The 114,782-nt window shown below is 38.9% G+C and overlaps 5 protein-coding genes and 1 long non-coding RNA gene across 13 annotated transcripts; 3 read left to right on the top strand and 3 right to left on the bottom strand.

Moving 5' to 3' along the window:
• Window positions 1–3,324: 3,324 nt before the first annotated feature.
• Window positions 3,325–25,621, bottom strand: lsr (lipolysis stimulated lipoprotein receptor). Of its 2 annotated transcripts, XM_034698223.1 has the most exons (11): window positions 25,386–25,620; window positions 22,802–23,131; window positions 15,481–15,600; window positions 15,140–15,196; window positions 13,088–13,234; window positions 10,220–10,423; window positions 10,047–10,100; window positions 8,021–8,137; window positions 6,402–6,684; window positions 5,381–5,849; window positions 3,325–4,069 (listed from the first exon to the last, which is right to left on the bottom strand). In XM_034698223.1, exons 1-11 carry the CDS (start codon window positions 25,423–25,425, stop codon window positions 4,034–4,036), a joined length of 1,857 nt encoding a protein of 618 aa, XP_034554114.1. In that variant the 5' UTR covers window positions 25,426–25,620; the 3' UTR covers window positions 3,325–4,033. The 2 variants fall into 2 exon arrangements, with proteins under 2 accessions (XP_034554114.1, XP_034554115.1); XM_034698224.1 differs by lacking the exon at window positions 15,140–15,196 and having other exon boundaries at window positions 25,386–25,621.
• On the top strand, window positions 25,512–47,709 carry zmp:0000000881 (mitogen-activated protein kinase kinase kinase 5). 3 transcript variants are annotated; one of them, XM_034698226.1, is made up of 7 exons: window positions 25,512–25,629; window positions 33,573–33,765; window positions 40,699–40,824; window positions 44,974–45,119; window positions 45,394–45,532; window positions 45,786–45,893; window positions 46,290–47,709. In XM_034698226.1, the coding sequence occupies exons 2-7, from the start codon at window positions 33,727–33,729 to the stop codon at window positions 47,301–47,303; spliced, it is 1,572 nt and encodes a 523-aa protein (XP_034554117.1). In that variant the 5' UTR covers window positions 25,512–25,629; window positions 33,573–33,726; the 3' UTR covers window positions 47,304–47,709. The 3 variants fall into 3 exon arrangements, with proteins under 3 accessions (XP_034554117.1, XP_034554118.1, XP_034554116.1); XM_034698225.1 differs by lacking the exon at window positions 25,512–25,629 and adding an exon at window positions 25,853–25,962; XM_034698227.1 differs by lacking the exon at window positions 33,573–33,765 and having other exon boundaries at window positions 25,573–25,629.
• A 1,934-nt stretch (window positions 47,710–49,643) lies between these two features.
• On the bottom strand, window positions 49,644–91,474 carry si:dkey-199f5.8 (beta-1,4-galactosyltransferase 3). 2 transcript variants are annotated; one of them, XM_034697742.1, is made up of 7 exons: window positions 91,178–91,474; window positions 69,229–70,605; window positions 59,295–59,530; window positions 56,471–56,658; window positions 54,693–54,815; window positions 54,135–54,239; window positions 49,644–52,828 (listed from the first exon to the last, which is right to left on the bottom strand). In XM_034697742.1, exons 2-7 carry the CDS (start codon window positions 69,500–69,502, stop codon window positions 52,555–52,557), a joined length of 1,200 nt encoding a protein of 399 aa, XP_034553633.1. In that variant the 5' UTR covers window positions 69,503–70,605; window positions 91,178–91,474; the 3' UTR covers window positions 49,644–52,554. The 2 variants fall into 2 exon arrangements, with proteins under 2 accessions (XP_034553633.1, XP_034553634.1); XM_034697743.1 differs by lacking the exon at window positions 91,178–91,474 and adding an exon at window positions 91,020–91,137.
• Window positions 91,475–93,632: 2,158 nt separating this feature from the next.
• On the top strand, window positions 93,633–94,998 carry LOC117822898. The gene is made up of 3 exons (XR_004633277.1): window positions 93,633–93,757; window positions 93,953–94,215; window positions 94,515–94,998. It is a non-coding gene; the product is annotated as an uncharacterized LOC117822898 (long non-coding RNA).
• Window positions 94,999–95,067: 69 nt separating this feature from the next.
• Window positions 95,068–106,613, bottom strand: psmc4 (proteasome 26S subunit, ATPase 4). 4 transcript variants are annotated; one of them, XM_034697840.1, is made up of 11 exons: window positions 106,524–106,613; window positions 105,784–105,882; window positions 103,597–103,783; window positions 100,556–100,702; window positions 99,918–100,027; window positions 99,257–99,350; window positions 97,710–97,877; window positions 97,401–97,477; window positions 96,389–96,557; window positions 95,646–95,701; window positions 95,068–95,525 (listed from the first exon to the last, which is right to left on the bottom strand). In XM_034697840.1, exons 1-11 carry the CDS (start codon window positions 106,554–106,556, stop codon window positions 95,412–95,414), a joined length of 1,254 nt encoding a protein of 417 aa, XP_034553731.1. In that variant the 5' UTR covers window positions 106,557–106,613; the 3' UTR covers window positions 95,068–95,411. The 4 variants fall into 4 exon arrangements, with proteins under 4 accessions (XP_034553731.1, XP_034553735.1, XP_034553733.1 ...); XM_034697844.1 differs by having other exon boundaries at window positions 106,573–106,596; XM_034697842.1 differs by having other exon boundaries at window positions 106,445–106,545.
• Window positions 106,614–106,653: 40 nt separating this feature from the next.
• LOC117823205 lies at window positions 106,654–114,490 on the top strand. The gene is made up of 5 exons (XM_034698305.1): window positions 106,654–106,687; window positions 112,531–112,881; window positions 113,176–113,445; window positions 113,947–114,009; window positions 114,187–114,490. Exons 2-5 carry the CDS (start codon window positions 112,704–112,706, stop codon window positions 114,294–114,296), a joined length of 621 nt encoding a protein of 206 aa, XP_034554196.1. The 5' UTR covers window positions 106,654–106,687; window positions 112,531–112,703; the 3' UTR covers window positions 114,297–114,490.
• Window positions 114,491–114,782: the final 292 nt, after the last annotated feature.

Here is a 114,782-nt window from a genome sequence, read left to right as displayed (position 1 = left end):
AGGTCTGCTCCAACTCTCACCTCTTTTAAATCAAAGATTAAGACTGCATGCCTTCCCATTTTAGCTTATCTTAACTCGTTTTAAATGCAATTTTTTATTTACTTTTTTAATATATTTCTAATTTTCCTTTTCTTTTCTATGTTTTATTATATTTGTAATTTTAATTGTGCTCTTTTATGCTTGTCTGAATGTTTCCAATGCTTTTAATGTTTTAATGTAAAGCACATCGAGTTGCCCTCTCGTATGAAATGCGCTATACAAATAAAGTTGACTTGCCTTGCCTTGCCTTATAATCCACAGAAGCAAAAGATCAGAAACATGACTGATCATTTCGATACGTACATTTTTTGTGGCTGAAACTGCTGGTGACAGGTAGGTGTCAAACGTAGCTGTTGCTTTGTTCTGAAACCTGCATTTTTCGAGGGAAAACAGAAAAAAGGAAGGGTTTTTCACCACACTGTCTGATGTGTTGATCACTGAGCATCATCACAGTAACAAGTGTACTAGTTTATGTAAGAGAATCTTCTCTGCAAGCAATTTTAAATCTCCAGTGAGGAGTTTTTAACTGTTTAGAAAACAGACTGGAATTAATACAGATTCTTCGACATGACCAGCAAATGTGATCAAGACCAAAAGGAATAAAACTTAATATTTCTATAGACTTAGTTTAAATGCCTGTGATGGCTGATACATTTTTCCCAGCATGTATTCCCAGTGAGTGATACGTTTCGCTGTTAAAAGCAGGCAGGATGAGATCTTTAATCAAAAGACTCTTCTTACTGTGACGACCCCTCCCACTTTGCCTGCATGTCTTGTGTGTCTCAGTCTCCATGTGTTTCCTCGGGCTTGCAGGTATCTGGAGATGGCATGTGTGTGGAGCCGGGAGGGGTAGTCTGAGTTACCTGCCCAGCTTGCCTCTCTGAGCTCTCACTCTCTCTCTCTCAGCTGGGCCTGCTACTCCTTCCTCATCCTGTCTTTCTTGGTTTTGAGCATGCATCCCCACCATCACACAACACCTTCATTCATCCACACATACCACACATGGCTGATTACTCACATACTGATATATCACATGATTGTTTGATTAGATTGGATCTTTAGGTTACATAAATATTACTTATGAAAGCTTTATCTGTGTGTGGTGTCCCTTCTTGTTACCAGCCTTGAGCCAGGTGGTAACAAATGGGGGCTCGTTCGGGATCAGAAAAGGTGAGATTAATACAACAAATATTAATGATATACAACAAAAAATAAGCAAAGCGATAAGATGAACAACTTGGTCCACGGGCAGCACCAAAGGAACACAAAAAGTTCTCACAGGAGCTTTAATCTAATGGATGCAATATGTAAGGGATAATGTAAGGTTAGCATGTAGTTATGGGAAATAGAATCCCAACAGGGTGAGACAAGACTCCAACACTGCTACTATCCTCACCAACGCTCATTGTTTAAGTTTCTTTGTAGTGATCTGTGAATTAAAGTTGCACTTATCTGCTCCGCTGTCGTTACTAAAATTGCTGGACAGGATCCAATATGAAAAGGTCCGTACAGGCAAATCATGCCAAAATCAGCGGATTGACATGATGTGTGATCAATTTGCCTCTGGTGTTGCTCATGTTAGTGAAAGTTAATCACCATCGTCAAGGGGTTTTGACAAATCAGAATCAAGCCGCTTACACAACCGGAAGATCGGTAAGAAAGCCGGGTAACAATACAGGCTTATGCAGATTCATAACTCTGAACAGTGTTCCAAATTAACATCTGTACCTTTTCCTGGGCTTCCCGCTGGACCCTGTGGAGGGGGTGGCTGACATGAGGATGATAGCAAAGATATCTTTTCTGATGGACAACACGTCACACCCCCTCCAGGAGACCATAACAACACGAAGTAGCTCGTTCAGTGACAGACTTCTTCACCCACGGTGTCTCAAGGAGATATGAGAGGTCTTTTTCCTCCTGCAGTGGTCAGACTCTATAACCAATAATATATATATGTTGGAAGATATGTTTATTTTTACCTCTTTAATTTTAATTGCTAATAACTTTTTAATAATTGATATTTTATAGGCTCTTGTTTTCCCCTTGCTTTATACTCTTTTGCTCTTTTGTCTACTTTGCTACTGTGACACTTAAATTTCCCCATTGTGGGACAAATAAAGGACTATCTTATCTTATCTTATCGGATTACATTTTAGATATATTTTATAGGTTTCCTCGATTTGAGGCTATTATTTGTTACTATTGAGTATAATTTCTAGTTGCTAATACCTCTTTACTTTAGTTAAAGCATTTATTTATAGTATGTTGAATTTCTGAATTCATCAAGTACATCTGTCTTTTTTATCTCTTAATCTTTGTTATACTTTTTGGAAGACAAGTACACTTTCATCTTTTGTCATTAGCATCAACAGTCATTCAGTTAACCATTAAACATATAAAGTATAACAAACATCAGATTCTATTTTTTCCAAAGTAGCTTTGGGGTTTTTTAACTTGAGTAAAATCAGGCATGATTTGAGCAGCAGGCCCTTGTTTGCATTCGTTTGGCTTGTGGAGTTACCTCATAAAGTCAGTCTTCATGCAATCACAGAAAGTTTGGTATTTCCAGAAAGCGTCTGTCTGAGTACAAAATGCAGAAATCAAACAGTAAAAAGCAGAAGTACTCTGCTCCTTCTTCTCTTGTGAGCGCCTTGATCATGTTCAAACACAAACTGTGAAACGCCTCCGTCACTGTGACAGACTCGTTTGCCTCAGGTTGAACACAACAGATTTCGAGGAAACTACCCTTGTCTTGAAACCACAACCACATACCCAGAGATTCTTCTCACACACTTTGGTCAGCTCAAACATCCTCTTTCCATTCACTGATGAGTGTTTAGTGTGAAACATGGGTGGCCTCTGGGGTGACATCTGGCTCAAGATCACGGTTTTATTTTACACGTAGTAAGCATTTTAAAATGACACCATTGTTCCTCTTTCTGTGATTCAAACCAAAGTCCCAAGCTGTCTGCAAACTTAATTGTAACTTTTTATGCAACTTTTAATCAAGTAGAAATCACACTTTTTTTATTGCCAGAAGTCTGGCTGCAGACAAATCAGAAAACAAAAACTAAACTCCTGTATATGAACAGAAATGTGGTGTCTCATTAATTGATAGTTGTTATCTCAAGCATTTTAGTTGTTCTTTTTATAATTAATACTTAAAAATGTTGGTAGATTTTGCCTCAAATCAACACTCCAGTCACAATGTTGTGTTCCTATGAATTACAAACATGATGGCCTCCTCTAGTGGTGAAACTCTGTATGTAAGTAAAACACATGGCCTGACAATAGACACCTTTATTGTAAAATTAGTTTTCATTACATCACAATAAACATTTGCATACTGAGGCTGGGGTACTGGTGTGCTGTACAATATAATGCTGCTTAAAACTGAAATTTTAAGTAAAAAACAAACAAACAATCATAAAATGCAAGTACACAAATTATTTAAAAAAAAGGCTGCTACATTGAGCACACTCTAACACATCTAAAAGCACACTTAAAATCAATTCATTTAAATGTACAAGGTTTTTCTTTAAAAAAAAATTCACAAATAAAAAGCCAGAAAAATCTAAAGACCCAGACTAATCTACAGTAGTGTATCCACTAACTAAAACTACAGAGAAGTTATTAAAATAGATGAAACTAACAGACATGCTTACTCATCAAGATTTAAATACCTTTACAAAGAATTATTTTTCATCTTGACTTTCACATCTAAAAGTAAAATTCTGTACAACTTTAAGGCACTTGTGGCAGCCACAATGTTTGTTTTTTTTACATGAAAAAGCACTCAACTTTCTATCAGTGCACCTCTCCCCTGTTACAAAACTTTTCAGACACATTCAGAATCAACTATCTACTGTAAATAATGCAATGTAGAAATCAGCTCAGGAATTAGCAGTTTTGTGTTTCTATTTACATTCCGGTCCTTGTTTGTGAATAATAAAAAGCTGCAGTGTAAGACGCATCGCTCACGTTGGGGTTAGTATCACACCACCAGGCTCTCCCGGCTCACAGCTCCATTCTGTAAAACAACAAACATGATGAAAAACAAATAAACATTCTAATTTCATTATATCATGCTCATCAGTACCAAATTTAAGTATTCCACTCAAATAAATAAAGACAGGGGCGCTGGGGGCCTAGCGGTCCCACTTACAGAGGCTACAGTCAGGTTGACCATTTCCTGCATGTCTCCCCCTGCTCTCTACTCCCCACATTTCCTGTCTCTCTTCAGCTGTCCTTTACAATAAAAGGCAAAAATGGCCAAAAATATAACTTAAGAAAAGAAATAAAGACAGTATTGTTTTACCTTACACACCTGGTCAACCACGAAAAATGATCTTGTCTCACACTGAACAAATACAACCATCTAATACTTTGTCTGGACATCAGTTTGGTGTTAAAAAAAATGTGGTTCAGAGTTACAAGTTCATTTGATCATTGGTAGTCGAGTAGCTTGCAAAGTAGAGAAGTTTTACCATATTTCAAGCATTTTCAAGCCTCATATGATTCTTTAGTGCTGCACAGCAATCAGCATTTTCATTATCTCTCTATTTATTCCATTCATCCGGGACAGGTCACAGCGGAAGCAGGCTAATAAGTAGACCCAGACATCCTCTTCCTGGGGGAGTCAGAGGCCAGGTGAGATAAATAATCTCGCAAGCAAGCTCTGGGTCTACATCGGGGTCTCCTCTCAGTAGGGTGTGCCAGAAACCTCCTGAGGGACGAGTTCAGGAGGCATCCAAATCAGACGCCAGATCCACCTCAGCTGGTTGAGTTTATTATTCAATAATAGAAATATTAACTGCTGATGGAAATGATGATATATATCATATTTTTTATCTGAAGCTTAATGAGGACTGAGCAGCACATCTCCTTTTTATTAGAATGAATCCACTTTTGGTTTTTGTGTTTTTCAAGAGATTTTTTTGACAATAAAAGAAAAGGACAGACTTTGAATATCAGTTATCTTAAATCTTACAGCTTAACATTTGAAGCAGCGTCCATGTGACCTGTCTGGACTTATAACTTTGACTATTTTACTTAATGATGTTCTTATCAGAAAGTAGAGACTCCTGTTTAAAGGAATCGTTCATAATATTTCAGGTCTGTGTTTAAACGGAAGTCAGGTCAAACACTGAAACAGGTTTTGCTCACTTTTATAATTCCTCCTGTTCAAACTGGCCATCAAGAGAATCCTTACCATAAGAAAAACCTGTTTCACTAGGGTCACATGGGAACCTGACTTCTTTATGACGAAGTATCCGATTATCAAACTCAATCTGAAATCGCCGCCTTTGCTTGTGAAAGTGTGAGTTTTGCTGCCGCTCACCTTCCGGAGATTGCTCTTCTTAGATGACGACAAACTTTCATCATCACTGTAAGGTGGAGGTGGAGGAGGTGGGTAGTCATCACGGCGCCCAGGATAACCAGCAGGGGGATTCTGTGGAAGCGGCGGAGGCCCACGTGGCGCCCGCCCCCGATCCGAGCGGTCGCTCTCGCTGTCCAGTCGATCCCGGCTGCGTGCCCTTTGCTGCTCGCCCAGCTTCTTCCTCTCCATGGCTTCCCTCAGGAAGCTGTCATCATAGTCGTCTCGCCTGGCACCACCTCCAGGTCGCCTTTCACGATCCCTCTCCAGGTCCATCAGATCGTCACGGCTGCGACTGCGTCTCCCTGGGAGGCCGCCGTAGCCCCCTTGGTCTCCTCTCCGACGATCATCAGGGGAGTAGTCGCGTCGCCTGGGGTCGTCAGATTCGCGGTCATACCCACTGCGAGCACTGCTGCTCCACCCATCGTCTGACCTGAAGAGACAGAATGCAGAGACAAGATCAGCAGAGTTTCAAATAAAGATGATTTACAACGTGCCATTAGTTCTCGCTCCAGCCACAGCTCAGGTTGTATATTTGTGCAAAACCCAGGAACCCTACAACACCACATCTTGTTTTATAATAGTAGGAAGAGGAAGAGGAAGAGGAAGAAGAAGAAGAAGAAGAAGAAGAAGAAGAAGAAGAAGAAGAAGAAGAAGAAGAAGAAGAAGAAGAAGAAGAAGAAGAAGAAGAAGAAGAAGAAGAAGAAGAAGAAGAAGAAGAAGAAGAAGAAGAAGAAGAAGAAGAAGAAGAAGAAGAAGAAGAAGAAGATTAAGAAGAAGAAGAAGAAGAAGAAGAAGAAGAAGAAGAGGAAGAAGAAGAAGAAGAAGAGGAAGAAGAAGAAGAAGAAGAAGAAGAAGAAGAAGAAGAGGAAGAAGAGGAAGAAGAAGAAGAAGAAGAGGGAGGAGGAGGAGGAGGAGGAGGAGGAGGAGGAGGAGGAGGAGGAGGAGAAGAAGAAGAAGAAGAAGAAATGGAAATAAGCCTCACCCTCTCCTGCCTCTTGGCTCATCTGGACGTCGGTGTGGTGGATAGTCATCTCTGCGCCGTCCGATGTCATCCAGGTTGTCCATAGAGCGAGCACGTACGCGATCCCCCATGTGCCCACGCCGTGGGTAGTCATCACGGCGTCCCTGCTGCGAAACACTGCTGATAGTGCTCATAGCTTCATCCCGGTCATAAACTGTAGCCAGAGGCGGTGGCTGGGAGCGGCCTCCACGACCACGAGGGTCCAAGACATCGTGCAGGGAACTGACTTCACTCATGTTATCCACTGAGGGATGAAAAAAGGTATGAAGAAGAGTTGGTTAGTTGTACAGAGGAAACTAGGTTTGGTCAAGATGAAAGAAAACCAGACATAAGGCGTTTGGTGAGCAAGGTGCTTTTTGACAGCAGGAACTTTCCCCTCATGATGAACTCATAAGGTGGCGTTCCCCTCCTACATTTTGATAGAAGTAATCAGGGTCTAAATACAGTTCCAGGGTAGTTGACGTTCACCTTGAAACACCCAAGGGTACTCATACGGGATTTCCACTTTAAAAAGAAATGTCATTATGCAAATGTACTGGATATTTCTGGCAGTCATTTGGTTCATCCTCTGCTGGTAAGGTTGCCCACATCAAAAACCAGAAATGAAACTAATACTCCTTTCAGAAAGCTTGAAGCAGATTTCTTTGCTTTCTGTAAACACTGAGGTACATGAGTCATTTCTGGTTTTTTAACAATAGTTCACTAAGTCTTCAGAGACATTCATCTTTTTAATATTAAGAAAACTATTTCAGCTGCTTTCACCCAACTCAGATTAACAAGAGTGGATTTTACAATAAATACAATCTAAATTAATATCTATATTACAAATGATGAAAGAGCTTTTTAAAATAATAGTAATAATAAACGTGAGAGCAGCTGGAAACATTTTGTTTTCCCACGTGCTCTATTTTTTCTGCTGTATGTCACTTTAAAATGTCAATTAGCCACACACTGAGTGTGTTTCATTAACAAATAACCCATCAGTGAATGCTGTACATAGTGTAAGTACTCCCTTTTATTCTTTAATTGTTTTTATTTGTATTATTTCTACCTTGTTATTATTCTATCAGCATCGGTCCATATCCTTTGTATTTTTTTTTTCCTTTACTTGACTACCCTTGTCTCTTACTGGAGCTGTTGTAACATGTGAATTTCTACCAATAGGGGATCAATAAAGTATATTCGATTTGTCTTACTTTATATTGATACTTTATTTAAAAGTAAACAAAAGACATCTCTATTCATTCTGGCTTTTAAGCGGTATTTTAAAATATCATGATTTAACTACGGTGAACAGTTTTTTTTCTCCTTATCTTTTACTATTTAACTAAACTTTATTTGTTTACCTTTTTAATATTTTAACAACATATATTTTATTTCCATTGGTGTGCATTAGTTTGTATTTTCATTTTCAATTTAGTTTCCAGTTTCAAAAGAAAACCGCACACAAGCGGTAGTTGGTAGTTGAAACTATACTTGACGCCTCCACCTTCAGAACTTGACCTAGTTTCTCCAACAAAAGTCTAAGGCATGTTACTAATGACCAAAATTAGAAAAACAGGAGGTGATCACACACTCACAGCGGTTGTAGTTAGCAGGTCTGGATGGGTCCAGCTTGGACAGCTCCTTCTCCATGTAGTAAATGGCACGTGTGGCGTTCCCGTCAGGGTCCACCTGGATACGATATCCACTGCGAGCTGGTGAGAAGAAGACAGACAGTCAGATTTCTGCAGCTTCATGCAAACACAGTAAATCAACGTGTTTTCAAACGTGACTTCATCACAAGTTAGAAGTATTTTATAATGATCCTGATCTGAGTACTTTAAGATGGAATATTTACAAATACTGATAGTCAGAGGTAATATTTACTGACATGCATTGAACAAATCAATGACTGGACAAGCCAGAATTTTCTTCAGTTAAACAAAGAAAAAACTGAAATGATTGTTTTTGGAGCCAAGGAAGAACGTTTAAAGGTTACTGCTCAGCTCTAATCTGCAATGATGAAATGTTCAAACCAAGCCAGAAACCTTGGTGTAATCTTAAGACCTTAATTCCAGCAGCAGCCACATTAAGACAATTACAAAGTCAGCCTACTATCACCTTAAGAATATATCAAGGGTTAAAGGACGTATGTCTCAGCAGAATGCAGAAAAACTGGTCCATGCATTTATCTTTAGCAGACTAGACTTCTGTAACGGTGTCTTTACAGGACTCCCTAAAAAGTCCATCAGACGGCTGCAGCTCATACAGAATGCTGCTGCTCGAGTCCTAACAAGGACCAAAAAAGTAGACCACATCACTCCAGTTCTTAGATCTCTACACTGGCTTCCTGTCTGTCAGAGAATAGACTTTAAAATCCTGCTGATGGTTTTAAAGCACTGAATGGTTTAGGCCCAAAATACATTGCTGATCTGCTGCTACTTTATGAACCACCTCGACCTCTGAGGTCATCAGGTACTGGTCTGCTTTCAGTATCGAGAGTCAGAACGAAACATGGTGAAGCTGCGTTTAGTCATTATGCACCACATTTCTGGAACAAACAACCTGAAAGCTGCAGGTCCGCTCCAACTCTCACCTCTTTTAAATCAAAGACTAAGATTTTTTTATTTGCCACGGCCTTCCTATCTTAGCTAATTTTAACTCACTTTAAATGCAAATTTTAATGTAATTTTTAATATATTTTAATTTTCCTTTTCTTTTCTTTTCAATTTTTTATTATATTTGTCATTTTAATTGTGTTCTTTTATGCTTGCCTGAATGTTTCCAATGCTTTTAATGTTTTAATGTAAAGCACATTGAGTTGCCCTTGTGTATGAAATGCACTATACAAATAAAGCTGCCTTGCCATACATTTTTCCTAATGTACGTGTTACACACTCAATTGTTGTTTCAACATCTGAGATAAAAGGGTCTGTCTCTTCCTGGCTCAAAGTTGCTCTGAGAAAGTTACTAAATATTTTTTAGAGTGAGACATCTCGCTAAAACTTTTTAAGCTCAGGTCAAAGCTCTCTCAGACGACTCTCTGGATATTAGTGAACACAGACACAGTACTACAAGCTGCATACAAATGTTAGTTCTAGTGTTCCTAAACTTGACTGTACTGTTGCCACACATTTTCCTTTCTTGACACTCAAGCTACTTTAGATAATGTACATTCATTACACTACTTTACATTCATCTAACAAATAATTATATTCAGTAAGTTTCTGTCCAGTAACTTAAGAGTCTGTTGACGTTGCTTCTATGACCTGCCAGAGTCAAAGGTACCAGTCTGATCAATCAAAAGACCATCTGCTGTGACGTTGGTCAGTGGCATCGGGAACGCTTGTGTGAGGTGGATACATGAAAAAGTGAAGAGTCTATACTCTGCCTCAAAGAGTACCTCTTGACCAATCCCATTACTTGGTACTAAATATCTGGAGTATATAATGGTGAATATTTGAACCATTATGAATATAAAGTGTCCAAGTATTGTAAATATTATTTTATAGAAATATGATTTATTTTATTCAGTGGAAAATGTAGACAGTTTGAGCTCTCACACTTAACGCTGCATAAGAAACTGCGTGGCTGAGTTATGTGATGCAGGTCTCTTCTACTTACTGTGGTCTCCACCATTATTGTCGTGCAGCAGAGGCACCTGGGAGCCTTGTCCAACTGCGCGCACACATGAAACAGATCAAAACAAGAATAATAAACACGAAACACTTTCTCTGTTAAGTTTCACAGAAGCTCTCTTAGACTGGAAACTGAAACTAAGTGTGATTTGAACTCACTTGAACTTGCACCGTCGTATTCACGCCCGTAACCGTTATGAGGTGGGGGCCCACCAGCTCCGTTGGGTAGAGGAAGAAGAGGCATTCCAGGCTGGTTCAATAGCTGACCACTGTATGGTGGCTGAGCATACATACTGGGAGCGTAAAGAGTGTGAGCATACTGACTGGGCAAACCTTTCTTCACTGCTTTTCCTGCCTCGTACACTGAAAGAGAATCCAAGAAAGTTGGTTTAAGTGGAGAGGATTTCAAAAATATGGTTAAGTGACACAGAAAGATCTACTCCTTTAGTTGGAAAGAAATACACTGAAGTTAGAGTTTATAGAGTTTAGGCAGGGCCAAGGACAGTTTGGATTCTGCTTCTCTTCGTATTTTGTACTGTTCACTTGTTCTTCCATATTTTAGTTATTGCTCGGAGGTATGGGGCAACACTTATATAACTAATATTAACCCTTTGTATGTGTTACAGAAAAAGCAATTAGACTTATAAATAAGTTGAATGTTAGAGAACAGTTTGTTTATCAGCTCATATTTGTTGAAATTTAAAGATCTAGTTAACTTTAAAACATTATTATGAATGTTTAAAGCCAGAAACAGATTATTACCTTAGTTTGTGTTTGAATCTCATGAGGAGGCTCATAGATGGAAATTTAATTTGAGTCTAGTCCATTTGCGTGCACTACATTAAAGCAAATGTGTGTTTCAGTTTGTGGAGTTAAACTTTGGAGTTCTCTTGATGATGATATAAAATGCTGCTCTAATATTTTACAGTTTAAAGGTGACATATCACACTTTTTTCATCAATATATATTGGTCTAAGAGGTCCCCAAAACATGTCTTTAAAGTTTATGCTCAAAAAAACACTTTGAAATCAGATTTTGGCATCCCTGAAAAGCCCTCTTCTTCATTCCTCATCAGAACACTCTGTATTCTCTCTGACCACGCCCCCTCCGGAAGTGGATGTGCCTCGGCTCTCCAGCACGTTGATCTAATGTTTACATGTTGGCTGAATATACACGGCTGCTCAGAGATCGCGTTACTTCAACCCTCTGAATCTGATCCAGAATCTGATCCTGACGGAGAGGCGCCTGTGGCAGGACCTTTCTGAACCATTGGTCATAGATTTAGTGTTTCTTGTCGTTTTATTTATCAGTATGTTGACGTGTGTCTTGGTACACAGCTACGAACATGTAGCTATGTGGCTATGCTAACTAGCACTAGCACTTATCCATGATAAATAAAAATCATCCACTAGAACTTCAAATCTGCAGATGTGGGGAGTAAAACCGACCTCTGCCAGAAAGGCAGGAGGACCTTTTATGAAGGATTGGTCACAGATTTAGTGTTTCTTGTTGTTTTATTTGTCAGTATGTCGACGTGTGTCTTGGTACACAGCTACAGCTACAGCTACAGCTACAGCTACAGCTACAGCTACAGCTACAGCTACAGCTACAGCTACAGCTACAGCTATGAACATATAGCTATGTGGCTATGCTAATTAGCGCTAGCACTTATCCATGACAAATAAAAATCATCCACTATATCTTCAAATCTGCAGATGTGGGGGGTAAAACCGACCTTTGTGTTTATTAAGACAGCCTACAACTAGCATGCCTCCCTCCTGAGCTCCTTGTTACCACACATTTGTGCAGGTAATGAAAAACGGGGGAGGGATTCAGTATTATTTTATACAGTCTATGGGCTGAACAAGCTCCGAGCTCTGACTCCGTGACAGACCGGATATTGTTGTTACGTAACAAAAACATGGAAGTCTGAAACGGCTCGTTTCACACACATTTACAGAAAGGTGTAGAAATCAAAACAGGGGCAGAATGGATTTTTTTCATTCTCGGGGGGTTTGTAGACATGCCAGGGACACATATTTCAGGTATAGAACCATTAAAAAGTAAATTTTGCATGATATGTCACCTTTAAAAGAATGTTAAAAGGTGAAGTAACGGGGAACTACAAACTCATCCAGTAAATCTGTATTTGATTGTTTCAGTGTTCATTGTTAAATTTGATGTTTGGTGAAAAGAGAGATGGTAGATTATGTTGTGACTAAGGGGAGGGGCAGGTATTATAAGTTTTTCTTCTTCCTGCTCCTGTTTGTTCATGGACAGCGTATACTCTATTTTGTGAAGATGTGTATCGAATATGTTGTGTTGTCAAACACTGAAGTGAGCAAATAAAATTCTTATGAATGAATGAATGAATGAATATCTTGGGAAGTTCAATAAAAGATCAACACCACTCTCCTTTCTGTCTATATGGAGTTACACGCAGCAGAAGGTTAGCTGAGCTTACTTTGTACCAAACTAGAAAAACAGTCTCTATACATGAAAATAAAACAGTTTATTTGTACTTAAGTGTTTTTGTAGGAATTGAAGCTGATAAATAAAAAAGTGTTGACAGTTTAGTTAATTTAAAGTGACATTTCAACCAAAAAGTGAGGTTTAAAAGTGCCACTGAGCATTTTTCCCCTTTTTTTTATAGAGCTAGCTGGCAGTTGTCCCTTGATTCCCTTATTTATACTAACCTAACCTAACCTAAGCTAATCTAAGCTTGTTAGTTAAAATGGGTCACTTCACTTTTATTGAACTGTTGGTATTGTCTAACTCTCTTTACAAGACAAACTCATGCCGATATCACATAAGAAATGCAAAACTATTTAAGCTGATAGAAAATATCGATCAACACAAGTATCATGATGTTCATTCTCAGTGCTCTATGATAAATACACATTTTAGTTCCAGTTTGGTTTCTTAAATAATCCATAATGGCTAATTGGCTCCAGGTTCTCACAGAAAAAGCAGTGAAAAACTAAGTACTGCAGGTGTGAGTGCATTAGTTTTCCATTCGGTACTTACGTGCTCGTGGGCAGCAGCAGCGGTCGGGGCAGCAGGGGCAGCTGATGTAGCAGCAGCAGGTGTGTGGACAGCACTGACACCAGCAGATCCCAATCAGGAGCAGCAGCAGCAGGAAGCCCAAAACCACCAGAAGGATCAGGAGCCAGTCTGTGTGGGAACAACATGAGATGCATTAAGTCTGTATTTATATCGTGGAATTGAATTATCAATAGACATGCCATTATTTCACTCCTAATGTTTCCACACAGCTAATAAGATTTAAACTTCCAATTTAGATCCCCCATCCCGTCCCAGGTATTTGGTGTCTCTTGAACACAGCTTCATATCTGTCTGCCCAATTTAAGCTTAGATATCTAACCCCTGCCTGTAAACTAGTCTACAAAAACATCCTATCATAGGCTAAATCTACACTCCGAAATGCATCAAAAAAATAAATAAATAACAGAAATAATAAGAGATAATAAAAACGAATAATAATAATAACGACAATGATAATGATAATGATAATAATAATAAAAATAATAATAGTAATAACAATATTAATAATACAAATAAATAAATAAATAAAAATAAGGATAATAATAATAACAACAACAACAATAACAATAATAATAATAATAATAATAATAATAACTATGGACAAAGGCCATTTTTTACAGTGTTTGGGTATACAGCTTGTATAAGTATAAAAAGCAGCAACCTTCAGTGTGGAAGAAGTGTAGCCAATTGCAAGCTGCATTTCCTCCAGTGTCCTTTAAAAAGCCATTTTTCTATGAATGTGAAAGGGTTTCCTTTAACATGACCTAAACACGTTTATAGCCTGGTACAAAACTTTACATACAAATCACCAATTTGAATGATTTAAGACTAAGAGATATGCATAGATTTGCGCATCTCTTTGTCTCTGTTTGAAGGTTGCCCGAGAGCTAGGTTGAGTCAGCATTTTCACAAAGGCACTGTCCATGTGTTTACATGACACTATAAGAAACACAAGTGGATATCCAGAAAGATACAGCAGAAGAAATGCAGAGGAGAGAAGAGTTGTCTGTGTCTGCTAGTTCACATTGCATGGTGCATGAAGACTCAGGAGTAGCTCAGCTTCTTCGTGAACAGGGCATGCATTGATAGTTCATTGATTTACATCCCTGATTAAACATCAAGACTGATTGGACTTCACTTTCATTACGGCTGAAAATCCTTTGGCTCAACTGCAGATACATTTGTCTACATAATATGTTGAAGAAACCAGTAGAGTAAAACTCTAGTCTGGATACATTTTCTTTTTGAACTAAGAGCCTCTCAACTGTGATGTGTACAAGGATCACTAAAAAACAAGCAATGAGAAGTAGCAGTTAATATGAGTGGACTTCTATCATATTGTATTGTTGTTATTTAGTGTTCAGATCATGAAAACATGCTGACTACAGTGGTGATTCCTAAGGTTTTGTCAAACTGGTAAAGCCGGTTTGTGCTTGTGCCCGGGGCTTTATTTCACTCAGGCAAGTCAGTTCAGGCAGCACATGCCACAGAGTGAAGAAACAACAACAGCTCAGAGAGAGCAGGAGACACTGCTCATCCAACAAAACGACTCAAATGGATTCTGGATTGGGGGAGCACAGAGGGAGAACTTTATCTGGCGTGTGTTCACTGGAGAGGAAATGTGTGCTCAGTGTTTTTTTGTTGCAGCTGCAGAAAATAAAATATTGTAAGCAGATTCACATTAAAGAAAGACAAACAGTGGTACTTAAAAGGAAGGAGACTAAAGGAGAGAGAGAGAGATCAAAGAGTGATAAGAGCGTGAGAGATGTTTTTGAGTGTTACATGTCTTTACCCAGAACAGGATGTTTGCAGGTGTAGTTCTTGGAAATGAGTAAATGCAGCTAAATGTTTTGCCTTATTTGTATGTCCAGTTTACTTTGGCATGTTGAAGGCTTGAAATATTCAGTTTTTTTAACAGAGAAAAATGCATTTCTGAATCTTTTAAAACCACAAGTACCACCTCTAATGTGACTCAAAAAACATAACTCAACTCTATGAAGTGGCTTGTACTACCTTCCATAACCAGTAAGTCAATCTCAGGCAGGAGGTCAGTAGTATCTGACATTCTCTCTGTGAAAGAAAGATAGAGCCACAATTACTTTATAGTGGAGTTGATCTAAATGTGCTGCTCAAAACTAGCTGAATGATATTGTTCACCAGGGCTGGTTGAAGGTGTCATAATCTGTCAGGAAAAGTTCATTTGGAGGATTACCCCATATATTTTTAAAACCTTTTGAGACTACAGAGAAGTGTGTGACAAGAAAGAATCAACTGCATAGACGGGAAGTTCAGAGAAACAGGAAGCAATCAGTCTCATGTCTCACCACATACATGTGCATAAGCAGACTACGTACCGAGAACAATTAGCTCCACGTAGTCTTCACCATTTCCTGACAGGTCCTGGGAAGAGATCACAGAGCAGACGTAGACACCGCTGTCGCCCCATGCTGTTTGTGCAATGTTCAGGTCGGCATCTGTGAGAAGACAGAAAAACAGCGTGTGAACTTTGGTTGATGAGAAGACATTTCAAACCTTTGTTTGCACGCAGATTACAACAGAAACTATTTCCTTGGTCAAACTTGGTTGTTTATAAATGCATGGTAGAATGGGTGATAATAAAAAAGAAACATGTATGGGGTGAATAAAGAATTGTGAAATATCCACCCTTTGAATTTATTAGAGTTAGTAGAGCCATTAGCCTAGTTCCTGAAAGCCGTTGATAGAGAATTCAAGACTGCATTGTATGTTGGAGACAACTTTTATTTTCAACAGCTGTCTGCTTTTGGTCTCAATCCACTATATTTATATAGCACATATAGCAACCAAGTTCCAAAGTACCGAAGTGCTGCACAGTGAATTATGAAAGAAATAATAAAAACAGTAACATCCATAAAGCATAAAAGAATGTCCTTTTAGGAAACTGTAAAATACACTTAACTAGGGGTGGGAATTGATAAGATTTTATCAATGTCAATGCCTTTGTCGATTCTGCTTTTCAATCCAATTCCTTATCAATTCTCCTAACGATTCCTGAGTATTTTTTTGAGGGGGAAAAAAGTAGTTCTACACAGTCTTCTGCACCGAAAGTAACCTTTTTTTTTTCAAAAATTATGGCTGCACAAGACTGAACATGAACATATTCAACTTGAACATACTGAACAATAAATTGATCTCATTCTCTGCCGCGTGAGTCCGGACGTGTGAGTCCAGATGTGGCCCCTCGAGCCTGGATGAAAAGACTTTGAATTTGGAGAGGGGTCATTGCAGAGGTGTTTTACCCGCTCTCGGTGCCTTAATTTCGGCCACGTGATTCCAGACGTGGCTCCTGGAGCCTGAGGGAAAGCGTCCTGACTCCGAAAGGGGGGAGGTAGGCGGGGGTTTGCCTCCCCAATGCAAACATGTTCACATGGAACCCTTCTCCACTTCGGCCCGACGCGAACCCCAAGCTTCGAGGCCGAGTCAACAAATGCTTCAGCATATTTGAGGTATTTGCACCTAGGAGTTCTGCGTTGCAGTGTTTGACGTCATGCTATGAAATGAGTCGTTAAGAAGAATCGATAACATTTGAGGTGGACAATCCGATGGAATTGATCAATTGGAACCGGTTCTAAGTCGGATCCGGTTTACGATTCCCACCCCTACACTTAACACATAAAAGCCCCCTAAAACACACAAGAATACATGAAATAAACACAGTAAGACAAAGACTACACAATAATCATGCCGAGTGATAACAATAACCTTTAAGAAGCAATTCAAAAGTAGGTAAGGTGGGGTCAGCTTAACACAGGGGGGTAGCATTGCTCGACAATTCGGGAACCATGACGCTGCCACCTCCAGTGTTTGGTTATTTGTTATAAAAAAACAAAGAATGCCAGATAAGTCTCTGTGAGGTTATAATGGAGCTGTGCAATATATATATTTTTAAAATTTGAGATAAGATCATGACTGTTGTTTCAGCGCTGTGCAAAATGTCAAGCATGTCACTCATTTTGCAAAAACAAATCAAAACACGCCTTCACACCTCCACATAAGGTGTTCACACATCACAGCTAAGCGAGTGTAGCTGTCTACATGGCTGAAGTTAAAAACGAGAACACAAGGAGACAAAACAGAAACTCCAGCAGCTTCAGAATCTATGTTGTTAGATTTAATTTCTAGATCATCCCCTATGTTGGAAACCGTTGCCAGTTAAAGACAACGCGACATCTAACATGTTTAACCATCTGTGAATTAACCATCTGTGAATTAACCACTGAGACTCAGCAGTCGACCACAAGCAAGAACCTGAAATGTTTTACTCATACTTGTATTATTTGATCTCGAAACTTGCTCTGATGTTTCCAGTGGGGTTTTTTTTGTGTGTTTACTTCAATCAGTTTTAAGTTGATGAATAAGACCTGCTCTTCTTAAACAAGTTTAGTTTTTCCATATCTTAATCAACATGTAATATACTGTTAACAATGAGCTAGTACAATACAAGACTTTTACAAACAAAATTTAGATTTGTTTTCTTTTACACATTTTTCAGGGAGGTAAAATATTGTCCATTATCATATCCGCAAAATCTCCAAGAATATCGACATCTTATTTTTGTGTCAATATTGCACACCAATATGTTATAATACCACAGAATCTGTGATTACTTGTAAGGCAGAGAATGATCAATGTGAAGCAATGCACACACAGAGCTGTATTTAGATTGTAAAGCTGTGTTATGAAATACACTTCCTGTCCCAAAAAGAAGTCGCCATCTGGAATGTAATGAAGCAAATAGTAAGGATTCCATTGGATAATTACTGCAGTGATGAATGGGTTTCAGCTGGCAACAACTTATTCAACCCTAGCTGATGCGGTGAGTAGCTTCCTAAACAACCATGTTGGAAGACATATCCTGTGATCGTGGAAAGGAAGTCAAACTGTTTCAGAAGGATTCAATTATTGGCCTGCAACAAGCAAAGTAAACAACCAAGGAGATTTGCTCTGGAGTAGTGGAAGAAGGTGATGTGGTCTGACGAGACCCATCATACAAGAACTTGGCGGAAAATGAATGCAACTCTGGAGGGAACTAAAACTTTTGTGACATTGCAGAAGCTTATCAAAACGATGCCACGGCGAAAACGTGCAGTACTCAAAACTAAAGGTGGTCCAACAAAATATTAGTGTGCAACTTCTTTTGGGGACGTGCAGGGTATAATTGAATTATGCCATACAACTATAGCAAAACTCTGCACACTTAAAGCAGTGTCTGTAATATCCTCCACCACGTGATGAACTGATAGTGATATCCATATGAAGGGTAATAAGTAAAAAATGATAAAGGCTGCATGTTAGCATTTACTCAGTCTATGAAGCCCTTTATATGTTGCAGTTCTGTGACTGCACAAAAAAAAAGCTCATTCCTTACACATTTGTGCTTTTGTAATGAATCTGCAGTGGGGTAATATTGGTGCGCAAGTGTGATTTAACATTGCATTAAAGCTTGCATAAGTACATGGGGCCCAACATGACGTATGGAGGAACAAAAGAAGTAAATGCACTACACCAGACCAGTAGAGGGCAGTAAAACAAAGACGAATGCCATTCATCACAGATGACACCATAGAAGCAGACGGATAGGCAGGTATCATTATGAGCAACACAACAGTTAGCCTGTTAGCATGTTTTAGATGGTTCTATATTTCATCACAGATGGATTCACTGAATCAACACGTGAGAGGAGATAAGCGCGAGTAGCAAAGCTGTTTCAACGCGGCTTTAAAATCCTTTCTAACTCAAAAAGCCGTGGCAGAGATCGGCCGGTGTTTTGGTTTAAACCACGACCCTATTAACTGCCGACTTTCAGCCGGATTCATCCCTCTTAAACGTCTTTAGACGATCATGAAATATCTGATGAGGATATTTTGAAATCTTAATGAAAAACTTAACTAGTTTGCATTCCCAGGAACTCCCTCTGTGTTTCAACAGCTGTGTTAACTCCACAAACACTGTTACGTTCAGCTGAAGGTTTCCAGTTTACAGGGTCACTTTTAAAACCGTAACACCGGGAGAGACGCATTTGCGGTGGGTTTAGAGAAGACTACTGTTACAAAGTTCGAAATCAAGTGAATCACAGATGTGTGTGATGTTATTGTGGACGGCAGGTGAATTAAAAACACTGCGGTTATTCTATCAATCAGACACGTTCAGCAGTGCAGCCCCTGCCCCCTGGAAGTCCCAGGACCTTTGAAAGGTACTACCCCCCAAGCAGGGGCTTTTCAGTGGGGAGATTAACTACCCCTGAACTAAATTTAGACCCGCACCCGGTCGAAAAACTTCTCAACAGCAGGAGCCTCACACTGTAACTTCCTCCAATGCTGGTACAGCATTGGAATGACTTTAACCCACCATGACAGCTCTGTGACACTCATGTTTGAAGGTGAGACGTTACAGGGGCGTTAATATCCTGCCTTGATCTGGCACAATAAAAAAGGGAATATCTCTTTTTGCTTTTCCATGAGTTTCCTGTTTGCAACATGTCACTCCTGAATCCAAAACAAATCTGAGAAGCTGTCTTCTCAGAGGCTGTCTTCTCAGATTTAATTAGATTATCACCAATTAATCCAAAAGGACGCTCACAGGTAGCCTGAGCTTCAGTTGACTGCATTAAAATGAATCCATAAGGGAAAATGTACACATGTTGAAAGAAAAGTATTGCTTGTCTGGTTGAAAATAACTTTTCTGATTCATTGTGATACATTCAGACTTTTGCAATATGTTTATTGCGGTGCTCATGTTGTGACACCTATAAAACGTATTGTGCAGCCCTATGTTTCAACAATGCTTTCAGAGGAGTTAAGGAAAGCATCATTAATACCTGTTTAATCTCAGGTAATTCACTTACTGAACACTCATCCCTGGATAACTGTGTTGAAAGCATAGACTGTATAAAATATGGACGTAGGATCTATGACGTCACCCATCTGTTTCTGAAGCGCTGTTTTGAGGCCAATTGTCGGCGGCAGCCATATTGCTGCTGTGAGCGATTGTGACGTAAAGAGGCGGGCTTTGAGCCTCCTAGCCAACAGCTACAGTGTTCCCGCCTGTCAATCAAGTCAGCTGTGCCTCTCATTGAAAGACTTGTAATCTCAATATCTTTGAAATTGCCACGTTTGAAAAAAATTCACCCCCCGTACAGTGTGTGCTGATCAAGAAATGAGCTATCCAGACTACACTCGTCTTTTGTATCAGGCTGTAAACATGTTTATTTCTGCTGTAAAGATAATCTTTTTTTAATTGTTGTGTATGTGGTTTCCGGTACTTCAGGAGCCAGCCTCAAGTGGATCCTCGATGAACTGCAGTTTTTAACACTTCTACATTGGACTCATATTTTTAGACCGGAGGTTGCCGCTTGGTTGAAAGCCTTAGTGAAATTTACAGTTTAGAAGTATTTTTTCTCTCACCTTTGATTTGCTGTTCGCAGTTTTCCCTTACTTATTTTCATACTCCAGTTATGAATCATAGCAGGGTACTTTTCGTTCATTACTCACACACCAGATTAAGAGGTTGCTAAAGTGTATTTCTGCTTTCAAATGTAAGAATAGGGAGGGTGGATATGTCTTTGATTTAATTCAGCTGGTTCCATTTGCAGTAAGTCAGCACATAACAATAAGGACAAAAGAAGATGTTGGTATTGTTTGATCTTTATTTAGTTCGATCCTCAGTCCTTTGCTCTTGAATGCTGCCTCTGCTAACTCCTCACCTGTTTTTACTTTGTATCAGTGAATGCTAATACTCTTTATTGTTCTTCACGTAGCAAGCTTAAAAATAAAAGGTAGTGCTAGCCTAAATACTATGCTTATGCGTGTCCCTTTACTAGGTTGACTGTATCTAATCCTTGATCTTACCCCTTATACATCAGACAGATCTTTAAAAAGTGCTTAAATCCTGACAGCTATTTCTCAGTAGTATCAAACACTGACAGTTCTGTGAACTGAGCAGATGGCTCGTCTGTGGTTGCCCTCAAGTGTTTGTTTCACCTCATGCAACAGATCATTCCTGCACCCAAAGGTAATTCTTTCAGTTATCAGTTTTAAAAGATCTGTGGCAAAGTTTTAACCCAGCAACAAGGTGCAGCTTACAGGAAATCAAGCAGGGTTGACATTTCTCATGAAAGCCTCTTTATTAAACCACTGGTTTTAGGAAGCTTCCATTTGTGTTCCTCATCTTCATGCCACTCTTGCATTTTTAACCGCAAGTACTGTAAAGGTCAGAAGTTAACACTTACTTTCCTTCACAGTCTGATTTATGTGTTGCTCATGACTCATGTTTCCACACTAAAATTAAATCTTCTTCTGCACTGTAGACTCCATCATCTTCTTGAAACAGTTTGTTCCATCTCCTTGGTGTGGTTTATGAAGTCCCACATTTACAGTCAAAAATAACACACTCAAACTCCTGTATGTAATAGTTGGGAACATTCGCCACGGGACAGCAATGGCAGGTGGATGATGTTGTCTACATTGAGCACAGTTTTGCAGCTCTGTAATTTTTGACGGTCCCTTAGATTGTCAGATTGTGTTTTTTTATGTTTGCCTTAGATTGGAAGAAACAACTTTTTAGATGTTAATCCTAAAAAAAATACATCATCATAGAAAATTCCTTCCAATCCTAATCCACCTCTTGCACACTCTACCCAGGTGTCTTCCTTACCTATTTCAAACGGAGAATTTGGAATTGTTAAAGTGCGTCAGACACTGAGAATCTCCCCCTGTGAGGTGCATGTTTAAAAAGCAAGAAAAGCAAGAAAAATTCAGGAGTTGAATGTCCTGACTTTGTCTTGAAAATGTCAAGCCTTCATGTGTGAAATGGGCATTAAGCCTGGTTTATACTTCTATAATAATAAGAATAATCATTTTATTTTTAGAGCACTTTTGCTCTAAAAACTGAGTAACAAAGTGCTTCACATGGGCAGCAAAATAAAACAGGCAGTTGATAAAAACACACAAGTCAAGATAAAGAAATAAAACATATTTTAAGACATAAAATTCCCCTAAAAGAGCTCTAAAGGAATACAATTATTTTAAAATATATTTCTTGAGACAGTTAAAACAAAATAAAATAAAATAAAATTCAAATAAAATCCGGAAAGGCTCTGCCATAAAAGTATGTTGTAAGAAGGAATTTAAAAGAGCTCACTGACTTCTGCGTTGAATCAATGGCGTAGCCCCTCAAGTAGCCGACGCTCACCGCCTCCAAAATCTAACTTTGCATCGAATCGACGTGGACTGCAAGCCCTGTGATTGGTCCCCTTGGCGGCATTATATTTCCTGCATTTACAACACTCACAGAATTGATGTCCATCGGCCGTGCATTTTATCTCCTCTGTCGTCTCCTCTCTATTCCTCACTATAATCATTGCTTTATGATAAACAGTGACATGTATCAGCTCTAAATTAACATAATATGTTCGGATTGGCTGTGAAAAAGTAAACAGAAAACGTAGCGGGGCCGAAAACTGGCGACCCGACTACCAGAGAGATCACAATGCCCTCAAGTGTTTCGGCGGAGTATTGCACAATGTAGTTCTCATGTCTGCGTCTGCCACTGCTGCGAAGGGGCAACGCAGAAGTATAAACCAGCCTTTAGAATACTGAAATGCTGTTCAATAAGAAGTCGAAGCTTTGATAAACTTACTGTTAAGGACGGTGATCTTGCGGCCCTGGTAATACGATCCGAGGGTGACTGTGTCGCCTTGCTTCGAGGCCACTATACGCACCGTCCTCTGGCTGTCGGCACACTCGATGTTGGGGTCGTAGTTTGGGTTGTTCTGGGATAGGATGTTCTCCGCACTGCTGGGATTCAGTGCTGCTTGGATGGGGTCCCGGCAATGTGATTTGTACTTCCATGTGACAACAGGAGGCTGGCTGGCTGTTGTCTGGAATTTACAGATAAGGGTGACGGGCTGGAAGAGGATGACAATGTGCCTCTTTGTGGGGGTCTGGACCGAGATGGCCAGAGTGGACTCTAGAGAACAAGTAAAAAAAAAAAAAAGAGAGATTAAAAGGCTGAGATTGAACATTAAGTAACAGTTGTGTTTAAAGGGAGATGAAAATGACTCACATTGTGTGACACTAGGCAATGGTTTCTAATGAGTCTGAATTACCTCTAAGGACTTGGGTTATGATAAACAGTGTCCTATTTCCCCACTGTCAGTATCACTGAGTGGGTGTATGTGTTGACTCACCTCACCTCAGACAGGCTAAACACTTCTGACCTGATCATTACAGATGAGGTTAATATGACAGGTATGCATACTTTACATGCTCTGAGAACAGACAAATTATCTGTTCCAGGCTTTGTAAACACAATTAAGGCTTGTAGTTTTGGTCTTTTGTTTCACAGGGAGTACATTGTCAGACAGTCAGATCACAGGAGATGGGTGCATGTTATCAGCACAGACACTGTATCCTATTTCCCACCCAGCACGCTTTCCAACCGAGCTCATCTAAAGTTTACAGGCGGAAATATCTAAACAGCTGTAGGTTCCAGTATTGTCTGCCTCAAAACTATAACATTAGCAAAGAAGATCCTACAATTACAGTCAGCAGGGATAAAATAAGTTCCAAACCAGTATTGAATAGTCTTCTGATCTCTTTTTTTTCACAACAGGTAGATAATTGTCTGAGTTGCTTAGTGCATATATGTTTGTTGCAGGGTTTGCTGTTGATCACCCCATGCCTTTTTAGTCATATTTAGTGGTGCTGTTTAACTGAAGAAGGTTTCACTTGATGGTGGTTATGAAATACCCCCCACACCTAAGAGTGTGTGCCTGCTACGAGTAAACTTCCTGCCATCCAACTCCTGTTCCCCCTGCAGTATCGATCACAACAATAAACTCATAAAAATGTATGTGACTCCTAAGTAGAAAAGTTAGAATTAACTTATTTTCTATTAATGTTTTATTAATCTAACTAAAAAATGTGTTTGCCAGAATAAATAACCAAGAAATTCAATATATTCCATAAATGTGTATTTTTGGTGACACTTCTTTTACCTTGATTATTTTGAGCTATAAAGTACATTTCATAAAAAAAGAATAAAGTTTTCCAATGACAAAACAAAACGTTTCAACAGGCTGATATATGCACTACAAAAAGTCAAAATGTCTTATCCCACTTGATGTAAGATATATTTACTTAACAAGTAACATTTGAGCAAGATAGAGGGACTTGTTTTAAGACAATGCTTCTTAAATATCATGTTAAGTCAAACAATCTTGAAATGATCTTGTTTTGAGTTGTAATTTAGAAGATACAAGTTTTTTTTTACATTTCATACATTTTTCATGCTGAGATATTATTTGTAGAAGACAGATAATCTTGATTTAAGACAAACCCTTTACATGATTTAAGTAAGTACATTTACAAAGAAAGAAAGAAAGAAAGAAAGAAAGAAAGAAAGAAAGAAAGAAAGAAAGAAAGAAAAGTGGGTTTTTTTAAGGGTGGGTTAGTTTTCAGGCTGTTTCCTCTAAATCAGATAAAAATATACATCCTCAAAATACATGCACACAATGAAACACCTACTTTAGAGCATAGCTTGCTTATCCTAAAAAACATCATGACTGAATATTAGTATGTCCAGCTCACTATGAGAAGACATTATATCTCAAGATGCTCAAATTAAACGTTGTAATCTTATTCCAAGTACAAGATGGTCTTAAACCTAGAGAAGTGCTGCTATAATACAACTCAAATTAAGGTGAATATATCTCAGATTAAGAACTTGACATGAAATGTATTAATGCAAAAATCTTTTTTGAGCGAAAAAATATTAATTGTTAGCATTCCTGGTTTATTCTGAGACACTAAGCTATAAAATACTGGTAAAATACTGTTTAAAATAAGTTTTCCCTGCTAATTTTAAGATCACAGTTTTCACATGTTCTATTGGCAGATTGTTTTGCTTATTCCAAGGTAAAAGTACCTTGAAATAAGTTTATTTTTCTTGTTTTTGGAGGGGCATTTTTCCAGTGTGGTTCAGTAATGTAGTTAGGTAAAGTGCATTTTGATTGAACAATACAAAACTAACACTTGATAATATCTTAAATTCATAAACCAACATTTTTAAGTAAAACATTTTTTAAAAAGCAGGCCAACGAAAACAACTCCCCGAGATGTTGTCAAATAGAGAAGGTGTCGAGATGTTGGAGAGGTAGTATCTACCAAGGGACTTTTCACGGAAGAGGGCCCACCCTGTTTGAGAAAAAAACAGCCCTTACCTGTCGCCATTAAAGCGGCGATGATAAACGTCCACAACATGTTTCCTCCTCTTTCTTCTGAGTCTCAGTCGACCACGTTGTAATATTTTACCAAAAATAAAAACAAAACAACAAGTTATTCATAATAGTGGGCTCGAGCGTACTTTTTTCCTCAGCCAGGTAGTTCCTGCTCCATTTTGTGTCTTTCTAAAAGGCGAGGGGAGTACCTGTCCTGAACGCCCCACGTCAGCCGCGCAGCAAACAGGTGAGCGTACAACACAGGTAGGGAAACAGAGGGGTGTCGATTCATGTTGGGTCCATGTAATTGTTTCTCGACTGCGAATATGATCACTTAAGCCGGGTAATGAAAACATGATAACGTAGAAAATACGAATCCACAACTTTGTCAACATACTTTAGTTGGTGATGCGTAAAAATAAGCCAAGACCTGTTGTTTGGCACACCCGCTCTATGGTACGGTCCAAGCACTGATACCGCTATCACAGCAGTGTTGGTTAATGTGTAACCACTTTGTGGGAGATAAAGTGCTTTTGAGTCATAGTGCCCATGGGTGAATGACAAATGCGCGCCGAAGTGTGTAAGTAACACAGTTAACATTTAGTAGGCCTACCCATAGACAGTGGCGGAGCCACACAGTTTTGACCTGGGTGGCCAAACTGGGGCACTGACTGTTGAAGGGGTGGCCATGCGTGGAAAACATTAGGGGCTTACCCCAAACCTAGTAGGGTTACCTCCAATAATCACATCTACGTTAACTTCTTTTCATAGAATAATTTAACAAATGTTACAAATTTGTAGATTTCTAATGTTAAGATTAAAAATGTAACTCGACAGAGTGTCAACATTTAAATATGCTGAACTGAACTCTTTAAGGACTCAAAATGAAGATGATTGTCCAAAATCAAAGCATCAAGAAAAATAATATCCAAATGCACAGAAACTACTGTCTCTGCAGATTGTTGAAACACCACAACACAATAACTGATTTCAATATAAGTTATGCCTCTGAAATGGCAAATGGCCAATCATATTTAAGAATTTCAGGATGGCCACTGGGGTGTCCAATCAGTTTTCAGAGGTGTCCATGGCCACCCCTGGTCACCCCCTGGCTCCGCCACTGCACATAGACTGTATAATACCACAGTTTCTGCACAGATGAGATGTTGCATGGGTTTTTACCTCTGGTGAGGTTGTTCATAGTGGTGAAAGGAGTAACCTACTACGGTGGCCCTGAAGGACAAAACAAATTTTAAAAAAGATTAAACACTTTTACAAAGTTGGGGACAAATTTACATTTTAGAATTTTTTTTTACATTTTATAAAAAAAATTACATGAGCAAAACACTTTTACCAAGGCAAAAACTAATTTTCATTTAAGAAAAAACTAAATGTAAATTCGTTTCAGAAATGGTAAAAGTGTTCCGCCTTTTGTAAAATTGTCTCACTGCTTGTAAAGTGTTTTTTGATTTTGGAAATTTGTTAGATAAGATAGGATAGTCCATTACTCGTCCCACAACAGGGAAATTCAAGTGCCAAAGTAACAAAGTAGACAGTGCAAATATATATATATATATATATATATATATATATATATATATATATATATATATATATATACAGCAAACAAGAGCATAAAGTATCAATTATTAAAAAGTTATTAGCAATTAGAATTTAAATTTAAATTAAATGTAAATTTGTTTTGGTCTTGGTAAAAATGTTGATTTTATTTTATTTTTCTCTTAAATGTAAATTTGTTTTCCAAAATGTAAATTTTTCTCCTAATTTGTAAAAGTGTTTCATCTTTTGTAAATTTGTTTTGTCCTTCAGGGCCACTGTAAGCCTACCTTGGGTAGCTGTACAACACAGTAAAAACAGTGCATTTAAAATCTTCCTTGAATATAAGTTTGTAGGTATTAAAAGTAAAAATGTATTTTTAAGCTATCCATCTATTCAAAACATCATTATAAGATATGTCCCTTGAGATGTTTTAGAGTAGAGGCGGTGTTGCATAAAAGGGAAAAACTGTCAGTACAAGTGCATAAAACTTAGATGTATTTAACAATCACAAAAGTTGAATATAACAAAGTTCACCCTCTGAAGTTGAATGTTCAGGTATAATTATACTTATGCATCCAATTTATGCTTCTTTTTCCTGCACTGTATTTTGCTCACATCTGGAAAACTAGTTGGGCTACTTATTTGGATCGTCAATTAAAATATGATCAATAACTTTTATAGATGAAACTTAACTCAGTGGTGAAACTTTTTCAGACATTAACAGAAAATAATCTTATACATGAGATAGCACTTGCCCTACCAGTATTGTAGTCAGGCTGACCTTTGTAAATGAACTAATGTTATATTTAAATGCTATTCTTAATCCTTCTGAAGTACCCTTTACAGAATGTTTCTATGGTGCTTCATTTTTACTTAAAGTTTTTTCAGTTTTTGTTTTACCACGACTTAATCAATAAAAAGACAAGTGTGGATTTTGGTGTATGTGATAAATAACGGCAGAATCATGTTGTTTTAGGAAGCCGATAACCAATTTTATTCCAGACAGCAGCAGCTCATTACAGTCAAATTGCATTTTTGCAGAAAGCTTACAAAAGCTCCTCATTGCTCCAACAGCATCATCCAAATTTAAATTAATGAGGAGTTTTTGTAAGCAATAAGTATTTGAGTTTCTCATCTTGAGAATTGAAAAGATATTTTCAGAAAATACTTTGATATTCATATTTTAATACCAAACCAGAGATTGATTAATCATGACTGCTGTTATTCGTACATAATAATAATAATAAAGTTTATTTATAAAGCACTTATCAAAACAGACGTTACAAAGTGCTTAACATCATAAAAACCCACAATAAAGAGAACAAAGCAAAGGGGGGGGTATATGGGCTGGCAAGACAATTTAAGCAGAAAAACCAAAAGAGAAACTACTAAAAGCAGTTAAAACAATAAAACAATTAAAATCAGTAAAACAAATAAAATCAGTAAAACAATAAAACGATGAGTGAATAAAAAATAGATTAAAAATAAATGTAGCATCTTGGATAAAACAATATTACAGGAAGGCCTTTCGATAAAAATGTGTTTTCAGCTGTGATTTAAAAGAAGATACTGATGCAGCTTGCCTGAGATCCTCAGGCAGGTCGTTCCACAGTCGAGGAGCCTGCACAGTAAACGCTCGCTCACCCTTAGACTTCAGCTTTGTCGTGGGAACTTTAAGGAGGTTCCTGCCTGAGGATCTGAGGCTGCGCCCGGGCTGGTAGGGTGACAGCAGATCACATATATATTCGGGGGCCAAGCCGTGAAGTGCTTTAAAAGTGATAAGTAAAACCTTAAAATCTATTCTAAAAGCAATGGGCAGCCAGTGTAGGGTCATTAAAACAGGAGTAATGTGCTCTCTCTTCTTGGTTCTAGTTAAAAGTCTTGCTGCTGAATTTTGTACCAGTTGTAATCTATTGAGAGATTTTTGTGTTAAACCTGTTAAAAGCCCATTACAATAATCTAGTCTAGAAGAAATAAAAGCATGAATAATGGTCTGGGTGTCATTAAAAGAGACATGACTTTCTAATCAAACTAATGTCATTTTAGGTGTGTCAGCATGATGTTACAGATTAAAAAATATATAAAAAGGCTAAAACCACCAACAGGGAATACAATGATGTCAGAAAAATTAAAACAACAAAAGCCAAAAGGATAAAGCTCTGACAGAAAAGGCCCGGTCACATTTGGTCCAGTGCCTTAATTATGTGATGGCAAGCTGAGCCTTTGCTGACGACCTCAGGTTATGAACAGGCACGTGAGGAGTGAGGAGATCAGAAACGTGAGTGATATGTGTTATAATACAGTAATTTAAGCAATGGGTGGCACTGTTTCCCTTTATCCTTTTGTGACGTTGTTGTTCCCTGTACACGCTGAATAAAGCTCACATTAAACTTGCAACAATATGTCGCTCTTTTTAGTTTTGGTGAGAAGTCGGGCTGCTGCATTTAGGATGAGCTGTGACTTGTGCCTACTCTGTTGGTTTAAACTTGTACAAAGAGTACAATGGGGGACAAAACCGAAACAACTATTTTCTGCATGCATTTATATAGCAGCCAAGAATGTAGATAATTAGATGGAAAAAAGATGCCCCCCACATGCTGTTGTCCTCAAGATCATGCAATCCCCCTGCTGCTGATCCTCAGACCTATTTTATAAAAAGAAAAACATGAATTGATTTTTTTTTTATGATGAGGTAGAGTTAAAAATATCCACAGTTCACTTTTGGGCTCCCTGTATTTGTGGAAACAATACTTGAAAGAAATATACTGCTACATCTTAGAGTGAGACTTAATGTTAATCTGGTTGAGAGAGAATGGATGAGATATTGTATCAGGATTGTTAGAGATAGATAATGGTAACTGAAAAATGCAATACATCAAAACAGACTGCACCTACCTCTTTTTTTTCCAGCAACACTAAAATAAAGATTTAAACAACATTATTATTAAAATGCAGCATACTTTATCCAGAACTTATAATGATTGAGGACAACATAAACTCAAACCAGGTTTCTGCATGAGTCACTGACGTAGCATAGCTTTTGTTTTATGTTATGTTCGTAATTAGTGTGGTTGGTAACAAGAGTAAGTAACACTTACATAGATCAGCAGCCCCACTGCCAAAATAAGGAGGGGGAGACCTGAAAATTGCAAACACTTAATCGTCATACTGGGACAAGACAAAAATAAATCAAATTTAAAAATGTACTTCTGACAAGGTTTTCAGTAGTAAATTGACATTCAGTGCTTGTGTGAAATACATACCAATGACTAGAATCAATCCAAGATGTTGGCTAGAGGTCTGTGAGGGGACACCTAAACATAATGTAATTGAGAGACAATAAGTTGCAGTTATATGTATTATTTTAATAGTGAAATATTGTAATCAGTAAGTTATTCACGTGTAGACTACAGTTAATATGGAAAAACTTACCCTCTGTTTTTGTTATGGTATAATATTTTAAACACTGAATACACAGTATTGATATATGGTTTTAGTATGTGGTTTAGCACTTGTTGAACTATATACTAACCCCAATTCAGATCAGTTTTTTGCCTATAACTCCTCAACGGAGGGTCCTAGAGACTCTAAACCAAGATCCGTCAGACATAATATGACCACGGGCTTTCCAACGGTACCATCCACGACTCTCTGCGACCCACCGTTCCGGAGATACGGCCATTTTAAAACAAATACATGACGTATCTCTGGAACCGGATGTCGCACAGACTGGGTTCTAGACTCTACCCCACATTATTGACCACGGCCTTTCCAACGATACCACCCACGACTCTCTACGACCTTCCTATCAGGAGTTATTCAAAAAAGACTGATCGTGAAAAGACTAATGTGGCCATTACCCCTATCCCTAACCCCGTTTACAAAGTAAACTTATCCATTACAGCACCACCTACCAATTTGCAAACTGCTGTCTTAGAGTTAGAGTTCAAATCTGTGGGTGTTGACATATTTTTTTGAATATGAATATATGAATATGACTGATTCAAAACCGGTCCTCACCAAAACATTATCATAGTGAAAGTTAAAAACACAAATGAATATGGCTATTGTTAGTACTTACAACTGTCATTCTAGCATTATCCAGTTGTACTGGTGACACGATATCAGGAGAAAAGTTATAACGCATGTAATACTGTAACAACTCTACTGTTTGTTAAACGTGTTCAGTGTAGATGCTCTTAATTCCTACAGTGTGGACGGTTAGTGAAGGCATCAGAGGTGTAGCGTGTGTGAGCGGGAGAGATGAGAGACAAGAGGAGTAGTTCTTCATTCATTCAAACATTGATTGTTGTTTTGTTGGTTGCCGTGATCACGGCCGACAGTGACCGGTTATTAAAACTCAACGTGTTCACGAATCGGCTCGTCATCCCTACAGCGTCCGGACGGACGCTACAATACATGTACATTTCTATAGGACTTAGTAAATGTCATTCATTCTTCTGCTTGTCAGAGCCCCGTGGTGAGAGCTTTTTAGACTCTGATCCGGACTACAGTCCTGAGCAAAGCACCTCATCGGGTCAGAGGGGACAGGCTCGAGGTCGAGCGAGAGGGGCAGTCAATAGAGTCAGGGGAAGCAGAGGCAGGAGACGGGGACTCAGAGTGCACGCCGGGGAAATGTACGTGCAGGAGGCGGGCAGAACAGCAGGACGGGATTTGAATGGATTTGAAACGGTGATTGGTTGGTGTTTTCCCAGGTTTACTCTGGCTGTAGATAGCAGCTTTTCTTCGCTCTTTTTAAAGAACACATTATGTATTGATTGCCATCAGGATATAAAGATAATTTTAACCAGTATAACAAAAAGTGTATCTAAATCTGATTACCAACCCCAGTTTTAATATGGAAAAAACCCACCCTCTGTTTTTGTTATGGTATAATAATTTAAACACGTAATACACAGTATTGATATATGGTTTTAGTATGCGGTTTAGCGCTTGTTAAACTATTTGGGGAAGAGGGTGGACCTTGGTTTGGGGATTGAAGGGTTGGCAAACGGCAAGTTATCTAGGCTATACAGTCTATCCATATCCATATCTTGATTTGTCTGCTGGTAAATGAGCGAGCGTGATGGACCTGGATTGTTGATTAATCTAACTAAAGCTAAAAGAGCTTGAGGAATTTATGACTTATCGCTTGATCAAGTAACTGCATTGATAAAGCAATGTTTGGCTGAGAAACACATGCCTGGTCACTTAAATAGCAATTTTCATATATGAGTTTTAATTTGTATCATATTTGATACATCAGGCATTTTGATGTTCATTTTTTGGCCAAAGTTTCTTATTTTTTAAACAAACTAAAACATATAAAAAAACATGTTTTAGCCTATCAAACTTTGAGTTTCCTTCAAGTTTTCCCTAAAATATTTTCAAACCTAGAAATTATTTTTCCAATATTGCATGACAACATCATACATATTTTGTATCTACTATACACAAAAAAAAACCTAATTTATTGTGTATTTCTTCAATTTTAGTGGAAATCAATAAGCCCTTACTAGGGAGCCATGGCAACATTAAACTAGTCATCAATCATCATGATACAGCAGGTTGTATATATAAAAATACAATATATGTTATATAATTATCCCAATTTCTACTCTAAATGTATCTAATTATGTCATGTAAACATGTTCTTAAATAATAAATAGACTGTATGTTGCTGTATGGAATGCATAATGTATGAAATTTAATAAAATGATGATTGACAGGTCTGCAAATAAATACCTGCAGTATCAATATTGATACACACATTTTCAACAGGACTTGGCTATAAATTAAGTTATGAAAAATTAATTAGTTTTGCATTGCATCAATCCAGTAACCACTCCTCTTGATGTTTCAGTAACAATTTGAAAGTTTTTTTCATCTAAACTTTTTCAAAATTGGCAAAAATATCCCTGAAAAACCTTGAGTGGGTCACTGATCGACAGCTGCCATTTTGGATGTCTCAAGTGACGGCCTTCTGGTGCATGAATTATTCACACCTGGTGGGTTATCCGTGCACTGCATGTAGCTGATTGTATACATCAGGTTTTTTCAGAAAAAATGTGCCACACTGATGATGTGGAGGTCTCAAAAAATTATGTATCAAATATGATATAGGGTTATAGGGTGGGCAAAGCGACTCAAAATCAACACAAATTACATTTTTTTAAATATTTAACACCTTGAAGGTATGGCTTACTCTGGGACTGTTGTTTTAGACAGTTCTACTTTGGTGTAGTTAATAAACTTGCAAGAGAGTTAAGATGAGGCGATAGGGTAGCCATCTTGGGGGGAAAACAACCGTTTTAACCGTAAATGTGGAAAACCCTCAAAGCTGTTGTTTAGAAGTTATTCCAATGACTATGGTTCAGTGTGCAGGAGCTGTAGTGAAATTAAATATAGACATAATGACACTGTTGTTTAGCCAACATTTATATTTAGCCCTTCTGTTTGGAAGTTATTCTCTATTCAGCTAAATTTATTCCAGTTTTAACTCCGGTTTTTAGACATCTTTTGATCAGGTTATGTTCAACAACAGCAGGAAATCTTTTTGAAATCATTAATGTAATACGTACAGACAGAGGAGATGTTCCCAATGAATCCTTCATGATCTTCCACCTCCAGGTGTTCTATCTTCTCTGGGCAGTAGATGAAGATTTGGGATGTGTCCCTGCACACAGAGCAAATATTTTTGCCAGTAGGTGCAGCGTGATCGAAGCATGGTTTGAGCGGCTCCTTGAGACCCCTGCTGTACAGAAGGTCAACTCCTGAGTTGTATATGGTGATCAAGTTTGGGCATCTCTCCGGGTCCATGCAGGTAAAACACTTCATTTTGTTTTGAACTGAAAAAAATAAATTAAAAAAAAGATCATTTCAGTCATACAGTGTTATAAGTACAGTTTTTCTGCAGTTTTAAGCTCATTTTCAAGACAGTTGAAACAAATATGGACATAAATACAGGAAAACATTGTACATTGATTTATGCTTTAATACCACATACCAGAGGACGCCTCAGCGACAGAAACAAAAATCAGCATCCAAAAAATCAGGTTCCCTGGAAATGCAGACAAAACAAAGTAAATGTATTCTCCATTTTGAAATTCATAGCACCATATCCTAAACTTACACACTCATCTGACACTTTGTGAGGCACACATGTTCAATTTAATGTATTCAAATTCACCTGTTCCTGTCATACCTGTCATAGAGGTCTTATGACCTCTATGACCTAGCACTGAGGCTACTGTGGTGTTATTTGTCTGCACCATTGGCTGTGTAAAGAATCAACCATGCCCCATTGTTTGCTTCTTTTGTGAGATGTGAAGCCAAATACTGCCATGGTTGCTAACATATTAGACTACTAGAGCCAAGATGCATGCATATGCAAATTGGTCGTAGGAAGGGTAGGAGTGATGTCACATCTTGTCTGCTAACCAAACCACCATGAGAAAAGATTCTTGTTCTGATTTGAAGCACACGCTCTAGGTTATGGAAAGTTCAGAGTCTCTTAGTGTTTGTTACGCTTCCTCTTTCCATCTCTTCTCTGTTCTACTAATCCAGTACTGAACACTGTAGGAGTAGGAGAGCCCAGATCTCTCAACCATACTGTCAATGAATCATCTTTTAACATCTGATAACTAATCAACCACTCTGATAAAACAGACCCTTGGAAGTAAATTAGCATGATAATAACTAACTGCTATAACAGAAAGTATTTTTGAGAAAACCTGGCAGAATATCAGAAACACATACACTGCATGCACAATTATTAGGGAACGTGAGTATTTTTGTGAATATGTTAAAAACTATGTTAACAGTCATTTTCAAATTTGTCAAGAAGTCAGATAGTGTGGTTAAAATGATGCTTTTCAAATTACGTTGGCTGCATTTTTAAATAAATGCAGAATCTGCAGAAATGAGCGTGCCAAATTATTATGCAAGTTGGTGATAAGAGCATATAACTTGTGAAAATAAAAAATTAGGCACCATTTTAAACATTCTATTGATTGAAAATAATAATATTTACTACAACTGTATTCAAACTTCAACAAAAACAACAGTTTTCTTTACATTTGTATACAAAATAAAAATGTTAATGTCTTTAAAACATTTCAAATCTAAAGTGTTTCTCAAATGTCCAAAATAACCTCCTTTTCTTTCAGTGAGGGTCAGAGGTCACTGGCAAACTGATTTAGTGAGGTTTCTGATGACTTCTCTGCTGACTCTACCTTGTACGGCTTTCCAAAGATGCTCTTTTGAGCTGTATTTCTTGCCATTACTGTAAATTATCTTCTTCAGTATTGACCAAAAGTTCTCAGTCGGGTTGAAATCAAGTGAGCAGGCAGGCCAGTTCATGAGGCGATCTTCTTTAAAGCCCTGAGATGCCATCCTGTCCTGGGAATAACGTGAGGCATGTGACCGTGCATTGTGCTCATGCATGAACACTAGCATTTTTTTCACTTTAGCTGAATGTCTTTTCCTCCATGCAGGAAAATACAAAAGAGGATCGCCTCATGAACCTGCCCGCCTGCTCACCCGATCTCAACCCGACTGAGAACTTGTGGTCAATAATAAAGGCAAATTTGAAAACGACTGTTAACATAGTTTTTAACATATTCACAAAAATACTCACGTGCCTAATAATTGTGCACGCAGTGTAGTACTTCATTATTAATACACAGATGATACCTGGTAAATGCCATGAATACTAATAATTTATAAGATATGATTTAATACATACATTTGATCTTCACAGCAGTTGCAGCAGTTCCTTTTCTGGGTTGGTTGCTGTATTTTCTCTTTAGATATCGAAGTGGGGAAATCTTTATTTTTATCAAGCCTCTCATTTTGTCTTCCACGAGGTTCATACCGACAACACGTGCTGGCACCAAAATGGCTGTTCCGGTTGAAACCTTGACCGTTTCCTCATCCGGGTTGTGTCTTAGAGCTGCTGATGTTTTTGCTTGCCCTTTGGTGGTGGTGGCGGCTGTGGTTATTATTTGAGATTGAGTGGACAGTTTAGAGGAACTCTCCACCTCCTTCTTAGTACACTCAACGACTTCTGGGTCCTCTTTAGGAATCACTTCAACACTGCTGACTTTTTTTACTGCAGGCAGAGCACTTTCACTGTGATCTTCAATGACTTTATGCTCCATTGTAGAGGAGAGGCCAGCCTCACTGTAAAAAAATAAAATACAAAGTTTCCCTATTTTTTCTTTAGGAGTAGTGGTGGAGCTTGCAGAAGAATAACCTAGGAATAAATCACTAAACACTGAATTCTTTAAAATAGCATATAAATACACCAACATGTTAAATTAAAGTTAAACCACTCCAGCCACTATACGGTAATACATCACATGACTTTAAGGTATATCTCATCAAAAAGCTGTATAGATATCAAAGACAAAAAAAACCATACCCGCTCTCCTGGCTGTGTTGACTACCTTGAAGAGAAAAACAGAAAAAGTAAAACTACTAATACTCTCAAGCTCTGACATGATGTGGTTATATGGGATGCTTTCTGCTGTCTATTTAGTATTTAAAGCCGCACCCTTCACCCTGCCCCTCTACCCATGCCCTTCGAAGAGAACAGTTAAACCAGTCGGCTTGAAAGTAGTGAATGAATGACTCGTGGAGACCGCCCTTATCTCTCCTGCTACTCTTCTATTGCAGTAGATTTATGAAATATAAATAAAGAAACTTACTCTCGGGCTGCATGTTTGAAAAAAGATCAGTCGGCAGGGTCATTTTTGTCCAAATGACTCACAGAGGAAAAGTTGATGTGAGCTTCAAATCGTCAGTGTAATCACTGAAACTGGAAAATGAAGATGGACCCTGTATGACTTGCTGTATTTCTGGGTAATGTAGTCTGATATACAAAGAGACTGAGCAGGAAGTCACGATTGACAAGAAGATTCCTTTATAATGAATTGAAACGTCTGATTCATGTAAAATGAATACCAGAACATAAATAAAGGATGCAAAATGTTGTTTTCAAAGTAAGAATGCTAACTACCTAAATATATGCAAGTGTTGTGTGTGTTATAAACCGAAAGTAAAAGAGAAAAAGAGATAATGTGTACGTGCATAATCAACCACAGAGCCGGGGTTTTTTGGGTGTATTAGCTTCATCAGTGAACGTGTCTCACCAAAGAAAGAAATGACAAACATTTCTCCTCTCTAGACATGTTGTGGTTGCTGCAAGACTATTTTCAAACAGTTCAAACAGTGTGTTTTTTTTCTTCCAAGGAAGTGTCTGCTGTTTAGCTCAGTGAAATAATCGGTAACACTTATCATTTATGCCTTATGAATGCATTTATAATAATTTATGACAATCCTTATAAGAGATTATAAGCATTCATAACAACTTATATTTATGTTTATGAAGTGTTATAAGCAGTGAACATAATGCCTTATGAAGGTTCAGTTTATAATGCATTATTATACCATAAAGCAAAACTAACAACATCTTTTCAATTCTGGGTTTCATAACACATCAGTCCGCTCAGCCATCAAAACAAGGAACTAAAGGAAACTACAATTTACTTCAGGCAGTCTATCGGACACCTTTTAATCTCAATTTCCATCCATCCATTATCTTGACCGCTTATCCCGTTAGGGGTCACGGGGGGCTGGAGCCTATCCCAGCTGTCTTCGGGCGGAAGGCAGGGTACACCCTGGACAGGTCGCCAACCTATCACAGGGCTAACACAGAGAGACAGACAACCATTCATGCACACACTCACACCTACGGGCAATTTAGAGTGATCAGTGAGCATGTTTTTGGACTGTGGGAGGAAGCCGGAGTACCCGGAGAGAACCCACGCATGCACGGGGAGAACATGCAAACTCCACACAGAAAGGCACCCGCCCGGCCGGGGATTTGAACCAGGAACCTTCTAGCTGTGAGGCAACAGCGCTACCCACTGCACCACCGTGCAGCCATTAATCTCAATTTGATTTCCGTTATTCTACCCTTAAGAATAAAAGTTTTTAAAAAATTACGCAACCTCAGCTTAGAGCATTTTTTTTTAAACCAAATTTGATTCATTTTAACATTAAATAATTGCAGTAAAACAAACAGAGACAAGCAAAATAATACATGTATGCAAAGTGTATAACAGAGAGTGCACCTAACAAAAAATAAAATAAAATACAATACAATAAAAATAATAATAATGATGATAATAATAATAATAATAATAATAATAATAATAATAATAATAATAATAATAATACAGAAACAAACAATATCAAAAGTAAAAACAAAGAAGGACTTTGTGTTATAAATCATCAACAGGTTCACCAGAACAACCAGAACCAAACTCAAGCAGACATTGTTAATGTCCTCAGCATTGAGAAAAATCCGATGCCTCAGCTTGGATGGGCTGATCCAATTTCTCCTCTCAGTGAGAATTTGCCCTGTCTTTCAGAAGAACCCTAACCCGAACCCTCTCAGAAGGAACAGATGTAGCCACGATACACAGCCTCCCCTCCATCACCTGTATCCTATATCCTCACATGTGATTGGCTGCATGGACGCCATGCTGACCAATCAAAACAAAGTTCTGTTGTGAGCAGAGCTGGGGCTGAACACTGTGAGAGCTAAGCAGCGAAAGGAAAAAACTGGGAGCCGGCTCTCTCTCGATGCGAGCCGGCTCTTCTGATTCACTTTAAAGCATCGGCTCTCAGAGCCAAAGCTTTTGATCATGACACATCACTAATGTGCTTAATCTGTGTTACAATTATGAGGGGGTCCTTGGACAATTTTCTCACCTGTAAGGGGTCCCTGGCTCCAAAAAGTTTGAGAACCCCTGATGTAACAAACTAAATGTTAACAAATCAGCATTGTAAAAAGTTGACCCAATGTCTGCACTGAAAAGAAGTGGAAATTGTATTTAAGAAATTTCACTTAAAGCAACAAATTATTGATTCTTGGTAACACCAAGGACATACTTGGTGGCCACTAACTTCAGTAGGATCCACCCTTTGATGAAGCAGTTAAAATTTCATACTTCAACATGCCAAATTCATTAAGCAACAAGTTATCCAAAATATGCTTCATGCTGTTTATTGAGAAGCCCAGTGGCAGGAAGTCTGTCAGTTTGGCATTTCTGTGAGGATAGTTGTGACTGTCAGTGTTCAAGTCCACTCTCCAGCTCATCCTGCGTCCTTCTGTCACCACCAACATCAGCGTCCAGACTTCATGTGGGGGATCCTATCCCGCTCTCAGCCTCGCAACCACATTTGAGTTGTACATGAAGACAACAGGATAGACTCACTGGAAAAAATGCCCCTCCAAAAACAAGAAAAAAAAAATCGTATTTCAAGGTACTTTTACCTTGAAATAAACAAAAAAATCTGCCAACAGAAAAAGTTAAAATTTGCTTGGTAAGATTTCTTAAAATAAGAGGTCATATTTAGAAAACTGTGATCTTAAAATTAGCAGGGAAAACTTATTTTAAGCAATATTTTATGAGTATTTTAAAGCTTAGTGTCTCAGAATAAACCAGGAATGATAACAATTAGTATTTTTTCACTCAAAAAAAGATTTCTGGACTAATACATTTCATGTCAACTTCTTCATTCGAGATATATTCACCTTCATTTGAGTTGTATTATAGCGGCACTTCTCTAGGTTTAAGACCATCTTGTACTTGAAATAAGATTACAAAGTTTAATTTGAGCATTTTGAGATATAATGTCTTCACATAGTGAGCTGGATATACTAATATTCAGTCATGTTGTTTTTTAGGATAAGCCAGCTATGCTTAAAAGTAGGTGTTTCATTGTGTGCATGTAGTTTGAGGATGTATATTTTTATATGATTTAGAAGAAACAGCCTGAAAACTGTAACCCACCCTTAAAAAAAAACAACTTTTCTTTCTTTCTTTTGTTATCAATGGCGCTGTTTTCTGATAGATTCTCCAATAAAATGCATTTACTTAAATCAAGTAAAGTGTTTGTCTTAAATCAAGATTATCCGTCTTCTACAAATAAGATCTCAGCTTGAAAAATGTATGAAATGTAAAATAAACCTTGTTTCTTCTAAATTACAACTCAAAACAAGATCATTTCAAGATTGTTTGACTTAACAATATATTCAAGATGCATTGTCTTAAAACAAGTCCCTCTATCTTGCTCAAATGTTACTTGTTAAGTACATTTATCTTAAATCAAGTGGGATAAGACATTTTGACTTAAAATGAGACATTTTCACTTGGTAAGATTTTGAGTTTTTGCAGTGCTCTATCGCCATAAACATTTCTCGTATTTTCTATCTTATTTCTTTTTTTTTACTTCTAACGGAGTCACTCCTGATTTAAATATATATAGATCAAGTTGAAAAAGGGGTTTAAGCATTGGAAGAAACAGGAGCAATTTAGAAACACAACTGAAAATGTTAGCAATTTGTGAGTAACTCATGTTTGCCTTGGTTTAATGAAGGATTTCTAGGATTTCTTTTTTCCCTCATTAAAAAACAAAAATAAGAAACCTGATCTTTCTGCTTGGAAATGACTTCGCCTGTATATACAGTCGAATGAACAGGTGTTGTTCAGATTATATGATAGTTGTCGCTCCAGTATTTTCCACACAGTCATCAGTTTGGGAATATCCCTTTTGCATCTCGGCTGAGTCAGTGCGTCCTCATCTACACACTCTCAGTTTAGACCTGCGTTTTCTGTTGTCATTGGTTCTTAATTCTTAGTATTGGTTCACAGTGTGTTACTCACTCCTAATTTCCTCTCAGGTGCGCCTGTTTTCCTCAGGGCTACGGATCAGATACGAGAAAAAGGCGTGGAGCAGGTATAAGAGGGACAACTATGGCAACTCGTGTTCAGACCTGACACAGCTTCTTCCTCTCTACAGCACAAAGGTAGGCACCTTGAATTATTCTGTTGAACAACATTGATCCCTCCACTTTTCATAAAGTTTTCAGAGAAGTGACATTTTGAAACACTCTGTAACATTTCCATACATTATTCTACACTTTCTCTATCCTTTCTAAAAGCTTGTCTTACATAGTTTTAACTCTGGATTAGCTTTGGGAATGTGTCTTCACAGTAAAAATGCCCTTGAGTAACAAACAATGCACTGATGAGTGTGTGTTCCTTTGTTTTAAGCTTTTCCTCAGCCTAAGTCTGTCCTTTGTGAATATTAAAGGCTGTGAAGTGAATGGTTGCTTGCTGTTAAGTCTTAGTAGTTTAAACACAGGGCTGAGTTTTCTTTATTTACTCGCAATAGGAGCAGCAAATTTTGCGCTTCAGCCAAAGCAAAGAAAACTATTTCCACTTGTGGACCTACCAGTTAGTCAGCTTTTCTATCCCTGTGTTACACAACACATAGTTGCACTAAGTGTGTAAAACAGGCTGCAGAACGCTGACAGGAGGATATCTTCTGACAAATATCTTAACACAAAAACAAGTCAGTTTAGATCAGCACATGGGAGCTTTTATTTACACAACAGGCTCGGTTACGGTACATTTACCCGGTCAATGAGGTGAGCAGCGTTTAATTTATTCATCAAAGTGTTTTCGAGGTGACTTCAGGATTCAGGATATCCTGGTTCCAGACTTTCCGCCCACGCAGTATCTCTGTTATGTTCAGTGTGTTTAAAAAAATGATTCTAATAACTGAAACTAAATGACAGCTCAATGATATGATTGTGCTGTCATTTTCTGTTTTACACTGAATCATGAGTCTTACTCAGCAGAGGTGACACTCCCTTCATGAGAATGCTGGGTTCATTTGAATCTATTTGCTCCTTGTGACAGGCTGCTAACATGCTATTCATGCTCAGAAGTATCTGGATGAAAGATGTGCATACAAACAATCCAGCACAGTGGCTCTGCGGTTTCATCGCAGTGTGGTGAATTTCAAAAACGTTGTGGAGGACTTCATGTTTTAGTGAGACAGAGAAAAAGTGTAACATTAGATTCAATAAACTCTGGATCAGCCAATTTAGAATGATCAGAGATAAGAAATATTACCAGTTGATTCTCTTAAACGTTTTATTAACAAAGATACATTATAATAGTATTCTTTTTATGGAAAACTTAAGGTTTTCGGTTATACTCAATTTTTCTGCCTTATGATAACGTTGAATAAAACGCCTGACCAAATGGATTCTAGTAAAGGTTTAAATAGTATTTGTTTACAGTTTTATATTTCTTGTCTGTTTTTTTTTTAACCTAGTGTACAAATTGTGATAAAGTGTGTAACAAGGTCAGGTCAGTGCAGGAGCGTAGCCATCATTTCAGAGGTGAGGGGGACAAATTGTTAAGGTTGTTGATCTTTTTGTTTAGATATTTTTTTAAGTTATGTTTTGGGGCATTTTTTGCCTTTATTGATTGGACAATTTAAGAGATACAGGAAACATGGGGAGTAGAGAGCGATGAAAGACATGCAGCAAAGCGTGGCCAGAATCAAAACAGTGGCCTCTGCATTGAGGATTGTAGCCTCTGTACATGGGGCGCACTTAACCCTCTAATCAACTTATCAAATAGTTAAATGGTCAAGCAAGTTGATTGGTGAGCCACAGGCATCCACAGTTTCCCTGTACACTAACCAGTTACAGCGGATAGCCACCTCTATTTTAAATAATGCCTCACACCCTCTGCACAGTGATTTCCAGCTTCTTCACTCTGGACGACGTTTTTTAGTCCCAAGGTGCAGGACACAGCGTCACAAGAAAAGCTTTGTTCCTGCTGCTGTTACTGAGCTGAACAAGCAATAGCTTTTATTTTCCCACACAGTCAGCCTCCAATCTTATGACTTGAGCCCAGATTGTCTTATTTATTCATGTGATTCCATTGTTTTTATTGGTTGACTGTTTTCTGATATGCTTTTTAAAATGGAACCTTTAGCACTTTTATCATTTTATCATTTTATCATGTCTATTCATTTTACCATTTTTAGTGTTGGATTAGTTTTTAGGATATTTTTTGTATGTTTTGCACATTAAGTAGATTGTTCTGTCTGAAGTCTATCTTGTAATTTTGTATCGACCTAACATCTCACTGGCTGCAAAACAAGTTTACCTACGGGTACAAATAAAGTAACCTGAACCTGAACCTGAACCTGAAAAGCCCAAACCACATAACCCAAATTACATTGTTTGATTTAAAAAATGAGTGCAGTCCTCTGCTTCTTGCTGGCTTCACTGCAGTACATTTTAGTGTGAACTTAAACCACATCCTTGCTGCTAGGTGCCTATAGAAGATAACTCAGCAAGTATGCACATTTCAACCATGGTGCGTTCAAGTCAACTTGGAAATCAGGTTCAGAGGTACAGGGGACATGGGGGACATGAAAGCAGCTGCAGGGGTACATGTACCCTTATACCATGCGTCTGCTATGCCCCTGTGTCAGTGTGCTCCATCTACTACAAATGTCTTGTTCAAATACATAGTTTAAGTCTGATCACTGCTGCCAACCATAACCATAACACATTTCTCAGCTACTGGAGTGAGGAAAACACAATTAAAGGACAGTTTAGTTTTTCTCTTTTTCAGTTAAGAAAGAAAGAAAGAAAGAAAGAAAGAAAGAAAGTTAGATACATTTCATTTTGTAGTTGTTGAGGATTTAGATAATAAATACAAAAATACAGCAAAATTGAAATGATAAGAAAAGAACAATGCAATTTATCATGAAATGTATTTTTGTTCATTCATTTAATTAATCTTTATTTTATCAGGAATATTCTCAGTGAGATACAAAATCTCCTTTCTTGACCGAGACAGCAGCATAAAATGTTTCACACAAAAAACAAGACAAACAACAAACAATAACAAGTAACCAGTTACATCAAATTTACACTCTTTGTAAGATTAGAGAGAAAGGAGGCTGGAGCTGCAGGAGCAGGCCGCCTCTCACTAAGCGCCAGGATTAAAGCACTTTTTTGTCATCAAACAAATCAGTTTTATTTATTTACACAAATATATTAACCTGTAAGAAGTTTTTCATGTTGGGCCAGGTCAATGTTAAACCAACAGCTGTTGCGCAGTTCGATCTGGAAATATGAGATGACATAAAAAGAAGGAAAAAGAAGAAGAAGAAGATAATTTTAGTGAATCCCTGAGGGAAATGCAACTTTTACACTCTGTTATTGAACATGCTACACACAAATAGCCTAGAATCACACAAACATGCACTAATAGGGTCCTATAGACATGTACAAATTGAGGGATATCAGAGTGAGGGCGCTGCACACGGCCCAAGAGGTTGTTATTTGATGACTTGGAGGAGCACCTCGGCAGGGATGTTGGTGGTTTGGTGTCTTGCTCACTCAAGCAGTGCCCAGGATATGAACTGGAACCTTTAGCTCTGCCGAGATGCCCTTGAGCAAGGCACCAAACTTCAAACTGTGTGTGTACACTATGTACTTTATTAGCTGCACATGTATTTTATATGTAAACCATTATCTCCAAAGAAAATAGCTTTGACTGAACTGTTGTAATGTAAGAACTACAGTACTGACCTCAGAAATGTGGTGGAATTGAAGAAGTGAAAGTGAAGTACTTAAGTGCTTCTATGAATCTTTGTCAGAAGTTTTTATGGACTTGTGTTCTAACCTCAAGCTGCAAATTAAATCATGATTGACACTGCAACAGGATTTCACACGAATATGAGTCACCTCTCTTTTAATACCATGAATGTAGTTAATGAGCCAGTTCAAAATCACTCTTGCACAATGGTCACAAATACTTTCATGCAAGATGGCAAACAGGGAAATTTCCACTATAAAGAAAAGGCCTTCTGTAAGGTCAAACAGGAAACAAATGAAAGGTAAAAAAAAAAAAAGATTCAAAGAGCCAGGTATCTACTTGACAGGACCTTAAATCACAGCATCATGTATGTGGAATAAACATCTTATATCATAAGCAAACATTCAGGTCATTACCTAATGGATATGTGATTTCTGCTGTTAACTTCACCTCTATGGTGACATTGCTTGGTTAGAGCCTTTGCATGATTACTAAATGATGACTAGATGATGACCCCCTCCCCTTCTTTTGTCCACTAGATGGCGTATTCAACCAGCACTCTGGCACAGGGCTGCTTTGGGAAGGTGTACAAACAGAAGTACAATGACACCTGGGCTGCTATAAAGAAGGTTCCCCAGCAGCTCATCAGCAGGAGGGACCTGGAAAGAGAGTGTGAAGTGTACAAGTAAGTTTGAGTAAAAATATTAAAAAGAAGCTACTTTTCTTTTTCCCTCGATGGTAAAACAACTACATTTACAAAAAGTAAGAAACAGCTTGGTAAATCACCTTTTTCTCTAATGTTGTGTTTTTTTTGTTTTTTTTGGCACAACATTAGTTAACAACGTTTCTCTGAGGCCAATTTTCCAAAGAGATATTTTTCAGCCAAAGACTATATTTTTGTTGTATTTAACTTTGACATACTCTTTTTCCTTCTCTCTCTGACTTTTTATCACCTGCAGCAAAGCAAATCATCCCAATATAGTGAAACTTCTGGGCAACATAACCCTCAAAGACGGAAAATGGGTAATTCCTCTTGAGTTCATCTTCGGAGAGGACTTAGAGACCACCATCTTTAAAGCATCAAAGTCTAAAATACAGGTACAGCTACCATGTCAACAGACAGGCACATGATTAAAGGTGAAATAAAGGATAGATGCACATACAATACAATACAAAATATATCACACTACATTTCTTTTTTGAAGCTGTGCAAAACACTGAAATGATAAAACTGAACAAGCAAAGTCATTAAAGAAATTGCAACTTGATATTAGAAAATTATTTGAAATAATATGAGAGTAATATTTTATCCAGTCAAGCAAACTTGATCTCAATTTTTTTGTCTCTACAGTTGACTCCATCAATTAAAGGCACGATCATAATCGGCATGTGTGAAGGTCTGCTTCACCTCCACTCAAAAGACATCGTCCATCAAGACCTGAAGCCTGAAAACATCATGGTGAGTGCAGCTCTGCTCATAATGTCAGCCTCATTTCATGATATGAAATTATAGAAGATTTAGCTAGGAGTAAGATCTTAATTATATTTACTATTTAAGTATATTTTTCATTTTATCAAAGTTGGCAAGATCTTTTCCTTATTCCTCAAGATTAAAAAACAACAAAAACTTGCAAAGGAACACAATAAAATTAGCAAAGAGTTACTGTTTTGGCCATTGGGGGGCGCCACAGTCCACACAAACCACAAGTTCCATACAGGAGCTTTATTTATCACTTCACAATCACCTGCTAAAGCCTAATCTACCTGACCACTTTGTCTTGACTTGTCCTACTCTGTAAAAGTTGTGAATTGTTTTGTAGAAGTATTTAGAGCTAAACAACATATTGTCCATCAGGTGGAGCATGACACAAACAGAGCTGTCATCATCGACCTGGGTCTGGCCAAGTTCTTCCGTCGTGGTCTTAGCTCTGCTGCTGACATGGGGAACGAAGCGTACTCGGCGCCTGAGGTGCTGCAGAAAGGGAGCCAGCGGGACCAGCGATCAGACGTGTGGGCCATGGGGAAGATCATCACAGAGCTCTGTGCCAGGATCCGCCTCTACACGCCCAGCGTCTGCCCTGATAAGATCAAGGAGACTCTTCATGATCAGCCGTACTGCCACGCTGTGTGTAGGATGGTAGAAACTGACCCTTCACTGAGGGCCTCCATGGGTGGGGTCCTGAGTGAGATAAGAAGGGCTGGGGGTGCCGGGATTGTGATAAATACTCCAATTCAAAAGAATCACCTCAAGCCAGCTTCACCCAACATTAATGCCAGGAATCAATCACCGTCACCATTAAACAGAGCTCAGTCACCAATGAACAGAGGTCTATCGCCTCCAAACAGGGATCAATCCCCAAGACCCAATAACAGGGATCAATCACCATTTAGGAGGGATCAATCCCCCAATCACAGAGCTCCATCACCATTTAGGAGGGATCAATCCCCCAATCACAGAGCTCAATCCCCATTTATCAGAGACCAATCACCAATGAACAGAGCTCCATCACCGCTCAACAAGTCTCCATCGCCGCTGAAATGGGAGCGCACACCCAAACCAGACTTAAAGATTCTGCGCCCTCAAGCCTCACCGCACCTTTCTCCTTCCCCTCAGAGGAAAGAGGACAAGAACAGACACCAGGCTCTGGTCCCGTCAGGCAGCGCCGACTTAGTCAAGGACTTTATGAAAATGCAGCTGTACCAAGAAGCTGCAAAGGATTTGCCCTGCAACCTGCCCACGACAGGCAGGGTGGTGGTGCGGCGCTTTGAGGAGAAAGACGGAGAGGTGGGAACGTGGGAGCAGAAGGAGGTGGTGACTCGTGATGGGAAGATAATTAAATTCAATGATGTCAAGTACAATAGCAATTAGAGATACAATGATTTGTTGATTTGGCAGAGACTTTACCTCCTCAAACATGGATGACAAGTGTCTGTTGAATGTTAAGCTCAGAGTCATCAAACTTTTGGTTTCTTTGCAGGAATAACATAAAAAAATACATTTAAGCTTAGCTGAGGAGGGAAGTGGTATGAAGCTACTGTAGGAAACTGTTTTCAGACAAATTTTGGAATACAGCCTCTCAGTTTGACGCTGTAATAAGGAAACATCTAGTCATGGTTTCAGTTGTGTTAGAGATTTCATGGAGCATCTTATTTAGATAAAGACAGAGATTTTTGAAGGCATGAAAAACCGTCTGTGAATATTTTTCAACACCCAAGTTTATAATACTGTGAAAATGATGTGTATATTTATGTAAATAAATACATTCCTAAATCTGTGTTTCAGTTGCAGAGCTGGATTTATGTTTATGATAGATAGATAGATAGATAGACAGATAGATAGATAGATAGATAGATAGATAGATAGATAGATAGATAGATAGATAGATAGATAGATAGATAGATAGATAGATAGATAGATAGATAGATAGATAGATAGACAGGTGTTTTAAGGGGTTTGAATGGAAATAGTTAATACTGATCAATCAATCTTTATTTGTATAGTGCATAATCAAAACAAACGTTATCTCAATATCTCTATGTTTTACAAACATAGGAGGTCTAGACCACTCTATTTCAAATTATGAGACCCAACACCAAGGCCCACCTCAATCCACCATGATCATTGCACCTCGCAATTCCTTTTAAACTTCATTTTAACAGCCAGAAACCTCAAGCAGAACCAGACTCATGTTAGACAGCCATCTACCTCGACCGAGTTGGGTCTGGAAAGAGGGAGCAGTGAGAGTGATGAGACGAGTAGTAGAAGCTGTTGCTGCTGGAGTCCAGCACGTCCATAGCAGGAGGACATCTACGGCAGCTCAGAGGGACCCACGAGACAATGGAGCTCAGGTACTCAAGAAAGGTCTATGGTTAGTAACTTTAATGGGACAGGCAGAGTTAAAGTAAGTGGTGAGGGGGTTGGGGGGAAGGGGGCGAGATAGGATCCCAGTGTGTCAGTGCGCCAGTTCCCCCAGCAGTCTAGGCCTATAGCAGGATAACTAAGAGCTGGTCAAAGCCTGAGCCAGCTCTAACTATAAGCTTTATCACAGTATTTTTATTTAGAATTTTTAGATTAGATTCTAGGTCTCTATATTTATTGTCCTTACGGTCTTGTTGTGTCCTTACTGTCTTGTTGTGTCCTTACTGTCTTGTTGTGTCTTTACCGTCTTGTTGTGTCCTTTATCTTGTGTCCTTACTGTCTTGTCATGTCCTTACTGTCTTGTGTCCTTTATCTTGTTGTGTCCTTAATCTTGTGTCCTTACTGTCTTGTTGTGTCCTTACCGTCTTGTTGTGTCCTTACCGTCTTGTTGTGTCCTTACTGTCTTGTTGTGTCCTTTATCTTGTTGTGTCCTTACTGTCTTGTTGTGTCCTTTATCTTGTTGTGTCCTTACTGCCTTGTTGTGTCCTTTATCTTGTTGTGTCCTTACCGTCTTGTTGTGTCCTTTATCTTGTTTTGTCCTTACTGTCTTGTCGTGTCCTTACGGTCTTGTTGTGTCCTTACTGTCTTGTTGTGTCCTTACCGTCTTGTTGTGTCCTTACCCTCTTTTGTCCTTACTGTCTTGTCGTATCCTTACGGCCTTGTTGTGTCCTTACTGTCTTGTCGTGTCCTTACGGTCTCGTTGTGTCCTTACTGTCTTGTTGTCCTTTATCTCGTTGTGTCCTTACTGTCTTGTTGTGTCCTTACTGTCTTGTCGTGTCCTTACTGTCTTGTCGTGTCCTTACTTTATTGTGTCCTTACTGTCTTGTTGTGTCCTTTATCTTGTTGTGTCCTTACTGTCTTGTTGTGTCCCTACCGTCTTGTTGTGTCCTTACCGTCTTGTTGTGTCCTTACTGTCTTGTTGTGTCCTTACTGTCTTGTGTCCTTTATCTTGTTGTGTCCTTACTGTCTCGTTGTGTCCTTACTGTCTTGTTGTGTCCTTACTGTCTTGTCGTGTCCTTACTTTCTTATTGTGTTCTTACTGTCTTGTCGTGTCCTTACTGTCTTGTTGTCAAGTACGAGTGTTCAAATCACCACGTTAAATTCCCTGTGTGTGTGAGCTCACTTGGCAATAAAGCTTTCTTGATTCTTGATTCTTGCTGATTCTGATTATTTTCTGTGTTGGTGTCTTAAAGAGTTGAAGTGTTACTGAATGGGCCTGCAGAACTGACATTGCATGTCACTGAATCTTGAATCAATGATATAAAAAGACAATAAAAGGAGAAGAGAACGCTTGTTTCAGATAATCAGTTTATTAATAATGAATTTAAGGCCACTCTGGACTGTGCAGAATTCATAAAGAGAGCAGACATTACTCACTAAGTCACATCGCCCCCTGGTTGCTTCAGTTCTACCCTGTGGGGGCTGCTTCCTATTGCTGCGGAGCTTTTCAACATCAGAATGGAGTCAAAGTGAACATAAAATAGTGAGTGACACTGTAAATGACGGAGACTGGACATTGTGACGTTGGCATATAAGCTTCCTTCGTACATTTTGATTAAAAAAATGCAACTCTTCTGCTTCAACTCCACACAGCAGAATGAAACTACGATGACAAGTCACAACAACAGTTTCCAGTTCACAACGCAAACACTGCAGCATGCTTCATGTTTCCTGGGCGAGCTTTGATATGTATAATCTCCAGGTTGTGCTCATTACATTCCCTTACTAATAGGTTCTTTGCCATGCATACTAAGTCTGATATGAAGGTTTTATCAGGTAAATACTAGTATTGTGTGTCTCTAAGGCCATAGGATTTGAATATGGATTTACATCAAAATGATGATACAGTATATATAAGTCATTTAAAAAAAATAAAAATCACAGGCAGTCGCTCTCTGAGCTCCACTCGTCCTTTTCAGGAGAAAATGAGACACTGAAATAAAAATAAGTGGTAGTAGACTTTAAAAAAAAAAAAACATTCTTGTCCCTTTACTAAAAACTGTGCTGTGAATACACGATGGTTTCAGAGAAGCTACAGATTCTGATAGAGGGAACAAACACCAGGACCATGAAGATACAGAAATATAATGACAATGGGGCACACAGTTCACACACACTCGCATACATTACTTATCCATCATCATCATCATCATCATCATCATCACAGCTGTCTGTGCAGTCGTCTTTGGTTTCAGTCTGTTCACCTGTCGGTACACTCACAGGGTAAAGGGACTAGTTTTTCTCTTCCTGCGTAAACAATCAAATCTGTCAGCGAGCAGAGACGCTAAGAGCAAGGGAGGAGGGCTGACATGCAGTATGCGGGCAGTAGTGGAGAAAGAACACAGCAGAACCGGATTGTTCACAGAAACACCACGGAGAAACTGGGTCGAAGGGGATTACTCTGAATGATGATATGTTTCTATGAAGGATGAAAACAGACTGAGCTGACTTAATGTTTGCTAAATTATCTGAAACACTCCTCCTGATCATGGAAGAATATCCCACAACATCTGTCATCAGTTTTGAGTGTTTTCAATAAGCACTAAAGTGGCGACTTTGTCAGACGTATTGATGAATCAAGAATTTGGGAATAAACTATCCTTAGTGATTTCCAAGAGTGCAAAGTAACATCTTTAAGGAACCCAAAGAATCCTTATTTACTTCAATAACTGACTCAAAAAAAAGCAGAAAAACCTTGATTGTTAAGAAGCTGGAACCAGGAATTATTGAAAATGATTTAAACAGTTGAAGCTCTATCAGAGAGATCTCAAAACGTTCTTAAAAGGAGGGAAAATGTTGTCTTTTACTGCGCTGAAGTTAAGGATGTAAAGTCCCCTCGTGATGACAACCAGCAAATAACCCCCCCAATTTGTCCTGTTGTGCTTTTGACCCAAGCTTCCGACCAAACCGGTTTGTCAACATGGATACATTTAGCTACGTGAAGCAGCTGTTTTTAAACTGCTCCTGGTCCTGGACTGACCTGATGTAGAAGTTACTCCTCTTTTGTGCAGAACAAAATGCTTCGTCATGTTCTCTCCCCTGGTTGAGGAAAAGAGATGTGAAAAATACAACAGAAAGGCTGTTATGAGGATTAACTGCATATATGATGTTGAGGGAGCAAGCCAGCACTCTTGATGGACAGATTTACATAGGAAATATATATATATATATATAGCACGTTGCACTCAATATATTCTATTAAAAAAATAGTTAGCAAGACAAGACTCCATTTTGATGTGAATCCTAAGCTCATGTGAAGGCAGAGGGCTGACCAGTGTCACCAAGACCTGCTCTGTTTGATAAAGGCAAAAGCACTCAAAGAAGAAATTCAAATCAAACGTTGGAGACATGTGATACGCTGAGAGCTGAATGCTACACACAGGAGCTGTACCTCGGCCTCAGGACTGAAATGTTTCACCCTGTCCTCATTCATACTCGACAGGACAAGAGGCCAACGTATGTTTAGCTTCATAAACAGGAAGTTTAGTCTATCTTTTTTTTTACACTAAACAGATATATATATATATCAGCATCTCTGTGTCGGAAGCCTTTTAAAACAGGACCCCAGGTTTTTTCAGACAGATAGGATATGTGCTCTATTATTAGAAGCAGTGATAATATCAACAGTTATACACAAATCTGTCAAATTCCTTCACTCTTTGTAGCAGCTTCACACACTCCGGAAACAAAAAAAATCCTCCTTCACTCGTGGATTCATTGGCGCTCAGAAAAAGAAAAAAAGAACTACATTGTGGCACAGTGTGACCGCTGGAAACTGCAGATACCACCCCATCAAAATCAACGACGTAAAGTACGAGTGAAGAGACAAACAAACAAAAAAGACAAGATTCTAAGGCATCACAAGGTTTAAGCAGCGACCACGGCGCTGTAGATATATAAACTCATAGAGTCCAACTTTTACCCTTCACTCTTCACTGTGGCTCCCCGGAAGAAAAAGAAGTGATGTAACAGGAACTGAGGTGGAGAGCCGTCACCTAAGGGTCAAAGGATTCAAGTCTTTTGTTTTTATTCCTTTTTTTTGATTTAATCAATCGAATGAGTGCACAAACGTCTGCACTCAGCACAATGTCGATTCCCCCAGAAAAACTGTCAGAAAAGCCGAAAACGAACCAAAAGAAGAAAGAAAGAAAACGACAGGCCACTGAGAAATACCATCCACCCACAAAAACTGGAGCGTGATTCACTCAGGGCGGGTTATTTCTTTAAGGGGGCCCTCTTTGAGTTTGGTTGGGTTTTTCGTCTTGACTTCAGCAGGTACTTTGACCTCAGGTTTGCCTTCAGCCTTGGCAGGTGGAGGATGCGTCGGGGGAGGGCGGTGCAGGCCGGCCTCCGTGCCGATGTTGACAGTGATGTTGGTGTAGAGAGGCAGGTATTGCCGTGAGATTGTCTCGTATTCAGCTGTGTTCATCCCGTCCATCTTCCAGGTGGTGCGAGTCTTTGCCAGCATGTTGAACCTTTACACAAAACACAGAGACAGAGCGGCGAATATCAAAGGCTGCGTTCATTTCACCAAGTGAGCATGATGTGAGAAAATATGCAATGTGTGATCACATCCATCAAGATTGCATATCTTCCAGGATGAGGACTGCATTTCCCATGAGCACCATCACCCACTGCCGTAAATGTGACCCTTGCCTAGCGAGTATTGTGGAAGCAAATTAATGAATCCAGATCTTCTTTTAAACACTACTTTTCTCCCAGACAATTCAAATTTTCAATCTATTCTATTTTATTGCTGCCATTATTATCTTTATGTACAGCACTTTGTGTTACAATATTGTTTATGAATGTGTTATTTTTGTTCTTTACAGAACCACGCGTATGTGAGTCCCATGTTCGCACTGTTGCAATACAGAATAAATCTTTGAAAGAGAGACGTTTCTGCATCAGTGTTCTAATACAGGGGTTCCAAAACTTTTCAGCCCGGGACCCCGACAATATAGGTGCCAAAGACTTGTGACCCCCACTGTCCCTCAAAGTGGTTAAATGTTGCTTCATACTACTTCAAAATAAGTTTACCTACATGCACATGTGGCTGTGTTTCCTGTGATGCTGTCAATTAACCTGCTGATACTAATCCTTTTGTTAATTCACTGTTAACTAACCCTAACTCTAACTTCAGTCATCTGGCAACAAAGAAAGGCAGAAAACTAATGAAATTTACTGTTTTGCAGGGTTTTATTTAAAATGTAACCACTATTTGTGTCGATATTTTACAATAATGGGGAAAATAAGCTAATTTAGATCACTTAAAAAAAAAAAAATCTGGAAGACATCTTGCGACCCCCCATTGGTGTCTCGCGACCCCCAAAGGGGTCCCAACCCACACTTTGGGAACCCCTGTTCTAATAGACAACCCTGCAGCGAAGTGTAATAAAGAAATCCGGAACCCTATACAGTCCTACAAACCTCCATAACAATATGCGTGTGTATGTATATGTCGATATATATTTTCTTGGTTGATGAATCCCTCAGTGATTGTTTTGTTTTGTTTTGATTTGTGATTTTTCCATGGCTCCTATGTTGTGACGGGAACAAAATAATAGAGACCAAAATAAACCTAACCTAATAACAATGACATCATCATTTGTTGTGCAGCCAAACATTTTACTTCTATTGAAAAATAAAAACTTCAGGAACAGTTTCATTTCAGCACTGCAGACTTTTATCAATCTCAACACATTTTTGAGTCTGCCCTGAAGCTACGTTCAGATCTGCCACAAGCCTCCAGAATGAAACCAAACACATCAGCTGGTTTACCTCTTTGGGTTCACATCGTTGCCTTTGTCCAGCTTGTGTTTAATCATCTTGTAACGGCCGACCTTCAGCGACGGGCGAGTGATGTACATCCCCGCAAGAGACACTCTGAGAGGAGGGGAAAAAGTCAATGAGCCTTCAAGTACTGGAGGATCACAAACAACAAAACATCAGATCTTGAATCGGTAAAAGATTTCTCATATGGTGAATTTGTTTTTTTAAATACATCTTAATCAGACCCACAGAAGTCAACATACTTATTTTCATTATTTCCTGTATTCAGACCGTCTATCATGTGGACTCTAACACTACTTTGTTCAAGTCATTGGCCATTATGTCTAAAATATGTCCTCTTTCAGTCGTTCTGTATGAAGTGAATGCAGCTGCAGGTTGCACTGATGCCCAGGGGAGATTTCCCCGCAGGACAAAGAGGACATTTTCGTCTGAATGGATCTGTTTAGTCATTGATCAGTACCAATCATCCCCCAGGCTGAGCTTCTGTGTGACTGGCTGCAGATTTCCAGAGTCAAACCTCTCATCCTATGGCTCAGCTTTTCTTACCTGACTCCGATGTCGTCGTCTTCTCCGCCCCAGCCCCAGTAGTTGTTGGGAAAACCGTTCATTTTGAGGTAGTGCAGTGGCGTCAGAGCTGACACTCCTCCAAAATACATTTTGTATGGAAGCCTGGAAGGGGTTAAAGATCACAGACACACTGATGTCAGTATTTCAAATAAGTGACACAAAAAGAGTCCAAGAGTCCACAGAAGTTTCAACAGGCTCAAATTATGTCCAGGTGTACTTAATACTCAGATGTATTATATCGTTAACTCTTATTTAATTTAGTATTTATTTAACTTATGCATACAGGAATTGTATTCTTGTTTCTTTCTCAATGCTACTCCATAAACTTCTCTGGGGATTTTTTGTGACTGTCTGATTTGATTTGAATCTACTCTATTGCTGCCTCGTTGTAAGTGAGGGCTTTCCCTCATTGTGTCTTCAGATGATTAAAACCTCTTATGACCATAATTATATTCAGGCTGCCTGGATTTATTTTGATTTTATGGCTGTAGAGTTGTCAAAAAACGTGCAATGAGTGAGTGATTCTGCCCCTTTTTCCAAGATAACCTCAACTTTCAGTATCTGGCAGTTATTCAAAATTATTGAAGTTAAGGTGTTAACTTAAATTCGGGAGCAGGATCACGCCTAAACCACAACCTCAATCACCTGACAAGCCTACTTGAACGTAGCCAGCCTACTCAAACTGCTTGTCCGTGATTCTTCAACCCACCCTCCCTCACCTTACTCTACTGCACTTAACCTTATTCCTTATCCTCTCCTACTCAACTTGTACTCGCTTCTTCTGTGCCCTTGTCCACTTCCAGGTACAACCTGGGTCAAGATCAGCTCCGGCAGGATAATGCTGAGACGGAAACCCCATCTTGAGTCTCCTTCCGCTGGGCACACCACGCACAACTAATTCATTAAATGTTCAAACTTATATCCTTGTGTGGCGTGGTCCTTGCTAGTGATTGTGTGTTTATGACACTATAATAACAGTTAATAACAGTCGTACTTCGGAAGTCCTAGAGGCTACAGTAATGACAACTATATGGGCGCAAAGGTCTATTTCTCCGCTTTCTGGTGTTTCTTTGAATTTTCTAGATATCTTAAATGGTTCAGGAGTTACGGTTTTGAGAAGTACGCATGTCAAATAATCCTGTCCACTGCGACGGTTTGGGAACAAGAGGGTTAAATATAAGAAATGCTGATGTGTCAGAGGTCAGTTTATTACCATTTACTGGGTAGTTATTGAGCGTCTTAGCAGCTATAAATTCAGTTCACACGGCCAAAGCCAGTGAGTGAGATCATGCAAACTTGAAAAAAATCGCCTTTGACTGGTTCAGAGTCAGCATTGTGCTAAAGCAGCTCATTTTGTGTGAAGTGTAAAATGTAAAGTCTAACATGAGTCTGGTTCTGCCTGAGGTTTCTGCCTGTTAAAAGGAAGTTTTTCCTCACCACTGTAACTAGCTAAATACTGCGATGTGCAATGCTCATGATGGATTAAGGTGGGGTCAGACTGAGTCTTACCCTGTCTTGAAGTTGTGTCTCTGTTCATAATTTAACATAGAGTGGTCTAGACCTCCTATGTTTGTAAAAGCGTCTTGAGATAACGTTTGTTGTGATTTGGCGCTATACAAATAAAGATTGATTGATTGATTGATAAAGGCTTGTTATTACGATCTTTTGTTTTTTCAGATTTGTGTTAAGAATGTCACTTTAAACATATCTTTCAGCTCTTATAATCAATCAGTCTTTGCAGACAAGAAGCGACATACTTGTAACCAAACTTGTCCATGGCGATGGCTGCATGCTTGGGGTTCGAGTCACAGACGTAGGTGTTGCGATCGTCCTCAGGAATGAGGTCCACGTCGTGGAAGAAGAGACAGTCCCAGTCTTCCTCCTTCATGGCTTCTCGAAAACCAACATTCATCAGCTTGGCTCTGTTAAAAGTGTAGTTTCCAGCCTGTGGAGTAAACGCAGACACTTAGTATCAAAATATCCTGTGGGCTACAATGAGCTCAGCTTACACTCAACTTTAAGTATTCAACCAGCCATCAGCCTGTGATCAAGAGAGTTGTAAATGTTGTTATGCTGCTCCACATTGCTGTTAAACAAAAAGAGAAACACTCTGCTAATTAAAGCTAACCACACTGGACAGAAGGTCACCACCTCTCCTCACATTTTCTTTGTTTACCATGAGACTATTATTGTCCTCTTCACACTTTAATGTGCGTCTACACTTGATAGTGTAATTGTCCCCAAGCACTGTTTGTTGTTGTTGAAATGTATTTCTCCTTGAGATGAACCATCTCTCTCTCTTGAGTCCGAGCAAAGTTTCGAGAAAAAACAATCGCAGCTCTGCTCTGATGTGAAACCAAACGTAACTCAAAATTTCAGGAACATTTTTAGCCAAAAGTGGACGAGGTAGTTTGTGACATTGGTGCCAGAAGATCCCTGCAAGATGAGGGAAATTACTAAAATCGAATGCATCTAATCAGAGATGTAAGGATATATCAAAAAATAGATGTAAATAAGGGTGGATTAAAATCGATTCAAGGAAATTTGTATTGCGATTTTATTTTTAAACAGTAGAAGGCGCTATCTGCATTTCACTCTGCTTGTTCAACATCATTAAGTCTCTTATGCTGCTCTCTCGTCACTCGCTGAGTTGATGTTTCAAGTCTGAGGTATGGCAGCATTTTATCTTTCCCTGATATTCCTGAAGAAAAACATGTCAATTCCAAGCCAGGAGCATAAGCTGCACTTTTGTTTATTTAAAGAGATTGACCTTATTTGTTTTAATATTTAATACTTTCATTTGGGAATCGTTCACTTTACATTTCTTTATAATCGTTCTGAAATTTTCCAACAAGGTATTTTTGTGCGGCCGTTTTTAGTTTTTTTTGCAAGTTGCTGAAAAAGTGTGCAGTAGTTTTATTTGAGTTACAACACACCTTAAAAATGAAAAAGGAATACTTTGTTTACAAAGAAATATAAGAGAAAAAATAGATATTGCAACTGTCCATATCTGAGAATTGAAATAAAATAATAGTTATTTTAATTTTGAGTTCAATTCAGTTTTCTTGAAATATGTTAGAGAATCGTGAGTGAATCATATCGTGAACCAAAAATCGGGATTCAAATCCAATCTTGGGTTGAGTTTATCCTTACACCCCTACATCTAATCAATCAACCCATCATCACCAGGGACGCTGAATATCAACGTGAGGGGCAGGCTCATAATCTCAGTGGACGCATGGTCATAGAGTGAAGACTCAGACTACGACATGTGGATTTACTGCAACAGGACAACTGAACAGAATCATGTTTTGGACTCAGTGTCCAGTTTCCTTGTTCTTCTATTGAGTAAAATAAGCATTTAGACGCGGTCAGGTGTCAGCCGGGAGCGCAACTGGGTCAGAATCAGTCCGGCGGCGGAGGACAAAAGCGCTCGTGGAGACCTGTCACTCGGCTGCAGCCCCCAGCTGAGCGTCTCCCCACTGTGACACCTTTAGTCAGCTGATTCTGAAACATGCTTTAAACTTAAAAACACCTCCACTCAGCGAGTGACGAGAGAGCAGCGTAAGAGACTTAATGATGTTGAACAAGGGGAGTATAATGCAGATATTGCCTTCTACTATTTAAAAATAACATCCCAATACAACTTTTGTTGAATCGTTTTTAATCCACCCTTATTTGTATCTATTTTTTACCGTCTTGCAATATATCCTTACATCCCTAATCATCACACTTTAGAAGCATGACTTCACCTCCAAGCACTTTTTAGAGCTGTCTTTAATGAAGAGGCGAGAGAAATTGGCATGACTTAAAACTCTGTCGTACGTCATCTGCTTGACAAGATGGTTCTATTCATCTCATTCATACAGTAATAAATCAGGATTAATGGTTTGATTTGCAAAAAGGTAAAATTAAAATGCGTGGATATTCTGCTGTGGTTCTTTTCTATCACTGCAGGGGAAATTACGTCTGAGACAAGGCGCTGTAAACACGTTGTTTTTTAGCTGAAGGAAATTAATTTTTATATCTTTTATACAAAAAAAAAAACCCACAGCATCCTGATTTATAGTATAGAAAAACCTCCAGTTATGACTCACCACTAAATGATATATATAGACTTATTGCTCATCTCTACCACAATGTTGCATCACATTTTCCAGCTTTAATTCTCAGATGTTAATTCCCTGATCCATCCTAAAAAAAGTAACACACTGCCGCATTCATAGCATCCTCGATGAAGCTACAGCGCTGATTATTAGGTGTTCTCCAAGCAGACACAGAAAGTAAGATTTGACATAAACCAAAAACAAGAGGTGTAAGAGATAAAGAGTGAATGAATGAATCCTTACAGCTGCAGCTAAGCAGATTAAACCCTCTAAGCCACCTGAGCATTTTATTCTATCACTTGGACATGAAGAGTTAGTACACTAGAGGGCACTCTTCATCTAGCCTGCAGCATTAGGGACAGTTACACCCTGCATACAGACCAAATTATTTACATCTGAGCTTTAAATATCCAACAGATACATCCCCCCAAAATCTCCCTTTAATCTTCCTCTTTTGTGGCTGTGTGTGTTTCACCTGGTGAATGACGTAAATCCCATACTGCAGCTGCTGTCGCTGCAGAAAAGGATGTAGGTAGTAGAGGAGGAACTTGAGGTGGTGTTCTCTGCTTCTGTGGGGGATGATGATGGCTGTTCGGTGTTTGGCCTCGCAGTTGGGCGGCCTGTAGCGACCTCCGCGCACCACCAGGGGATTTTTCCTCTGAATCTCTCCCAGAGTGAGTCCTGACGGGAAGCTGACGTGGATCGGCCCACCTACAAGCAGAGATTAGTCTGCTGTCATTATCAGTCGAAAACATGGTGTGTTTAATGGAGCACAGGCAAATAATGTGGTGAGTGTATGAGTGCCCCTGATTTGAATGTAAAATCAAGGTGGAGGACATTTTCTGTCAACATGGATTCTTATAGAAAGGTGGATGTTTCATTCATGGAAATGGAACCTGATAGATTACTGCTGTATGTACATCCTGTTCTTCTCACTGGAAATGCAACAGATAAAAAAAAAAGCTTTGTCTGGAACCGCAAAAGTGATGATACACCTGTCAGAATCCCTCTTTACTGTTTCCCCACTGTCACCAATAGAAAGCAGAGAGATTCTAACAAAATTTTAAAAAAAGCAGAACATGTGGTCGACAGAATCGCACCTTCTCCTTCAGAGTTAAACACCATGATGTCAAACTGTAGTGAGACAGGTTGCTTCCACTGTGTGCCGGTGGAGAATAGAAAGTGTTCTTTGTATGATCTGGAGGAGGAGGTGGAAAACGAAGTGCGCTTTTTGTTCTACTGTCCATCTTATCATAACCTTAGATGTCATCTTATCAACACCAAGTGATGAAACACAAAGGTTTCAGTTTGCTCAGTTTGTGTTTGCTCAACACTGAGGACGATGCTTTATGTTTTATTTAGTTTTGGCTCATAACTGACTGCTGATGTTGGCCAGAATCCGCTGCTCTGATAAAACCAGTCCTTTAATTCTACGCACGCAAGTCAGAAGTTATAGCTTAACTAGAAATTAATGTTTTAATTATTTGTGAATCTTTTACTTGATTCCTTTTTCACAATGATGTTCATTAATTTGTTGAGTGTGCTTATACAAGTTGTATAAACCATTCAATTCATAAAAGCAATCCCTTGATTTGTCTTTCACATTCAAAGGATGTTTGAGTGAAGGCCAGATGATTCTAACCTTTAGTGCACACACACCGAGAGCTAACAGTGTAATAAAGGTCAGACTCCATAAATGCTGTAGTGGCAATGTCTGAAGTGTAACAGTGACTTTTACTTACTTTTGGTAATTGCTGGACATGTGCAGTAATTAGGGATGTTCACAATTAATCGAGTATTGATTAATTGATTGTTAAGAACGTACTCGAACACATTTTTTTGTTTCAATTTTATATCACGTGGAACAAACATCATGTGGTCTCATATTCCGTTCAGCTATCAGGGAGGTGTTTTAAGTTTAAAGCATGTTTCGATGTGAATCAGCTGACTAAAGGTGTTGCGCACAGCGGAGTCACTCAGCTGGGGGCTGCGGCTAAAGTCTGAGCTTTCATTTTTATGACTGTTTGTCCGCAGAGATTATGAGCCTTCTCCACACGTTGATATTCAGCGTGTTTAAAGTTTTGAACACCTCAATACGATCCGTAGCTATTCAATACTGTCAGTTATATACATTGTGTCGTCAAGGAAAATTTGATTCAGGGGAAGAAACGCATTTGGAATTGTTTTTTACATGGAAAACGTCAATAATCTATTGTTAACATTTCCAAAGATCAATCATGGAAAATACTTGAAATGTACGTCCCTAGCAGTAATGTAATTGTTCTTTCCTTTTTTCTTTTTCTACTTATGTTGTTGCTCCTATCTTGTTTTGTCTTTGTAGTGTGTTGTAGGTCCATACGGGGTAGGCACCTTTCTGGTGCATGACACAATGAATACACTACCTGCCTAATTAACTCCGGTTTCAGAGTTCAATGACCTCAGTTTTCATGCTGGGGTATTTCTATTTAATATGATTAAATTTAAATAAATGAATATAGAGTGCAAATATTTGATCATTTTACAGTTGTTGTTATTTTTACTCATTTTGAACATCCTAAAAAAAAGAAAACATAAAAGACCTGCCAACACTCCCGATTTAGGAGGGAGTCTACCGCTTTTTAACTTATTCTCCTGAATCCTTACTTCTCTCGACAATCTCCCTATTTCATGTTGATGTCAATCAAATGAGTGTCCCTCAACTTCTTTTCCGAGAAGTCCTCTACTTGAGCCTTATATTCAAACCCCAAAAAATATCCACCCCTCCTCTCCCTGTAGATGGTTTGATCTAAAAGACGCTGCATGAGATCGTTTCTGACAGCAGTTAAACACAGACACACAGGTACTAAAGACAGGTAGATCTGTGACACCGGTAGCTGAAGTGTTCATTAGATGAATTGTTATGAGTTCAAAAAACTTCTGCACTATTTAAAGATTTGATCCATCCCACATTAAAGTGGGTTAGCCCTGTTCTTGCTAGCTAACTTAAGTTGTGACGTGCAGTAACACAACATCCTCTTTAAAGTTCATAAGGAGAGTTTAGAGCTGTGTGAATCTGATGACAGAGTGCTGACAGAGTCACTATCACAATATCACAGGTGAAGTTATGTAATCACTAAACTCTACCTGATAACCTCAGGTGGAGATGCAGAGGAAATCTCTTCCTTCTTTAAACAAAGAGCAGAAAGCAGCAGAGGCTGAGGATGCAGAGGTTACTGTAGGTCAGATAACATTTAGCCGTAGGTAATAAATATGATTTAAAGGACCCAGATAAATGACTTTAAAAAGTACATAGAGATGTAGATTCATGTTACAGACTCCTGCTTTAAAAACTGTAAAGAAATAATACTATAATGGTATCAAGTTGGCAGGTATGATGCAGGCAGGCAAAGCGAACTCCTTAAACACCATGCTATATTTAGAGACTCCATACACGCAGGGTGTAGACATGAAGACCTTTTCTAGTCTGATCCCTTTCTCATTTTAAATGAAGACAATTAAATCCATCACATCCAGGCAGAGGCATTCAAAATATCCCCAAAGACTACAGATGGCCACAAACGCAACAAAATAATAGAAACAATACACGGTGCACATAATGTTACAGTTTAAATCTTTGTGCTTCTTCTGTGTGTCTGTGAACATGTCATCTTTGATTTGTTGAAGCTTCTGTAATGATTTGCACGTTTCCATTTCTCTGTTGCTGTTCAATCTGTGTACCTCCTTAGTGGAGACACAGTGTAGTTTAACATCGGTCCCCTCTGCTGTTTTTTTTTTAAACGTTTATATTCCTCTCAAGTTGTGTTTAAATTCCTTCAGTTGGAAAAACCTTTGGATACTGTTTGGTAGATGTTACATTTTTAACTCTGTGCATAACTTGAGTCGTTTAAAGTCAACCACTTCAACTCCTTAATGTTCAGTGACTGCAGTTTGACGAGGAGAGGGTTTGTTGGTTCTCTGTTGGCGGTTTTCCTTTGGATTCTTGTGGCTCTTTCCTGGAGGATGAAGATTGGGTCCATACTTGTTTTGCATTTTTAGGCTTCAGGATTGTTGTTTTGAAAACTCTTGTGCCATTAAAGCATCTGAACTGATTTACACTTCTTCTATGAACTCCTCATTTTTTTAATGTATGATGCGTCACATTTTAGGTCCCAGTCTGTGAAACTTTGAAGCAAAAAAAATCTGTTTATATCTAATAATACATACTGATCAAAGTACACGCCTGTTGTTGTGAAGAGGTACACTACCAGTCAAAAGTTCTGACATACCTTCTCATTCAATGTTTTTTATTTATTTTAATTATTTTCAAAATTGTAGATTAATACTGAAGACATCAAAACTATGAAATAAAATGGTTTTGCCATAATCTGGATTACAACAGTAGTCAGATAGGGCTATCCATTGTGTACTAACCCTACCTCTGAACAACACAACTGATGGTCTCAAACACATTAAGAAGGCAAGTCATTCTACAAATGAACTCTTGACAAGGCTCATGTTCATTAGAAACCATTCCAGGAGACCACTTCATGAAGCAGACTGAGAGAATACCAAGAGTATGCAAAGCTGTCATGAAGGAAAAGGGGGGCTACTTTACAGAATCTAAAATATAAAACATATTCTGGTTTGTTTAACACTTTTTTGTTAATTAAATAATTCCATATATGTTCTTTCATAGTTTTGATGCCGTCAGCGTTAATCTACATTGTTTCAATTAATTTAAATAAATACAAATCCTCGAATGAGAAGGTGTTTCCAAACGTTTGACTGTTTTTTATCAAACTAGCTCTCACATGGATGTTGTTGTGAGTACATTGCTGATACTTCTAAAATGAATGAGGTAGTTGTTTGTTGAGCTGCAATAGTTAATCCGATTAGTCGCTAGCTCTTATTGGTTAAATCATTTAGCACTGGGCTTCTTCCATGGGGATATTTTCAGCTTGTTTCCTACTTTATGAGAGGGACAAGGACGTTTTTGGTCTTTGATAAAAACAAATGAAGAAGTCCTCTTCGTCTTGAGGACACACCAATCAGCCAAACAATCAAGTTTGAAATGACCTTTAGAGTAGGACAAAGAGGCCAATTATTGACTGTTTAAACATCCAGACTCCACAAGGATTAAACAGCCTACTGCAGCACAACCCTTTTTGCCAATAATCCCACTTTTAGTACATCCAACATATCCCAAAATACCAAAATGAGACACAAAACATGTAATAAGTTACATTTGTGCCAGAAGAATATAAAATAAACTGTCAATGTCCTTTATAAAGACAGTTTCATATCTTCTTTTTTCCCTTTCCAGTTTACTCGTGTGTGAATACTGAACGTCTGAGATTTGGACAGTTGGTTGTACAAGCAATATGAGGATGTCATTGTGGCCTTTTCATTGCAATCCAATCCAATTTCAGAGTTTAAATTATTAATCCAAACATACATCAGAGGGTCAAATAGTTGAATAAATAATGCATAGCTGCATCTCAATGGGAAGTTTTTATACACAGGCCAAGCATCCTGTTACAGGATTTGGTTATCATTTCAAAATGTCCTCAGTCGGTCCGTCCCTTCTCCTTAAACTCGTCTGAATGAACCTTCAGGTGGTTTCTGTTCACTTCCCATCACCAAATCAAATATTCACCACCACTTTAGTTACCTTTACCCATTCTGTCTTTCCAGGAAAGTAGTCAATGCCTTGTGGCTTAGTTATCAGCATGCAGTGTGAAATAACTGTCAGTGATTTGGGAACAAAGAAGCAGAGGGCAGAGCCTGGAAAGCAGAAAACTAATCCTGCTTACACAGTCCATCCCACGTAAACTCTACAAACATCCAGCAGGATACGAATGTCTGGGTAATGTGTAACGAGTGTGTGGTAGGGACAGGACAAACGGAGGGGGGATGTGTTAAGCTATTCACTTACAACCTTCTATTAACTTTAAGCTTCTAACATCTCACTTTCTTCATAAGCAGAGTTAGCTCAGTTGTCATTGAGCATGGTGGACACAAGGTGCGGTTGAAAGAGGTGTGGGGGAAGGCAGAAGGACGATGTCAGTGTAGTTTGTTTTGTTAAAACACAAAGAGACACACGGTGTAAGACAACATCAGAAGTTTCATTCAGTCTGAACGGAAGGGACAAAAATAATTAAAATCCTGATATGAATGACACAAAGAACTCTCAGGTTTGTCTTTGAGTGATCACATAACCATAAATCAAAGTCATGATCAGATATGATGATGAATCAGGATGTAGATTTTTAACAATGACTTTTTTTGCTTAAAGCTCCAGAACACAATCCATTAGCCTCACTCTAATGAGTCGGTGGCATTAAGCAGCTATTTTTAAAGCTCCTGCAGTATGCGGAATATTATTTAATACCCCAGTGGGCCGATTCAAGCTGAAGTTAACTCTGTGCACCTCACAACACAAGGACTTCTACAAGGCCTTTGATGTGTGTTTTGAAGCTAAAATGTTAAAAAAAAGGGCCTTCCTGCATAAGTCATGTATAAGCTCACACTGAGGATCTGCTTCAATGCAGTAATATTACTTTAAAAACAGCTTCATTGAAGATGACAGAGGTTTCAGAGAGCTTTCACACTGATATCAAGGAGAACGTCAATGACCTTTTCAAGTTATTTTTTGATAGTAGGCAATACAAAGAAACGCTTTTCACTCAGCTGCCAGCGCTCACTCTGACACGGCTGCCAAAGGCTGGCTGGATACAAAGCTGAGGGGGTGAGAGCTGAAATATTTAGCACTTCAGTGCAATATTCATGCTTGATTCAGCAAATTGTTAAGACTTGTTTTCACTTCTGCATTTAAGAATATTTTTAGGGGATGAGTGAGGAAGAGCAAACCTTCTACAGTCATCTATCCAGCTAGGCTAAAGCAAGTTTCCCAACTTGCATGACAAACCATTTATCTGAGCTGAATAACTTCTGGCTGATGTTAGCCGTTACGCTTACGGTGGTTTATCAACGAGCAGCAACCTCCAGTCTTAAAATATGAAGCCAATGTGGAAGTCTTCAAAACTGCAGTTCATCAAGAGTCCACTTGAGGCTGACTGCAGAATCACAGGAAACCACCCATTCAAAAAAGGTGACCTTTACAGCAGAAATAAACATGTTTACAGCCTGGTTCAAAACACTGTTTTAGTCTGATTATCTCGTTTCTCTATCAGAACAAACCGTACGGGGTGAATTTCTTTATAACTCGTTATTTATTCATTCCTTTATTATTTTTTAAGTGAAATTTTCGGGGCTTTACACCCCAAGGATAAAGGACAGTGTAAATCCAGAACCCCCTCCTGCCCCATTTTTTAGTAACGCTGACTGTGAGAAGTTTTTATCTTATTTTACTGAGAAAGTGGATTTTATCAGAGCCTCCATTACTCCTGACGACCCTACAAAACACAACGTTTTTAATCCCTTTTATCAGTTTTATCCAGTTACTTTAGTTGAACTTTTGTTGAAATAGTATCACATATGAGTGTCCTCGAGCCCTCTTGATGTGATACCTACAAAGTTTTTACTTAAAGTAATGGATTCTGTGGCTGCTTTCCATTTTTAATAGTTCCCTGTCCAATGGTTGTGTCCCTGAAAAGTGCTCTACAAATAAAATTACTATTATTATCATCTATTACCCTGCTTTCTTATCACCTGGCTGTGTTAAATGCTTGATTCTGATTGGTCAGAAGCCTTTGAAATCACATTTTAAAATGTTTTTATTTCACCTGTCAAAAACAGTTTCCAATTGTGTTGGTGAACAACATGGAGGATATTTTTGATATTATTCTTTATTAATTTGGAGAGCACATGGTTCACTGTTAATGGCTGACCAGTCACCAGCAGAGAAAGGGGACAGGGGGGGGACCGTGTAGAAACTAGTGAGGAATGTTGAAACACACAAGGAGCTGAGTGAAAGAGACGTCAACCAAACTGAAGGAAACAAACAGAAATGGCCACTAAAGGTACGGGCTTTGTTGCTTGAGGAAAAGGACTGGTTGAGCAAGAAGAGAATGTCAAAAAACAAGTTACAGGGGGAGGACTCAGAACAGGAGCTGCTGCTATTTACTACATGTGTTGAGAACGCTTATGGAAAAACGCTCAAGTTTGTACTCTACTGTGAAGGAAAATATTGAGTGTAATGTGATCACAACAACAGCATAGCCGGCTAATGTGAAGACTTTAACATCAATTTAAATGTTTAATGTTACAGTTGATAGCACTTCTGCTCCAGTGGAAGCAAAACCAACTGTTGGATCTGAAGGATTATCATGTAAGTTGCATCAATAAACATAGTTCAATCAATACTTGGTGTCGAGTTCTTATCTTAAATTGGTAGACAGGTAATAAGCAGGATCTGCTTAGTGTCGGGGTCTTTCTCATCCTGTTGGGATACTATTTCGTATTATACTCCGCTCACCTCACATTATCCCTCACACGTGTATCAACACACGTTTTTAAATACGTACCTTAATGATTACTTCAATCATTTAAAGGCTGCTTGCAGAAGAAATGAGAGCCAAAATAGAAAAGCTTCAGGATACACTTTTCTTTTCAAGAGAAAGGGAAGCGATCAGTTATCATATTGATATCAGGCATGACAAACCGGTATTTTAACCAGTTACTTATATATATATTTTTTAATTAGTACTTGATTTTTAGTGTCTGTCTATTTATGTTTGTACAGAGAGTACACAAAAAATACCGGAGTCAAATTCTTTGTATTCTTGAGATACATTGTGATTAAAGTTCTTTCTGATTCTGATTCTGAATATCACTTAAGGCAGGGGCGTCAAACTCAGTTCAGTTCAGGGGCCACACACAGCCCAAGTTGATCTGAAGTGGGCCTGACCAGTAAAATCATAACATAATAACCTATAAATAACGACAACTCTAATGTTTCCCTTTGTTTTAGCACAAAAAAGTACATGTTCATTCTGAAAGTGTTCATATATGAACTATCTTTCTACAAAAACAGCTGTTGTATTTTTCTCCATGATGAGTCTCATAGTAGAGCCAAATATGATATTCATTAAGCACTGAAACCTGCTGCGAACACACCAAACACACAGGTTTCCTAATCACCTGGCACAGAGTGTAATGTTTACTGCAAAAGAACAGATAGATTATAATGATGAAGAAGGTAAAGTTGATTATTATTGACCCCTCAGCTCCAGCAGGAACAGTGTTGTATGCAGGGGCGTAGTGCTAGTGTTAGTAGTTAGTGGATCATCTTATAGTGCTCTAAAAAGTCTTTATGAATCTCAACCGGATTATGCAAACAGCAAGTAATCTATTTTCTCACTTTGAGAGAAACTTTGAGTGCGCTCCGTCAGCACTGACTTTATGCAACCACCAGAGGACAAATTTGAAACAGTAGTTACTTTTATTGAAAAATTGCTGTTAATGTATTCACTGTAATTTTTTCTCTCTACAAAATCGTTCCGCGGGCCGGTTTGGAACCTCTGGCAGGCCAATGTTGGCCCAAGGGCCGCATGTTTGACACCCCTGACTTAAGGGATCAATATCGTATATATTAGGGCTGGGCGATATGGCCTTAGAATAAAATCCCCAATCTTTTTACCAAAAACTTAATTTACGATTTTAATCGTTTTTGTGTTTTTATCCTGAAAATAGTAATAAAAGCAATATAACTTTCAGCTAAATGTCTAGCTTGAAACAAAGCAGTACAACTTAAAATAGACTGAATTATCCATCTCATGAAAATAATCATTTCTTTGACTGTGACATTAAGCACCATGAGCCAAAACTACTTCAAAAAAAGTCAAAATAAAAGTACCTCCTCTGGAAAAAAATGTGTCTTTTCTAGAATTAACCTCCTTGAAAAATAAATTCTTTACACTATTGCTGAAAAAAAGATCAATTTTCCCATTCGGATAGATGTAGTGCAAATATATCTTTCATCAAACTTCACATTTTTGCAGATAAATAAAGAGTGTCTCCTTTATCCCTGATGATATATACAAATCAAGTAAACTGCATCACATGTAAGCAGAGGTACAGGACATAAGGTGTGTGGTTTTTATCTTCAGTTTCAACATTCTTTTTTCCTGAAATACATATTTATGTATATATACAGCGGAGTAGGTTACAGAGAAAATCAAACCAAAAAATGAATCAATTAAATCGATTTATCGTACAGCCCTAATGGATATCCAGCATCACTTACAGATTATTAAAACAGTCACATATTGTTGGCTGATAGATATTGCTTTCTCCTTTCAGTCAGTAACAACAAAGCTGAAGGGACAAACTTGATGACTGTCCTGCAAGTTTGTTCACACTTTGTCAACATGAACAGAGATTACCACAAGTGAAGGAGAGAGTGATTATTGTTGAGTGATTATAATAAGGTACAACAGAATGACACTGATGTAGTTAAGTCTACTCACCTATGAGAGGGGATGTCTTCGGGCAGTAGGGCATGTCATTTCCATGGCTATGAGCTTTGGACAGGTGGGAGAGGTTGGCATAAACATCGCTTCCAGGGATGCCAGCTGTGGTGTGGTTGCGGCCTGACAGACCGGTAGCGTCTGGTTTGCGGAAGATTCGGATGAAGTAGCTGACTCTCTTCTGGTATCCCTCTCGGGACAGCAGTGCCATGACCACCAGCTGGATGCCCAGGAACATGAAAAAGTAGCGCCATTTGGAGTGGATACCGACCATGGCGATGGCTCTGGGTCGTCAAAGCAAAAGGAGGAGGCAGTGCAGACAGTCTGGCTGGTGTGGAGAAATCTGACTCTGTGTTTCTAATGCCGGGTTTAGTAAGGAGGCTTTCCCCAAAGATAGAGAGAAATCTGGAAGGTGATGATTGTCAACTCTGTATTCAAACGAGGCTGCAGTAGTGGCTGTTAACTCCCAGTGTCGAATGTTCTTTGTAACTTGTCAAAAATATGGCAACAAACGCTGAATGTGATGCTATTACGTGTGGTTACATCTGATAATCTGTGGCAATATGAAGTATACGAAGCAAGATGTGTATCAAAAATGGCAAAAGTAACACAAAAAGGCACTTTTGGTAGGCTGATATTGAAAACAAAACACCAAGGAGAGGAAGAAAAAAGTCTCATCCAAAAAAAAAACAACAAAAAAATCAAAGTCTGTTTGCTTTCCTCTATATTACTTCATTACTTGTTGCAGATCACCATGTGGCAAATATCTCCAAAGTTGATGGCGGATCCAATATAAGGTTAAACAGGGGTGGCAATGCCAGTCCCACATCATGTGGTCTCACCCCCAACTGAATTCCATGTGCTGCCCTGTGAAGCTCATTCTCCTCCGGTCAAATAAATGGCAGCGTCAGGGTCTCTCGCTCTCCCTTCCTCCCTTTGTGACTTCTATGCTGCCTTCTGTTCTCCCTCATGGTCTCTCCTGAGAGAGGCCTCCGCAACAACAACAGCCGCCATGACAAAAGGGAGCATATGCAGCCGTATAGGGCCTATACTTTACACAGGATTATACACAGAGAACCCACCGTCTGACACACTGGAGGGACAGGGGGAGTGGACCATGACCAGCGTGGGAGGAGTGGTCAGAGGTCTGCATGTGTCTGTGGGTGACCGTGTGTTTGCTAGGGGGAGGGTCAGGCTGAGAGGAAAAAGAAAGGGGGGAGGAGATGGAGGAAGAGGAGGAGGAGGAGGGAGAGTTTTGATCCTCGCTTCTATTGTTCCATAATGATGCAATCCTCAGCTATGAGACAGCTCAAACAGCTCACTGGGCTGACAGCCACTGGACTCACTGGATGGACAGGAACTGGACCAGTCGCAGCTCTGAAAGACACAGAGGAGGGGGAGGGACGTTACATGGACTGACAACCGTTGGTTCAAAGTGTTTACATCAGCGATTTTGTACTTACAGCAGAATGACTTTCCCATGCTAACAATGACTAATTGTGCGCTGTGCAGGCTCAACAAATGGATAGTGTTTGTTTACATGGAGACCCAACAGCACAGTTGGAAAGCCTCGACTAATCAGGCCCAGCGTGGGCTCAAGTGCAGAAGCTTCCCCAAAGAGAGGCCTGCTGCCCACAGCGGATGGCAGACAGAGAGCCATGCAGCACACTGTGGATGCAAACTTCTTTGTTCTGGAGCAAAAACACACAGCCTGTTGATGCAGGATGCTGTAATGTCTGAAGACTGAGCTGAACCCTGAACCAAAACTCTAGAGCTGTCTGCTGCAGTATCCAACACATCCTTAGTCACAAATCAATTAGTGCTTGTTAAAGTAGCCAGCCTCAGACCACTAATCCTAATCCTGCTGCATGCTAGGAGACTGGTGAAGAGATTGAGAGAGACGGATAGGAAGAAGGAAACAGTTAAAAACAACATCAGCTGCCAGCCTCTAACCTACACATCGTACCAGAACTCATTTTTCAGATTTCAATACTGAAAGTCTGCAGCAGAGGAAACACCTTGCTCTAAGGTTGCAAAGGGGGGGAAAGTTTCTGGTAAATTCCATGGGAAGTTAAGCTGGGGAATTTTGGAAATATTCAAAATTGGAAACTTTCCATGTGAATGAAGGTAATTTATGGGGATTAACTGGGAATTGAGGGTAATTTAATGGAAAGATTTAGTTGAAGGTAGAACTTTATCAAACAAAAACATAAATGTTGAGTTAAATATTACTCATCCCCCCGACCCAACCCTTTCAAAAATGAACAAAAATGCAATCCCAACAAAGTCCCATTCAAAATGTTAAATGAAAAGAGCCACCCCTCTCCCTCAAAAAAAGTCTCATTCAACATGCAAATAAAAAAGCATCTTCCCTCAAGCTTCTCAAGCCTAGCCTCTGCATTTTAGCTAAACCCCTTTCAGGCAATGGGCTCTTCCTGGGTCTCATCAACATCCTCCATGTCCACTTCCTCAACATCCAACTCTGACTCTTCCTCTTCAGTGTCACTGTCCAGGCTTGTTGATGATGGCTCTGTGTCAGACTCAAAGAGCTTCAGGTTAGTCCGAATACCAACCAATGTTTCCACTCTCACATTTGTGAGCCTGTTCAACACAGAATCCATTTCAAAATCCTATTATTAGTCCATAGAGCACTCAATGGTTCAGCTCCACAGTATATCTCTGACTTGCTCACAGTGTATAACCCAACCAGGATCCTTAGATTAGCAGGTGGAAGTAGTAGTTAGTATTTTTTAATTCATTTTGATATTAGAACACTATTTGGGTGGAGGCTTCAAATAAGCTCTCTGAGTTTTCTGCCTCTTCCTGCACAGTATATTATTTATCTTTGCTATTTTTTTTGTATGTATTTTCTTTTAATTGTGCAAATAAAAAATAAACAATAAGCCTTTTAAATGAGTCAGAGTCAGAGTCAAATCAAAGTCCAGTGAGGGGCCTTTAGTTACTGTGGTCCATCTTTTTGGAACAAACTGCCAGCTGATCTCAGGTCCATCACAACCATCTCCACTTTAAAAAAAAGACTGAAAACATATTTATTTTCTCAAGTGTATGAATGATATAATGACTGTTGTGACTGGATGCATGTGCAGCAACAATTGCTGTGTCTGATGTATGTTGGGTGTATCTATTGTTTTTCTGTTTTTATTTATTCTATTTGGAAACATGTTTCTGTGTTATTAATTCTCCATCTAAAGCACATTGAACCTACGTGTAATGAAATGTGCTTTATAAATAATTGTTGTGCACCTTTGTGTGCGTGTTACCGAACAAGGACCAGTTTTGCTCCAAGGCGGCTGATGATGGTGGGATCTGGAACTGTACTTCCATGAAATCTGGTTGTTTTAGTCAGGATTATGCTAAAATATATTTTCCCCAACTATATTTAAGTTCCCTATTAAGAGCCAACCTTCAATTTAGTAAATTCCTGGTTTATTCCCATAAATTCTCATTAATTCCCATGGAAAGTTTCCAACTTTGAAAATTCCCAGAATTCTGCAACCCTACCTTGCACACATTTCAACACATTTCCTGCACATCTTGCTTAGTTTGACGTTAAAGAAATGACTTCGAGAAGACAAAGGATTTGATGACTGCCTAATTAAAGCCGTTTCACTGCCTGCTTATTAAAATAGGCAAAAAAAAATGAGCACCTGGGAAAAATGTGCAATTTGCTGGTAGATTCAAACCACACGCCAGCCGAATGAGACAAGCCAACAATGATAAGCTGTTGAGCGGCTCACAAACTGTGCTGTTTGGTTCATTTCTACTGAATGATCAGACTTGTGTAGACATATTCAGCCCTTACGCTAATTACACTGGGGAAACATTACGAGCACTCAAATGAGGGCAGAGTACATTAGATCTCAGAGGCAGTGCTCTTGTGCTTGCCTTTTCCTCGTGTCAAGTCTGTCAGTCAAACCTCGCTCTACACTAAAAAAAAAAAAACAGTATGTTACCCTCAGCTTGTTAAGAGAGAAAGACAGGGAGGAAGCAAAAGGAGACAGCAAAAAATGAAGCAAAGAACAAAAGAAGTGCTTTGAAGAGAGATGGCAGGAAAATGAATAACTGCCTGCTCCTGGTTATGTTGCGATCATTAGTACAAGTATTAGTCTTGAAAGCTTGAAACCTAATTTTTACTACCATTTCATTTCCAGTTTACGTCTCATATTTTAAGGAGTTAGCGCTGCATAGTATTCAGATTTATAAATAATACTTAAGAAAGGATGATTAGTCCAAGGAAGGAAACTGACTTCAGCTACTGAATTAATCCTTGAAGTCATTTTTCAAACAAAAATATATCACATTTGCTGTCTCCGGTTTCTTTCATAAAAATAATTTGTTGCTTTTCTTTGTTTTTCTCCGACGAAAATGAAGCGTCGTCTTGTTTTGGATTATTGGTTAGACAACAGAAGCATTACGAGACATTATTTTAGATTCTTTTTTTTAGAAATTGTGGTGAGTGTTTTTCACAATATTTATAAATCATGAAAGTAGTCAAGATTAATCCTAATGACAGTAATCCATCGAGGCAGCCATAGAAAAAATAGGGACAGTCTAACATCTCCATCATCAAGCTTTGAATGTTGAGCTCTTAACAACATGTGTTTTAGTATTCCATAACTGTGCACCACGGTATCTCAGAGAAAACTGAACATGTTTGGTTTCAAAATAAGGAAGATGAAGATGATCAACCTGTCTGGTAGAAATATGAATGAATCAGGGAATTCAATTTTTTTAAAGTTTCTAAACAATGAAGGCAAACTAAAAGATAAAACATATATTTGAGTATAAACCATAGACTGTAAATAATGGATGTAGTATCTGTGACGTCACCTATATGTTCCTGAGCGATGTTTTGAAGCCAATCATCAGCGTGAGCCATATTGGAAATGCTGAACTCAACCTAACTTCTGTCGAGCTATTGTGAGGTAACAAGGCGGGGTTTGAGCCTCCTAGCCAACAGCTACAGTGTTCCAACCTGTCAGTCCAGTCAGTCATGTCCTTAAATTGGCAAAACTCATAATCTTCTCAACTGTCGCGTTATAAAAAAAATTCACACCCGGTACAGTGTGTGTCCATAAAAGAAATGAGCTCATCAGACTGAAGCTGTTTTTTGAACCAGGCTGTAAACATGTTTATTAATGCTGCAAAGATCATCTTCTTTGAATGGGTGTGTATGTGGTTTCCTGTGTTTCTGCAGCCAGCCTCAAGCAGATACTCGATGAACCGCAGTTTATAACACTTCCGCATGGGCTTCATATTTTGAGACCGGAGGTTGCCGCTTGACATAAACACTTATCTGATTAATATTTATGTTGTATACTGAAATAATGTTCAGTCAGAGAAAGTTTCCAATCTCTGCTTATGCAACAAATAAAGCTGATTCCACTGGACGGACTCACGCCTGCATATTTCTGTATTTTGCTTTGAAGGCTGACTGAGGATTTTCAGTTCAAGTACAAGAAAGGTTTTTCTCTGAGGGGATGAAGAGGGAGAGGAAAGCTGCTGCTTCCCGCTGCAGATGATTTTTCATCATGCATGTGGAACTGGGAACAGATGGGAGTATGACCCCTCTCACTTTGCCGGGCCCCTGTAATAACCCCATAGATTATGGATATGGTTTGTAAAGATCATGCTATAAGGACCAGGGGCTAATCCCACAACGCGGAAATCCAACTCCATCCAGGACACGATAACAAGCGACCTGGAAAACAGTAATCTGTATTCAAAGTAATGATGGGTTGGTTCATGCTCTTGTAGCCTGACTTGATTGATACAAATGATAAAAACCTCTCAGATTGCAAGGACAAAACACGTCAGATTAGATTAAAGCGGTGTTCAAATTTGAGCAGTTACATGTGTAAATGTCATGCATTAGGGAACCCCTCAGGGACTGAATCCAAAACTTTCTGAGCCATCCTTTCTATCCCCTCATATATCAGCATCACATTCCCGTAAGGAGATCCAAAAAAAGTCTTCACAAAAGGAGAGAACTGATAGGTCTAGTTCGGTTTAGTGCTCCAGGGCCATATTGTGCTTGAGCTGGCTAATACGGTGACAGAACTTGGCAGCAAGCATCTCCTTCAACAAAGCTCGGGCACTGACTTAACACGAATGTAAAAGAGACCCAGTGACTAGATTTAGACGAATCTTTCTGCGTTAGCTAAAAGGTTGAGGATGAGGAGGAGTGAACCAAAGAGGGGGAAGGACAAAGCAAACTAAGAGGAGCTGCAGGGGGAATGAGAAAAGCAGCCAACAGTCTGGTTACACCGTGTTCTTTTGACTTCATTGTCTCTCCTGCACGGATATCCTTCCTGTCTACATGTAGAATTTTAAAAAGAGCCATGTATGGCATTGCAAATTGAACCATCAGCACACAAAGCAAGTCTCCCCTGCTCTCTCCTTTTATTGTTTGTCTCACCTCATGGTGCAAAGCGTGCTTTAAACAATTATGGCACATAACAGCTGACAAATGGGACATTTTCTTCTCCAGCCCCCGGGGCCTTTAATATTACATATATATGGTGTGTCCAACTCCACAGGCATGCTCGAACACACATGAATGAATGCAAGAGAGGGCTGGCATGGAGTTAGAATGAAGAGAACATAAAAGGAGATGTGGGGGGGGGTATGGGAGGTATATATTTAGCTCATCATCTGGGGACTACAGCTTATGGTCAGCACTGCTGTTCAAATCCTTAAGGGACAGCAGAAAGCTCATGCACAGTCCGCTGACAGCCACAGCAGCTCCAGAGGGAGATTAACATGCAGCCAGACTAAGTCACAGAGCAGTGAGGGTGACAGCAGAAGCGGTTTGCCCAATCTCATATTTCTACTCAGTCTCTATTGGCCCATACACCTGGGTCATTTCCTTCTTACTTCCTGTACCTCCTGTTTGTACCTCAAGACCTAATCAGCTGCACAAAACATTACATACTGTCTGTGATAAAAGCAGATGGATTTTCAGTCCATTTCTGAGACTGCTGGGATAATAATATGCTGCTTATATTTGGATTGTGCAAAAATTATTTGCAAAGCTACTCCTTTTAAAAACAGAATCATTTCACTAAGGTATCAAACATGATTCTGCATAATAAACTAATATTAGTGCAGCCAAACGTCTGCTGAGTTTCATAAGCCATGCAGTCAGAGCACATCCTGCTGCACAGACTATATGCTGATTCATTTTTAGATCTCCCTCAGCATTGTTATTCTGCATTGAATACTGCGTTTAAAAAGGTTAAACACGGGCATGTAATATCATCAGCCGACCAAAGCAGCAGCAGACTGGCTTGTTTTGTCTAGAACAACAGACTTTTAATATTTGTTGTGTGTGATTCTGCAGTCAGCTGTTATCTGAGCCAGACATTTCAGGCCCAGCTGGTTCACATCAAATGAGCAGAGCACAGACAGGAGAGGTGTCCCATTCCTGCTCGGGTACAATGCTGCTTTACTGGGGAAACAGTTGAACTGCAAACAAAGCACGGGGTCCACTATAGGGATGGGCAATGATTTCTGAATATTCGTTCACTTATTAAAAATCGAAGAGTTACTTCGAATATTTTCTCATTTTTAAAGTACAAATTTTTCTGGTGTCTGATTGTAATCAAGCGGCAATATGAGTCTAATGAGGAAGTGCTAAAAACTGCAGTTAATCTAGGATCCGCTTGAGGCTGGCTCCGGAAGTACCACAAACCACATACACACCAATTCAAAAAAGCTGATCTTTACAGCAGAAATAAACATGTTTACAGCCTGGTACAAAAAATGAGTGTAGTCTGGATAGCTCATTTCTCGATCAGCACACACTGTAGGGGGGGTGAAATTTTTTCTAACACGGTAATTTTGAAGTTATTGAGATTACGAGTCTTCCAATGAGAGGAACAGCTGACTTGATTGACAGGCGGGAATACTGTAGCTGTTGGCTAGGAGGCTCAAAGCCCGCCTCTTTACATGACAATCACTCGTCAGCATTTCCAATATGGCTGCCGCTGACGATTGGCCTCAAAACAGCGCTTCAGAAACAGATGGATGATGTCATGGATACTGCATTCATATTTTATACAGTCTATGGTTGTAATATGGTATTCCCGCCAGACGGTGGCTATAGAGCGTATTAAAGCTGTTTGCTAACCGCATTAAGTAACAGAAGAAGAACGCCAACTGCATTAAATAGCAAAAGAAGAAGAAAACATTAGTGATAGTCGCTGCAATTTTCTCCGTTTCTGAATCTCGCACTACTATACACAAAATTTCAGAGACTGGCTGTAACATGTAAACATACATGCCATGTCACAGAAACACCAACATGGAGATAGAGACAGACGCTGACAGTTCATGCTACTAGCAGCACCTCACCCTGCTGCTGGTTAAAGCGACTGCCACACAAATCGGAATGGGACAGATGAGTTTCCGTGTCTGTGTGAGTGTGTATGTGTGTGTGTGTGTGTGGGGGTGATTATTCGAAATAATCGTCGAATAGATGCCAATGATTATCAATCAGTATTTTGGCTTTAAATGCCCATCCCTTTTCTACTAGGTGTTTTTTTTATATATTTTTGTAAAGGGACCATGTACAATATTTGACATAAATGTCACCATTTGATTCATTGTACCAGAGTTAGCTTAAAGCTATTTACATCTGCAGTCCCTTGGCAAGTCAACAGAGGAAAACAAAAGCTAGTAAGGATACGGTTTTAAGTCCTAATTAAATAAAGAGTTACACTTTGGATGAATCTCTGGATTATTTTCTTAGACAAACAGTTCATTGTCTGTTTCATAAAATGTCCCCAAATGATATAAAGACGTGGAACAGGGTCCCTATTCTTACAAATAATACTTCATGTTAAAACTGCTGCAATATGCATCAATCGGCGCACATATCCAGTAGCGATGCGTATAACAGATTTTTTTCCAATATTCAATATGCTGATAATTTCAAACTTATTTTGGCCGGTACCCGAATCCCTCTTGTACTAGAATCCACCTGTATCCAAATGTGGGGAGCAGATAGCGGGGGAAGACATGAAGCAAATGGCTGAGCCCAGGAGTCGAACCCACAACCGCTATAACCTCCATACATGAGGCGCATCTCTAATATCTAGCAAATATTGGCCAGTCCCTGTGAAAACAAGAGGGCCACAGTGAACTCAGTGAGTATATGCAACAAATATAGACACTCATGGTTATGCTGTGTGTATGTTCACCATGAAATTAGCAGAAGTAGAGAGTGAAAAGCTTGCCAGACAACCTCAGACTAGACAGTGTGTTCTGTCAAAGACCTTAATCTTGTCACATCTGCCACAGTGTGTCATCAGATCTATATGTGTTGGTCCAGTGAGGATGAGTGAGTGCTCTCTGGTCTTAAATGATTGACCTTCCTGTTAAGTCTGCTAAACCCCTTCTACCGTTAGAGGGGAAGGGGGGGCAAGTCCATCAAGTCCCACTCACTTCTACACAAAGGTTAACTCCCCGCTTTGAAAGCATAAAACTGCAGCAAAGACGTATAATCCATCTCTCTTTATATCATGTTTCTAGCTATTAAAAAGAAAAAGTTCAAGGTGGAATCACACAGACACACCTCATGGAAAAATATCAGGAGAGCTGACATTAACAATGACAGTGAAGAGGTTCTAGTCTGAAGGGTTTCTTCCTACAGGACTAATGTTGGGTCTACACTGTACGATTTTGGCCGTCTCAGATGAAAGGTTTGCGATCGTGGAAAAAACCTTTCGTCGTAGCTGAAAATCGGTGGTCGTACATCTCCCAGTGTGACAAGGGAAAAGACGAAAGATAGAACCATCTGCAACCAAAGATGAGCTACGATAAATACCAAGCAGTGTCAGAAAATCTGAGAAATCATTGCATAGTGTGTCTGTCGCTCTCTGCCTCTACAACGCCTGTCAGCGAACAAACCAATAGGAACACACCAGGAAATGATGTGAATATCACTGCGTCCACTCAGACAGACCCCATCATCCATCCATCCATCCATTATCTTGACTGCTTATCCCGTCAGGGGTCCCAGGGGGCTGGAGCCTATCCCAGCTGGCTTCAGGCGGAAGGCAGGGTACAACCTGAACAGGTCGCCAACCCATCACAGGGCAAGACCCCATCATTGGCGCCAATTCAAAAATGGAGAAGAAACGAAGACGTAAAAGTTATACGTGGGACTCCATCAGAGAGGAACTTTTGTTTGAATTATGGCAACAAAGGCCTTGTTTATTTGACATTTCTTCATTTCTTTTGAGGAACATAAATGACACAATCGCAAATGCAGTGTGTCAGCTCATGGGGCGCCATGACAACGACCTGAGGGGGACGCACACTAATGATGTAATGTATCAATCAATCAATCAATCAATCAATCAATCAATCAATCTTTATTTGTATAGCGCCAAATCACAACAAACGTTATCTCAAGACGCTTTTACAAACATAGGAGGTCTAGACCACTTTATGTCAAATTATGAACAGAGACCCAACTTCAAGACAGGGTAAGACTCAGTCTGACCCCACCTTAATCCACCATGAGCATTTCACATCGCAGTATTTAGCTAGTTACAGTGGCGAGGAAAAACTTCCTAAAGTAAGAGTCATTTGGAGCCTGAAATACGCTGCGTCCTAGTCAAGATTCAATGATAGCTCCATCGCACAGTGTGGACACGAAGTCTAGGAATTTCACGTCGTGCAATGTGACTTGCGTTAATCTTGATGGTAAAAATCGTACAGTGTAGAACAGCCATAAGAGGCAAGGCAGAAACAATCTCAATAAAATGGTCTTAATACAGATTATTTCTGACACTGCATGGGGAATTCAGTAGTTACACTGGCCTTATAAATAGTTGAGTAACAACAGCCAATAAAACTTAACATTTCTGTAACAAACATGTAAGCTGTGCCTCTGACTCACACAGCTAACATGATTTCATTAGTGTGCATCTGCTACCAGGGAAAAATCAGTCAAATTAGATTAAAGAGTTAAAAAGACATCAGTGTAATAACCTAAAGGTCAACACTGATTGCTCAAAGGAAGCAGAAGAAACTTAAGGTAGACAACAGCAACCTGATCTCTGTTACTTTCTTTATTTCCAAAGTCTACTTTTGAGACGCTTGTGTCTTTAACAGATAGAGCAGCTGAAGAGAGGTTTACATGCAGCACAGGGTCAAAGCAGGTGAGTTGAACCAGCAATGAGGACTGCACCTGTCACAGCACCTGTACATGGGGTGCACCCTTTCAGCCAAGTCAAACTGACACCCCTCAGTTACTGTTTACTTATTTGTTGTTTACTTTAGTTTGTTATTGACTTCATGGTATGTGCAAACTCTACGCTGAGTGGCTGCTACAATACTGAAAGTCCACTCTAATCAATAAAACTGGCTACACCAGGGCGCAACAGAGACCGCTCTGGAAACGTAGAGTCTACAGAGTCGATGACACGGTTTGAGTTTCACATTGCTGTGCCAGGTTCAAAAAGTGAAGGCATGATACCAAAGAGAAAAATCACTATCTTGTTTTGCCTGTGATGCTAAATCCTACACTGTACTCAACTCAACTTTATCTATACAGCACCTTTCAGGCAGAAAAACATGCAGCCCAAAGTGCTTCACAAAATAACAGACAGAAAATAACAGCAGTGATTAAAATTATAAAAGGCATGATTATAAATAAAATACTTAAAAATCAAATCAATACAGTACAAATAAAATGAGTAATAATGGAAAGAAAAGTTAAAAATAAGGTAGCGTTAACAAAATAAGATTAATACTAGAAATAAATAGATAAATACATAATTAAATAAAATAAATAAATGTTAAAGCAATGATTAAAACAATAATGATTAAAATAATAATTAAAATAATAATGCAGTCCAGGGCTAAAATAAATTACTCCAAATTAAAAGCTAGATTAAAAAGGTAAGTCTTAAGTTTACTGTATGTGCACTGCAGGCATGGCCAGGAAAAGACACATTCCATGGCACATCTACTGTGCAGAAAATAGCATATTGTGTGTGTTTAATGAAGCCTCATAAAACCAGCTTTACAAAATATCACTCTTGGCAGGGCAGAGATGCAAGGGGAGTAACTGATTGTTCTTCAATGAGAAGCTTTGAAGCTTACAGGTTAGCACCATCATCATGACCCTCCGTCCAACGTGGTCTGCAGAGCTGCAATGTGTCCGGTTGGATAAGTGTTGGTTTGCCGTCTTATAAGCTCTAGCTTCTTTAGATCTCAATGAAACATCAACGGTCCTATTCATTCACAGACAAAGCTAAACTTTAAACTTGTTCTAAGTAAACAGTGTCAGCATGCAAACACTGGAAACAAACTACTGACAAGTGCCACGAGCTTAACAAGCCAGGTAACATGACTTGACAGTCCAGTTGAGCCACAGCTAAGACTGTGTTAGTTTATGGTTTATGTTAATAGGGTGATTATAGAGCACATACAACATGTAAATGTGAGGACAAAAGGAGAGGGGAGAAGGTAAGGTGTTATTTAAAAATGTGACACAGTTGTCTTAGTGGTTAAAACACAAGCTCCATATACAGAGGTCATTGTCCTCGCCGCAGCAGACGTTGGTTTCACTCCCAGACTTGCTGCATGTCTCCCCCACTATCTACTCCCCACATTGTCCTCTTATTAGGGATGAAAGGAAACACTCAACCCACGATTCGATTCGAATCCTGATTTTTGGTTCACAATACGATTCACTCACAATTCTCTAAAGATTTTCAAGAAAACTGGATTGAACTCAAAAATTAAAAAACTATTATTTTATTTCAATTCATTTTTAAGGTGTATTGTAACTCAAATAAAACTACTGCACACTTTTTTCAGCAACTTGCAAAAAACCAAAATGACCGCACAAAAATATCTTTAAGAACAATTACAGAGAAATGGAAAGTGAACAATTCCCAAACGAAAGTATTTAAAAATAAAACAAATAAGGTAAATCTCTTTAACTTAGGGATTTAAATTTCAAGTATTTTCCGTGATCGATCTTTGGAAATATTAACGTCAATTATAGTTTAATCATTTAAAAAAAGCAAGCGTTTTCATGTCAAAAAGAATGCCAAATGCATTTCTACCCCTAAATCAAATTTTCCTTGACGACACAATGTATATACCTGACGGTATTAAACAGCTACGGATCATATTGAGGTGTTCAAAATGTTAAACGCTGAATATCAATGTGAGGAGCAGGCTTATGAATAATCTCCGTGGACGCATGGTGATAGAGTGAAGACTCAGACTACAACATGTGGATTTACTGCAACAGGACAACTGAACAGAATCATGTTTTGGACTCGCAGTGTCCACTTTCCTTGTTCTTATTGAGTAAAATAAGCATTTAAACGCAGTCAGGTATCAGCTGGGAGTGCAACCGGGTCAGAATCAGTCCGGCGGCAGGGAAAAAAAGCGCTCGTGGAGACCCGTCACTCAGCTGCAGCCCCCAGCTGAGTGCAACACCTTTAGTCAGCTGATTCTGAAACATGCTTTAAACTTAAAGCTCCTCCACTCAGAGTGACGAGAGAGCAGCGGAAGAGACTTAATGATGTTAAACAAGCGGAGTATAATGCAGATATTGCCTTCTACTGTTTAAAAATAATATCCCCATACAAATTTTGTTGAATCGATTGTAATCCACCCTTATTTGTATCGATTTTTTACCGTCTTGCGATATATCCTTACATCTTATTTTGGTGTAAAAATGCACCAGAGCACCATATCGTGTGTGTGAAGCAAGATTGCATAACACATCACCAGATCAAGATCCCCTGCGGTAACTTGTGACTATTTCCAGCTATGATAAAAATCTGTGCCAGCCAGGAGGCATCAATGTGCTGTTTTGATCATGGAGACCATACATGAATTGATCATAACAGTGCTGTCAGAAGCATGCTTGGCATCCCATCAGCCTCAGAGCAGATCATGAATACAAAGTGTGGAATCAAAGTGTTTATATACTTTCCCTGGAGATCAACCTGATGCTGAGTGTGTGGATTTTCTGGCAGCTGTTCAATGCTGCGTACAGTTTGGAATTATTTCTGGTGTTGAAATAATACCTCCATTACAAATGTGTCCATCATAAATAAATCACCTTTCTTTTTGTCAGTTTGTGTATGTGTTCACACTGTGTAAAATATGCCTTGATGGGCTCCAGATAAAAAAATGTCCTTCCACGGTGAGCTCTCTTCACTAAGCTGTGCAGTCTTACCATGAGTAATTGTGCATTATGTGATCAGTTATACATCTTAATAAACGGATGCAAGTTTTAGCAATCCGGACCTTGTCTCTTTCACCACAGGGTTAAAGTCTTAAAGTGGATTTCAACACTTCACGCATGACATCAACTACATTTGGAAGCTTTGAACCGATTGAACTGAACAAGACAGCACAACCGTAGAGAGAAGTCTAAAATGCCCCTTGATTATCTTTGCATCTCTTTGCTGTTTCTGGGAAATGACATCCTTTATCTAAAATGGCAGCAGGAAAGAGAGATGAACCAATTACATCAAGAATAACAGAGAAGATCTTAGAGAGAAATAGGAAAGACGACGTGTTATTTATTTCCTTTACTGTATATTTTGTACAATGGACGGGTTGACGGTAGAACTGAATTGCCCTTCTGTGACCAATAGAGTAATCTGAAAGTATTCAACATTATAAACATGTAAGAAATCCTTTTACTAAGTTTGAATCATTTTTCACGTGTATTTGTTTCATGGAGGGAAATTATGTTTCTATTTCAGCAGATGTTTGTTGCCAGAGGAAGGTATATTCTGCCTCTATAAGATCCTGCTTTACTTTGTGTTTTTTTAATAATATTTTTACACCCTAATAATTTGAATAAAGAGCAAAATCAAACGGTCTGCTGCTTTCATAATTTATCTACATTTGTTATATTATCCAAATAGACTATATATAAAAAGGACGTCATCTCGCTTGGCTGGAAGTGAGGCTGCCACAAAAACTGCTCCCCCTAGTGGCTGGCTCCAGTATAGGTCAAAACCTCCATCTTCCCTATTCATTTGAATGGGGATGCAGTCAAACTATAAAAAATAAATACATGTCGTACGAACGTTTCTCACATCCGTATGCTGTGGTGATATGTAGTTATTATTTGACTGTTTTGTGTTCAAGGCCTCTTTTTCCTGAAAAGTTTCTTTCTCGTTAGTTATCAGAGGTCAAAAAACGTGGTTTTACATCTGGATTTGCTTTGATTGACAGCTGCTGTAGAGAGAAACTCCGTAGGACCTCGGGAGGGTACGCTGTAGGGCGGAGCTTGTTACGGAAGAAACACAAATTCCCTAGTGTGCAGACTCTGGCTGCAGAAAATTTAAAAGATGTCTGTGTTCTGGAATGGGATAATTTGGCTTCAAAACTGTACAATGGAAAATTTTATATACAGTCTATGATTATCCATTTTGTACATGCACACTGTCCACTTCATTGGTCAGATATAAAACTCCTTCAAACGTCAAAGTATTTTATAAGTATTTAAAACGATTCTCTTGATTTCAATTGTAAAGAAAAAAACATGAACATGTATGATATAATCATTCATGAGTGAAAGAGTTAAAGGGCCGCTGCTTTCGCCTCTTGTTTATTTGTATGAATTTGGATGAATTGCTTTGCAATGCAAAGGGCTGCATTTTCAATTACCGGATCATTTGTATCATTCATTTAAACTCTTAAAGTGAGGACCTTAGAGTGCAGGCTAACTTACAGGAGAATCAAACATTCTTTAGATACTGGTGATTAAAACTGCACATTGGAGTGAAACTGAACTGGGCAGATGTGCCCAGCAGACCGTAAAACAGCTCTTACACAACCGCATCATTTTCTTCACTAGACGACAGAGACATTAAGAAAATATTCCTCTTACAAATCTACACCACTCCAAGAAAATACAGCAAGCTTGAGGAAAGGCATTATTCGGATTCCGTATACAAAAGCGGACCTTTTTCTCTCAAGCACCAACCAAGCAAGACCGGGCAATGAAATAATGTGCAAACATGCCCTGAGAAAAGAGGTGTCTGCATAACAACGCGTGCCAGCGTCCCTGTCATGGCAACACATCCACAGCCCTTGCCATTCATCGTGGATGCAGCTGGTACACGTCTCTGTGGCTGTTCCCTGGAGTACGACTCTGCTGAGACAGACTGCTTAGAAGGGGTGAAGGGGAGGGAGGGGAGGGAGGGAGGGAGGGGGCATCCCTGCTCTTTCCTCATCTTTCTGCCTCTGGTTGCTCCTGCTGTTTCCATAGAGTTCTCTTTACCTCCAGTTACAACCAACCCACCAGAGACAGACACAGAAACTTGAAGTGCAAACTAAGCAATGACAACCATGGAGACAAAGTAACACCCATGAGACCAGATACCCACAACAGAACTGGAGCAACAAGTCAGACAGGATAGGAGACTCTCAACACCACATGCCGTGTAACATACAAAGTATTAAAAACAAAGTGAAACTGCAAAGTAACACAGAGCATGCCTGAAGCTGATTCCAGCTGGTGTTACACGGGAGTATCCAGGATGGAGAGATAACACAGAACAAAAGCTCCATCTTCAACTATTTTAGAAACTGAAGCTGATACCAACAACTGAAACTGATTGTCACTTTAAAGGCTCAGATATGAAGCTAAGGGGAGAGGGGAGCTGCTTTTTAAGCTTGAGGTTATACAGGTTAGGTAGCAGGTTGAATGCATGATCAGATCTCATCTGTTGCATCATGGCAACAGATGAGATCTGTTAAAACTTCATCGGGAAAAAAAAGAGATTTTCTGGATTATTTTACACCCCAAAGATTAATGTTGCAATAACCCGCAAAGAATAATCCACATAATTGTGTCCTTACTGTAACTAAAGATGAAATTTATACTTTATAATTGCAGATCGTACATAGTTAGAAGTTAGATGTTACGGTTTTATATTAAAATGGGGGAATAGATCTATTTTTTATGTTAACATTTAAGCTCAGAATCATTTTGCTCACTTTCTAAGGCTAGCTATATTTTAATTCATGACAAACTTTAAATGTTTTATTAAGGGCGACAAGAATAAGAGAACATTATTGTCTCTTGACTATTTTTGTAACATTTTTTTCTGGTTCTCTATTTTCGTTATTTTGGAACTACCTACTGTCTGTACTTATTCTATAATATTAACTTCTCTCATACAGTAGGCTTCCTTCTCTCCTTTTCTGTCCTTTATCTATATATATATATATATATATATATTCTGTTTGTGTTTAAATCTGAAAAGCAAAATAAAATATTGAAAAAAAAGAATAAGAGAAAATGAACTTCTTGCCATTATTTGGTTTATTTTGCGGTTAAGAGGTACTATGCAGGAGCCTAGCGGTCTAAGCGCCCCACATACAGAGGCTATAGTCCTCGTCGCAGAGGTCGCCGGCTTGACTCCCAACTGCAACCATTTCCTGTATGTCATCCCTCTATCTCTACTCCCCATGTTTCCTGTCTCTCTTCAGCGGTCCTATCTAATAAAAGGGAAAAAGTCCAGAAAAATACAATTTAGGATTTTATAGGATGTTGTGTGTTGGGCAGGACAAATGTGCAGCACTAATGTTTATTTCAAATAATATTTTACTGAATATTTTTCTGGTGTAAAATATTTTGACACCTTTTTCAGTCCTAATTTTCGCCAAGTCGAAGTCAAACTCTATTGTATAGAACACTTCAAAACAACTAGAGTTGACTAAAGTGCTTTCGAAGTTTAAACCACAACATCAATGAGAACAAATATGGGTTAACAATAATAATCATACAAAAAACTAAATAAAAACACAATAAATAAGAGGAAAATATAGTTGTATGATAAAATGTGAGAATATCACACTCAGCTGGAGTTAAAGGCCAACGAAAAGAGGTGAGTTATAGGGAAAGATTTTAAACTTTGAAGGGACTAAGCAGTTCTTATATTTAACAGTAGACTTGTCCAAAGAGTACAAGCAGCTACTGCAAAAGCTCTGTCACCTTTGGTTTTGAGCCTGGATCGTGGAACATCCAAAAGCACCTGGTGTGTGTTGATCATAGACTGTATAATAAATGGACGTAGTATCCGTGGCGTCACCCATCTGTTTCTGAAGCGCTGCTTTGAAGCCAATCGTCGGAGGGAGTCATATTGAAAATGTTGAACTCAACCTAACTTCTGTCGAGCTAGTGTGACGTAAAGAGGCGGGCTTTGAGCCTCCTCGCCAACAGCTACAGTGTTCCCGCCTGCCAATCAAGTCAGCTGGGCCTCTCATAGTGAAAAACATGTAATCTTAATATCTTCGAAATTGCCACATTATGAACAATGCATCCCCGCACAGTGTGTGCCGATCGAGAAATGAGCTATCCAGACTACACTCTGGTTTTCCTGTGGTGTGGGGTGTGTTAAGAGTGATTCTGTCCAGTCGGAGCTGCTCGGAAGGCCTCAGAAGGAGAGATCGTAAATAATGAACATGTTTAATATTTGCGAATAGAAATCCTGTAGTGTGTGGGATGCTCTGAGAGGAGCCGAGCACGCACAGTGTGTAATGTCACGTGTACCGGAGCAAACGCTAATCAAGACGTGAGCTGACTCAGCTGACTGACGGAAGAGGAAGTAAAAACAAACAAAAACATGGCGCCGGTGAAAACAAAAGTCTCTTGGACCTCTGAAATGGAAGACCGTTTTTCGGAAAGCAAGAGGCCGACAACAATTATCATTGTTTCTTCCTGTTCGTTCCCCATTTCTGTTTACACCGAAGTCACGTTTTACTACACAAGATTTGGAATATTGAGAGTGAAGAACCTGATACTCTGCTGAAGAATCGGTTAGTGTGTGGTGTGCTCCGTAGTGCACACTATAAGATCAGAAGAGAGAGATCTTGTGCGATCTGTCTTCTGTTATCATCAAGTGTGTGGTCTCTAAATGTGTGAAGGTTTGAAGAATCCTGTAATCTATGCCAGTCTTTCATCATCTCTTACCAGATGAGCAGCTGCATTTTGAACCAGCTGTGATCAACTCAGAGATGACTGATCAACATCAAAAATATAAAGAGTTGCGATAACCCAGGCGAGATATAAATATGTGATGACTCTCAAAAAGATTTGGAAGAAGACACGCCTTCACTTTTTGAACTTTATTAAACTGAAATTATTTATTGGTCAAATTTAAAGATCTGTCAAAAATCACACCCAGATTCTTGACAGAAGAGTGACTGTAGGAGGCTAACAAGTCAAAAACACTATTAATGCGTCCTGCAGTTTAAATTTAACAAATACACTTATTCCAGTTTCCTTTTCAGGTTTAAAGCTAGGGTTGGTAGCCACGCAAAACTAGCATGAATTTGAATGTAGCATTTCCTCGAGACTCCGTCTAACCCCTCCCCCCCTCCCCTCGGAGCTCCTCCAAAATGGCACCCCTGGTCACATGCACGAACGCCGCTGACTTGCGACCATACGATCGTGACTGATTCAAAACCGGTCATCTGCACATTGTTTGTGTTTTGCACTACGTCAACTCATGTCTCACTCAGCGGTAAGAAAACACCAAAACATTATCATAGTGAAAGTTAAAAACTAAAAAACAAACATGGCTAATGTTAGTACTCACAACTGTCATGCTAGCATTATCAAATTGTACCTGTGACACAATATCAGGAAAAAAGATAATACTACCTCTAAATTTTCTGTAGGACTTACTCAATGTCATTAATTTTTTTACTTGTCAAAGCCCCTGTGGTGAGAGCTTTTTAGACTCTGATCCGGACTACAGTCCTGAGCAAAGCACCTCATCGGGTCAGAGGGGACAGGCCCGAGGTCAAGCGAGAGGGGCAGTAAATAGAGGCAGGGGAAGCTGAGGCAGGAGACGGGGAGTGCACGCCGGGGGAAATGTGGAGTGAATGCAGGAGGTGGGCAGAATGGCAGGACGGGATTTGATTGGTTTCATATTTTGGATCCTGATGGCAGGGATTGGTTGGTGTTTTCCCAGGTTTACTCCGGCTGTAGATAGCAGCTTTTTTTCACTCTTTTTTAGGAACACATTATGTATTGATTGCCATCTGGACAGAAAGTTCATTTTAACCAGTATAACAAAAAGTGTATCTAAATCAGACAACCAACCCCAGCTTTAAGTAGAGTTTTTCAATTTATGCTTGGGTGGAATCCAGTTCTTCAAGAGAGACAAGCGTCTCTGTTGCAGCTTTGTCAGTATGCATGCCTCAGTGTGGCCTGAAAAGTGAGTCTGATAAATGCACATTTGGATAAACCTGGACTGAGTGTGCAGAAAGTATCAGAATCAGAATCAGCTTCATTGGCCAGGTATGCTTGAACACACAAGGAATTTGACTTTGATAAACTGTGCTCTCTTTGTACAAGGCATAAGAATAATGACTTTTAATAAAATAAAAATAATAACAATAACATCAGCTATAAATACAAAAGAACAACAAATAGGCATGACTAATATGTACAGGCTATAATAATATGATAAAAGTAGCAGAGGTAGTTTTTACATTAAAAAAAATAGTAGTTAAAGGCTCTGTGAGGAGTTTTGAACTGGCTGAGAAACAGACTGAAAATGATACTGATGCCTCTTTATGACCTTCAATAGCAAACAAGACCATCAGCAACAACGTTGACACCTTCTCTGTTGTAATTTTAATGCCTGAAATCACCCTGAGGGGGTAGGTGTCAGACCAGATGATGGACATCTCGCTTCAGAAACAGCCTTTGTTTGACTATTTTCATGGAAAATAATCACATTGCCTGATAAAGTTGACTGTTAAAAGACAACAGGATGAGGCTTTTGTTGAATACACTACTTTTGCATGTATAGGACAAGAGATAAGAAGTATCACTTTGTCCACCAGGGGTGTGCCAGAATCGATACAAAACAAAAGTTCCTCACAGCAGCTTTAAATTATACAAAAAATTGAAATATGGAATTCTGCTTGGAGAATTGTCACATTGTATATTTACATGTATATTTACATGTATCATCCTGACCTTATAAACAAAGATAACTCTCCATCAGGTTTAACTGTTGCTTTGTCATTACAAGCTCTTGCCTGCCTCCTGCACTGGTCCTCTCATACCTCAAGTATGGATTCAATCTATCTGACAGTTCAAGGGGGGGGAAGGGGGCCGCCATGCAGAGCCTTTTGTTCTGCAAAGGAGGGTAAACATGAAAATGTCAGGAAGGAATAGAGGCTGAGATATCTTCCAGGAGGAAACGAGCGACTCCTCTGAGAAAGTAGCAATCAAAGAGTGTTTTTTAACCCCACAACACTTTCAGCCCCTTCAGAAGCAGTCCAAACTGTTGCCTCTTCATGTTGTCACTGAAGTTGTTAGAAACTTTTTTTGTTTGTGTTCCTGAGTTTAGCAGCGGTTCAGAAAATGGTTGACGTGAGAGCTAAGGAAGACTTGTACGTGGTGTATTTTAAAAAAGTTGTGTAAGCATTATTAAAGCAACATCACTCGACGAAGCTTAATGTTGACTTGTAAACTTGTGGCCAACTAACAACACAACAGCAAAGACAACATGAAACTACCACACTGTAAGAGAACGTGGAAGTGTGAGCCCTTTTATTAAAGCTTTCCTCGACACTGTTTTGGAGGCAAGAACACACACTTTTACTTCTACATGAAAGCTAGTTTACACAAGTCTGTTAACTTTTCACTGCGTTCACATGTTTACTCAAGGCGGTGGATAATGAAGTACACTTAAAGCCTTTAATCCTTTTAAAGTCAGCCGAGGAAAACGTTCTCACCATACCTCCAGAAACAGCCGCTTCTTCTCATGAGCTGTAACGGGAAACACAAGCAGCGAGTCGAGCTAGCCACTGCGGGTTACCTCCTAGCTAGCTAACAGCCACACACACTAACTCACACCGGGCTCTCTTTCAGCAGTGTATTCAGAGGTTTTTTACTCACCAGACAAAGCTGCTCAAATCCCTCCCCTGGTTTAGTATCTGTTAGCAGTCAGGATCCACAGCATTCTGCTCCCTCCTCCGGGTTAGTGGTGTGTTTTGAAGTTGATCCCCGTGTAGATGCTGTGGTGTGAAGGGAGACTCCGAAAGCGAATGAGGAGAGTCAGTGTCGCACAGCTTTTTCCCTCCCCTTCAATGGAAATCCCACATCACATTATGTGCTTATTAAACACTCCAGTTTCGCTCCAGTGACGCTGGCTGCACCACAGACACTCACTTTCAGCTGTTGTAGTAATAATCACACTTAGTGTTTATTGTAAATTCAACATAATTATAGTCTGACTACCAGGGGCGGATCTAGAGTTGTGTTAATGGAGGGGGCAGCACAGACTCAGACAAGGGTGGCACCTGTCAAACACAGCTCAGTGCATTATTGAAAGACGCAATATCCATTGAAATCTTTTTATCTATCCAAATTAAATAATATCAATCCGTATTTATTATACATATATATATATATATATATATATATATATAATTATATATTAATTCTGAATTGAAAAACATCATGTAACCGCGGCCTGAATTAATTATTCAGAATATGTGCCCGCCAGAGTGGAATATGTGCATCATCGCGACATCATGGTCATTTTTAATATTTTTAAAGAGGATTTAATCTTAATTCAGAATTAAAAGTCTCATGTAAACATAGCCTATAAAGCTGTTGAGGTATCTCACATGAAGTTATACAATACATAGTTTTTACTGCTTGGAGTGGTCACAGAGAGTTCAGATAGAGACAGAGCCGTGGGAAGTGGCTTTAAGTTGGGGGTGCTGTAGTAAGAGGTGCAATATTTTTTCTTTTTGCATTTAGGTTACGTATGCAACTGATAGGCTATAGCGCACATACATTTTATTTTCATTTATCTGGTTTGAATACAAGCTTTCAAGAGAACTTTTCATTATAAATTCACATCAATAACGAATATAATACAGGCTACTTTAATATTTATCAAATGCCCGACTTGCAACTTCCATACCCTGTTGTACAGCAAAGAGCATACAAGCCAAACCTGGTAAAACAGACCCATAAGGCAGTCAAGCTCATTGAACAGAACTTATCCAAATACGTTCAGTTTTTAAGCAGGCACACACACAGGGCCAAGGCATCAGGTTATTTTAAAATGAACATTTTTTTAAAATTGCTATAATAATTTTAAAATCATCCTCTGGCATTACATTTTCAGAAAATAATACAATGAAAATGATTTTAAAAAACTGTTTTATTGTGTTAATTAATGTATTTATTTCAACTTATTTATGCATTCAGACGCAGTAGCGTCTTGAATTAAATGCACTTTTACCTTTTGGACAATTTAGAATCTCAATTTTTAACCTTTCAACCCCGCTCTGCAACTGTTTTAGCTAGGTTTACCTGTGTATATTTATTGTATAACTTGAACCACCAGCCCTTCCTATGTCATAGATGCCCAGACATGATTTCATCCTATCCTCAACCAAATGTCAACATTGAAATAGTGTCAGCGGTTGTTATCCACTAAAATGTGTTCAATAAACCAGTAAAATTTACAGCCATATTGGTTTACTCTGGTTAATGAGAAACTATAAATGTTAACCAAAAACTTGTTTTGTTAAATAGTAATTTCATCTATATTATTATATTATTAAAGACTTAGGTCTTTTGGTGTGGAGGGGGCTCTTCTGAAGTCCTTCTCTGACTCTGTGATGGCATCAGCCATCTTCTCTGGAGTGGTCTGCTGGGGAAGCAGCATCTCTACTACTGACAGGAAGAAGCTGAACAGACCGGTGAAGAAGGCCAGCTCTGTCCTTGGCTGCCCACTGGACCCTGTGGAGGTGGTGGCTGACAGGAGGATGATAGCAAAGCTATCTTCTCTGATGGACAACACGTCACACCCCCTCCAGGATACCATAACAACACTCGTTCAGTGACAGACTTCTTCACCTGCGGTGTCTCACGGAGAGATATCGTAGGTCTTTTCTTCCCGCAGTGGTCAGACTCTATAACCAATAATATATATATATACAGTGTATATATATATATACAGTGTATATATATATATATATATATATATATATATATATATATATATATATATATATATATATATATATATATATATATTTATATACTACTTTGTTACTGTGAAATTTGAATTTCCCGGTTGTGGGATGAGTAAAGGACTCTCATATCTTATCTTATCTTATTACATTTGTAGAAAAACTTTAATCTATGGTAGACAACACAAATTAGAAGTTCCTCATTGCAATCAGAGATGCATAAGACATATTTTGTTGATAATGGTAGGAAGAACTTGACCCTTCAAAACTTACAGCACACAAAAAGCTGCTGAGTTTGCAGGGTTATGTTGTAGGAAATGCTCCACACTTGTGATCATGTGTGTCATGGAGATTCAACTGATGAAACTGCTGAAACTATGGCCAGTCATTATTTGAAAAATAAAAACATGTTCTAGAACAAGGCAGAACATGAAAGTAAACCAAACCTCGTTTCATCAGAAAAGGATCACATTTCATACCTGAGGTGAGTAAAAATAACTTACTTTATAACTTACAGACACATCAGGAGTTATTTGTTGTTTATTGTTTTTCAAAAAACTTTTTTTTAATTCTGATTAAAAATCACTAAATATAAATGTAATATAGGCATTTGCATGAAAATATGTGTATTCTGCTGCTGCCTTCACACTCATTTTGATCTTGTCTATGTTTTTGATAGGATATTTTTCAAATGGCAGTCCAACCACCTCCATACAAACTTTTTAATGTCAGACCTACTTTAACTCAAAGCAGAAAGGATGCATTTGTGTCAGCTTATTGGCGGAGACTCTTCCCTGGACAGGTCATCGGACCAAACCACTACTTGGATCAGATCTTTGCCTTGATGTCTCACCAGCCAGAATTTGCAGCCCTGCAGCTCTGCCCTTACTATTTTGACCATGTCACTTACAGCCTTCCTTCCAGAGGGCAAGTGAGGAACAAGTGAGTATTACTTCTTTCTTTGCTATAGTTTCTACATTTAGACATTTTGAGAGGCGTGGACGAACTTCCTGTCATCCTCAATTACGTAATAACAGCAGTTTAAATCCCAACTGCTGGTATACCTTCATAGTAACAGTACTGTGAGGTCCAAACTCCTCCCCACCCCTCAGCTTGTTCCATGCAAATCAGCACTATTAGTGGACAAAGGTGACATTTGCTGTAATGCTATTTGTTTTTCATGATGCTACTGCTTGTTTTTTTTTTTATGAACTCTATTGCCCCCCACTTGTGGTCTAAAGTGAAAGCTGCAACCTCAGGCTGGACTGTTTCGACTCATGGGCAGGCTTACAACTAGAGAAGCAGAGAGATGCTGAGCAACTACAAAGACAACATCCGACAGCTAACAGAGATCCTTGGCTCAACACTGGCATCTACTTAAATCGGCTCCGTCAACTCCAGGACCTGCACCCTGGCAAGGGTATATCCACAAAGCAGTATATTTATCTGATGTATGGCGTCTCCCTGTAACTGCCAACAATGGGATGTTTTTGTCTTAAAGTTGTCACTAAATGAATCTTTTTGATGTATATTAACATTTAACATGAGTGATGTTTTAAAAAACAGCTTAAAGAACAATCATGTTTATTTCAGAAAATTATTTTTTAGGCTGCCAATTTCAAGGACATTTTATCTGTGTAAGAAGTAAATTTTATTCTTGAAGGATCAATTTAAATCCTCAAATTGTGTAATTGCTCAATCAATATACAAAAGTAATCCCACTGATGACCTGTGTGCTGTAGTATTCTCCTTAAAAGCTATACATTTCAAGGCAGAAAGAAAGAAAGAACGTCATTCATGTTTTTATGGAAAACATCTTTAATGGATTGTTTAAAGTAACATCTTGTGAAGTGAGTACATATGGGTACAAATATTCTATCCTAGCTACAGTCAGGGCCAGATATTTTGATGAACCAGTTAAGTGCTGGTACAAAAACACTTCATTGCATGGGGGCTGCAGACACAGAGCAGATCTTGACATTAGGCCTTGTACTGCAGTGAGTAAATTTAGTCCAAAATCAATGTCAGTCAGGGACTGCAAATCCATAACAGACACACAGTAGATACAGACACACTGACATAAATCAATAATAAACTTTGAGTTTCTTGACACCTTTTTCCCAGGATGTATTTTCTCTCTACTTGTAGAACTCGTGCTCCTGTTCATCCTTTTTGATGACCGTCTTGTACGCTTTTTCAAAGTCTTTAGCCAGGACGATATACCTGTTCTCACGCACAGCCAACATGCCAGCCTGAGGGAAAAACAAAGAAGCATTTAGTGCTTTTATATGCAAAGTAAAGATTATTTACATTTACATCTCTTTTCATTTTGCTCTGCTCCAAGAGAAAAGATCATTCAAGCTCCAGCTCACCTCTTGGCAGATGGAGTTAATGTCGGCTCCAGATATCTTGTCTGGTCTGGCCACATCTGTACATCAGTCAAGGTCGAATGAACGCAGAAAAGCAAAGTAAAAACATAAACATCTGTGTACATCGGCTGTGCATACAGGGAATATCTGAATGATGCAGCAACACGCTGTACACTCCTATCCTTTACAATATTTGAACCATAAATAAACTGGCTGTTTGGATTATCAGTTTGTCTTTCAGAATCTTTGTTTTGTTCTTTATGCATATTTGTTGTTTGCATACCTATGTTTTCAAACCACAAAATTTAAACAATGACTTTTTCACAGGGTCACAGAGGAAATGAGTCTCACCCACAGAGCACATGTAACCAAAAGGGAACTTGAAGTCTAACATGGCATCACAGAAAGACTAAAGAAAAACTCAAATGTGCAGCGGAGAATTAAGAGAAGATTATCAATCCAAACACAGAAACAGGATTAGTGCGTTCCTGCTGTCAGTGCCTTGTGTTTTGAAAGACCAGATAGTGTGGGAGCCTATATTCAATAGACTGCAAGATAAATAATCAAAGTGCAATGGTTAGTAGCCAAACAAATACTCCTCCGTCTTTGAAATATCATGCTGAGTTCTTCCTACGGTGGAAAACAAGTATCCTGATGGCAGAAACTAAAGTTGTATTTCCTGTATGTAAAACAGGTGTGTTATGTTTGAACCATTTAGACATGCAGTTATGAAATCAAAAGGATACAGTCCTCCAGGTCCACCTCCTCAGAGAGATTCATTTTACTGGTGATGGTGGAGAAAATGAGACGTTTCTGCCTGCGGTCGGGCAAGGGGAACTCAATCTTTCTGTCCAGACGACCAGGACGCAGCAGAGCTGGGTCCAGAGTGTCGGCTCTGTTGGTGGCCATAATCACCTAGAGAGGGTTCAAACACACACTGGATGAGCATCATGGTTAACAGTGAACATATCATGAAATGGGGTGAATCTGGTTCACATCAAAAGTTTGCTTTTGTCTCACTGAAGGGAGAGCAGATGAGCTACTGAATGCCCTGTGGGATTTAAGGCCATGTCTTTGCAAGCCTTTTGGAGTTGGCACACTGAAAGATTGAACCTTATGAGGAAGACTTTAATCAATTACTGTTGAAGCTATGGTTTAAGATGAAATGTGCGTTTCAGTGTAATGTTGCACCTTCAAAAAGGTGGACAAGTGAACAATGATAAAGCTTTTGACTGAAATGCTACACTTCACACGGCCATTACTCGTACTCAAGTAGAAACTAACTCCAACTGAGAAATAGCAGAGGGAGCGCTGCACTTTGTTTATAGCAAGGAGGGCAACAGAAAATACAATACATAGCCACAGTTGTACAGTTAAAGAGATTTGTCGAGGGAAGCATCTGCATGAAAAACCCTCCGGAAATTCTATTATTCACACAAAACTCATCGTTCCTAGAAATAAGCAGCCACTGAAATACTCAAAGCTCTCTGTGAGCTGCATTCGCATATAGCTCAAGGGCAAAATGTGCATTTGAGGGTTTTGAAAACTGACAACATAAACCTTATGGGTGCTTTCTAAGCTGAATGAAAGGCCATAAGGCACAGCAACAATGGCAGAGTGAACAAATGGCTGGTTATGTCACGCTGACGGTGCTCAGACTCCATCAGTGGCACCGGGAGAGAGAGTCAGCAAATACAGAGAAAGTGCAGTCACTGGGGGAAAGTTAAGAGCTTTCTTACATAGCTGGACTTGACTCACCTTGACATTGACGTTCTGGTCAAAACCATCCATTTGGTTTAAGAGCTCCAGTAAGATTCTCTGCACCTCTCTGTCAGCTGCAGAAACAAAATGCATGTTGAGACGATACACTTCTATCACAATGTTGCTGCATTCTTAAAGACTTAATCAGGGAAAACATATCTTAAAATAAGAGTTATGACTGCCTGACAAGAAAAACAAAAAACATTCGGCCCCAAAATAATGAAAACTTGATTAAAAGAGTAAAGTAATCCTTGAACTCTTCTCAGGTGTTCTGGTCTGTGATCAGTAAGCAGCAAATGTTCATACCTCCAGTCTGTGCATCAAAACGCTTTGTGGCAATGGCATCAATCTCATCGATGAAGATGATGGCGGGGGCGTTTTCTTTGGCCAGCCGGAAGACGTCACGCACCATGCGAGGACCCTCGCCCAAGTACTTCTGAACAAATTCAGAGCCAACCACACGGATGAACGCCGCTGGAGACAAAAACATCAACAGGGATTTTATTTTAGTGTCACTTGTAGTTGTAGAAATCAATGCTTTTAGATGACATAGTTGATGATGAACACCAGGTCTGAATTCCTCTGAATTATCAAGATATAGGGAATAACAGATTTGCCTTCAAAGTATAAATGTCTTTGCTAGCAACTTGGAATTATGAGTTGATCTGGGGGGGGGGGGGGGGGGGGGGGGTTTGTTGCAAAAATGGGAAAGTAGGAGAAATTTCATGGGCATAGTTTTTTGACCTCCCCTCAGATTGATCATGTATTGGATCAGGTCTTCATGGGGACTCAGACATGTAGTCGTGTATGATCCTGTGCTTTCTTTTTTTTTCAGCTTTATTGTGATACCTGTTTAAATGTTGAGTTTGTTTTGTTCTGTCTCTTGTACATTTGTTGTTGATTTTAAGTAGAGGCCAATCTAAGGACAGGTATTACAAATTAGCTTAAGCTTAACTTATACTTCTGTACCCAATCTAGCATACATATCATAAGTTTGTAGCCTCACATGTATTCCCTCAAAAATGTAACTAAGAGTCAAAACAAGGCAGACTGCAAGCTCTGTGATTGGTCCACTTGGTAGCATCTTCCTGCATTTACAACACTTTTTGGTAAGCCGCCAACACTGATTCAGCAGCCATACATTCCACCCCCTCGAGCGTCTCCTCTGTTATCGTCTTTGCAATAACTGTATTATCATCACCTGCTGCTCAACATTTATCAGCTCCAACTCTGACATAGTGTGGGCAGATTCAGTCATCGTGTTTCCTTGTGTACAAACAAGCAAGGAATGTAGTGGGACTGGAAAACGTCAATATGGCAAGCATAGAAATTGCACTTTCAACTAGTGATCAGTTGTTGACGCGGACCCTCTCACGTACTTGTATGTAGTGCTCACTGCTGGCTTGAGTCTATAACTGCTATAGTGTGTAGCATTGGTGCCAAAGTGCTCAGATCTTGACACTGTGTACCACTTAAACTTCCCCCTCACTGTCTTCAAGTTGTAATGTATCGACTTACACCTTCATTAACTTGTTTACCTTTTGTGGCATTGAGTATTTGAATCTGTACCTGCAATCATTATTAACCTTTACACTCTCTAATCATACTGTCATTGAGTTTACTCTGACATTGATACTGTTTGGATTTCAACCTACATGTAAACCAGTCTATATTTAGGATATTTAAAATAGCCAGTTCACATTACCGACAATTTCTAATATTACACCACAAATGTTTACACTCCTCTTAACGTCATGCGGCAAGTCCTGCACAGGTGTTTCCCTTGTGATGGGTGTATGCTTATCTGAACTCAAAAAACAAATGTATACCGCTCTATGATATGGTGGACTTACCTGTAGTGTGATGTGCCACTGCCTTGGCCAACATGGTCTTACCACAACCTGGAGGTCCGTACATCAGGACACCCCTGGGTGGGTCAATGCCAATCTAGGAAAGAAAATAGAACAGAGTTCAGTGTCTAGCTATTATTATTATTATTATTATTATTTTTTTTTTATTATTATTATTTTTATGTTATATTACATTATTATTTTTTACTACAGCTGATCATGGTACTATTATATAGTACTTTTTACTATTCTCTTTATCTTCATACAGTCATATTACAGTCTGCTAAATGACATTGTTACATATTATTACCCATATTTATTTATTATATTGCTTAATCTGTCATAACCAAACCATCACACCATGTCCACCTGTCACTACTGAATCGTTTTTAATAAAGCCTGTAATTACCACTATATAAACTACTTGTAACATTTGTATATTTCTTCAATTTGGATTCTCTATTTATTTGTTTTTATTTTTACTCATTTAAACTTATTCTCGATTGTACTTATGTCTGGGTTGCTGCAACAACCAGATTCCCCCAGGGGATCAATAAAGTAATATCTTATCCTAGCTACGGGTTGCTACATTTTTGAGGAGGAAAAATTAAAAAATATTTGTTGCCCATGTAAAAATGTCTTGTATCTCCCTTGAATATCTGACCTGTTTGTAGAGCTCAAAGTGTGTGAGTGGAAGCTCGACAGCTTCTCTGACTTCCTGCTTCTGGATGTCCATACCACCAATGTCAGCGTACATCACATCTGGCTTTTGGTCTGAGAACAGAAAGAAAAAAGAACAAAAGTTACTACAGCTTTGCTACTTGAACAAGGTTACCTTTTTACAAGGTCTTAAAGTAAGGGTCGAACGAAAGCTAATGGTTTCACTTCACCTTACAGTCTATGGTGTCAACACGCAGAAGCAAACTAACTAAGCAGAACTCTTTTCTGTGGATTGATTTGCCATGACGTGTGATCAGTTATCCTCCGGTGTTGCTTATGTAAGTGAAAGTTAATCACTGTCGTCAAGGTTTTTTTTACCAATTAGAATCAAGCATCTTACTCAACTGGAAGATCAGTAAGAAGCCGGGTAATTAACAATTTAAAAAAACCTTCTATTTATCTTAAATGGGTAGACAAAAGTCCTGTTTGAAGAATTGACAGATTAACAGGTTAAACTTCAGACTTATGTACAAATTGAATACACTTCTGTGACATTAACAGACAGAACGGATCCCTTTTATCTTCTAAGAAACTCCAAACTGTCTTGAAACCCTCTGAGAGACAGTAGACTGAATGTTTCACCTGACGTCAGCATCATGATGCTGCTGTCGGCTTCAGGAGGGAGAACATCCACCAAAGCGTTGCTGTGCTTGTGCAACGCCACTGAGGCATTGGGCTTCAGCAGCTCTCTGTCAATGGTGCTCAAGATGCGCACATAGTAGTTGGACCCTGCGAAGAAAGAACACAAGAACAGAACTCATTATACATTTAAAACATGTACCACACACTGAATTATTAACATTTGACAGTTCACAGTACATTCCTTCCAGGTTCTCTGAAAGACTCTGAAAGGCTGTACATGTTAAGACATTTAAACACAGATTGTATGCATCATCCACCATTTCATCAATTTTTGATTCTCAGCTTTATTCATTTATAGAGTTTCAGTCTGGGTTTTTTTCATGCACACTATTTTCTATACATACAGTCATGTAATTTCAATGCTAGGAGAGTACAGTAGTTAACTCCTGCATATTTGTGACCGACTAACCTATTTGAAAAGGAGAAAACAAGTTCTGGATCATTGTATTTGAGTGCAAACTAAAGGACAGGGATAATATTTAATCTATTCCATCAATTGCCAACCATCCATGTCCAGGTTTCAATCTAGAAAGTCTTTAAATGTTGTGATGCCATAAAGCAGCCATGTCTGCCCATGGGATTTTCCCACCAGTCTTGTTATGCACAGATGTGTGTTTAAAAGCACAGCTGTCACAGAGCGGAGGTATTCACTGAATTCTGATGACATGTGGTTCAGGTTCAGTAACCCGCTCAGGTTTGGGTCTGTGTTCTTTTAATCTATGGGGGTCTGCAGGGCTCAACATTATTGGCCTGCTAAGTCCAGTTAAAGTACTTTTTTGAGAGACCATGTCGTCGATGAGATCATATCACATCGTTTTTCTGTGATAATTGGATCTTGTCAGTGATTCTTGTCATCTAGTTCATTAACGTTTTATAAACGCGTCATGGTTAAAATGAGCCGCTGCCGACAGTCTCACTGCTGTCACCCTGGCGAGCGTTCACACTAGGACTCGAGAAGTACTCTCAGACACTGACTGTGGCACGGTTTTGAGGTAGTGGCAGTCTGGGTCAAGAGCTAGACCCCAAGGAATTACAGCCTGGGGATCTGTAGGACGTCAGAACCGGCCAACTGAGAAGGAGACGGAAGAGGAACTAAATGAGTTAGACAGAGTTCACTACTGGCTGTTATTTTCTGAATCCAAAGTAATGAATGAAAACACAAATCTAGCGTAATGTCGACCCTTGGTTTGTGTTAAATATTTACATGTGTTTCCATACATGTGCATTTTCTGACTTGTTAAGACATCTAGTGCAAATTTGAAGCCCTCCAATCTCCAACACATTCTCAAATATCCCTCTTAAATAACATGAAGTGCATGTGATGCTCTGTGGAATCCTGAATTTCATCTCCAAAGTGTTATCACTTGAAATTAGAATAGTCAGCAAATTATTCTTGGAACTAGGGATGTTCCAAAGGGACACATTTTATAGTCTGAAATTTAATTACAACCAGCCGACAAGTCCAAAGGTTTGAAAATCTCAGATAAGAGTCCAAATGAAAAGTAATCTAATAACACAGGGGCTGAAACGATCCCTCAAATAACTCGAGTAACTTGATTACTAAATGAGCTCTAGGGCAAACTGCATGCCTGGAGCCTTTGTTTCAGTCCAGTAGCCTGTTGCACCAGCTCTGTGTAAGTTGTGTCGAAAATTAAGGTTCAAAGTCCCCCCTAAACAATCGATGAAACTAGTTTGTTTGTAACTTCAGTTGTGTCATTGTTTGATTGCATCACGGAGACTTCAGATCCATCTTAACTTGCACACCTTAACGTCCAAACCAACAAAAATAGTCAGAGAAATTGTGTTTTAGTTCAATTTGGCCAATCAGTGAACAGAGTTTTTTCTCAATGGGGTATCTTAGTACCAACTCCCTTTAACCACATTGCCTCTAAAAAAGCTGACAGCTAATCATGATTGTCAGAACTCCTGTTAAAGGACAAATAGCAACATATACAGAGGTATGTAACATATAGACTAAGCCGTTTGATATGGTGATAATCTATAGTGTAACAGTGACATCGAGTGGTGAGATCGCCAACTACAACACACTGTACATTAATATAGCAGCACTCTAATATTGTGCAGATATACGGCAAATGACAGTGTGAGTTACGTTCAGTCATCCTACGTTTTTGATTCATGTATCTATCGTGGAGAGCATGTTGCCTACACATCACAGCTGGTGGAACTCTCTACTTCTCCACATCCTTCAAATGGTCCCAACTTTGAAAATAGTGTGCCATAAAAATCAGTCTTTTATGGAGGATTTTACAGATGTTCATTTACATAGCAGTTTTCAACATTTATTTCCCACCATGGGGAAATTTGCATTGTTAGAGCAGTAAAGGTGAAGTACAGTCAATGAAAAACATTACTGAGTGTGCAACTTTTCTAATTAGATGAATTAATTAATCCATTGATTACTCAATTAATAAGATAAATCACTGCCGCCCTATTTAACATGGACACAAGCCTCCAGTCCTGCCTACATACAACTTTATCTCCATTCTCTGAATCAAACTCTGCCAAAACGCACAGCACAACAGCATTTTTTTCTTGCTACGAGATGCCATCTGATATCTATGGTTGCTTACATAGATAGTAGAGCACTGTAGCATTACAGCAGTCACTATTAACAGAAACTAAAGTCCCAACTTGTTGCAGTTGGCTGTTACAGCTTAGACACAACCTATTCCAAGCATTTCCTCAATAATAAGGAATATTTATTAGTTTGTTTGTTTGTTTCCACAGAAAACTGTTTCAGAGGCGAGTAACTGCTTGTTTGCAGATTCAGTGTTGTCCAGAGGAGCATGCGCCAAGCCCTATATTATTCAATAGATATGAATAACTGGTTTAACAGATAAGTTAATCTGGTGCAGATCAGTGTGGGCGAAAAAGTTTCAATGTTTAGTTGACTTAATGTGCACATCCCTACTTAAAACGTGTAGGTCTTTTATATTATTTTTTTGATTTAGTGATACCTGTAGTGGAGCCAACGATCGCTGTGTTCTGGTCAACAGCTTCCAAGAACTGGCCAATGACCAGTGGGATGCTCTGTATCCTCTTCACCTCCTCCTGGGCATGGAGGAACTCTTTCTTCAGGTTTTTCTGTTCATCTTTGATGTATTCCTCCTGCACCTCCAGGAACTCCAGCTCCTGCTGTAGCTTCTGCAAACGCAAAACACAATGAGAGAAGAAGAAGAAAAGGATGAGAGGATACTCAAGGTGAAAATACCATATCAGAACACAGCTTTGTGTGGACTATGAGACAACTGGGTTTTTTTTTCTTCTTTTTGGGGGGATATATTAAGGTCCCTCAGAGACACAGATCCTAATGATCCTGTCTTCAAAGAACTCTGAAAGAGGTACCACTACATATGTATGGAATTAGTTCCCAGGACTACTTTCAAAATGTTGTTCTGTTGAACATCCTATTATATTGCCAGAAAATATTTAGCGTTTACACTAAATAATATCTTAAGAATTTGATATTTGTATGACAGGCTGACATTTTTTCGGGAATCCCACGGGTCACGGGATTCCCTCGGGATGGGAGTCAAATTTGCTATTAATCATGTGATTTGAACGGTAAAGGACAAAAAAGTTAACGGGAGCAGACAGGACCCGGAAGGTCTAGGGACTGTCATTAAATCTTGTGACAGTAAGAAGTTATCTTGGGTCATTGTGTATAAACTGTCAACATTAGCTCACAGTTTACACACCTGCAGGTAACGTGTGGATCTCTCCTGCTCTCCAGTTTAGCTTTGAAGTTTCCACGTGTCCGCAGCAAACGGTATGACATCGGCACGGTCAGAATCCCTCATTATTAAAGTTAAGTTGTATTTTTATGACTTTGAAGCTGCAGACCTGAACAGCTGATCAGTGCGCTGGAGGCAGAGGAGCACATCTGTGTTGCATCCGCAAATAATGCAAACGCGAACGGGTTTTCTGATTTGAGGTGAAATTGAAGTGCTGAAAAAAATCACAAGTGGAGCGTACACCTAACCTGAGATGAGTGCTCGGGTCTTAGTTTTCCTAAAACTCAGGTACAGCATGTGAATTGTGAAGGTAATGCCTTATGCACTTTCGTTCATTGAGGTATGTATTGCCTAAAGACTAACAGAAGAAAAAAATGGGAGCGGTACAGGAGCGGGAGTCATTCTGAGTAGGGCTGCCAACGAATATTCTAAATTCGAATATATATTCGAATATTAAAAAAACAGAGATTCAATTGTGAAAATTAATATTCAACTGTGGAAAAAAAAACACATCAGTGGCTGCTTTGCGAGTGGGCACACTGCATGCCGATCAGGGACAGGTCACAGGAGTCGCCTAAGACCCTACATTGACAGTGGACTAAAAGAGCCCGACAATCCGTGACACTGGGATAAAATGCAGTTTTTCCTCTTTTTTTTCATACTAGCGCCAAGAATGTAATTGGACTACTTTTTCATTTTTAACTTTAACTTCAAATAATGTTAATAATATTTGCCTATATTAGGGACAAGAGTCGGGACCTTTAATTGCTCGCACAAGTCTTGTTCAGCACTCACACAGCGCATTGCGCACAGAGAGGGGAGGGGGCGAGCGAGAGGTCTATGGTCTTAAAAGTGTTACAGTAGGTCATTTACTTGTTTTGTAATGTGTAGGTATGTTTTAGGCATGTTACATCTGAAATAAAAATACATATACAAGTAGTTATGTCTCCTTGTATTAGTTTGTCCACCTGTTATTGACATAATGCGCAAAAATAGATATTCGAATGGTTCACACCTTTTGGGTTTTTTTAGAGCGAATATTCAAATGTCATTTTGGAGCAATTTTGACAGCCCTCATTCTGAGTGGGAGCAGGATGGAAGTGGGAGTCATTTTACCGGGAGTGGGACAGGACAGGGATTTTTTTTTTTTACTCTGATTGGGACGGGACAAGATTTTTTTCTGTGGGAGTGGGATGGGACAGGAGTGAAAATCCACTCAATCAAAGATACCTCTTTCTATATTTTGGTGTCTTTATAGGAATCCATTGTGGTTGAATTGTATGCAGACCACAGCCAAACAAAAAAGTAAAGTCTCACACAATAACTAATGAAGCCTATCAAAATAAACTTAACACAGATTTTAGTTAGGTGAGGTTATAATTTTAACACATGTGTGAGGAAGCAACAGACCTTGTATCTGCTATAAAGGTCCTCCAGATCTTCTGGTTCTGGGGCCAGGAAAGACAGTCCCGTCTGGGGTCTCGAGGTCAGTACAGCCGGCATATCTTCCTATTTGGATGACAATACAAAAACATTAAATATAAAAACCTCTAACATGAGTATCACAGATAAGAAAGAAACACATGAGCAGATATATTCATTTTACTGTTATATAAATGTATTGTTCTGGTGCAGGCGCCCTTGTGTTCACGAACAGAATACTACAGAAGTCAAACTTTGCAGATCATCTTCGATGAAAACACTTTAAATGATTTGTCATTACAACAAACAGTCAAACGTTAGCTTAGCATCCATTAGCTCATGAACAGCTAGCTAACTTAAACGGTTAACAAAAGCAGTATCTGAATACTTGGAGGTTCGCAAAACACCAAGAACCGATCAAATCCACCTCTAAGAAAGAAAGAAGGAGGAAATGATTTTTATAAAACCATCTACTCAAGATGTACTTTGACACCATGTCATGCTAACGCTAACAGCTAGCTTACTTGCATGACATAGCAACTGCAGAGAGAAGAGAATGAATAGGCAGGTTTACGTTTTAGCGTAACTAGCTAGAATTGACAAACTGTTAAATATTACGACAAACATCATCGAATAGCAATATTAAAACCTGTTGATTCACAGAATCCTACCACAGAAAGTCAGTCTATTGTACATGTAAAACGGAAAACAATGTCACTGAATCATACCGGACTCTTTTCCACAGCTACGATATCCTCCATGTTGAAATATGCTTACCGAATGACGTAATGACGTAAATCGTCGACGGGAGGTTGTATGGGTAATGTAGTTCTTTTTATCAGAATCAGAATCAGAATCAAGAAATCAGAAACACACAAGAAATTTGACTTCGGTAAACTGTGCTCTCTTTGTACAAGGCATAAGAATAAGACATACAAATAAAAATAAAAATACAATAAAAATAGCATCAGCTATAAATATAAAAGAACAACAAGTAGGCATGACTAATATGTACAGGCTAAAATAATATGATAATAGTGCAGTGGTGAGTAGCAGAGGTAGTTTTTACATTTAAAAAATAGTAGTTAAATAATAAAATAGAAATGTGGAATTCTGCTTGGAGAATTGTTGCATTGTATATTTACATGTATATTTACAGAGAGCATTTATCTGACAGGTATGACACTGTTATGGTTTAGTGTTCATCAGAGTGACAGCCTGGGGGAAGAAACCTATTATACACACTTTAAAATGATGAACAATATCTACCCTTCTAAAGAATTACTCTGTGCACACTTTAAATTTGAAGACAATTTATGTCTGCTTTGTGAAAATTAAGTTGAGTCAACGAGCCATGTTTTCTTCTCATGCCAAACTGTGGCCCTGAAAGACAAAACAAATTTACAAAAGATGAAACACATACCAAGTTGGAGACAAATTTACATTTTGAAAAAACAAGTTTACATTTTATAAAACAAAATTACATTAGCAAAACACTTTTACCAAGGCCAAAACAAATTTACAAAATAAAAAAACACCTTTACAAGCGGTGAGACAATTTTACAAACGGCAGAACGCTTTTACCATTTCTGAAACAAATTTACATTCATTTTTAACGGAAAGGCAATGTACCAAACACCGGAAGTGATCCGGGAGTGATCGAGTGAGGAGTCATTTAGTTTGTTTGGATGGAGAGAAACCAAACAGAGCGACGTTTGGTACTGGTAGGGGAGAACGGGGTTGGTTGGCACACGGGTTGGTTGGCACACCTGTATATCTCGCCACCAGAGGGCGCTGTCTCTCAAATTGGGGTATGGAAATTTCCAGAATTAGGATCAGAGCTCACCTACAGCTCCGTCTTCTCTGGAGTAAGACAGCTGAACTTGAGGTGAGAGGACTTTTTGTGTTTTTCATGTCAAATTGTAAATATTCAGCTCCTCAGTATTTTTCTTCTAGGCTTTTAAACGATGGGTTTATAACAAAACAAGTGTTACCCTTACAAAGTGTGAGGGGAAAGCTTTAGTTTAGATTTGTATTAGCTAGCTAACTAGTTGTTAGATGGTTGTTAGCCTTGATGCTAGCAAAAAATTCCAGTTGGGGTTGGTCGTCACATTCTCTTTGGGGTTGGTTGTCACATGTAACGCCTAGTTGAGCAGGCCATTATTGTTTGGCCTATTTGTTTTGTTCTTTATGTTGTTATATAGGCTGGCCTAAAGATGTTTTTCCTGTTCATGTTCCTTGCTCATTTTATGTTAAAATGCATTAAGTTATGTGGGCCTATCAATTGTCAGTGCAATTAAACTTTCAAATTTAGTTCCGCCTTCTTGCCTTTTTTAAAAGATTTTTCACATTGAAATACCATTGTGACAACCAACCCCATAGTGTGTGACAACCATCCCCGTGATGGGGTTGGTGTGTGGTTGTATGTGTCAGAGTGTCTTTGATAGTTAATTGCCTCTTTGTTACAATGATTTGGAAAATGAGAGGGATACACATTCCAAGCCAACACCTTAAGCTTCAATTTAATGTAGGATTGACTATTGAAAGATGTTTTGATGATGAGCAATCATCAAAACAGTAAAAAGTGTGTGACAACCAACTTTTCCGGTGTTTGGTACATTCCCTTTCCGTTAAAAATGAATGTAAATTTGTTTTGTAAACGAATTGTTTTGAGAAATGCACTTACTGTTTTACAAATGTCAAGGATGATTCGAGAAATGTAACAAAGCGACTGAGAAAAACTGTAATATGATACTTCTTTTAATGCTCTTAATGATCTAAATTTTCTGTTTTTAACTTGCTCTGTGAATGGTGCTTCACAAATAAACGTGCCCTCATTTGCTTTTCAAGTGTACACATATAACAGAAAAAATGCCAAACATGTGAGACATAAGCTTTTTATTACTTACATATAGAAAAGGGGTTCTTTACACAACCCCTCTAACATAATGAGTTTTTATCTGCAAGTGGGTGTGCAAAGTGTCATTCTGTGCAGAGCAGGGGTTCTTTCCTGCTCTGTGGTGACAAAAGAATAAAGGGCATATAACATAATTCACACCTCACAACCAACTGAAGAAAAAAAGATAGAAGAATGCACAAAAAAATATACTCGTTGTAGGTGGACACGTGGAAAATATGCATCATTTATAAGCGATGAAGTGGGCTCTAGGTCTGAAAGGCAGTGTTTAAAGTCTTCAGATTAAATGTTAAATGGGTTGGGAATTTCATTTTTGATCTTGAAACAGATGCAATCAGAGAAATCTGTAGCTTAGGTCCAGAGTTTTCATCACAGTCTTCATCAGCAAATAAAACCTTTAGTAATACTTTTTTTATATGAAGCCTAACAATTTAATCTTTATCTCAAAAAGTCAACAACATTTGACAACACGCTTAAGAAACACCTTAGATAGATAGATAGATAGATAGATAGATAGATAGATAGATAGATAGATAGATAGATAGATAGATAGATAGATAGATAGATAGATAGATAGATTGATTGATTGATTGATTGATTGATTTAAAATATTCAATTTTGCAGAGGTTGAAAAAATGAGTGTTGAAAATGTGTCTACCCCTCAACAGGAAGTGGTGGGGGTACACACACACACACACACACACACACACACACACACACATACTTTATTTGACTGCAGTCAAAGTAGGCAACACATTGTGCATTTAGTCAAGACATGTTACAGTTGTCTGAGACTCATCACAGCTTATTGCTGACAAAATGGATAAGGTCACAGTTGATGTTTCTCTACCTTATGGTCTCTGGTAAGATTTATTTGAATTTTCTGATTTGAATATATTTCTAAGTTATTCTACAGCGTTCTTCTGTGCTTTTATGTTCTATGTATGATGATCTGACGTTGTCTACTTATTTTAACACAGTGCATATAGGTATAATGTACAGGTTGACTTATTTCTTCAATCCACTCCAGAGGACAGACATTTTACGTTGTTCCCTGACAGTAAACAAGCTACACTCAGGTATCAAAGATGTTCATTCGGTGGTTTCTCAGCTGAGGTTTTGACATGGGTAAAAAGGGGAAAACCAGTATTTCTTGAGATATTTATGATAACCAGCTTCAGGTTATATGCAGAAGCCTCTGAATTGTTGTCTGATCTTGTGCTGTTTAACAAGTTTTCCATTTGGTCCATTGAAAATCCGATGATAGCGAGAGCTCAAGATTAACATCAAATTAATAAACCAAGTGTGTTCAAGTCAAACAGCATTTTAAAACCCACTGTGATTTCTGTCTCATATTAATTAATGTTGCATTTGTTTCCCACATTAAGAGCACCATGGGTGTAGAGAGACTTCAGCTTTTATTTTTTTGTCATACATCAAAGTACTTTCAAAGATTTTCCTCTTTAGCTTCATTGGTTTGCTTCATGCCGTTTGCTTTTAACAAAATGTATTTTGTAATTATTAATGTATTATATTTTAGGATTTTAGGATTTTGATATTGGCTTTTGTGCTAATTTTATATGTATTATCCTGTTAAATGCTGGGCCTGAGAAACAGTGTTCGTTCTGTCGTGCTTTTAACACGGTGAAGGACAATACATCTGAATCTGAATCTGATTGGATTTTCACAGCTCTATACAATCTGGTGAGTGATGCTGTCACTCTGAAACATTGTTTGGCTGTCAGATAATGACTCTCTACAAGTAATTAGGTGACATTCATTTTGGACAGATGTCAGGGACTTTATATTTTTACCAGCATTATTCAACTTCTGCAATCCTGATTCAGTTTCACAGCAAAGTGAAACCTCAACAACTGAAGTTGGATTAGAAGCTTGTAGATTATCTAAATTTCAAATACAAAACATCCCTGTTAGGAAAATCCCCAATCCAACAAAAACATTTAAAAGTCTGATTTCACTTCTGCTCAAGGCACATTTTTGTTTATTTGTTTTTAAGTCTGATACTCTCAGTTCATTTCTTATTTATTTGGGAAGCTTCCGCCGGATGGGGAAACGAAACATGTGACGCAACTTGTTATGATAAGTAGCCAGTGTTCATACCATGAACTGTATAAACATTCATCTGTTTTTATAAGTCTATGGTATGAACCTTGGATACTTTTCACAACAGCTATCATCATGTTTCATTTCTCTGATTGGTCGTAGCTTTCATACACATTTCTGCTAAAAAATATCCAGGCCTTCTTTTTTGTAAATTTTCATGACCACCTCTCTGAAAGATTTGTGCATAGAAGATAAATAAGAATATAAATCCACATGTCAAAATCTACCACAATATATCTTAACTAACATTTAAGGCCACTTTGATGTTTGATTGTGTTTGATACAAAATGAACATTAATTTCAGTAACACTGACTCACCTATAAGGCGCTTACAGAATGACCACATACTATATACTCTATCATGCAGGTATTTGTGAAGCACATGTCCATGATGAATCCAAACTTTATGCATGTATTTATTTTTCCAAAACTTCTCCAGGATAAACTTGAATTTCTTTCATATTCAATGGATTCTCCAGGTATTTAATGACCATACAAACCCTGAACAGTAAATTATAAAAAACATCTATTTAAAGGCACTATGAGGAGTTTTTAAATGGCTGGGAAACAGACTGAAACGGATACTGATGCCTCTTTATGACCATCAAAAACAAAAAAAAAAACATCCACAACAACACTGATAGCTTCTCTGTTGTTATTTTTAATGCCTGAAACCACTCTGAGGGGGTAGGTGTCAGAACAGACGATTGACGTCTGGCTTTAGAAACACCCTTTTTTGGCTGTTTTCATGGCAAATGATAATAATAATAATAATAATAATAATAATAATAATAATACATTTTATTTAGAAGCGCCTTTCAGAGCACTCAAGGTCGCTTTACAGACAGATAAAAAACACAATAAATAAAAGAACACGATAAGATAAATAAAAACAATAAGCAAAGTAACACCAAGTTAAAAATGAAGCAGTGGAAATTAAGCAGGGAATGCAGTTTGAAACAGATGGGTTTTGAGTTTTGATTTGAAGAGGGGTAGTGAGTCAGAGTTTCGGATGTCCGGTGGGAGTGAGTTCCAGAGTTGGGGAGCAGAGCGACTGAAAGCTCTGCTCCCCATGGTGCTGAGACGGGCAGGGATCACATTGTGTGATAAATCTAAATGTTAAAAGACAGCAGGGTGAGGTTAGTATCTGAAGTCACTAATTTTGCATGTACAGAACAAGAGACAAGAGGTATCACTTTGTCCACAAGGGGGCGTTAGAATCGATACAAACCAAAAGTTCCTCACAGCAGCTTTAACATTGCTGGGCTTTAATTTTTCACATAAGAGGCAGACATGTGGTATTGCATGACTTAGTAGAATCCGATGCTCAAAATTCAAACTCAAAGATATTTCACTTTATGTTCAAATCTGGTAAAATTGCAGTCAACAGAAATGTCAACATTTTGCTGGACCCTAATCACTAAATGTCAGATTTTAAACGTCTTGCTTTCTTTATTTGTAAAAAGCCTGTGGAGAATATTAAACATAAGGATGGTAGTTTTAATCGCAGTCCCCCTTTGCCTTGAACAAAACCTCACTAATGATGACAACTTCAGAATAACAGGTCCAATATATTCTTTAAAGAAGCACAGGAAGTGGTTGAACACACAGTATCTGGAAGATAATGTAAATTTGCACTGGAAATTGTGGCTAACCAACATCCTGTCATTGTTTTATTCATAAATGTTTTTCAGGTATTTGCTCCCTCATCACAGTCCACCAGCCTCCTGTGGTAACCTCAGCTCTGGGTCATGCTGTCGTGCTGCAGTGCCAGCTTATTCTGTCCCCCGATGAGAGTCTTTTGTCCAATCTGATCCCATATTGGGTCCACATTAATTCCAGTGCCAGACTGTGGTCCCCCACTGACATGAAGTACAGAAACCGTGTACAACTAATGGATGATAATATAAACTCCCGTAATAAGTCTATACTGCTCAAGGGGGTCCAGTGGGCTGACAGTGGGATGTACCAGTGTAAACTTTCCATCACCACAGAGAGGGAGAAGGGCCGGAAGCTGGGAGGAGGAACTGTATTGATGATTTATGGTAAATACAAGGTTTAAGATATTTTCTTAAAGAAGAACAGACGTTAGTACATCCTTCATCTACAAGTCCATTTCAAGCTTCTGTAGAGTTCAGTCCAAATTTAAGACAGAACATGGATCAACTTTTGGTTTGACAGAATGATCAGGATAATCTAAGGAGTAAAATTCTAAATACTGAACATCCACAAGAATAGACAATGCTTATCACACATTGAAAACTGAAAAAAGCTGCTTTCAAATGTTTATTTTTAGGAGTTTGCTTCCCACCTTGGACATCTTTCTCTCTCTTTTTCAGACACAATGATCTTTAACCTCACCGCTCACAATGACTCCCTGCTCTGCTGTGAAGTTAAAGTGACCAGATATCCCAATTTGTTTTTGTCCATTTTCCACGATGGATCCAAACTCCACAGTGTTGACTCTGCTCCAAACAGTACTGCAGCAGCTCAGCCCTACGTCACACTCTCTATGAACGTGTCTGTGAGGGGTGGGGGGAAATATGAGTGTCAGCTGCACCTGAATGCAGTTCTGATAATGAAAAGCAGCTTCTTGCACAATCCACCTGGTAAATATCTCTCTCCTCATCTGCTCTAGTTTTCTATGCATGCACATGGTTTACTTGCTGCTCTGCACATCAAACAGGAAAGAGAAAGAGGGATTTATCTGAAAATATGATGTTAAATATAATTTGGTAGGGGGCGCTGGTGGCCTAGCGGTCTAAGCGCCCCACATGCAGAGGCTATAGTCCTCGTTGCAGAGGTTGCCAGTTCGACTTCCAACCGCTACCATGAACTACATGTCTTACCCCCCTCTCTACTCCCCACATTTCCTGTCTCTCTTCAGCTGTACTATCATAAAGGCAAAAAATACAACTTAAAAAAAAATATATATATATATAGAAAGCAGACAAAGGGAACACAAATGCTACCATAAATGTCTTCAATGCAAACCCTCTCTTTGCCCTGTTATTATTGTTATTGGTTCATCCTATAGTCTCAAACATGTCTTACAGACTCCCACGCAGTCTTCAACTTTAAAGTCTCATTTGATCAATTTTTTTCCTCAGTGTCTGGAGAAGAACAAGATGCTGATAAAAATGTTTCACTACCATGTTCACCAACCGTCTGTGGTGGGTCCCTACTTCACAGCAGTAACTGCTTAATTTCATGTTGTTCAGGATAAATGTTTCATATTTACTCAAAACATTTCACAAAGATAACAAAAAAATATTTGGAGAACTATCTGGGAAATTTTGTGTGGTTTAATTTCAGAATTACACAACATACCATTTTTTTCTTGGTTCCAGATCCAGGTGCTGTAGTGTTTCCAGAGCCATGGTTCCTGTATGGATCTCTCCTCCTGGTACCCATCACCATCCTGCTGGGAATCATAATCATCCAGAAGGCCAGATGCTGAGTTTGTCATCTGGGTAAAACAGAGTAACTTGGAGACAGAGATGAGGGCCAGTTTCGAAGAGAGCAAGTCTCTTTGAGGTGTTTTTAAACTCAAAGTCATCAATCAGCAGGTGCAGATAGCTTTAATGAGTTTAAAGCTCCTGTGAGGAGTTTTCCTCTGGTTTTGAAATGTAATAAAATTAACACAAGATCATCTTGTATGTTATTATGTATATTCAATGCCGGAAATACTGCCGCTGGGTACTTGTCAGACAAAGTGATTAACAGCTTGCTGCAGAAATACCTTTCATCTCTTCTTAATCATGGACAGGAAGAAATCACTGTTGCTGCTATTTTTTGGATGCACAGTCTCTTGTGTTTTGATTCCTCAGAAGGGCATCACTTTCCTTCTCTATGAGTATTTCTGAGACACTCTCTGTGATGGAGGTTTCACCTTCAATCAGAAAATTTCCCCAACAGTTTCATTCTTTACCAAAAATGTGAATGC

The sequence above is a fragment of the Notolabrus celidotus genome, chromosome 12 (genome assembly GCF_009762535.1).
Source record: "Notolabrus celidotus isolate fNotCel1 chromosome 12, fNotCel1.pri, whole genome shotgun sequence".
Lineage (NCBI taxonomy): Eukaryota > Metazoa > Chordata > Actinopteri > Labriformes > Labridae > Notolabrus > Notolabrus celidotus.
Note: the sequence above shows the minus strand (reverse complement) of the source record. Positions and strands in the feature narration are given on the sequence as shown.

Bases quoted from the DNA above. Each gene is read 5' to 3' on its own strand.
- lsr (XM_034698223.1), bottom strand. From the start codon at position 25,425: ATGTTGTGGACGTTTATCATCGCCGCTTTAATGGCGACAG. The intron at 13,235-15,139 runs GTAGTACAAGCC...GTTCCCACACAG, and splicing joins TGACTTACTGGTTATGGAAG to ACTGGCTCCTGATCCTTCTG. The intron at 8,138-10,046 runs GTAAGTAGAAGA...TCTTCTCACCAG, and splicing joins CAATAATGGTGGAGACCACA to CTCGCAGTGGATATCGTATC.
- zmp:0000000881 (XM_034698226.1), top strand. From the start codon at position 33,727: ATGGTGATCAAGTTTGGGCATCTCTCCGGGTCCATGCAG. The intron at 45,120-45,393 runs GTAAGTTTGAGT...TATCACCTGCAG, and splicing joins AGAGAGTGTGAAGTGTACAA to CAAAGCAAATCATCCCAATA. The intron at 45,894-46,289 runs GTGAGTGCAGCT...ATTGTCCATCAG, and splicing joins TGAAGCCTGAAAACATCATG to GTGGAGCATGACACAAACAG.
- si:dkey-199f5.8 (XM_034697742.1), bottom strand. From the start codon at position 69,502: ATGGTCGGTATCCACTCCAAATGGCGCTACTTTTTCATGTTCCTGGGC. The intron at 59,531-69,228 runs GTGAGTAGACTT...CTCTGCTTGTAG, and splicing joins GAAGACATCCCCTCTCATAG to GTGGGCCGATCCACGTCAGC. The intron at 56,659-59,294 runs GTGAAACACACA...TTTACTCCACAG, and splicing joins GGATTTACGTCATTCACCAG to GCTGGAAACTACACTTTTAA.
- psmc4 (XM_034697840.1), bottom strand. From the start codon at position 106,556: ATGGAGGATATCGTAGCTGTGGAAAAGAGTCCG. The intron at 97,878-99,256 runs GTAAGTCCACCA...TTTTGTCTCCAG, and splicing joins AGTGGCACATCACACTACAG to CGGCGTTCATCCGTGTGGTT. The intron at 95,526-95,645 runs GTGAGCTGGAGC...TTTTTCCCTCAG, and splicing joins TTAACTCCATCTGCCAAGAG to GCTGGCATGTTGGCTGTGCG.
- LOC117823205 (XM_034698305.1), top strand. From the start codon at position 112,704: ATGAAGTACAGAAACCGTGTACAACTAATGGATGATAATATAAACTCC. The intron at 112,882-113,175 runs GTAAATACAAGG...TCTCTTTTTCAG, and splicing joins AACTGTATTGATGATTTATG to ACACAATGATCTTTAACCTC. The intron at 113,446-113,946 runs GTAAATATCTCT...TTTTTTCCTCAG, and splicing joins CTTCTTGCACAATCCACCTG to TGTCTGGAGAAGAACAAGAT.